We start from the raw sequence: 136,790 nt of genomic DNA on the forward strand, positions 1-136,790 counted from the left end.
AATTGTGCATCTTTTTACGCCATGACATCATCTTTAAAAGTCTTAAAAGTAAGGAACTCATTTTTAAAATGTAGTTGAAAGTATAAATATTTGTTTAAAAAAGCAAGAAGTAAAAGTAAAAAGTTGTCAAAAACAAACACTCAAGTAAAGCACAAGATTAAGGCAAGGCAAGGCAAATTTATTTGTATAGCGCATTTCATACACAAGGCAACTCAATGTGCTTTACATGATAAAACATGCAATTGTTTAAAATTAATAAGAACATTTAAAATCATCAGTAAAATCAATTCAACTCATCACCAAACACGACATCAACAACATGTCCAAAAATCTCTCTCTCAATCATACACAGTAGAGAAAAAAAGTGCCTTTAACTTTGATTTAAAAATGTTCACATTTGATGCTGACTTCAGCTCTGATTAAGTGTTATTATACTTAATACCACTTGTGTGTGATATTTAATAATTATGATAATGGTACTGTGCTATTAGAGGGTGAGGGGAGGCGATAACAAGTTAATAATACCCAAATATGTGGGGGAAAGAAATTATATATACTGTATATGTATATACAAAATAGATATAATAAAATTGAAATGAGAAAGAAAGAAAAAGAGAATTAAATAAATAAATGTAATCCATAATTACAAAGCAATAAAAGCTATTAACTCGCTCAATTTTAATTATTTATGGAAAAGAAAAGCCCAATGCCTCAAGAAATCCAGTGGAGTCCAATAAAATAATAAATAAAAATGGCGGATTGCAGGCCATAGACTTTGAGTGTTTAAATGGAACTATAAAAATAAAGTGGCTCAGGTTATTTCTAGAGAACACAAATAGTCTGTGGCACTGCATCTACAGAAGAATATTTAACAAAATGTGTTGTGTTTTGGTGTCAAAAAATTGCTCATCAAGCTGTCCTCATTTCATGCTCTTCAAACATAACTTTTCACCCCAGTGGCACACCGATTTAGAACTAACGATTTGTCTTGTTCAGGTACAAATCTATTTGCATTTCAGAATGACATGAAAGGGGTATATGGTCTGTAATGCATTTATTTGATTAATCCAGTAATGTACTCACTCATCAAGATTTTCAAAGTAAGTACAACATACATTGGTAGTAAATGCTTCATTACATCCTCCACAAATTTCAGCAGAACATGAGTCACTATGATATTAAAAGGCAACATTACAATAAGTTATATTGTGCATACTTGAAACTCCACGTAAACCCCAAAATGAAATAAATACACTTCAACACAATTAAAAAATATCTATCCTTCATCTGTACTACTGCACAAAATATTCTGTTTTGAATTAAACTGTGTGTTCAGTGATGAGGTCTCTGAATCCACCAGCCATATGTTCTTCTTATACCAACACATTGTGGGCTGAAGTAAGGGACGGGCTCCAAACAAAACTTTAACATTCAAACAACTTCACAGAACAATACATTATTTGTGGGCTACTGTACAAAGAAAGAAAAAAAAAAAAGAAACGTTATTAATTAAACGTTTTCAGGTTAGGATTGAATAGCTAAATATCTGAAATTTAAGAGCCGATGACAAGTGAAGCACGTTCAAGGATTTATTTCCATCCAAGCCATGGTTTCTAAGATATACAAATACGTTACCATGGAGCTTTCAACAATCAATCTCCAATTCATAATGTTAACATAAAATGGTGTCACACAAAGATAAACAGTCTTACACGCGTGGCCAGGATGAAGAAGATGGAAGAGAGAGGGAGAAGCTCTGCTTGACTGTGTGAGCTCCCAATGCTGCTGCAGGTACCCCTGTGATCTCCACACACCTGTCATCATTTTTTTTTTTTAGTTGATTGTTATTATTTAATGTTTACATTGTTAGAAAGAGCACATTTCACCGAGTCAAATTCCTTTTGTGAATAACATACATTACATGGCCAAAAAAGTTGATTCTGATTCTGATCCCTCCTTGGGAGATGTACCAATTTTGACCATCTGATGCCGCCATTTGGACAACATGGTAGAATTCTCAATAATAATCCTTACTGGATTTTTTAAAATTCATGGATGAAGACAAATACTTCTCTTTCTGCCTTTACAAATTAACTGAAAGAGCATTGTGACTCTCTAAAACTGGTCAAATTAAAAACTGTGATTCAACTGCTAGGTGTGCTCTCCTCTCTCTATATATATTATTTGACGGAGCCCCAACAGACAACAAAGTATGGTTTAGTTACACAGTAATACTGCAAACTCTGAGTATCCAGTTCTATTACAGCTGGTATGAAGTGGATCAATCAACTCTTGAGTATGTAAACCTTGAGTTACTCACTTGCACAAGCGCAATAAAACGGCATCATCAATGGAGCAAAGATATCACGAGCTACCATTGCATCGAGCCGGAGGAGAGCGACTTATTTCACCCCTATGGAGCTAGAAGTTCTCCTGCAGGTGTGTGGGGAATATGAGCCTATTCTAAAGGTGAATTCACAACGAATGCAACTTCACTGGCTACAGTCACTTAAATCGCCCATGATGAGTCGTTTAAACATTGTCGCGCTTTTTGGTCGCTTCATCGCTCCAGTGACGTGACGACTGGGGAATAGTATGTGCTTGCTGAGCTGGAGGCAGCACTGAGAGGGCTGGTGCACCAAGAGGGCTGTACACTTCTTCTCCGGTCATACTTTTACAGCACTTATCATAAACAGCTCCACTTGTACTTACGGTTTAAATAATCAACTTACGGAGTGACGAAAGGATGAGTTCAAACAAACTATAAGTAGAATTTAAAAGGCGTAATCAAGGAGTATGTTGCTTTCATTTGGCCCCAGTAAGTTGAGGGAAGTGTACAGCCCTCCCGAGGGTTGCAGCCTCTGGCAATAAAGACAGTGATGGTCGTTTGACGTTGTGTCATTTACATTGATTTTGAATGTCTAGTCGCCAGAGTCGCGTTTGGTGTGAACGCACATTAAGAGGAAAAGGTAACACCATGCAGCTGCCAAGGAGTTGGTTAAAAATGTTTTGTTAATTTAGGGTCAATCCGACAAGAAAAATTAAATATAAAAACATCATTCAGATTGGAAATGCATATTTAGGTCATCATCTCACCACATTTAGATTTTTTAAATTGTCATATCATATTGAACGGTATAAATGTGTATTCCTTTGAATTGACATATTCCCCTTTACATTTGAAACAGGTTTGTATCCAGGGAACTTTACAAAAGACGTTAGTAGGTGTTTTAATGCAAAACAACCTTTCTGATTGCTCTGCATGTGCATGTGAGCGCATCCGTGTTGTGCGATGTTACAAATGTAAAAAAAAAACAAAAAAAAAAAAAACAAATGTGTGGTCCGAGAAGTCTGTCAACGTTAATTTAAGTGTTTCTTGAGAAGCGGTAGTGTTCCCAAAGATATTTAGAATACTTTTGGAAAGAACGGACAATCCATGACTGATGGGTGTTCAGGTGGGCGAAGCGAGGTAGAAACCCAGAGTCTCCTTATACAAAACCTGCCAGCGAGCAGGTTCAGTTCAGAGAATGTTACCGTGGTGACATACTCAGAGTATAACTTAATTCGCTTTCTAGGATCGGAAACTCAGAGTTTCCCTTATTTGAGCTCGAACATGTTCAGAGTTTTAATATAACCCGTTTTCTGGAATCCCATCTTGGGGCCTCATTTATAAAAATGTGCCTAGATAAGCACACTTCAGCTGGCGTATGCTAAAAAACCCGTACGATTTTTTTTTTTTTTTTTTTTACAATTTATAAACGAGGGCGCACGTACGTCCCACGCCCGTTTCTGTTTATAAATCAGAATCAACTCGGAGGTTGGTGCACGTGAAGAAACACCTAGCTCCGCCCATTTGGTGCCCATAAAAGGTCCGGTCAACGCACTGAATTAATATTCACTAATCCAAATTTCACAGTGGACCGAGGGGGAAAACGAGCAAATATAACAAATTCCACCTAATTTGAGGTGGACACACGCAGAGCGTAATGTGGTGAGACAGTGCGCATTATGAAAGATAGAAAGGCAGATCGCGTTGAGTTGCCTCGTCAGACTGTGACAGGTGAAAAAAAAACGATCACACATAAAATATATCCGCCAAAAACATGGGATCAGACTCCGCAGAAGAAGCTCGTCTCCCTCCCGCAGCACCTTGTATTCATGGGGCTGGTCTTTGAAGATCCTCTCCCTCCGGTGTATCCCGTGCACCTCGTCCTCCATACGCAGCAGTGTGTTCCTTTTTATAACAACTACAGGTGTTGCAGCCAATTGATCGGCAGTTTTGCGCAATGATCATGTGATTTTGATTATTATTAATAATCTAAAATTGTATTGATAGGTGTGCACACGTCACTTACTCCCTGCGGGCGTCAGTATAATTTTTTCCTCCTTTGCAAATGCATCCTTCAAATAATATGTGTTGTGAAATGTTCAATTATATCACACAAACTATTAATTTCATCATTCTCCTGTTGGCGTCTGAGTTTCCCGTTTCTCATATGATTTTGGTGCGTATATGACAGGGTCAGAGCTGCCGTGGAGGTGCGCACATTATCTCGCCAGGTTTTTTTTTCTTTTTATAAATCCCAAATTTTGCTTATACAGTATGTGACGTATGCTTTCTTTTGTAAGTACGCAGCGTTTATAAATGAGGCCCCTGGTCTCCAAAACCAAATTAATTGTTGTACTATCAATGACAGACAGCTTGAGCAGCTGATAAAAACAGAATAATATTTAAACATAGACACATTAATTAAGATGAAATAAATTGTTTGGCAAAAGATCTCATACTGCTACCCTGTGGCATCTTACACAGTGGCAGTTGACATTGATTTTCTCACATCTTGAATTGAGTTCAAAACATTCTCTCTGGCAGTGCAGATGTGAAAACGATGTGAGTCGGTCTGTGCAGGTTGGAACTATAACCACTCATCTAAACTACCTGCTTGGTAAGAAAGGATAAAGCTCCCACTCATTCCAGGCTGCAGGAGTATTTCTCTGTGTCTCTGTGCAAAAAGAAAATCACATCACACACAGGTCAAAAATTGTCAATTTTATCTTGCAGTAGTTTGGAGTGCTTATTTTAATGTAATGTTGGTTCTTTGCTAGAATGGTTAAATCAAGTCAGTTCTTCTCAAGCAAATACAGCATTTCTTAAGATATTTTGATTTTCTCGCGCTGTTCAAAACATATTCAAGGATACCTTTAAAAGAAGTCTACCAGTAAATAATCTCAGAATAAAAAACAGAAGTTCAGCTGATAAAATGTGACAAAAATTGGTGTGAGGTAGCAAAAAGAAACAAAACTGACCTCCTCTATGACAAACACAGCTTGTTTTCCTGTAAAAAAAATAGTGTGGTACCAGTTTTTACACTTTTATCACATTCTTTCTGCAATTCCCCATATTCTGAACGACAAGCCTGGTTTTCTCTTACCTCTTCAGTATGAAAACTCCAATCATTATCACAGCAGATACAATATCCACAGCAATCCATATTGCTTTGTATTGAGAAGGTGCCTGAAATGCACAACAAAAATAAAAAAACCTCCAAATGTCACATAAAGCTTTAAAAATTACTCTTAACTTCTGCCGTGATTAGGCTTATGTCATTTAGAGACTATGGTAAGTTGAAATACAGTTGTGAATAATCAATCACTATTGGGAAGGCTGGGAGTTTTGCTCACCATGACCCAGTCAGGCCTGCCCACATGCTGTAGGTCACAGGAGTTGGTGGTGACTGAGCTGGCTCCTGCACACCACAGCAGTGAGAAAAGCCAGCGCTCGTTGACCACCCACAAGTTCACTGTGACATTGTTCTCTCGGAGGTCTCTGCCAAATATAAACACTAAATTGAATGTTATTTGAAGTTTTACATTTTTTTATATAGATGTGCTTAAATCACTTGTGCGCATCATATTCCTACTAGCTCCCATGTTGATTTGAGTGTGATACCAACTCTCTGAACTGTTAACAGTTTTAACACATTTTAAGGTCTATGACTCTTGGCTTATCTTCTGATTGACAGCTTTGGGATTCGACCCCAAAGTGTAAAATTACAGAAATCTCTCTCCTGGTCAGACTGCCCTAAGCAGGCCAGATATAGAAGCACACTGATAGCACACACCAAGGTCTCTTCTCATGTTTTGACTAACACAATCAGCAACTCATCTAAACTGAGAGATCACCAAATAGCAGCAGATTTGCAGGGACACACTTTTTCGGCTGGTTAACCTCTGAATCCCAGACCGGTTTGTCAATCCCTCTCGGCCTGGGGTCTTTAGGGCATCCGGGGGGGCTGCTCGGTCGTGGCCTGGGGTACCTTGGCTCCCGTTGTTGCTGCCGGCCTGGCTGCACCTTTGAACCCGGGGTTCGCGAAAGTGGTTCTTGCACAAACATTGGTTGTGGATGCACTGGCATGCCTTTGGCTGTGTGATAAGCTCGCTCTGGGCTTAGCCATAGATACTTTGATCCCAAATACCAGTTTTAGGTATAACCACTCAAGCAACCCTAAAGCTTGACTTTGCCTTACAGTTGGGGGCTCATCTTAAGATTTAAATATAACAGCTTCAATAATAAATAACCACCTTTCATGGCAGCTGTGTCACCACCGTGTGTGAATGAGTGAATAAGGTTGTTGTAAAGCACATTATAACTACTTTAGTGCTATATAATTCAAGTTAATTTACTATTGTATAAGTGTCAGTCATTTGTCCTTTTCCAATTATCCTATCAACAATAATGATGGGTTTTAGAAAAATTATCATGAATTTTCAATAAAAATCACTGCATAGTGCTGATATCTGTCCTGCTGGGTTAAGGACTAATGAGGATTTCTCAGATTTATGATTTGTGTCAGGGAATGCTGTAGTAGCACTTTGATCACTTACCTGCAAATAAAAATGATAATGTGGTTAAAAATGTTGGATTTGATGAATGAAAACATGATTTGTTACATTTTGTGGACCAGAAATTGGTGAAATAAACTGTTAGGGACTAGGCTGATGATTACCTTTAATTAGTGGGCTAGTCACTAGTTCTGGGCGGTCCTGTCAGCACCACACCTGTAGCCAGTCTGCTATGATCATGTCACCTATATATATATACTCCCTGTCCCTTGTTGGTCTGTTAGTCTTTCATGTCTGGTCCATTCTTATAATCATGCCTTGCTCTTGGAGAGGTGATCACTATAGCGATTGTCTTTTGCTGTCCACACACTATTATTGTTTTCAGCCAATGACAAACTCTGCTCCACGGTGTGTGTGTATATCACAGCAGCAGCGGAGTCAATCAACTGTTTCTTGTCATCCTCTCCTATTCTAACTACAGGAATAGTCCATTTAAGACGATTGTCCACTGTTTTGTCCTACCGCTGCATCGCATTGGGTCACAAACAGATCATGTCAAAAGCGATACGAGGCAATGTAACGGCTACTAAAAGTGGAACTTATTGTGAGCACTCTGCACCTCCAGGAAGCTCTCTGTCGTGATTGACATGTAAACAGACACGCCCACAAAGGTGAGCATTTCAGCGTCCTTCGCGTGGTGCTATGTATGTATTTTCTACAGTCTATGTATGTACCGGCTAACGCCCCTCCCCACACTCTGTTTCGTGTTTATAAAGCAGCATGAGCTTGGCTACAGAGCGGGTGGGAGGAGGAAGTCATTGTCCCGAATATAGAGACGCCCACTCATGAATATGAATAAGTGGGACGCAAATCAGCCTGTTTGTGTAGAGTTGCCCAGAAAGGGACTTTTCAGAGGCTAAAATTCTGGAAAACCTCAAATACTATGTTTTTGGGGTTCTTAGAACAAATGGAGATGGGTGAAAAATAGCATGACATGGGACCTTTAAGACCATTCCCTCATCTTCTAAGTAAATAAGAGAATATTTTCAGATTGCATTAAAAATGATGGGTTAGAGGAGTTACCGTTAAACACTAATGACAATTTGTTGAAACAGGAAAGCAGAACTTGTTACCACAAATCAAGCAAAGGATTTCGTAGTTGGGATCGCATAACCAGCCTTTCTCAAAGAGTGGTCTTCGAGCGACCTCTAGTGGTCTGCACTTTTATTGGGGAAATACTGTATGTTTAATAAGTTTCATATTCTTAAATTAAAAGCATTTCTTAAACTCTTTGCAATTGACTCCGAAAATAATGTAAATTCAAATAGTAACAGTAATGAGAGTGATCATTTTTACTTCACCGCTTTTTTGCAACACCACCTCGTAGCTAGGAAGGTGTGCATTTTACAATCTTTTGCCAAAATGAACGTACTCAACTGAAGATGAACCGCATTTTAAAACAATGACTTTTGAGTTTATACTATTTTGTAATTATAAATTATACAAATAATAATATATTATATTAACTTGTATTATACTGTTGGAGTAGTAAACAAATCTATTGGTTTTGGATATCTGACGCTTTAGGTGGTCCAGGTTTTTATTTTTATTTGTTAAGTGGTCCTTGGCAGAGGTGGGAACAAGTCACTGCTTCTAGAGTCTCAAGTAAGTCTCAAGTCAGGTCACTAAAGTCCTGAGTCAAGTCCCAAGTCAAGACAGTCAAGTCCAAGTCAAGTCTTGAGTCAAGGCCAATCAAGTCCAAGTCAAAAGTCCTTAACTTTTATTTACAAGTTTATCTAACTGATATAAAAAAATGAATTATTTGAACAAAGTACATATTTGTTAATTAATAGTGATATAATCTGACATAATGCTTTTATAAATGACTCAATCCAGCATTTTTTTGAATTTTATAATTGTCAAAGTTCTTCTGTTAACCAAACAAACAATAATCATACTGGGAAGTAGAAGAAGGTATAATTTTTCCAAATCAATTAATTATGATGATATAATCTTTAAATCCAAAGGATATCACTCTTGGAATCATTTTCTCTGCTAGAGTGAACATCTCTGCCTTGCTTAATATTTTCAGCTACTTCCTGATTGGCTGCCAGGTTGTTTAAAGGTGGACCTGTCAATCAAAGTCGGATGGCAGAGTGCCGTCCAGCAGAGGTTAGAGCAGAGTTAAGTCTTCTTGAGTCAATAGGCTCAAGTCCCAGTTAAGTTATGATAATTTGTTTTTAGGTCTAAGTCGAGTTGCAAGTCCTTCATTATTTTGTCCGGTCGAGTCTAAAGTCATCAAATTTGTGACATGAGTCTAAGTCGAGTCCAAGTCATGTAACTCGAGTCCACACCTCTGGTCCTTGGTCTGAAAATGTTTAAGAAGCCCTGGCATACACTGTACGAAGCATCATGTAAGAACATGTGCCCATAAGGTGTAAAACATGAACAGGATTGTGTAATCATATATACGTGTGACTCTTTTCTGAGCTGTCTTTACCATTACATTAGTTGATCCTTAAGTCTCCACTCATGGGCCATGATTAAAACTGTGTTCCCCTAGAGATTGAATATTAAACCACAATATGCATTGTTATATTGCAGCATTTATAATTACCCTCTACTGTGCATACCTTCTGGCTCTAGGACTAAGTAATGTTGGTACATTTTATTTTTACCTAATTGTTTTCATTCTCAATTTGTTGTATTTCACATTCAGGTGTTTTCCTCCTTTGTTGAACATGTCATGGATATTGTTATAGATGTGAATAAAACCTGGAGCTGTATAGTTTACATATTCTCTTCCTTCAGAAGGAAGCCATAGGACCTGTGGGGACAAGATAGGTTTTTAGTGAAATGTGAAATTAATGGCAAAGCTGCAAAGCTAAAATAAGGCATGACAGTAAGACTGACCAGGCTTGGGTCAATGCCTGAACTTAGGATGGTTTGGACGACATCTACTGTGTCATTTTCCTGGTTGTTACTGTAGAGGTCAAATATTACGGACTTGTTGTGCTTTTTAGCAAGATCCAGGAGCTGAAGTAAGGATGGGATCGACTGCTGTCTCGCTCGTTCCTTTTCCTCCTCAGACAGCTGGGACACTGAGTGGAAAGGATCTGTCTAGAGAGTTTTTTCGTATTGTGGACAATATCTCATGACCAAAAAACATATTCACAGACAATATGTATATGGCATATTTATATAAAGTACAACCCTCACCTTCAGGAACCATTCACCTGCATTGAGACCCTGGAGTTCCTCAAAAGTCAAATCAGAACTGCGGTTGAAGCTTTTGTTGGGAAAACGCTCTTTAACGTTTGTTGTTCTCAGCAAGAAGCCAGTGTCATTATCGTGCATCAGGAAGGGAATTCGGTCTTTACTGGAATCATAGAAAGGGAATTTTAAAATTAAGCTTCAATGAAGATATTGGAGATGAAACTACAAGAGTAAACTGCTGAACAATTTTGTGAGTAATACATGTTTCCCACAATATGTAGGAACTTTAAACAAAACAAGTCATTCTGTAACGGATGTAATCAGTTTGTCTTTCATAGCCTCAGTGGGATTTACAGTAAATATTTTACCCTTTATGGGGCTTCAATCTAATATAAACCCCCAGGTAGGAAATTAATAGATCATAGTTTCTGTAGGTTAGAAAATGATGCCATAATACTTTTGGTAATAAAGTACAATAGTTAATTTGACAACTAAATGAACTAGACTGACTCTTTTATCAAAATTTTAAATCTAAATGATTGGTCGAACTGCACTTAGTTGTATTTAACCATTGCAAAATGTGAAAAATGTGCTGTTGTGAGCTATTGGTGTAAGCCAATGGTCATGTGGCTGAGCACAAAAAACATTAATGTTAAAAAAAAAAAAAAATGTAGCTTTACATTCATGAAGTAAAGATAGTATGTGTGTCTTCTTAATCTGTTTCCCTACTAGTAAAACATTGCGTTGTACCTGAGCTGCACATCTGTCTCCAAACCTGCCATATTACATGCAATGCTTCTGTTAAAAGACATCATGGTGTTCTCTGGGGCCAGCTGAATACAGAAAGAACAGATTGATGAGAAAAGCTGTGCAGACACATTCAACCCTGTTAAATAGAGACTTGGGAACCAAACTGTTCATATTTTTTGTTCACAGATTAAGGTGCAACACCTGCATCACTTTCGTGTAACATACTCTGTATTTATGCACTATAACGTAAAAAATTAAGAGCTCACTTAAGTTTATATGTTGTATGTGAGCAGGTAAAACTTATTTAACAAATATATATTTATAATTATGTCCTTTTAGGGACTCTGAACATAAGTACAAAATATTTCAAAATTACATAACCTATCTTCACTGGCAGCATGTTGTGAATATTTGTCAGGAATTTTGTTGAGGAGCCTTTGGCCTAGTTTAGCAAAGGAAGATTCTGTATAGACTTTCCAATAGCAATAGACAACTGAAAAAAAAAGACACTGAAGCCTTGCATTCTATATGTGAAACCTGAACATTTTGTGAACACTATGATGGGCTTGTAATTTGTGCAGGGTGTTTTAATCTCTGCCCTGGGGCAGTAAGATTGGAACAAATATGTCACAGCAGCACTTCACAGCACTGGCTGTATCTAAAGCTGTGTGAATAGGATTGTTTAAAAAAAAAACAAATAACTTGGTTTTTACCATTGGTGCTCCTCTGTGACCGATGAGTTTAGGTTTTTCAGGCAGATTCAGTGGGTCTATTAGACAAGGAGACTGGATGAAGACAGGACACAGAAAGATGGCTGCTGACACAGCTAGAAATATTGTTGCAATGAAGAACTTAGACCCTGCAGAAAACAAGGATAAAAGAATAGTTTCAGTGATTTAAAACTCAGTTCAGATGTTTCTTTAGCGTCAATATTAGGAAATTAGGCACATTTCATTATTGTGTGGTAAACCATCTTTTAGTCCCTTTTTTAAATCTGGGATTGGGTTTTTCCTTTGAATATGCTTTACCTATTATGAGAGCATGTTGTGGTACAATTGGCACTTATTTCAACTGCCATTAGTATTCGCCTATCTGCCTTTACAGTTCACACATTTGAGTAACATCACATTCTTAATCCATAGTGATCATGATGTTGGCCCTTTGCAGCTTTAACCAATCCAGTCTCACTCCAAAGCGTAGAACGACTACTCTTGTTTACTGTGCAATGCATAGACTCCCTACACATACCTGTCAAGTATCCTGTTTTGGCAGGGGAACATCCCGTATTTTACCCATCTTTCCCGCATTCTTCCCGTATTAGTATTTTCACGTAAATATCCCGTATTTTAATGTAATAATAAATAAAAGATGCTTTACTAAACTGAACGCCATCACTAGCCTCGTGAGAACTACCATCTGAAATGGCCTGAGGGGCAGTTCTCGCAAGATTAGTGCCGACAGCGGCAAAAAACCCGGAAACAACTCAGAAAAGAGATGAATGAAGACGTTCCAGTGAAAAAAAACAAAGAAGTTGTGTAAAAACCTTGTAAAATGTGACAGTTTACCTTCCTAAAGAGCAACAGGATGGGACACAGTTACACGTTCTGTTAGATTAATAACTGAGATTTTAACGTCTCCCACAGCGGAAGGAACCACGTCAAGTCACTATGAAAAATCAGCCAATCACAAGTGACACAAATATACACTGCTGTCAAAAAGTGTTAAAGAATGTAAAGTCAGCAATAAATGTGTCTTATAAGTCATTAGTGAATACCAGAGAACCACATGAGTGAGCATGAGAAATTATAAGAAAATATATAATGAAAATAAAATGTTAATGTCTAACTTAAAAACAAGCAATGTGAAATTAACAGTAAATATGCAATGTGTTGACTTGTATATGAACTGTAAGTATATTAAATAAACACATGTGCTTCATATACACATTTATGTTTTTGTTTAGGCTGTTTTATATATTAGGTATTAGGGCTGGGCAATATATCAAGATTCAAGATGTATCGAGTTTTCTATTTTGGCGATATAGAAAACTATATTATTTCATATATCAATATATATATATATATATTATCGCTAATTATGTATCAAAATACTAGTTTTAGGAGTCGCTGCTTTTACTTCTCAGAACAACATGTAAAGCTCAGTTAGATGATTAATGAGTGTACATCTTGATCATCTGTTTGTTAATAAATGTCCCTGTGTAGCATTTTGCATCAGCAAATTTAACCCAGAATTGTCTTTCTGGTCAGACTTTATTTAATAAAATTATCTAGATTCATATCATATATCACCATTTTGAAAAAATATATTGAGATATGAGTTTTGGTCCATATGGCCCAGCCCTAGTAGGAACGTCCACAGCATTTCAATGTTAATAAAGGTCGACCTACCAGATTCTAATCACATAATTGTATTTAATAAGAAGTTGACAAGTGGGTATTGCGATTTCAGCCAACAAGAGCCTCATTTCCTGATATATGATCATTTTACAGACATAAATCTGATATTTAGTGTTGAAGTTATAGTCACTCAATAAACGAAATCCCAATAACGTAGGACATTTTTACAGCAGGTTTAGATCAGACAAATTTTGCATTATTTTTAGATATTTTCAACTGATTTAGTGAATGGAAAAAATGTGGCTTTGTCTTCATATATCTGCACTTGTGAATTAAAAGCTTTGCCAAAATTAATATTGAGTTTTACACATAACATTTATTTTCATTCAATTTAACCCTAAACTACGGTGGCTGGGAAGTGTCAGGTGAATGCATTTACAGAAACGAACACAAATGCAAACAGGTCACAACACGAATGCTAACCGGCCACAACGGAAGTGTTTCCGACGGACCAGTATTACAGACGGACGGGTATTATGATATGATAGCCTGATGTGAAAAATATAAGAGTATCCTAATCAACTTTCACTTACTTTCATACGCGTTTCAATGTCTTCTTCTTGTTCTTAACTGTTCTGGTGGGTTAAAAACATCCGCCAGAAACGTGTCCGTCTGTAATACCGGTCCGTCGGAAACACTTCCGTTGCGGAAACCCGGTGGCCGGGAAGTGTCAGGTGAATGCATTTAAAGAAATGCACACAAATAGAAAAAGGTCACAACACGAATGCAAAATGGCCACAACTTGATTAGGATGCTCTTATATTTTTCATATCAGGCTATCAGATCATAATACCCGTACGTCTGTAATACCGGTCCGTCGGAAACACTTCCGTTGTGGCCGGTTTGCATTTGTGTTGTGACCTGTTTGCATTTGTGTTCGTTTCTGTAAATGCATTTACCTGTGTTATGGCAATTTTTATATTCATCATAATATCGTCAAATGTGTGTTCATGTGTACAACTTGTCATGTTTTAATACATGATGACTGCATTACTCTTCGCACTTTTGAACAGCTGAGTCATGTTAGATTAAACAGTACAGATCGTATTGTACTCTGCAACACAGAGTCTCTGCTGAAGGCCATACACACGAACACACACACTATCAAGGATAGATAAGAGTGGCGCCCAATCTTCCTCATAATATACATGACTTCATCATCCTCAAATGTTTTCACTGTTGGGCATCTGACTCCCTCCTTCTCCTCACCTCAGGGTGGAACTTTTTCTGTTATCTGTATAAAAGCTTAAGCTGTGAAACTGTTAGTTAGAGTGAGTCTTGCCTTTTTGCTCTGCCACGAGCCTTTTGCCTTTCATTCTTTCAGGATGGAAGCTTCTTTTTTACTCCTTTTTTATTTAATTTTATAATAAATCTTTTTTATAAAATCATCAATGCCTCGCCTGGACTCCATCATTCAACCAGAGCAATAAATCATGTCTCCAAATGAGGTCAACCACAAATTTGCCGTAACAAATTGGCGATCACGAACAGGATCCATCTTCTACTCTGGGGGGCTTCTGCCGTGGACCAGCACCAGAGAGTGGACGCACTTAAAACTCCAAAGCTAGTTTTTTATGGCATGGGACTTCCGAGTCTGCCCCACGGTGGTCTGCCCCTCGGACAGAGACTGGACCACGAACCATCGGTTGATCCTCGAACACCAATTCGGACTATTAAGGTAAAGCTGCCTTTATATATATATATATATATATATATATATATATATATATATATATATATATATATATATATATAAATTTTCGTTTACATATATATATTCGCTCTGTGTTGATAGAAAGGCAACCAGTCGAGCACTGTATTGATTTTCATCATTCTGGATGTTCTCTCCTCCTTCAGCTGTTCTGTGTTTTGATGCAGTGAAAGGACTGCCATGAGAGAGGGTCAAATGGTTGAAGTTCTTTGCTTTTTAATATTACAAGTTCCCTATATTTTTCTTCGGGCTCGGATATTTTTGTTCAGGCATCTAGTACGGCTGGTCATTATTTACTTTGGTTTTGTTCAGGCACCTCCACGGACAGCCTGTGAGGTCCTGACCATAGGATAGACAGGCAACCAAAGTTTCCAAAACACCCCGGTACATGTACTGAGTTCACCTCTGTACCGATATCAAAAAAGATTAAAACCCCAACCCTAACCTAAACTGTAGTGAAGACTACAGGAAGTAAAACACTAATAATGGAATCAAACAGATGAAGAATCCAATAAACAAATAATATATGCATCCGCATATACAATCTTGGTATGATGTGAACTCAGATCATGCTTTCGGTGAGTTTTGCTTCTTTTTTTATCTTTGTTTTTATTTTGTTTAAACGTGTGAATGGAATCAGATTTCTCCCTTTGGTTGTTTGGCTTTAATGCTTTCATTTTGGACGAGAGTCGGCTGCTGTGTTTTCTGTGCGCACACACACACACACACACACACACACACACACACACACACACACACACACACACACACACAGAGAGAGAGGGAGGCACACCCACACACACACACACAGAGAGAGAGAGGGAGGCACACCCCCACACACACACACAGAGAGAGAGAGGGAGGGACACACACACACAGAGAGAGAGAGACACAACGTTGTGGTTTCTCAGCTTTCCCTCTGCCTACAGAATAGTGCTAAGCCATTGCAACACAGACACTATTTTTATTTTTTATTTTAAATTACATTTGATTTCATGTTTGATATATCTGGGGTCCACTCTAAAATGACTATGAGCAACACACACTCAAACACACACAGATGAATACAGTATTTCATTTCATTTTATTTTAATATTACTGTTATCATCATTATCATTTTTTTATTATTTTATTGTTAGTTTCTGTTGGCTTTGCGGTTGTCCCTGAAGAAACGACATCTTCAATGAAAGCTCATAATGAATGAAATCACCTTCAACTCTTATGCTAATGAAATGTCAACATCATTCAAAGGACCAAGCTTCAGAAGGAAATCGACTATCAAAGGACTCAACTCTCCCATTCAGCAAAGCAATGCTGCAACGAAATAACTCGCTCAGTCCCAAGTCAACTCTTCATCGTCTATGGAATGGGCCGCATGCCAATGCTGGGATTAACACATCCTGCCCCATCATCAAAGACTGAGAACCTGTGGGCGTCGGAGTTGGTTGGACACTCCCCCACCAATGAGTTGCGGGTTAAACGCCACGATTACTGCCTGAATGATGGGCAGCAACTGCAGACTGATCACACGTCTGCTGGAACATCTTCACCAAAAAAGACACTGTTTTAAGAGAGAGGTCATTTAGGTTAGAGAGGGACCGGAGAGGGTCCCATTCCTCTCTCAAACACTCCCTCTATGTCTGCTTCTTCCCTTGTGTGTTTGCTCCTGTACTCCTTCTGGCTTTTGTCTTGCAGGTCCGTGGGATCCTCAGTGTGGAGTTACAGAGTCTCAACAACTCTGTCTCCACCCTTTCCTCTGCACACACCCAACACAGCATAACGTGGATGGCTGTTCATCATAGGAATGGGATCCACACAAGGTTCCTGCTGCTTAACAGAAGGTTTTCCTTGCCGCCATGATGAATTCATGTTGGGTGTGGGATACATTTGTATGTGTATATACGTATATATGCATATGTGTGTATCCATAAAATGAAGAGTCCGTCCTTAAGACTGCTCTACTGTAAAGTGTCTTGAGATACCATTGGTTATGATTTGGCGCTATACAAATAAAGATTGATTGATTGACTGATTGATTGATTGATTGATTGATTGATTGATTGATTGATTGATTGATTGATTGATTGATTGATTGATTGATTGATTGATTGATTGTTTCAAAAGCCACGAGGACACCAAGCCATAAGAAGTCCACCACAGCCTTTGGTGGTAGTGCTACAGTATATCACTTTAGCCTTGAACTTTGGCATGGGGGGGGACAACTAGCAAATAGCCAACAAGCTTCTCCTTCGATAGGACAATACTAACCCCTCTATTTTCTGACTGTACGCTAGATTATTTTGTTTTCATTTATTCTCTCACACGCTTTGAGATACACTTAAAAGAAGGTGTGCTCTAAGCAGACAGACCAGACATATAGTCACACACACACGTTCATAACTATGAGCTGAAACACAGGACCACCATAACTTCACACAGAACCCTTCTGTTTGCCACATGAGACCATGTGTGCCCATCATTTATCTTTGCTTTTATTCATTATGTTGCTCATTTATTTACACTGCTTTTGCCTTTATGAAAAAAAAAAAGGGAAGAAAATAGTGTTACTAATAGGTTTGTTTTTGTTTGCTTTTATTTCCTTTTATTTTCTTGTTGAGGGGAGGGCCCCACAATGCAAGATAAGGTTACATCCATTGAAGAAAGAGCCCTCTGTTGCCTCAGCTTTTGGAGCTGAAGTTTTTATTTTTTTATTCTTTTATTGGCCATGATTTTTTTGAGCTCACGTTTTTTTTTTTTTCTCCTTTGTTATTTCTGAACGATTCTTCTTTTACTCTTTTGTTTTTACTCAATTTCAGGAAAATTGAGACAGAGATTTATGACTGCAGCCTCAACCAAGTTTACATTTTGACATTTTTGACCGATACCCTCGTAAACAATCTGTACCTTACCCTTTTGAAGCTGTTTGCGACAGACAGCCTAGTTCAACATTCATCGTTTTCATTTTGCGCGCCTCCTCCTTACCGCGTCGGACTGTCTTGCCGGCCCGAAGCCACTTGACAGCAGGGGGGGTACCAAATTTTTGTTCAGGCATCTAGTACGGCTGGTCATTATTTACTTTGGTTTTGTTCAGGCACCTCCACGGACAGCCTGTGAGGTCCTGACCATAGGATAGACAGGCAACCAAAGTTTCCAAAACACCCCGGTACCATGTACTGAGTTCATCTCTGTACCGATATCAAAAAAGATTAAAACCCCAACCCTAACCTAAACTGTAGTGAAGACTACAGGGAGTAAAACACTAATAATGGGAATCAAACAGATGAAGAATCCAATAAACAAATAATATATCCAATAAACGAATAATATATGCATCCGCATACGCAATCTTGGTATGATGTGAACTCAGATCATGCTTACCAAATTTTTCCTGAGAAAACTGTCCCATTAGTTGCTATGAGTACATAGGCAATTACTCTTCAAACAAGAAGTCCTGGTTTAATGTGCAGAAAAAGGATAAACCTTGCTAGGGGAAGCGCTCTTTGGGGGATCTTTCTTTTCTGATAGGCGGAACAATTCCTGGGGAATGCTTCTCTCTCCTCGACACCATCCTTGACTTGCTGAACATGCGTCATACTGTCTTGCCAGGGGATGGCGGCCCACCTGATTTGATACATGCTTGGTAACCGAATACCGTTCTGAACAAATTTCTACGTTCTCTTAGAGTGAGGGTTATTAGAGGTTGCGTGCTCCGTTCAATGTTGAATAATATTAGAAGTGCCCAAAAGTCCTGGCAGTTGTGCAAAGTTTTCCCCCGGTTGCAGACCGAGGTTGAGTTAAATTCCCAAGCTCTTAATTTTCAAGAGTGGTGGTTGAGGTTCCTGCTGATTCAGAGGTTTTTCTTAAATTTCTGGAATTAATGGTGGTTGAGTTAAATTCCCAAGCTCTTAATTTTCAAGAGTGGTGGTTGAGGTTCCTGCTGATTCAGAGGTTTTTCTTAAATTTCTGGTATTAATGGTGGTTGAGTTAAATTCCCAAGCTCTTAATTTTCAAGAGTGGTGGTTGAGGTTCCTGCTGATTCAGAGGTTTTTCTTAAATTTCTGGAAACTAACAGCGGTCGAGTTTTCCCCCGGTTGCATACCGGGGTTGAGTTTGGTTATTAGTGCACGGCCGTGCCATTCCTGCCTGATCAGCAGATAGCAAACTGTCAGTACTACCATGGGCAATAATCTAAGTGTAGACTCCGCCAAGGCAGAAGTAAAAAGGAGCGTACCTCTTATTAATCAGATGATACCAGTGAAAAGCAATTAATTAATGCTAAAAGGTTGCCAAGCATGGGGGGCAATAAGAGCTCATTGACCCCGAGAGAGGAGGTGGACTGGCTATCGCCACTGGTGGGTTAGATGAGGCCTGTATTCTACTTAGACACTATGCAGCGAAACCTTGTGAATGCATGGACGTGAAAATTGAGGCATGAACGTGTGCGGTGCATGAATGACTGAATGATGACACGTTACGTATGCCTGAGAGAACAGCGTTGTGAGTGCGAATGTGCCGTGGACGTGTCATTGAGTGATTGACCGATGAATGGCTGTTTGACGACACATGTTCCTCTGTTTTACCTTCCTTTCCTCCTGGGTTTTGATGCACTAGATCTTCTCCCTGTTTTTACCAATTATGTAGTGGGGTGTTCAGATTTCACTGCTGCTTGTTAATAGAATTATGGTTTTAGGCCTTGGGCCTTCTAAAAAGTTTACCAGGTTTTAAAGGTTATTTTTCTGGGTGTTTAAAAACACCAAACAACGTTTTTAATAGATAATACCACTTTCAGTGGAATGACTGGCTTTGACCTTGACTGACCTTACTGTTCATGTTCAGTGTCCATGTTTTTGTTGTTGTATGTGTATACTCGTTGTGTGCACTTGTCTATGTCTTCGTCTTAGTTGTTGTTATTGTGTTGTTTTTTCCAATATACAGGACAAATGAGCCAATCGTCCAGGTAAGGCAGTATCTTCAACCCCCGTGCCTGCAATGGGGCCAGCGCCTCTGCCACAACCCGCGTGAATACGCGGGGCGACAGTGAGAGACCGAACGGGAGAACCCTGAACTGAAAACGTGGAAATACGCATCCTCCAGATCGATGCTGGTGAACCACTCGTCCCTCGATACAGTGCGAAGCACCTCCGTGGTGCGTAACATGCGGAACGATAACACCTTTAAAAACATGTTGAGACCTCTCAGGTCCAGCACGGGACGCAGGTCCCCTGTCTTTTTCGGGACCAGAAAACATCTGGAATAAAAACCCCCTGGATCCTGCAGGGGATCCACAGGCATGATCGCACCCTTGTCCAGCAAGGTTCGAATCTCGAGTCGTAACACCTGGGCCTTGGCCGGGTGGACATGTGTGACCCGGACTAGGCCAGAAACGAGAGGTCGGCGGCGGAACTGTAGTCTGTAACCCCCTGACAATATGTTCATCACCCCCACGTCCCGGGTGTGGGCAGCCCAATAACAGAGTTGCTCCAGGGTGAAACGACCGACCCCCGGACCCCGGATCTCACCTGCGTCCCCCCCGGCCCCTAGTGGATCGGGAGGGTTGCCGACTCTGTCTCTCCATGCGGGGCAGACGAGCGGCCTGCGTCCGAGGTCGATCGCCACGAAAATGGTCAGACCTCGTAAGCGGTCGCCGAGGAACAGCAAAGGGATCCGCCGAGGGAGGGGAAACCCTTGGGGGTGGACCCGGCGCAAGCGCCCGCGGAGGTCCACGCCGGTGAAGGCCCGCCAACTGCTGACGCGTCTGGGTGGCCTGTGCCATACGATGCAGAGCCTCCATTGCCGCCGAACCAAAGAGTTCCCCCGGGTGGACCGGGAGACCCCGCAGAGTCCTCCTACAGGACTCGGTCAGAGGAAACTGGGACAGCCAGACTTGCCTCCGAGCCAACGTGAGAGTGGAGAGCAGGTGGCCCAGCTCCCTCGACATAAACGCAAAAGCCTGCAGAGAAGTGTCAACAAGACCCTGCGTAGGCAAATCTAGACCAACGTCCTCCAGTGACGCAGCCAGTCCCAGCAGCAAATGGGACAGGGAATTCCCGATACGCCCCATACGAGCCCCGGCCTCATAAGCTCTACACAAAAGCTCATCAGTGGCCCGACACTGAGGGCGCGGGCACCGCGCATCGGATCTGAGGGCCTCCTCTGGAGACACAATAAGGGAGGCCACTGCCAGTTCGACCGCCGGCATGCGATCCAAGCCCAATTTCGGCGCCTCCTGCATGAAAGCAAGCGCCCTACCATCGGCAGTAGGCTTGGAATACGCCTTTGTGTCGGTCCAGCAGGCATGGAGCTGACCGACGTACTCCGCGGAGAGGGGAACCAAAAAAGAGGTGGACGAAACCTGCCACCTAAAAAAGGCACTCGAGGCAGTAGACTGCGTGGGGGGGGGGCGTCCAGGTGCAAGCGCGCCAGCGCAGTACGAATGGCGGAGATGGCAGAGCCCTCACCATCCCCCGCAGAGACATCAGACACACAAGTGCCCAGTTCAGACGCCTCTGTATCCACGTCCGCCGATTCAGGCGAATGCAGGTCGGCATCCCGAAATTGCGAGTCCGACGCTGCCACAGACAGGACGTCCTGGTCGTGAACAGACGCCTCATCCTCATGCCTCTGCACAACCACCCTGTGAGCAGGACCAGCTCCGTGAAGGGACTGGAGGAGAGCCTTCATCTGGGCCAGCTCCGAAGACAAGTGGTCGACCTTCACCACTAGCCCCGATGGACGACCCACCTTGGATCGTTTCCTGGCAGAGACCACGGCTCCTGTAGCGGAGCGCTTCCGTGCAGCGGAGGGGGCGCGGAGCACCCCACCACCGTGGACTGCCCATCCGGAAGCAGAGAGGAAGACAACCTCTGCGGCCAGCACGTAGAACCCTTGCACGTGGCCAACCGGGCATTACGTAAGAACAACGGCATTACCCGACAGTCCACACACGCCGCGTCGGTGAGGCCGTCCCGAAGGTGGTCCACACCGAGGCACGAGGCGCACTGATCATGCCCGTCGTCCAAATCCAGCGGCGCCGAACAATCCTTACAACAAGGAGAGGCCAGCATGACGTCGGGTCAGGTCGAGTCGCAGACCAATAGCGACCCAAAACGCTACAAAAACAGACCCACCCGAACGAACATGTCACTGGTGGAGTCAAAAAAAAAGTAAAGCGAGCAGGGAACGACCACTGCCGATAGCCGGTAACAATACCAAAAAACCAAGAGGCCGAACACGGCAACGTCGGGTAGAAGAAAAAAAAATAAGCCGAAAAACGGCTGCAGTCCCATTATCTGAACCAGCAACGAGGAAGCCGAACACGGCAGCGTCGTGCGGAAGCAAGCAGCTGAACAAGCTGATTGTACTCCGTGTAACAAAAAAGTCACGCCGAACACGACACCAGACACACAAGCCCACTCCTCACCGTAAACGGCAACAGGAAAATACTCACCAGGGACCCACTCCGCAGCAGCAGCCCACACAGCCCAGGAGGGCGAGACGCGCTCGCAGCTCCCACCACAGGTCACGGGCCGATAGCAGTGAGCCGCAAAAGACTACAGCAGTATGTGGAGTCCGTTCAGAAGAGCAACACTCGACCATAGGTGAGAAGAACAAAAGGGACTGTGTTTCCGGTGTCATGTGACTTTATAGATTCACGTGGGTCACCGGAGGTCACAGGTGACTTTGTTGTTATTAATTTCTCGACCTGCGCATGCGCAAGAATGATCATTCAGTGCTTGAAGCACCGCCTCTGGCGGTCAGAAGGGATGAAATAGAATTAAAGTATTATCTACAATTCAGCTGTCTTTAAAAAAAAAAAAAAAAAAAAATCATTTTTTACCTATGAACCGAATGATCAGAGCTTAGCTTCCATGCACAGCACCACAGAGAATTAATTTGCAGTTTTCCAGATGGAGTACTGAACGGGTTGGGAAAGTTGTCTGACTCACCAGTGACTGACGGTTTCAAATGATCTATTCAGAGAGCTCCCGCGTCTCGGTCTAAACTATCTTCTTCTCTATGTGTTTACAGTCCGTGTCTGCTTGGCTGTGAGCGCAGCGATTGGCTCTGGCCGCACACGTGACTCTTGCTCGGGTGAGGAGCTGTGCAGTGAAATAGATATAGACGGTACGCTAGCTCCCCCTCACACCCTGAGGTCAAAAGTTGAATAGGTTTCATTTCGGGGCCGTCCAGAAGTGAAATAAAATTAAAATAAACATTTGGAAATTACCAAATTACTCCAAAATAACAGATACACACACTTGGGGTATTTGGAAGCCTTTGACCAAGATTCAGCTTCACTATGTAGCACCGTTTACTGATCTTACTCAACACTACAGTTGAGATACTTTTTGTATCTTTCTGTTGTGTTTTTTGTGCATTTTTTGTATAATTATTGTTTTTGCTATTCATTTTTATATTTTTTTTGTTTGATGTATTTTTCTGTAATATATGTTTTTGGAGTCATTATGTGTATTTTTTTTTATCTTTCTGTTGTCTTTTTGTGCATTTTTTGTATAATTATTGTTTTTTGTTGTCATTGCAGTTTGATTCTGGAATCTTTTTGTGTATTTTTGTATCTTTTTTAGTGTAGTTTGGTGCATTTCTGTTGTTATTTTGTGTATTTTTGTATAAATATTTAGTTTTGTGTATTTTGAGTCTTTTTTATATAATTTTTGTTTTTTGGTGTATTTTTCTGTAATGTATGTTTTTTGGAGTCATTTTGTGTTTTTAGAGCCTTTTTGTATATTTTACTGCATTTCTGTTGTCATTTTGTGTAAATAATTTAATGAAAATTCAGTAACTATAATACAATAAAAACAATAACAACATAAAATAATAAGGTAAGAATAGCAACAACAATAACACGGTAGTAGTACGATTAGATAGAGATAATATAATACTGTGTGTGTGTGTGTGTGTGTGTGTGTGTGTGTGTGTGTGTGTGTGTGTAAAAGAGAGAGAGAGAGACTTTTGTTAACCACTTTTTTGTGTCTTTAGTTAGCAAATTATGATCCATATTACTTCCTTATTCCTTAAACAATACTGGTTTGATACTTCTTTGGAACAAAATTGTAGAAGGATTTTTGTAACATTTACTGTTAGTGCTTGCCAAGGTTTTAGTGGTTCAAATGTAAATGTATTTGTATCTGGCATTGTATACTTAATATGTTAATAACGGTACGCCTATTCACAACTGTAACAAAATGTAAAATTTTGTATATTTTACTGATGTCATTCATATTAGATTTATGATATATATAGCAATAACTATATTCTTTGAGGTCTAATTTCAGTAGATCTGAGCTATAAGCTGTGCTTTTACTTAAAGACAATATACAGTGATTATCAAGCCATGTGATTCTACATATGGTTTATTATTTCTAGTGAATGTTAATGTAGATGTGCATAAATTATGAGCACATGAGACACCATCCTAGTAAAACCTTGAATTTGCAAAAAAAAAATAAAATAAATAAATAACAGAATACATAAAACATTAACACAAATTGTCTGTCTAATGTAAAACCACGTCTTGAACGTTGTGATATTGTTTCATAAAACAATTAGCTCTGGACTGTAAGAATGACTTTAATCACATTATCACAATATATATATATATATATATATATATATATATATATATATATATATATATATATATATATATAGTCCCAAAATCATTGTGGGATTTTGGGACTTTTGTTTTAAGAGCTATACACAATTTTAAAGTAGAGGAAATGACGGATAGTGATTGGTACTTGTTTTGACACATATACTGTACCTTCTTTAGCTTTGAGGAAGCTGTTTAAAACCAAAGAGGTCAACAGAGTTAGAGCTCCAACTCCACCAAACTGTAAGAAAGGAGCAGTGGCCTGCAGAGAGAGTAACACAGATATCTGACAGATGTAATCCTCACATTTTAATGAGCAAATTCATTCATGTTCATTGTCTCCTGCTGTACCTGCAGTGACAGAGGAACAGTAGGCCATTCCTGTTTCCAATTCAGACTGAATCCTGTGACTCCCAAGGCAACAAATACCACTCCCAAAAATAAAAAGATCTGTGAGCAGAAAATGGGTCATAACTTTCCAGATATGACAAAATCAAGAAGTGCTGTAAAGAGCTTTACCATAATCAAGTGTTAAATACCTTGTGCAGCCAATGCAAATCGAGTTGTTCTCCCAAGGCAACTTGTAGCAAAGCAAAAAGCTGTAATAGAGTTAAATAAATATACAAAGGTGTGACTTTTGATTCTGGTTCTTTTAGCATAATTGGTTTCAACAATTTAGACAGAGGTGGTTAAACTACACTTAAAAAGCAAAGGTGAAGGTATCATAAACACAAGCTGGTGAGTGTAGAACAACTTATTCACATTAAATCTGAAAGACAATTAAAGCATTTAATAAGATCTTTAAGGATTTTAGAATGGCACTTCAAAGAGTTGAATTTGAGTGTCCTGCATTTATACTGCATTGATTTGATTGTATAATGATATTTGTCATAGTTAGGCCTACACAAAAACTACACAAACCTAAATGGAAAAAAAAACATTTTACTGATGCTTCTTTGTCTCTCAACAAATAGAACAACACAGAAAACAAACACCCGAAGACCTGAATATATTTTTGAAGTGGGAAAACATGTAAAACAAGAAATGTGTTACACGAGAAACAACTTTCTGGAGAAAACGATATTGAGAGTGCTATATGCAAAAAAAGTTAGTAGATTTGCATACATTATAAAAGAAGCCCTGCGACCTTGAAAAAGAAGCAAGCGGGTTGGAAAATGGATGGATGGATTGAGTTAGAAGTTAGAAAAATTGCTAAAAGCAAGCAGAAGGACACGCTCACAGCAATTATTCAAACAAACTCTGAGGGTTGCCTTTGACAATGATGTCCTAAGTTCTCCTCAGCAGCAGCCCTGTTTAGAGCTTGGAAACAGAGCTTTTAAAAAACGGGCTCCAAATTGAAAAACGCTTCCCCCTCTGTCTGTGTCCTAGGCATGTTCACTGCGGCTGCACTGCCTCATAGGCTAGCTTTAATCAAACCTAAAAAGTTAGCCCCGACCCGGCCCATAGCCGTCAGAATACGGCCCAAACCCAAATGAAGCCGATCTCTCTTTAAGCCTGAACCCATTGCTGCTGACACTATTCACATCCGTGCGTGGCGCGCACATTTGGAATGATCCGAAGCGAGTTTCTTTAATAAATCAGCTTTATTTAATAGTAGTTTAAAGCAGTTTAATGTGACGCTATACGCTAGGTACCGGTTTACTGCTGCAACACACACAGCTCAGCAACGTGCTTCTACATATGTGACCCACACAGCAACACAACGAGTCATTCTGCAACTCCTCCAAATTACTTTAAAGCCACACTGTGTAACTTTTGGCCACTAGGGGCGCTAGATCTGTAACTTTCACATCAGGCACCCTTAGTGGCCACAAGCACCGCAGCACTGTCGCAAAAATCAACAAACCTCCCTTGTCTTGTGTATGCAGACAAGGGATATGATTGGCTCTAAGGGCTAGGTTGGTTGGGCTGGAGTGCAAAGCGGGGCTGGGCCACAGCAGGAGGAGCAGCCGCCGCCGCTGCCCTCCTCTCCCCTCTACTCCCTGGCCTCGTCGCCGTCGTCGGCCCCCTTCGCAGATCGGCACCACGATAAGGGCCCTGCGCGCGTTCATAGTTGTCGCCGAGACCCGGCCCCGGACACCGCCCCATGCACGCTGGGTTGCCCATCCACTCCATCCCAGCTGAAGGGGGCCGACTACGGCAGCAAGGCCAGGGAGTAGGAGGGGAGCGCCACTGACGCGGCATGTTGGGCCGAGCACCAGGTCTCCAGCGGCGAGGAGATGAGGGCGATGCGAGCCCAGCCCCGATTTGCATTCTAGCCCGACTGACCCAGCTCTTAGAGCCAATTCTTTTCCCGGAGTTACAGATCTGACTTGCCGACTTCCCTTACTAAAGAATCCACTATCACGGCAATTAGTGCACCCATTAAGCAACACAAAACTACCATATTGTGCTCTTTTGGCTGTGAACAGAGGCTGAACTGGTTTCAGCTGCCCACAGCAATGGCGCCAGGTCGGGAAATGCCCGTATACTGTGACGTCATGTGGGAACTACAGTATGTACTGTATATCCGAGTCTGTGGTCACCTGACTGCCGTAAAGTGAAACGTTCTCAAGACCTGGCCAAAGATGGTCCGTCTCTTCAAACATACATGGGAGGTATTTCAAGAGGGAAGCCCCACTCGGAGCATTGATACTATCAAGCGCTGTATACTGGCCCGAGGAATTATTTAAAACAACTCATATGGGTCAACTCTTTAGGTCAAAAAGTCCGCGGTTTGCCTTTAAGGACATCCACTCCATGGTTTCAAAGTTTATCACTGCAATGACCCAAACTGCTAGGCGGTCTGGCAGTCCCAAACTTTGAACTTTACTATTGGTCATTTCGTTAAGCAGATGGGTTGACACACAATCCACTGCATGGAATATGATTGAATCTGTTAAAACATGACCACACAGGCTATACGATATTCTGTTCTCCAGCTTGTCAAACAAAAATAACTTTGGGCCCATCATTGCAAATTCTACACAGGTGTGGAAGGAAGTAGAATGTTGGATGGCCGTTTTAAATTCTGTCACAAAACACCAATATGGCACAATTCAAGGTTAGCATGTGGCATGTTGTCTCTTTTGGACAAATAAAAGGTAAGTACACGTTATATTTTAATTTTGTGCTGTGCTGCTGATTCATTAAAGGAGTTGGTATTAAAGGTGGCTAAATTAGCTGTGATCTTGCGCTGTCCGTGGTGCTGAAACATGGGAGATTTGACAGCTGTCACTCACAGAGAGAGGGGCAGATGCGCTCTGTAAGGGCGATTGTCTGTGCTTCTTTAAGGCTGATTCATCATTCTTTTATTAAACATTTGGTTTATTAGTTGTTTGTGTTCATCTGATATTATTGGCCCATTTAGTTAACAAAAGGCGCTTTAAAAATGTTTTTATTTCGTGACATTTTTGTTTCTCTCTTACTGCCAGAACACGTGACTATGACCTCCAAAAATGTAGCGCATCAACTACACAAAACTACAAAAAACTGTCCTATATGTACCACTGCTTCATCTGAAACATTTTTACACATTCTGGTGTCATGTAAACTCAGTTTTAGCAGAACTGTTCAACATTATTTACATTCCTAATCCTGCACATCTTAACATTTGTGCGTCATCTCACGCTTATTGAAACACATCACGAGCCGAGTCAAACCAGAGTCTGTGTTAAAAAGATAGAAATTAAGCCCAATCCTGGGTTCGGGCAAATAGCTCTAAGTAAGAGTGCAGCTCTGTTACTGTCATCAGAATCTGGTGCTGGCCTGAAATACGTACTACCAGTTTGTGTGTGTGAAAGGGAGAAAGGAGCACCTAGAGAGAATGCTGCTGGATCTTTTTTCTTAATAATTGATATGCTGCTTTTCCTTTGCTTTTTTTGCTGCTATAAATTTGATTTTTATCTTTTTCTGAAATGATTCTGAATGTCCAAGAGCATATGACATCCACAAGTCTGGGAGCAGAAACAAATATTTCATTTTCACAAGAGATAGTAACATGTATTCAAGCTACTACTACAACTGGCTTCATAAATTACCAGTTGTACAGTAGATACATGGTGCACATGGTCCTGTTGCAATACTTCAGCAATACTTTTAGGATTGGACATGGTCACATTTTGTGTCCCCCAATGTTAGCCTGGTTCCTATGCCCTTGGTTGCAAGAGTTTAGAACATAATACATTCTTACCAGCAGCAGAACACAGTAGCTGGTTAACACTGCAGAGATGATGATGAGCACCATGAACCAGTTCAACCACCACTTCAGAACTTTAAACCCCTGCCTAAAAATGGAACAAAATCAGCAAGCACAGGATAAAGGTCAAATAACACAGAATTCTAGGTCATCTTGCTTTGTGTTGGTATGTGTATCAGTATTTACCAGTTTATATCCTCTCTGTCATTAAAAGTAACCAGACAGATGTACATCCAACACAGGGAGAGCAGTGACACACCAGTGAGCACTGTGAACCAGCAGCAGCCCCACTGAGAAGAGATGATGGAGATGAATTAATGATCCAGTAATGTGTGTGTGTGTTGAAAACATTGGTGCAAACAAAGTGCCGGCCTAAGCGATATGGCGCCATAGGTAAGATTTAAAGGTGGCACTCATTTACATGCACTTCCAGTTGAAATATCCTGAGCTTAGACAAGAACCAGAATATCTATGTCCTTGGGTTCTTTTCTAAAAAAATGAAATAAATCAAATCAATACAAATATTTACAAAAAATATTACATAAAACTTAATTTGAAATAAATAAACTCCAAATACACTGTTCAAAAAAATACTAGGGGACAAAAGTAGACAAATCAGGTCACAGGCTGATCCAGCTTCTGTGAAGATTTCTAAAGACAAGTCAGAATGACGCTCAGTGGTGTGTGTGGCCTCCATGTGCCTGTATGCACTCTCTAGTCTACAACGTCTATTTTGGCAGAAACGGAAATTCAAGCCTCAACTGAAGTGAAATTCACATTTGAATGCCCGCTTTTTTCATCTTCCTACACTATACAAAGGAAAGGTCGTTCTCTATCTCTATGTGTCGAAGTGTATTTTATCAAGATGAAAAGAACGTATAAAAAGACAATAATTGAGCAATGAAAGTGAGAAGGCAGACGATTTATTAGGAATAATTTTCTTAATAATAAAACACCAACACTGAAAAGTTTGAAAAGATACAAAATTGTTGGATCTGAAGGGTTCCACATTATTTTAACTTTACAATATCTCTATTAATTTAATTTATTTTTCCGTCAGGCCTATGGACTATGTAGTAATACTACCAAATAGTGCTTGTGTAACTGCTGACAGAGGTTTGATTTAAAGGGCTTATTGGAGGTTTTTTGTTTTGTTTTGTTGGATAAGTTCTCGCCTCCCATGCTGGGGATGAGTTTAAACCCCAGCCAATATAGTTTCTCCTTTTCTTTCTTTTGTGAATTTCCCCTCAAGGGTATCAATACAGATACAGTATATTCTATTCTATTCTATGAGAAACTTAAAAAAATGATAACTAAAAATCAGTAATTTAGAAAAGTGATCAGTTCCACCTCCTATTACTGTAACTATAGCAGTTCACTTTATTAATTCTACATGTTTGGGCTGCTTACGCATTATAGCTGCGGTTTGTAGAATCCTCCCTCAGCTCCATTTTGAAACCGAAACCAAAACTTATCCTCCCTTACCGGTGTCTTTTGTGAGCGCTCTTAACTACTTTTTTCTCAATATAGACCAGTGACAAATGTATGGACTTTATCTTGTGTTATTGGAGAGTTTTATGGTGTTTTAGAGACTCTGACATGAATGCACGTATTACTCTGTAGTTACTGTCCTGATTGGCGGCTGCTGCTTATACCCACCAGAGAGCACAGCCGCTCTGTGCGGACTGAAAACCATCACTCTGCATCCAGGCAGGAAAATAAATTAACCTTGAATAAGCTTCTCTTAGGTTTACACACAATATATCCCGTCTGTTATCACTCTCTCTCTGACACCAGTGTGTGTGGCGGACCCTGCAATTTTATTATTATCATTATTATTATACATCAATTTTAGATAGCGCTTTTCTGGGTACTCAAAGTCACTTTACAATGAAGGGAGCAGTGTTCGGGGTCGGTGCCTTGCTCAAGGGCACCTCGGCAGTGCTTGAGAAGTGCCCTGGCACCTCTCCAGCTACCAGAACAACAATTTTGACCAAATTATGCCAAAAATAAACTTACATACTGCAGCTTTAAGACAATCGGCTATTGTCTGCCATCCTTTCTCTCTTTCATTTTTAGCAGCGCTGCTGTTGCCTTTTTTCCATATCATATCTTTAATTTCTTTGTATGTTGTTTGGCAGGTGTAAACGAAGCCAAGCGTCGGTGATTCATACTTGAATTGGTGATTCTGTGATCAAATTCATGGTCTTCTTAAGAAAGCTGTTCTACTTGTTTTTTAAATACCTTTTTAATGCGGTATTTTAAAAGGAAATTTAATGGAATATCATGGTAAACGTTTAATTATGATTTTAAATTGATACAAATGATGATAGAATTATAGTCTTATTACATGTTTAATGAGGACCGTACTTTTGGATGAGATCATTACAGTCTTCCTGTGTTTAAACCATCAGTAATATGCCTATATTTCTCATTATTAATCTCTGGATACTCTCTGAGTATCCAGAGATTAATAATGAGAAAGCTCTGAATATACAGAGTGAGAGGCTGTTCAGGGAGGGTTACAGAGCAAATGCTTACCAATGACAAAATCCATGAACACAATCGGATTTCGGGAGGTGAGCAGTGTTGGGACAGTGTGTTATATAATTTAATTGTGAGTTACTGTGTAACCAAGGAGCAGACGACTTCAGGGTTTTGACAGCAGTTTATTATCAGTCCATCCATCTATCCATTTTCAGACCCGCTTGTTCCTGTTTTTCAGGGTTGCGGGAGTCTGCCGGTGCCTATCTCTGACTCACAATGGGCACAAGGCGGGGGTAGAGGGTGCCAGTCCATTGCAGGGCTACACAGACACCTATTCACTCCTATGGGCATTTTAGAGACTTCAATCAACCTTACAACCAAGTTTTTGGATTGTGGGAGGAAGCCGTAGTACTCAGAGGAAACCCACGCAGCACGAGGAGAACATGCAAACTCCACACAGAAAGGACCCAAGTGTCCACATAAGCTTATGCTTATGGGATTTTAATCAATTATTTTTTTTCAAAATTGTCCTTATATAGAGTCTCTTTCTCAGTCCATGAAATGACAAAATTTAGATGAACGATCTTGAAAATATAGTCCCTTCAATTAAAAAATAAATAAACACATGTCCTTCTATTGTCTTTTAGAAATAAAAACAAAAGTGCTTGCCAGCAAAACAAAATTATCTTTAATTGTGTAAAATGTGAAATAGGAAAATAAAGCTGGTGATACTAAGTTTCAGGAAATGGTGTTTCAATATCAGCTCTCCTCAACAGACATCAGGGAAAGACGACTGGTCCATCTTCATACAACAGTCAGACAACACACGTGTCTCTACCACAGATAGAGCCATCTGAGCCTACGCTGCGTCTTAAAAGGCAATGCATAAATAAACTGCAATGCTTAAAGGACATTAAATAAAATCAAATGAAATAAAACAGACAAAAACGAAATTTAAAATTAAATTATACTAACAGTATTACTGTAAATGCAGCTGGGTTACAACTGTATTGTTTTTTTTAAATGCTGACAGGTGCTACAAAACGCATCAAACTCACATGATCAGTGTGTGATCACATGCTTCAGTTGTTTTCTATAATAAATTGACGAAATAACACCAACTTGAACCCATTACCACTTGCTACTTGCTACTAGCTACCACGCACTAGCTCCGAGCAAAGGTGTAGGTTTGATTTTGACATTGATGGGAACACAGCCCCGCCGCCACACACCACCACCACCCCGCGCAGCCGCCAGTAGAGAAAAATTGTATACGTTGTTGTAGGAGGTCATGTCTATGACAGATACCACGGCACACTTTTTGACCACTTTGGTCAGAAACAGTTTCATCCTTTTTCCCTTTCAAACAGAGACAAAGAAGCTGGGAACAGGAATTTATGACTGTTTGTTCTTCCCCCACTGCTCTTTGTAGCACATGGCAGAACCTTTTCCCTTTGTGCTCTACTGTTCTCCAAGAATTAACAATGAAACAGACACAAATTTCTGATAAAAGTTTGAAATGTATTTTCCTACGCTGTCGCTAACTCTTATTCACAGGAAATCAAGGACATCCTTAGAATAAGATCATATAATTGTTTTTACAGTTAAAGTGTTCCTAAACAATATCTCTCATTAACTTTGCATAAAGTATATCATGTTTGGTGCCAGAATAACCGGGAAAATATGATCTCTGCTTTCGTCTCATTTTGAAAGTTATAATCTAACTGGTTTCTGAGTTATATTCATATTTCTTGTTCCAAAAGGTTTCTCATTATCACACATACATGATAGCCACAACCCACAAAACATCCAAAACTATCTAATTAGCTCCCAAAAATACAAAATTAAAATCATGGGATTTCGGTGGTGCTGGCACTCCGACCTCACTGTAGTGAACGTTATTCTCGTTTGTCAACTTTTATTTTCGTTGTAACCTCAAAGTGTTTTCTTTCATTAGACCTTTTAAACAAGCTTGCATGCCCCAGAGAAGAAAAACCTCCTTTCCAACTGCAAGAGCTGAAACCTTGAACCAACACAAGAACAAGGTCCACGCAAGGTCAGTTCTCGACCCGTGGTGAAGAACACATGTCAGAACCAGTGGAAACCTGCTGACTAAACAAGCTGTGAAACACACTGAACAAGGAACAGGGCCATCAGTCCTATCACAAGCCAAAACCAAGCTTTGCTCCTCAGACTTTTCTTCAACAACCCCTCTGCCACAAGAGACGGACCACCGACCACGGACCCATCAGAACCGAGATACTCTGGATCTCAAATTCTAATCTGGCCTAAGGTAATCGCAGGCACCTAGTTCCACACTGATCTTATCATAGCTCTCTCACACACACGCACACACACACATGCTGAAATCATGCTACTTTTCTTTCTTTCCTTCTTTCTCTACTAAGCTTTTACCTTTGAAGTGTATATACATTTATCCTTAGTTTAGTGAGCGTAGCGCTCTTTTAGCTTTATTGTGTTAGGTTTTAACTTGTTTTGATTATTAAATGTTTATACTTTGAGAAGTTGTCTGTGGTTTATGAAAATATTACAATCATAAGGTTTGTTATATGGAGAGTAGATAGTCTTGACAAGAGTTCACAACCCTGGGTGACAAGGTATTAATAACTAATTAACTGATCTGAAACACTTTAACTCGATTTCAGATGGCACCTCTTGGCAAATTACTGTAATATTATTAATATTTAATATCATAATTCTTATCACTCCTTGTCCAAGCTCCTCCCCCTACATATATATTATTTTTGGCACCCTGCGATGGGGCAAGCTTGAATCACCATAATAATAGACTTTTATTGTAAAATAATTCAGACAAAATAAGTTAAACATGGCTAAATCATCATTGTAACACGTGGCTGCACGTGCACAAGCAGAGACCACGTGTCTTCAGGCGCCATTTTGCTTGTAGTTCTAAAACTCTAGCCGCCATCTTGTTTGTAGTTCTAAAGCCACCGTCACAGTGAGATGTTGTCTTTATCTCAAGTTAGCCGCCGTGCTAACACACTAGCTCTCAACTTAATGGTCCAGTCCGTAGTTGTCTGTTCAAAAGCGCTCATTGTTTGACCTCCAACCGCCGTGCTGTAAATGTGTTTATCTCCTGCGCCATCAGGATGATGTTGTAAAGGCCTTATTTCAGAGTTGTGACGTGACGCAATCGATCCGCGACCCGTCCGTAGCTTACCGGAAACTCAAGTCTAGCTAACTTGTAGTTTGGAAGCCTATGTTGCGTTTGCAACAGACAAATTTTTAAATTACTGTAATATTATTAATAATTAATATCATAATTCTTATCACTCCTTGTCCAAGCTCCTCCCCCTACATTGTTAAGCAGTGTATTGACACTAATGCATTGACAGCAGACAAGGAGGCTAGGTAACAACAATGTCTGAGTTTTACTTTAGTTATAGTGCAAACCACTTCATTAAACTTTTCATTATATACATAGCATTAACACTGACAACGAAACACAATAATGTAGACTGCTATTATACAGAATCACGTTGTCTGCCTGCTCCTATATTTACATACATTTTCACAGATCTACCACAGAGTGCCTTAGTCGTTTATTTTTTATTTCCATTTTTTTGTACATAAATCCAAATATACACTCCTAAACACTGCTATCACACCTTTAATCAAAATAGCCCAACATCTGCTACCTTGATCTTATGCAGGCAGGCAACATGACATTCATAAAGGTAATAATTACACTTTTTTTTTTGTGTAAAAACACATTTACATTTAAATTACCTACATTACAGTGTTATAGCCTATGTTGAGGCCTCACCTGTAACTCCACCTGACCTCTCCCTGAACTAGGTCTACAAGGCAAGATTGCTACAGCAACGTAATGATATAACACATGATGCCAGCCTGACATTCCTGCGTGTAGTTTGCAGGGGGCAGGAACCACATACATTACACACACAGTATAGCCTCGGAATTCCGCCATTTCATGGATTTTTGTTTTTGTTTTTACTGTTTAAAAATTCATATTACTTTTTTTATCTCCAGAAGATGGATGAATATTGAATTGATTTTTTCTTCTTATTTAAACTGATATATGTCCTGTCATGTTTGAGTCCTGACTGAAAGGCTAAATTTGAATAAATGACTCGTGATTTCAATAAAACGCCATTGTTACACTTTTATGGATTATTTTTTTCATACATATATTGTGTGTGTGCGCGTGCGTGCATGTGTCGGAATTCCGAGGCTACTATGTGTGTATGTGTCGGAATTCCGAGTTCTGACAAAATTCCGGCTTTTACCCGGACCCTACTCCTCCCTCCCCGACAAAATTGGCATCATTGGCCCCCACAGGAGTGTACATGCATTCAGCGTTCAGCAAAGGCAGAGTAACGTTGTTAGAGAATTTCAATGCCATGATCTACATTGTTGGACTTTTAAATGCTTTTCATCATTATGTATTCCTTTATTCTATCCTAACTGTTGTCTAACTTAGTGATTTACAACTGACAGGAAGTCTATCCCTTTATGTTAAAGTGTATCTCCCATATTAAAGCACATATATCCAGTGTTGTATCATATATCATTTAGAACATCATAAATAATAACACTGCTTAATTTGAGCAAATTTTCTCTCTCATTTTTTAAGTTACAAGAGTGTGCTGACATTTCAAGCTGCACTATGGATTGTAGCATTTCATGTTTTGTACTGCAGCAAACGTAAAGCAGAAAGTGCTCACCGGCCTGATTTTATCATGAATTTACAACATTAAACGATGAGTCAATGCAATTTTTTGTAGTCAACATTTTTAATGATGTTACTTATTGTTTTTGCATTATTGTTTATGTTACACACATTACGGTTAGCGGGAATCTTGAGACGTTCTATAATTTTAATTCTTTTTTTTTGCCCCCCCAGGCAATAATCTCAAACTCAGCAAAACATTTAGTATAGCACTATATCAAGTTTACGCTTACATCTCTAGCAAAAAGACGATATGTCGTGTTGACTTCAAAAAAGTGTTGGATGAATCTTATAAGATGGGAGCAGGTCGCTGATGAAGAAAAAAATACAGGCTGTGATCAGTGGCAGGGGCCATCACATTGTAAATGCTGTATCTTTGCTATTTTTCAATGGATTAGCATCAAATTCACTGAAAGTGATTTTTAACTGGTTTACCCTTTCATACTGGGTTTCTTCCACCGGCGCCATTTTGCACGCCGTAATAGAAAAACCGCTATAACTTTCATATATAACGTTCAAACAGTCTCATATTTGATACACATACTGTAAGTTACCAACCCCGGCCACTCCTTCGGACCCTACGACGCCGCTCGCGGCTTTAATTTAATTTGTATTTTCTATTATTTGTAGATTGACTAAAGTACATATCAAAATTTCTCTGATAGTCTAAACTAAAGGTGTCAGCAGCCCTTGGGACTAGTCTCATATACAGTGGAATGGAAATGGTTCAAGAATAAATTACTTTATAAAGCCACTTTGTTGTACATAAATGTTTCAATCTGTCACAATAATGTAATTTAAATGAAAATACACTATATTTTTAATCTATTGAAGCACTACTTATAAGCACCATCACCTACTTCCTCTTATAATCCTTTCCCAGAAAAGTATCCAGCAAACGTAATAAGCCTTTAAAGTGTCTTTGACACAAATAATTGGTGCTTACACCAAACAGGACGACCGTGGATCAGTGGTAAAGTGGGGTGTCCAGCAACCGAAAGATTGGGGGTTCGAATCCTGCTCTATCCAAGTCATTGTCCTTATGTCCTTGGGGAAGGCATTTTACCCATGTATGTATGGGTATGAATTGTGCATGAATGTTGGTCAGAGGGGCCGTAGGCGCAAAATGGCAGCCACGCATCTGTGGCTACATTGTAGCTTACTACAACTGGTGTGAATGAATAATGGTTTCTCTATGCGCTTTGAGTTTCCTTGAAAAAAGTGCTGTATAAAGCTAAACCATTATTATTATTATTATGAACACTAGTACAGTGCCAATCGGAAGTATGAATTCATATGGGAGCTTAAGTAAAGTTGTCAATTATGGCCAAATGAGTATGTGTTTGAAGGTTGGATGTACAAAAAGGTGTACATACTCTGTGCTCTGTGTTATAAAGGGATATATGTGCGGGTGCAAAGTCAAATAGTGTGTGCGATTTCCCTGGTTCAATTCTATGAGTCATGCACATGATACATTGATAAAGTTTACACCAATGCTGCGGTTTAGGTAGAATCTAATAACAGACACATACATTTGTACAAATAAAACTATTTATTTAGCATTTAACATTTCTTAGTGTAGGGGTGCTATTCATCCAAGGCTAGTAATTAATATACAAGCAAATAGGGATGTAACGATTCACTCAACTCCCGATACGATTCTATTCACGATACTGGGTTCACAATACGATTTTCTCACGATTTATTTTACAAAATGGGAATGTTGACAAATGACTGAAAAATATTCCTTTAATTTTTTGGGGAAAATGCTGTACTATTTTCCTTTTATTTTTCATTGTCAAAAGAATCCCTTGATAAACTATTCAAAATGATGCAATTTAACTAAAAATAAATCTTGAATGAAATAAATAAAGGAATAATACAAATGAAATAGCCTATTAATTTAAATTCTGTTTCTATAATAAACAATTCAAAACTGCGCAATAGTTCTTTTTCTTTTTAAAAGTGCAACTGAAAATGTATTTTGTGCCTTAACAATTGGACTTTAAAAAAAAAAAACAGTCATTTTACTGTATTTACGGCAGATATTTGTTTAGACCAGCAGAGGGCGCTGGTAACCCAGTGGTCGGTTGGCATGCAGTTATTCCACCAGTGAAGAAGAGAAGCTATGCTAGCAGAGTTAATAGAAAAACGTGACTTTTACAGATATTCACGTAATATTTCAGATATTCTTTCGGTGCTAAAGGAGTAAAGAATCATTTATGAGCATGTTTAACAGTAAATGGCGGCCAGAAAGAAAATAGTAGCAGATTCCGCCCGTCACGTCCGCTTCTGGAAGGATTAATATATAGCGCCCTCTGCTGGTTAAAAAAAGTACTGCGATTCAATTTTCAGAGCATCGATGTGAACCGTGGTACCTATGAATCGATTTTTAACTGCCTTACGATTAATCGTTACATCCCTACAAGCAAATGTAACTTTCCGAGCAGTATATCAGTGTGAGTGCATCTGCTCAGACAGCCCTCCTCCCCCTCCGATCTACCCCTCCATCCGGCGTAACCGGCCTTGATTCCGTGGTGAAAATAAATGTTTTGAAATGTAATCACCATATAAGGAACAGTCAAAAAGTATGTTTCCTCAAAAGAGAAGTCCACAAGAGCTCAAAACTTTTGACAAATCCTTAAACTATCTTCCTCTCTCTCACTTGTGTGTCTGTGCTCCGTATCTGCTTGGCTGTATGCGTGCACGTCTGGTGCTACTCCAGGTCTTCAGCAATTGGCTCTGGCCGCACACGTGTCTCAAGCTTGCCACTGTGATTGGCTCTGACACGCACCGGAGCGGAGCTGTGCAGTGAAATAGATATAGATGATGCGCTTGCGCACCCTCACACTGAGGTCAAAAGCTGAAGAGGTTTCATTTCTGGGTCTGCAGAATGGGCTAAATAAAATAAAAATAAACATTTCGGAATACCAAATAAGTCCAAAATAATGGATGCACACACAGCGCGAGCAAGCTTGTAAAAAAAAGTTTTAAGCTTGTAAAAAAGTTTTAGGTCGAACAGACACTGCATCAGGGAGATATTTGGTCCACACAGAGACAGACAGACAGACAGACAGACGATCCTTGATTTATTAGATAGATGACATTGTCCAGATGTGGTTGTCATGAATGTAGAGTGCAAATATGACATTTTGACATGTTTAAAAGAAAGGCAAGAAAGGTACAGTTCGCAGTTATTTTCAATTAAATTCTGAGATGAAGCGGAGAAACAATCGCAAAAATGATGTAAAAAAGGAACCCGTCTTTAGTTTTTTTTTCCGGTATTCTCTGTGATATCGGATCACTCCGCAAGACATTAAAAGTCAGCCGGGTTCCGAACTTTTTCGTGAAAACCCCAAAATAAACATTTGCCATATTTTTGCAACAGCTTTCAGTCTGTGAAAACACCAGAAATGTATTGTGAAGTCACTTTAGCAGTGTTTTTGAGAGCATCATCATGCTCAAGAAATCACAGTAAGAATCCGTAATAATTGTAGATTTCCTGATGCCTTTAAAGTCATGCTACACCCACCGGCAATGCTTCTTTTCCCATTTTTGTCGGGGTCTTGTTTCCGGAAATGCAACGTACAAATTAGAAGAAGAAGAAGGTACACTGAAGCGTTGCCATTAAAAAGGGTTGAAGAAGAAAAACACGGAAGTGGAGAGACGCACAAATCTCAGCAAAAAGAGCTTTAAAAAAGAAAAGACAGCGATGTGATGGACCCAGGAGCTGGCTGGACAGACGTGGGCAGTACAGTCTGTAAATTTTACAGCGGTCCTATGGTGTTCGCGCATGCGCAGTGTGAGCATTTATAGTAAGCCGGTCTGTGGCACTGCTTCAACTGTGAGATACCCTCACGAGGAGCTTACGAGGAGCGACTGGATTTTAAACATGTTCGATTTCCTTACGACCTACAATTGCTGATCGGGAGCTGGTTGTGAGGTGTTCATCACTTCTTGTGACTCCATGTGTACTCCACGATACACGACACACAAATTAGTTGAGACTCGCACGATCCCACAAAATACACGCACGAGTCAAAAATTGGCTCAAAATAAGCCAAAAATCGCACAGTGTATGCCTGCCTTAAGGGGAAAGCAAATGGTTCTGATTTCAGTTGAGAGGAATGTTAATCCCTAAATACAGGGATTTGCAACGGTTATGCTTAGCAGAGTTAAAAAAGAAGACAGTGTATAATAGTGAGGTAAATGGATTCACGTTTTCCGATCAACATCACACAAAATAATCAGATGAACATGTGACTGATTGGAAATACTCACTTTCCTTTTCTTTCTATCCAAGTCCCTCCAGTGGCAGCTATTAAAACCTCTGCTGCAAGCTCTGCAACAGTTTGGAATCATAATGTCTTCACGGCTTTCACTCACAATTAGCACACTGGATACATGATGACTGAAGTTGTGGTATGAAGAACCATGTTGATGTTTCTTCTATGCTATGGAGCAATTGTTGGAGAAAGAAAGCAAATAAGGGATTGGTGGGTGGGACTTTCTCTCAGTATTAAGGCAATTTCTGCTCAATAAGCCTCTTAATAGAACCAGGGGTTGGGGTGGGGGGTTGGGGTTGTGCCCATTGGGAGCATATACAATGGCTAATAACAATGGGCATTCAAGAATACAGAATGGCCCCTTGGAATAAACAAGTCTTTGCAACACATCTCAGTGACAGGCAGAGCTGTGCACAAGTAATGGGTGGATAAAAAAGCAGAAAGCATACAGTAGCTTGAGACAATGATAAGGATGGGAATTCTGGTAAACTTACAGTCAGAATTTTACCTCAAGTTCAAAGACCTGAATTGAAGAACTGAGAACCGTCACAGACATAATTGCAAATATCTCCACAACACGGCTCCACTATGATTATTGTTTGTGGAATTACTATTCTGGTAAGTAAACATGCATGTTTATCTGTGAACACAGCATTATAAATGCTCATATTTTCACCACATAAGCAAAACAAAAGCACGTGAGGCTTTTACTCCGGAGCAGAGCATCACACACTGGAGAAGTCAAGTCATTTATAGAAGAAAAACCCGCAAAGTCTGTGTTAACATGCACATAGTTCTAATGTCGGCAGTTAGGAAAGCTAAGCTAAAGCTTATCACATGGTACTCGAGGTAATACACCTAGACGCTGGATTCAAAGAAGGAGAAATGAATGATGTGACTACATATTAGTCTTTCTTATTATTGTTTTTATCTTATAGTTACTGGTATTCTAATTGTATTATTGCTATTACCTCATTATTTTATATTGTTTATTTTTATTATTGTATTATAGTTACTGGATTCTAATTATAGTATTTTGTTAGTGCTATTATTATTTTATAATTGTACTACTACTCTATTTGTCACGGTCCAGTGACACAGAATAACTAAACTAACCAACAGAACATGACACTATTATTGTTATTGCTATTTTATATTCTTAATTAATATTTTATCTTATAGTTACTGGTATTATCATGTAATATTATCATTGCTATTACCTTTTTCAATATTTATTATTGTCTTATAGTTACTGGTATTCTTATTGTATTATTATTAATATTGCTATTACCTTATTATTTTATGTTTATTGCTTTTATTATTGTATTACAGTTACTGGATTCTCTTTGTTATTATTAACATTATTATTATTATATAATTGTACTACTACTGTATTAATGTTATTGGCATTATTATAATGACCATTATATTTTTAAACTCCTTTTTAATTATAAACATTTTATATTATAGTTACTGGTATTCTCATTGTATTATTAGCATTGCTATATTATCATAATTAACCAAGGAGCCTGTTTCTTTATCACGAACTGTTTACAACATAACAGCAACTTTGAGGTGCATAGCTAACCCCACTATGCGGCCTTTTGAACCCAATAAATACCTTTGGGATGCTGTAAGATCACAGAACTGTTCCACTGACCCCTGACCCCCTGTGGTGAGATCTCACACAAGGACACTGCCCAGGCCTTCTCTGAGATGTGTCCCCAGTGAAGAAGGGAGAACAAAGAAATTGTATTATGTTTGAAAAGTCACAAATGAAAACATTATTGGAATGGTTTCTGCAGAAATTGAAATTGCAAATATTGTCTGTCCTATTCCACTCTTTTCAGATAATTTTATACCCACAAAATTCTATTTCAAATGTTTCCTGATTTAAAAAGTGCTAAAAATACCAGAAAACATCACAAAAGTTAGTTTAAGGTATCTACTGCAACCATATAGTAAAGAAGAGGCATAACATGATTTTTGACATTTGTTTATGAGTAATTACAAGTAAAATTCATTAACCGGTTCCTAAAGTGATCCTAGGCTATTTTCCAGTCGTTGGTATCAAACTCTTTCGTAATACATGATATTTCAAGATATGATGTTGAAAAGTTTATTTGAATATGCTGAACTCATTATTATGGTTTATGTGTAAATCTTGGAATCATCCCTCCTGTTTGTCTTTGTCTCACATAAACACACACCCCAGACACACCCAAAGGCAGCCAGCTGAGATGCTGGCAACTTTAAACCAATCAACGAAGCTTCCCTCTTGGGAGGCGAGTCTCAAAGATAACCTTTTAAAAGGAAGAAAACCACCCAAAATTTCAGTTTTTGGGACGTTGGCGTTTCATGCTCAACGCGTTTCCCTTCCCCACCTTTTCATTTATTTCATTTTATTTTTAGTTGAAACAGTTCGATTTTTGGAATCAACAGCTGCTTGGTTCGGACGAATCCAGCATCTAGTGACGTGCATAACAGCCGAAAAAGAAGCCCGGCCTGCGACCCATTCGGGTAAGCCACGAGCCATTCTCTAACCCAGCTGCAAAGGCCAGAACCGCCTGGATCGGCTGAAGGGGCTATACTCTGTTGAAACACAACAGAACTCAACGAGGGCACGTCCTACTGCATTTCTTCAAACAGCACCTCCAGGTCCAACCCTGACATCATCTTCAAGGTACCAGAACGAACTTTCATCAGCAAACTTCATCCACAATAGATCACATACATACTTCCATAACTACAAACTTATACACACTCACAACATGTTCGACACACAGTTCATCTCATTCATGTCTGTTCGTCTCCCCTGTCTGTCTTCCCCTTTGTTTTATGAGCTCTGTTTCTTATTATTCAAATATGTATCCTGCATTTTTATTCAATATTTAGTAGACTAGCATTCTCCTAGAATAGTGATTTAACTTTATTACATATAATCCTCACTTTTATTAGCCTAGAAATGCATTTTATCATGATTTAATTATACCATTTCAATTGATATTTTGACTGTGTTAATTATTAAATTTTGAATAAAAGGTTAAAGATAATCTTTGATTCCTCTGATTCATTACAGCTGTGATTATGGTGTAGATGTTGCTGTCGAAATCACTTTTCCCTGGTTTCACATTGATGAGTTTAGTCTAAAAACTGAGACATATTTCTCCTGTTAAAAGGAGTGGCACCCCGCAATATTTGAAGTAATATTAATAATCATAATTAATATTCTTAGTTATATAACCCATTAATAATAACTCATCCTCCTACAGAGTTGGTGTTGCAAAACGTTTATTTTTCGTGGTACTTCTGTGTTTCTCTTAACAACCTGCGACGGATTATGTGCAAGACAGAGATAACGCACAGAGGAGATGGATGGAGAGACACACACACACAATATTTATAATAAAAATATACTAAATTAGTAAAATAAAGCAAAAAATAAATAATATTTATATAAAAAATACACCAAATGACTCCAGAATCACACTACAATGGCAACAAAAAACAATAATTATACAAAAAATGCACACAAAAACAACTGAAAAATTAAAAAAACACAATGATGACATTAAACCAGGGAAATTGCACCTACATTTTGCACCCGCAAATATACCCCTTATGCTCCCAAATGAATGCATACTTCCGAAGGGCACTGTACTAGTCTACCTATAAAAGCAAGGATGGTCTGTGTGTGTGTGTGTGTGTGTGTGCGTGCGGAGCAAATATCTCCCCGACGCGGTGCGAGTTCGACCTGAAACTTAGTCAACGGGTTCCAAATACCCCAAGTGTGTGTATCTGTTATTTTGGAGTAATTAAATAATTTCAAAATGTTCTTTTTAATTTTATTTCATTTCTGGACAGCTCTGAAATGAAACCTATTCATCTTTTGACCTCAGGGTGTGAGGGGGCGCTAGCGCACCATCTGTTGAGAGACGACTTCTGGCATCCATCTTGATCACAGTTGAGACGACTTCCGGTATCCATTTTGAAGGCAAAACAGATGAATCAACTGCTATTCATCTTATCAGCATCCACGTTAATCAATCGGCTGCAATTGTATTGTGTGTTACAGTTTTGTGGGACGTACTATTCTGGTAAGTAAACGTGCATGTTAATCTGTAGTTGGAGTAGCCCTTTATAGCGCACAGGGCGAATCCCCGTAAAAACCCGCAAAGTCCGTTTAAACATGCACATAGTTCTAATGTCGGCAGTTAAGAAAGCTAAGCTAAAACTTATCACATGGTGCTCGAGGTTATACATGGAGTAGTCAAGCCCTTTATCGCGCTCAGGGAGAATCCCCGGAAAAACCCGCAAAGTCCGTTTAAACATGCACATAGTTCTATTGTCGGCAGTTACACGCGCGTAGACGCCGCATCAACTGCTGGAGCCAAAGACGGAGCGATGAATGATGTGACTACATAGTATTTCTTATTATTGTTTTATCTTATAGTTACTGGTATTCATTACATTATTTTTTTATAAGTACATTATCATTATATTACCATATAAATATTTAATTTGGTTTATTATTAATAGTTTTTAGCATATTATATTATTTTGTTATTGCAATTATTACTATTAATACCATTATAACATTACTTTTATTAATATTGTTATTGCTATTCTTATATATATACTGTATATATATTTATTATTCTTTTATCGTATAGTTACTGGTGTTCTCATTGTATTATTAGCATTGCTATATTATCATTATATTACCTTATAATTATTTAATTTTGTTTATTATTAGTTTTTAGCATATTATATTATTTTGTTATTGCAATTATTGCCATTAAGATCATTATAACATTACTTTTATTACTATTACTACTTTCACTGTTAATAGATCTGTATCATTATCTTTATTTTTATTGCTATTATATATTGTTCTTTTTTTATTATTATTTTATCTTATGGTTACTGGTATTCTCATTGTATTATTAGCATTGCTATATTATCATCATATTTATTATCATTGTATTATTAGCATTGCTATATTATCATCAGATTTATTATCATTGTATTATTAGCATTGGTACATTATCATCATATTTATTATCATTGTATTATTAGCATTGCTATATTATCATATAGCAATGCGACCGTGGCTCAGGTGGTAGTGGGTCGTCTTCTGATCGAGAGGTTGGGGGTTCGATCCCAGTACCTGACTATGTGTCGAAGTGTCCTTGGGCAAGACACTGAACCCTAAGTTGCTCCCAGTGGTCGACTAGCGCCTTGCATGGCAGTCCTGTCCCACTGGTGTGTGAATGTGAGAGTGATTGGGTGAATGAGCTGATATGTAAAGCGCTTTGCGACTGCTTCAGTGTGGTGATAAAGCGCTATATAAAATCAAGTCCATTTACCATTTACCATCCTTGATGATAAGGCCTACGTGATTTAATTGAAGTCTAAAGTTTTCATTAGTCATTTCATTTTGCCATTTTTGTCTCCGAAAAGACTGTATTAAAATGCATTTCGTGACGTTAGCTTGGCGCTAGCGTTAGCTCAGCGCTTGTGTCAGCTCACTTGTTAGGGTTCTGCAGGTTCATCATCTTCATTTTCATCTCGCTCCGTCGGGTCCGACGCTGGCTCGAACATGTAAGGCTGGATGGACAAGTCTTCCGTTGTTGAGATTTTGTAAATAACGTGTGAATAAACATTTTCTGCACCGCTAAATAATCGTATCTCTTCTATCGAACTACAAAAATGGGCGAAAAGGGTGGAGTTGAACAGAGTGTCACCTCTGCTACCTGGAGAGGGGGCAGGGTATGAAATGTCTCATTTGCATTTAAAGAGGCCGCACCAAAACGAGTTGTTCTCAGAAGCACATCAGAAAAGGGGTAGAAAAGGGGCCTGTGGAGCTATAATATTGAGGAATTCAGACCCAAGCATTGCAGTTCCGCTTTATATAGACCACAACTGTATGATTTATATGTAAAAAATTAAGGACTTAAATGCACGATATGTCTCTTTTAAAGACGATCAGAGGGGGCATAAATGTGTCCGTCAATAATGAGTGGGTTGTGCCATATGTGGTGGCAAAATTGATTAATTATGTATACGCATATATTTGCTTTTTGATCTCATTCAACTTAATACCCCAATTTGTAACTTTCCACGCCTGTCTGATGTCTTTTCCTCTTCCTGCAAAGTCAGTGGGCCCATACTCCCATAATACAGCTTCTCTAAAGGAATGTCAGTTGGCCTCAGTTTAATCTCGAAGGCCAGAGCACGTCCAAACCCACCCCAGACATCACATACACACACATCATATACACATACACACACACTCACTCACACACCCACACACACACACATCTAACTTTCACCCCGACATCGGAGGTGTCACCTCCGGCAGACTGACCTTCCCCCCCTGGTCTCTTCTTTGCTGTCTGTGGAAGGGGGGGAGGTGGGACAGTGGGGTATAAATGTGTGTGAAAGGAACATTTGGGCCCTTCTTCGCGCCTCTCCTCTGGCCAGAGGAGACCACTTCTTTGTCTATCCCGCTTTGTACCTTTTTATTTAGTTTAGATTAAATCATTTTTTATTACTTCATCATCTCTCCTGTCTGGTCTTCATCATTTATCACCACAGAGTGTGTTTTCAAGTCAAAGACGAGGTAACCGTAAATTTCACCGTAACACAATCCATACCTCCTGCTCCGATACAATGCACACATTAACCTTGAAATTGTATGTGCTGTCTCCAGTGTCAAGTATTTGTACAAATACTTGGAGAAGGGTCCAGATCAATGTCTTGTGAGGTTGGATGTAGCTGACCGTGAACAACTGAGATACAATGAGGTGACGCGCAAAGAGTTAGGTCGGTACATCACTGCATCTGAGGCCTACTGGCGAATCTATGAATTCTCCATCCAACAAAAAAAACTGTGAAATTGTGGAGCACTTCTTCTTCTGTAAATACTATCAATGAAGAGGAAAGAAAGAAGTCCATATTGCTCAGTGTGATCGGAGCACAAATTTATAGATTGATGAGAAACTTTCTAAGTCCCGAAAAACCTGGAGAAATGACTTTTGCACAGTTGGTAACTTTATTAAAGAATCACTTTACCCCCAAACCAAGTGAAATAATCCAAAGATTTTATTTCAATTTTCATATGAGAAGACTTAGTGAATCAGTGGCTGAATATGTGGCTGAGTTGAGGAAACTAGCACAAGATTGCAATTATGAAGAGAAACTTGCACATATGTTGCGAGACAGGCTTGTATGTGGGATAAGTGATGACCGCATACAAAGAAGATTATTGTCAGAGACTAATCTCACATTTGAAAGTGCCCTGTTTATAGCACAAGCAATGGAGACTGCCAATAAAAATGTGCAGGATTTACAAGTTAAGACAGCAGCCATGTCTTGTAATGCAGTGAGGACTGGTAGAGCTGAGAGCATGGGGCAGAAGAGACAGAGCAAGGGAAGAGCAGAAATGGATAAAGGTTGTTATCAATGTAAAGGGAAAACATGCACCTGAAGACTGTCGGTTCAAAAAGGAAAAATGTCATGCACATGGGATGACTGGACATATAGCTTGAGCCTGTCGAAATAAGAAACAGTCAACGGGTGAAAAGAGAACTGAGTAAAAAGTTAATTATTGTTCTCCCAGAGTTGCAGCGGGGAGCAATGAAGAAGAAAAAACATTGTCCCTATACAGCATTCTGGGCGAGGATGAAGAGGAAGGGGTGCCACCCTATAAGGTACGAATGATTCTAAATGGTGAACCAATTACCTTTGAAGTGGATACCAGATGTGAACTCACCCTATTGAATATGAAAACCGTCAAAAAAAAAGGTAAAAAATGCTCCTCCTTTAAAGAAAACCAGACTGAAAATGAGAACATATACAAAACAAAAGATAAAGGTTCTCGGAAAAACATATGTGAAAGTTAATTACAACCAGCAAGAAAGGATATTGCCCATCATAGTAGTGAAAGGAACTGGTCCAAACTTACTGGGAAGATGGTGGCTAAAGCACTTTAAGTGGACTGGGCTGAAATAAGGCATGGGGAACACCAGGCACTGACTTCAACACTGGACCAGGTGCACACTGCACACCAATCACAGCCCTTCACACTGGAAGAGGTGCTACAGAAGCATGAGGAAGTAATTAAAAATGAATTGGGAACTTTAAAAAGGTTTTAAAGCTACTATTCATGTACCTGATGGTGCTATACCACGTTATTATAGACCCAGATCTGTCCCTTATCCCATGAAGCCTAAAATTGATGCTGAAATTGAAAGGCTGTTAAAAGAAAATGTCATTATGCCAGTAAAGTATTCACAATAGACAGCACCTGTGGTTCCTTTGTTAAAGCGGCATGGTACATGTAGACTGTGTGGCGATTACAAAATGACTGTAAACAGAGTCTCCACTCTAGAACAATACCCTATACCAAAAATATAGGATGTATTGGCTGTATTAGCTGAGGGAAAACAGTTCACAAAACTGGATATGAGTCACACATACCAGCAAATACAAAGGGATGATCAGTCTAAGAAGTATTTAACAATCAATACTCACCGAGGAATGTTTACATACAACAGGTTACCATTCGGTGTATCCTCAGCTCCTGCAGTATTCCAGAGAACAATGGAGGGGGTGATCCAAGGAGTACCCCGTGTGGCGGTGTATCTAGATGACATTCTGGTCACCAGGAAAACGAAAAAAATGCGTTGATGTTCCAAATCCTTCATCAGTGACAGAGCTTAAAGCATACCTGGGTTTGTTGAATTATTATAACCATTTCCTTCCAAATCTCTCCACATTTCTAGCCCCGTTACATCAGCTGCTGAGGAAAGGAGTGAGTTGGAGTTGGGGTGCCCATCAAGAGGAATCGTTCCAGAGGTCAAAAGACTTATTGAAGTCGGCTGATGTGTTGGTACATTATTCTGGGGAGAGAGCTTTAAAGTTTGCCTGTGATGCCTCACCACATGGGGTAGGGGCAGTATTGTTTCACATCATGGAAGCTGGAACAGAAAAACCAATTGGTTTTGTATCTCGCACCTTGGCACCAGCAGAGAAGAAATACTCACAGTTAGATAAAGAAGGGTTGGCTGTGATTTTTGGAATAAAGAGGTTCCATAAATACCTCTATGGCCAAAAGTTTACAATTGAAACTGATCACAAGCCTCTTATTTCACTGTTCAATGAAACCAAACCTGTTCCTCAGATGGTGTGTCCACATGTTCAATGTTGGGCTGTGTGGCTCAGAGCGTATGAGTATCACATTGTTTACAAGCCTGGGAGACAGCATATAAATGCAGACGCCCTCAGTAGACTTCCACTGCTCAAAATGGGGCCTGCGGAGGAAGAGGAGGAGATGGTGCTGATGATGGATACAATGGATGCAGCACCTGTGACCACAGAACAAGTAAGACATTGGACTGCTAAAGATGTGGCACTGACATGAGCATGTGCTAAAAGGTTGGCCTTCTACAGTGCAGCCTGTATTTATGCCTTATTTTTCTCGTCGCTCAGAGTTGAGTGTACGAGATGGATATGTTCTGTGGGGGGCTCAAGTCATTGTTCCTAAAAAAGGACGTAAAATGCTACTAAAGTTGCTGCATCAGTCCCACCCAGGGATGTCTAGGATGAAGAGATTGGCTCGTTCGTACATCTGGTGGCCACAGATGGATGAAGATGTTGAGAGGGATGTATACCAGTGTGCTGCATGTCAACAGAATAGCATGTCTCGCTCAACAGCTCCCTTACATCCCTGGGAATGGCCATAAAAACCCTGGACTCGACTCCATGTGGACTATGCAGGTCCATTGTTCAGCAAGATGTTTCTGGTGCTGGTGGATTCGCATTCTAAGTGTCTATCCGGTGAAAACAGCAACCTCTCATGGCACCATTGAAAGGCTGAGACAAAGCTTCAGTGTCCATGGTCTACCACAGATGTTGGTGAGTGACAATGCTACATGCTTCACAAGTGCAGTGTTTGCTAATTTTATGTCTAAAAATGGAATAAAGCATGTAACTTCAGCCCCTTTCCATCCATCATTTAATGGATTGGCAAAAAGAGCAGTCTGGACTTTTAAGGAGGGGATGAAAAGGATGCAAGGAGGAAGTGAGAGTTTGGAAACAAAAGTATGCAGATTCCTGTTCAGCTACAGAATCTCTCCACACTCTACCATGGGTCTGTCTCCTGCAGAAATGCTGATGTCACGGAGACCAAGGTCTGCCTTTGATTTTTTAGTCCCAAACTTACAGGCTAAAGTAGAAAAAAAACAGTGGGAACAGAAAGTTAATCATTACAAGCGCTCCAAATCCAAATGTTTTGCACGAGGAGATCCAGTTTTTACAAGAAACTATGAACACATTCCCAAATGGATTCCTGGAACAATTGAATGCTGCACCAATCTGCTATCGTGTACTGCTCTCATTGTAAATGGACATGTCATTAGGTGACATGTCGATCAAATCAGGAAGGGTGACGGTCCTGATATTCATTCAAGTATACCTCAGGATGTGAGTATCCCACCATTGGAGATGCAAGAACCAGTGCCGTTCCCTGAGGTCCAGGCCTCAGACTCTCCAAGCCTTGTGGAAGAACCTGTGACCCACCTTTGCTGGGAAGTGAGACACCACCGATCTCGCAGGAATCGACACCAACACCCTTGTGGCGCGTTCATACCAAACGCATCGAAATGAGCAGGTTTACATTCACAATACATAGTGGAAGCGTTTCTAGGGAACTTTTCTCCATTCACCCACACTTCTCTATAGTCCTCTAATATCACAGTGCACACACTGAGTCACACCAAAATACATCCGACCGGAAACATCGCCTTCTCAACACAATAATGTTCCCCACCACTTCACAGTCACTGGGTGAATTATGAACGCAACTGATTGCCACAATATCATCCATTGTATGAACACCACTGGCAACGGAGAAGCCCCTCCATCCGACGCATGTGTCGAGCACCTTCGACACTGATGACAAGCGTCTGAATTCAATGAGCACAAGCATCCAACTATGAGCGTAAGGCACGATTTTGACGTCCGAAACGCGTTTGATGTGAAAGTACCATAAAGGCGATCTACTAGAGAGAGGCACCCTCCTGATTATTGTAGGAGTTAATTAATGAATAAAGTGATTAATTAAAATAAAGTGCTATAAACTATTATCTGCTCTGCAGATACTGCTACTGATGATAACATTTGGTTAAAGGCAAAATTGAAACCAAAATCTAACTGATAAAGAGTTGAAGTGAAGTTGATTTAATTTTGGAAACACTGCTTAACTTGTTTTATGTTCTCTTGCAGTGAGTGTTGTCTGCAGACCTGAGAAGGGAGGGATGTAGTAGCCTGGGACTTGATGGGTATCTAGAGGGAGCCCTAGGCTCCATCTTGAGTTAGCCTGACAGGAAGTAATAAAGAGCAAAAACTGCTCATGTCACTCTCTCTGTCTGAGGCAGTGTTACCATGTGCAAGTAAAAGCCATTGCAAGTTATCTGTGTTCTCCTGCGTCTTCCATGGGTTTTTTGGGCTACAATGTTACAATAACGCTGAATGGAAAATATGTCTCTTGGTAGTCTATTATTAATTTTTCATTGGTTTACTTTTGTTCACTGTATGACTACCGCAATTAATCGCGCTATGAAGGAGGAAGGGGGAGTTTCCAGTGGGAAGCCCTCCGATAGTGTTTTGTAAGCTGAATGCTGATTCGCTGGTCCACAAACGCAATTAAACCAGGGTCACATTTCATCTGTGTATTTGGTTTTGTACTTGTAAGAGAAAAGTTCTCACACGCACACAAAGTCAATTTTGCAGACACAAAATGGTTTTTACAGTTGTAAATATTTTTCACACACACACAAAAGGTATTTTGCAGACAAAAAAACGTCTTTAACAAATACAAATAAGTTTTTCACACACTGATTTTTATTGTGCGCATACAAAATCTTTATGACCCTAATTTGATCCCATAGATTAGGTTGGCTCTAGATTATGGGAGTATTGTGTATGGCGATGCGTCAAAAATAGTATAAAGCAGACTCGCAAGCCAATCCCTGCATTATCTATGGAAATGGGAGAAATGGCTCTTTGGATAAGGCGTAAAAAGTTAGGGATACAGTAGTGGACAAGGATTTTTGGGAGTGCTCAAACATTTGCAGCTAGATATTTACAATTTGAGTGCGCCGCGGTGCACTCCGGTTGAACGAATGTGACGTCACGAGACAGAGCAGTTCTCAAGATATTTATATAATCACGCGAGAACGCAGTTAAATGTATGTGTTATAAACGCAACAATAAACAGATAAACAGGCCAGTGTTCCTAACGAAGGAGAACAAGAAGGTTGGACTCTCTGGATTTGTCATAGCCACATTTTTTATCAACAGCCAACAGAAAAGAGATAAAACTGCACCAGTAAAACATGAACTAAATCAAAGTTGCTGCAGTTTACAGTGCATTTACAGTATGAGAGGAATCAAGATAGTGGATGTGAATTTGTTTTTACACATTATGACGTTTTGGTGATGTATTTACTTGAAATATAATCTGAAGTGTTTTATTTTGAAAACAAACGTAATATTTTATTGCGGAGTACGTGCTTAAATTCCTGTTTAGCTTCATTTGCTCTGTGCTGATTGATGCGTCGTGCTCCGGTGTCTGCCAGAAATAGAAGCCCTGCGTATATGTGGCGGAGGGCACCGGACCGCATCTGGGAAGGAGCTGACACGCACCGCAGCGGACCCGGTGGAAATTAACACATAGAATAAATTGGAAACCTATCAGCTCGGGTGACGCGGCGGTGACGTAACGCAGCGGAGCCGCATCCAGTGGAAATTGGGGGTCAGTCGAAGGGCAGGGTTTGGGTTCTACTTCGAACAGCCTGATCTTAAGTTTAGTTTCCGAACGTTGAATTAAACTTCTGTTTTTACTACAGTATTGCTGGCAACCCTTTGTTCCTTGAAGTGGGTGGAGGGGAAAAAGCCTGATAAGGCTGTCTTATGCTCAGACTCTGCAGCAGCACTGGAGGCCCTAAGAGCCGCTAGAAATAAAGCTCGTCCTGATATAGTGATGGAAATCTTAAGTTTTGTGTCCAAAATAGGGTTAGAGTCAGAGGTTACATTCTGCTGAGTTCCAGAGCATTCTGGGATTGAAGGTAACAAGAAGGCGGTCTTGAAAAGGAAACTTTAAAGAATGCAGTAGACATTCACAAGCCCCTGGTGAGGGTGGAGCTTAAGGCCTTTATTAATGAAGGTTTAGTAAAGGAGTGAAAAAGAGAGGAAATGAAGAGACTATTTTACAATCCAGTCCAAAGGAGGAATTGTTTTTCTTTTTTTCTGCACATGCTGTCAAAGGTCAACACTACAAGAAGTGCAATTACTATGAGACAGCAATGCATGTTTTGTTATTGTATTAAAATAAATTGATTTGTTCTATTGCTTAATTGTGACCATCACCAGCCCTCCCTAAGGAAGGGTAAGAAATATTTTATTATAGGGAGGATATAAAAAGGGAGCGCAGTGTTACACCTAAGTGGAGGGGGAGGGGGAAGGGAGCAGGGAGGAGAGACTCAAGATAGAAAATAAAAAGGGTGGGGAAGAATAGATTGTTATACAGTGAGGGTGAGATGTGAAGTTGTAGAATATATTGTGCTTATTATGTTGTGTAATCAAGGCAGTATAGTGACAAGTGTGAAGCTTAGCTATAATGGTGGTGGCTGTGGACAGGGGGAATGAGTGAGTGGTAGTACTTAAAGGTATTTGGGATTAACGTGTCTAAAGTTAAGCCCAGTATGAGTTTTATCCCACATCCCAAGGCGTGCCAGTGCATCGTATACCAGTATATGTGCAAAAACCGTTACCGCAAACCCAGGAACTGCCCCGGGCCCGCAGATGCAGCCAGGCCAGCAGAAAGAGTGGGGGCCAGGGATCCCCAGGCCACCCCCCCACGGCCGAGCAACCCCCCAGATCCCAGGCCGAGAGGCAGCCACCGCCCCCCACACACACATCCGAGGAAGCCCCAAGCAGCCGAGCACCCAGCGCATCCCCCCACTCACCCACACCCAAGCACCCAAACCCCGAGGGGAGGGCCCAGGGAGCCCCCCGCCCGAGACCCCAGCAGAGGAGCCAAGGCTCACGCCCAGCAACCGTGGCTCAGGTGGTAGAGGGTCGTCTTCTGATCGAGAGGTTGGGGGTTCGATCCCAGTACCTGACTATGTGTTGAAGTGTCCTTGGGCAAGACACTGAACCCTAAGTTGCTCCCAGTGGTTGACTAGCGCCTTGCATGGCAGTTCTGTCCCACTGGTGTGTGAATGAGTTGATATGTAAAGCGCTTTGAGACTGCTTCAGTGTGGTGATAAAGCGCTATATAAAATCAAGTCCATTTACCATTTACCAGCAGACAGCCAGAGCCGCGCCGAACGGGCAGCCAGCGGGCGAGAGCAATGCCCCCAGGGACGGCAACCACGCCCACAGTCGTCGAGGGCACCAAGGGGATGCTGCAAGTTGCCCCACCGGCCCCCAGGCACACCGACCAAGCACGCCAGATCGCCTTTCCTTGATGCCGCCCACGCAATGAGCCCTAGACAGCTCTCCCCACCCCCCCACCAAAGGGCCCAGCCACACCGCAGAGCCCGGCTCACAGGGCGCCGCCCAAGCCGGGGCCACCCGGCGCCGCACTCACAGGCATGGCAGGCCACGGCCCACACCACCCGCCCCGGAAGACCCGGGCCAGGAGAGGCCCAGCCAGCTGGCCAGGCCCGCCGGACCTCAGGGGCACCACTGGAGAACAGGGAACCCCCCACTCCATCCCACAAACAGGCCACAACCCAGCAAGACCGCACAGCCCCAGATGGTGCAAGAACAGCAGCCTAGGCCCCGCCCCCCACCAGACAGCGCAAGCCACGGGGCAATGCCCTCTTGGCGCAAGAGCGACTGGCGGCCGCCACCGCGGGAGAGAGGCACCCCAACGGCACACAACTGATGTGAGGCAGCAGCCCCCAGCAAAAGGCGCAGAACCCACCCACCGGCCAGCCCGCAGATAGCAGGACAGCAGGACAGCAAAGCGCACCACCCCGGAGTGCCAAGCACCCCCCGGCGCAGACGGCAGCACCCCCAGCGCGCCCACCCACACGCCGCGAGACGCGCCCCCAAGTCAACCAGGAGACGAGACAAGCACCAAGCCCCACCCGTGGAGGAGGGGCACCCCCACGCCCCACCAGGCCGGCACCGCCTGGAGAGACCCCGCAAAGAGAGCCCCCAGCAACACCCCTCCACGCCCCCAGAGACCCACCGCCCGACCGCACCCTCCTGATCCCCACACGGCGGCCCAGCCATCAACAGAGGGGATGGGCCCCCACCCGACAGGCCCAAATGTGTGAAGTTACACACCACCCTGTTATGGTGCCTCTCCATTCCCCAATCCCTATCCCCTGAGTGAATGTATGTGTTTAGTGAATGTATGAAGTGCTATTAAACAAGGGTGGATGGAGGGGAGCGGTGCTCCCCCTCCAGCCTATGTGTATACATGTGTATGTGGTGCAATAGCTCCGGAGGGTGGAAGTGGTGGTCCCACCCTCCGGGGGGTGGTGTGTTGAGGTGTAATTAAAATTGGAGGGATTAGTAGGGCAGCCAGAGGTGGGAGTGCCGCCCCCGTGCCACTACTTAGTAGCACAGGCGGTGGCCCCCTCCACCCCCAGCCAGACCAGCTGGGATTGTGTGATGTGAAGTGTCCATGTCAGAGGCCTCTCCGGTAGGAGCCCGGCCCGTCCGCATGGCGGGCCACCGGAGAGGGTAGATGGTGCAGACGGGCACTGCGGGCCACCAACCACTCAAGCAGGGCCACCCCGCCAGCCACGGATCGATAGGCAGGCAAACCCATGCACCCCCAGTCAGGCACCGCAACTGCTCACCAACGTTGCCAGCAGAGCCCCCCCCCCCTGGAGGCCACCCCCAGTCACCCATGCGCCGACATGAGACACCCCCGACGCCAGCAGAGCCTGGAGGACAGTGGGCCACAGCCACCAGCCCCACCCTGCCCAAGGTGGCGCGGCACCTTGCTGAACCGCGGCCAGTTCTTGGACAGACGGCAGGGGCGTGCACCCCAAGACGCCGAACCCAAAGACCCACCCCCTGGACACCCCCGCCCAGATACGGCACCCACGCCCCCAGCCAGCAGACCAACCACTCCCGACACGGATCTGCCAGGACAGGAGCCACCGGCCGCGCCCCCACACACACCTACCCAGCACGACCCAGGGGGGCCCCAGCACGGGCGAGGCCCCACAAGTCATCCTTCCCTCCCCCTGAACCTACACCGGCCGGCCCCTGTGGCCCCCAAGTGAGCCCCCCCAAGAGCAGCCACCCCCACCCCAGACCCCCCGTCCCGAAGCCATGAACCCCACCACCCCAGGCCCCACAGAGATGCACTGTTTGATGAATAGTTTGTTGAACTCAGCACTAAATGAACTGCGGGAGCAGCAGCGGCGCTGTTGGATGTCACATCCAACACTGTAGACCCTGCAGGTGCAGGTGAGCTGTGCACGGTAGGTGCGTGTACTGCACGCACATCCCGTATATCCACAGCTTTCTCATTATTAATCTCTGATCAATGAATGGACATAACGTATTAAAGTGGTATTAAAAAAAAAAAAAGTATAACAGAAGTCTGACTCCTTTTTCCTTTTGTAGATCTTTATTGAGTGTTTTAACGCATCACTAAATGACTTATTTCAAAATGATTATGTGGTTTCATGAGAGTGAGTCAGCAGATGAAGCCTGGTCGGACCAGGTTTGACCCACGGACTGTGTTACTATGGTAACCAAGATATTTTCTCGTTGATGAAATGGCCGTTCCAGTTAGAACCCGGCTTAACTAAGCCGGACTCTCAGGTTAAACCTGGACTTCACCCTGAGCTGGGTTTGATGATTTCCAAGGCTGTGCTGCAGTGCCTGCATGACACTGGAACATATGGGAAGATCAGGGGTCCCCAACTAAATTGGCAAGAGGTCCACTAACCCGATCAGCCCAGTCGACGAGGGTCCGGACATCCAAAAACACCCAACAATAATTCAGTTTTCTGTCCTTTTATTAAATTGTTACTTTGTCAACAAGTTGACAATAAAACTATCTTTATCTTTAAATTTATTCAACTGATTTTGTTGAAATTCATTCAAGTATGTTATTTCCTTTTAGTACAAATAAAACCTTTCAACATTAATAACAGCAACAGGAAGCATAAAAATAAATACTGAATGTCTTAATACATTAGGTGCAAATGAATTACCATCATAACCCCTCAGAAAAAAAATACATTCAGTGTTGTGAACAGCTGCTAATGCACATAAACTTGCAAACATTGTATTTCAAAAGTGCAAATAGGAAACAAATGTTGCACCTCATAATGCATTATATATAAAAATGTAAAACAATACTTCTGTTAGTGCAACAAAAAAAAGTTAACATTTTGTAAACAAGCAAGTTTGTGAACTCTCTTAAATCAAAAGGAATGGAGTCAAAGCAATTCTCAGACATGTATGCACATGTAATGGTCAGTTGTGAGCGGTACTTATTCTTAATGATGTTTAGTGTAGAAAAGGCTATAGGTAGAGCCAAACAATGTTAATGTGTACACTGCCACTTTATTAAGTACAGGAAACTTTGCCTTTGGCACAGTCTGCAGCCAAAATGGATTCACATTGCTCTCTTAACACTACATCAGTCAGAAAATCTAATAGCTCCAATTGAAGGGCCTGTGCATTAGACCATTTGTACACATGCATTGCCTCCTTTCAGAAATAGATAACATTCTTAACAAAAAATGGACTCCTTACAAAAAGCATCAGCTGATCTCCCAATGTAAAGCCATCAAAATGAGCCCTAAAGTTTTCAATCAACTTTTGGATGAAGTCAGAATGAGCAGTGACATTGCTCTCCTGTATCTTCTTCAGTGAAGGAAAATGTGTACAGTCCTGATCAAGATCCATTTTCAGAATGTCCAGTTTCCTCTGAAAAGACTGGACAGCAGCCACCAAGTCACACACAGAATTGTCTTTCCCTTGAAGTTTCAGGTTGAGGTCATTTAAGTGCCCTGTGATGTCAACCAGAAAGGCCAGTGTGTTCATGTTACTTTCCTCTTCTAAAAAGTGCAAAAACATCTGAGACTTGTGACTCTTTTGTTGCACAAGGAAATCTTTAATTTCATTTCTTATCTTCCAAAAGCGTGCCAGCACTTTTCCTTTACTCAACCATCTGATACTGGAGTGCAAGAGCAGGTCATTGGCAGGAGCATCTACTTCTGCTAAGAACTCCCTGAGCAGACGAGATGAGCTGATGAAGCCCTAAGAAAGTTAACTAGTTTGGTGATGGTGTTCATAGCTTCTGCATGGTGCTCTGTAAAATGTTGAGCAGAGAACAGACGTGTGGATAATGCAGTGATATGACAAGAGCTCTGGGTTGTCCTCTTTTAGTAGACTGACTGCACCCTTTTCTCTTCCCATCATAGACGGTGCCCCATCAGTGGTGATGGAGACAAATTTTTTTACATCAATTCTCCTCTGTCAGCATTTACTTTATGGCCAAATATACAGTATGTCCTCTCCCCTGGTATGCGTTTTCAAAGCTGTGACTCCTAAAATGTCCTCTGCAAATATTTTAGTTTCTTGATGATAGAATCGGACATACACCAGAGCGTTGTCACTCACGTCAGTTGATTCATCAGCAGCTAACACAATGCACGGGGCACTTTGAATGGCGCTGTCAAGCTGGGACTGCACATCCTCCGACAGTAGCTCAGCTCTTCTAGTTGTTGTTGTGGATGATAAGGGAGTCTGACGAACCTTTTGTTTTAGCTGCTGTCCTTCTTTACACTTAAACAGCGTGTCTGCCATCGCCTCCATACACTCTTTCACCATTCCGGAGTCAGTAAAAGGCTTTTTATGTTTGCCCAAAATCCATTGTACATGAAGTGAGCACTCGTAGGCTTGTTGCTGTGCTGTAAGGGACTGCACTATTACCCGTGTTGCATGCTAATACTGTCTTTTCAGCTCACCAATTTTCCTCGTCCTCGCGGGTGATCCTAGCTTGTAATTTTCGTTGAAAGTTTTGTCTTGTCTCGAAATGCTGCTTGATGTTTCCACTTTTAACAAGAGCAAAAGACTCAACAAATAAATACTCGGTGAAGGCAAAATGAAAGCATACGCCTCAGTCCACTCATCTCGAAAGATGCGGTTTTCTGAGTCCACTTTTCTAATTTTTGACAATGCCATAATCCATTCACGTATCTCATAGTAATGTGTATACAAGCCAAAAAGTGATCTCTCCAGACCCCGGCTCTTGCAAAGGACCCAACACTGACATAGCTGCCCTCGCGCACGCCTGTTCAAAAATAACTTTCGATAAAATTTAATTTATATATTTTATTTCAGTACTTTTAAACAAAAATGTTTGGAGGTCCGGATAAAAAGGTCTTGGGGTCCAGACCTGGACCCCGGTCCTCCAGTTGGGGACCGCTGAGTCGCTAAAATAAAGACCAGTGGGGGGCAGTAATACGCCTTGTGGCGTCTACTCTGCCGTAAATACGAAAGAGGACGAAGAAGAGGAAGCGGAAGAAGGACGCCCTGAAAGTTGCACGTTAGCTGTCTTTTCTTCATGCTGCGTGTCTTGTAAGTAACAAAATCCATCTTTTCTATAGCTAAATAACAGGGTAGGTGAATAATTATAGGGCTCTCGATTAAATATCTAGTTGTTTTAAAGCTGGATAATGCCCCGTTTGCTAACACTATTAGCAGGAACTGCTTGTGTTTACTCGCGTGAAGTTGGAAGTTTGTTTTTGTGGATTTTGTGTCAAACACTGCTTACGTGTAAGAGGAGGTTGCTTGTGTTGCTGTTTTACTCAGCTCCGTTTATTGCAAGGGAACGTAACAAACCCATATGCTGTGTAATAGGCCGTGGATATTGATACAGAAATGTATCAATAGCAAACATATCAATAGAGTTAGAGTCTATGCATACGCAGCGCCCCTCATTGGCTAGTTTAGATCACGTGATAGGTGCACCACGTGACTTAAATTTCCGTCAGTTTTATTTTAAATAATTTATTTTGAGCTACCTTTTTATTTCAGCCCTAACCCAGGAAATACCCTAAAATGTTATTTTTTTCGTATATGTATTTTTAAAGGTTGAATTTGCCGTGTTAAATATGTTATAATGAAAAAAATGTATATGACAAAAGTGAGATTCAAACCCACGGCAGCAGAAGGAAGAATCCTTGAGTCAGGCGCCTTAGACCACTTCGCCATCCTGCCACGGTGAAAACACAGGCATATTACGCGTATGTAGAAAAGGTCTGGAAAACGTACTCAGCCTCGTTTCCGTATCAGTAGACACTTACGTATTTATAACCTACGGGCCTGCACAGTATACACAAGTACTATTTACCTGGGGTACCAAACCACTGGATTATATACGCATGTTGTGTTTGTAGGGACTTTTTAAAATGTGATGTGATGACACAGGACTAAGTTCATGTGCACAGGACTAAGACAGTGTCTAAGACTGCCACTTTAGACATCATTAGAGCAAACTACAGTACAGTAATAAGATGATCACATACTTAGACAAAAAATAAAATGTACCAAACCCCCCCAAAAATTTATATTATTATTAATCATTTGAATTGAGAGCTTCTTTTAACTGTGATTGCCTTCCTGTTTGTGTTTTTCAGTCAGGATGGATCAGAAAATCCCATACGAGGACTACCAGCTCCCTGTGGTGTTCCTGCCCTCCTATGAGAACCCTCCTGCTTGGATACCCCCTCGAGAGGTGTGCCACATCTCAGCACTACTGCAACCTGATAAAAAGCATAATATGAAATTCAAAGTTCATCATCATTTTTTTGTTACATTTAAGTATTGTTGTAAATGTGTTACAGTGGTAAAGATTTTCTATATTGAGGGTTTTTCACCTGCGTCAGGTTCTGGGCAGTAAGCTGAACGTGCGGCCATATTGGAGGCACTCAGAGGAAAACACTGCGATGGATAAATGTTCAAAACTACAGAAAAGCTCCTCAAAATGCATTCTGGATGCAGGAAAAGTTAGGGATTTTTGGTGGTGTAGATCCATATGAGTTGGCTCCCTCATCTTGGATCAATGATGACCTGGAGAGTCTTCCATCTATTATGTATCCTGATATGGTAAACTACCTGCTTTTAACTCTAACCCAATCTGGGTCATCCTTTTTTATAAAGGTCAGACCTTTTACCTGGAATACAATGAGAAATACAGCACATTTAGCCCAACATTTTAAGAACTGTGTTGCTACTGTAGCAGGCTATTAAATGTGATTATATTAGTCAATAATGCCACATGCAGTAGCTTGATATGAATTATATTATCATCACACTAGAAAATTAGTTAAGAGCCGCTGCTATCAACAATTCACTTACCTGACAAGAAATGGGCTAAACAAATTTCATTGTTCAAAGTTTTGCCTCGTAGATCCTGGTTTAGCTTCGCTAACCTCAAGCACCTTCTTTTCCACTGATAAATTTTGACATTGTTCTCCCTGATTTGTTATAACTTTTGGCAGTCTATAAAACTCCAAATGTTTTTCACGGTCTGACCGATCGGTACAGCCAAAAACACGGCAATAATTCACCATTTCCTTTCGTTAAACGTTTGGGATCTGCTTTGTTTACCTGCTGAGTACTTCCAATATGGTGACTTCCAGTTTGATGACACACCGTCAAAACCCTCTATTCCATTTTCTTATTAGACAGATGAAAGTTGTTTTTAAACAAGTAAATAAATAATGCAAATGTCTTTAAGTTTTTGTTTTTAGCAGCCTCCTTGCTGCTTTCTTCTCATTACCCAGCTATGCATGAGGCCTGGAAACAAACCACTTAATACAATCAGGGCTGTTATAGCAAAATGATAACTTAACCATGCAGGGCAGCAGCCCTTAAGGACAAAAAGATTTGCAACCAAAGTCTGTGATCACTAGGGCTGGGCAATATATCGAGATTCAAGATATATTGAGTTTTCTATTTTAGCAAGAAAACCACTATCGCCTATATCGGAATATATCTTTTTTCTTTACTTGTTTTTATTCTTGCAATCACACAGAACAAATAACATCATACGATTTAATATTATTCTTAGAGTACAGTCAAATAGTGTCCTCCTTTACAATTGTTCCATATTTCTGAGATATATATATTTATAGCTTATTTTATATTCAAATACTTGTTTTAGGAGTTGCTGTTTTCGTTACTTCTCAGAACCGCATAGAAAGCACATGGATTTCTACGTGCGTCGTGATCCAGATCTTCTCCTAAACAAGCCACACTGGCATTTTTCATCAGCAAATTTAACCCAGAATTGCCATTCTGGTAAGACTTTGAGTTAAAAATATTTAGTGTGTATGGCCATTTTGAGAAAGAATATGAGTTTTGGTCCATATCGCCCAACCCTTGTGATCACAGTATTCCTCAGAGGTTCTTGCTTTTCCTGACATTTTGACCCCTGCATTTTGGGGCCCAGAGCTGATTCTCATTCTTTTTTTGTTGGTTTTTCAGCGAGTTCATCACCCCAACTACAACAATGAGCTCACTCAGTTCTTACCTCGCACAGTTGTACTGAAGAAACCTCCTGGAGCTCAGCTGGGTTTCAACATCCGTGGGGGCAAGGCATCACAGTTAGGCATCTTTATATCCAAGGTGTGTGAGCGCAACCTATGCTTTGTTGACAGCATATGTTGTTGATTAACTATGAGTTTAATTGTTCTTGTTTTTTATCATTGGAAGGTGGTCCCTGACTCAGATGCTCACAGAGCGGGGCTGCAGGAGGGAGACCAAGTTCTGTCTGTGAACGAGGTTGATTTCCAGGATATAGAACACTCACGAGTAAGTCTGTGGCTGTTATCAGATTTACTCTACATTTCTATGAGTTCAAATATATTCTACTATGATCAATTGGAAGGATCTATCAAACCTAGCTTTTAGCTTTATGCTACAAATCTAGATTACCTATTATCGCGCTAACTTCTGGGATTTAATCAGTGTGTGCTGTCTTAATCACTATGTCAATTAATGCTGAACAGCTAACCTGCTCGCGACCAGGTTTTTCTCTGGCTTGGGTGTTAGCGAGTGCTAAAGCCCAGCCTCCTGACCAATCAGATCTCTTAGAAAACGACCATGCCCATTGATAGATGATCCTGGTTGGTGCAGTTCTGACAGCTGTGTCAGCAGCTTCCTGCCTGAGTTTTCTCATTCCTGCCTTTTCTGTAACAACAGGGTTGTCTTTGGTCTGAATTATGGATTTTAATTGTTCATCATTTTAAACTTCAGCAACCTGGTCGGTACCAAGTTATGAAATGGATCAGATCTGAGCAAGTATAAAATCGCCGCCCCCTGCTGTGCGCTGCACTACTTCACTGTTGCTCTTCACTGTCATAATGGTTTTATATTCATTATATTTGTTTAAGATGATAAGCTGTTCCTCCATTCATTGTAAAGACGCTCAGTCTGCCATTTCGCTCCATTGATTGGTCAAACGCTGCAATCTCCACCCCTTTCATGTGCAAGCGCACGTAGTGAGGCTGGAAATGCTTTGCTTAAATTAGCGTGTTGTGTTCATAGGTGATTGACGTTCGTAAGACTGCTCCTGTCTGACAGGGAATGTTTGGTTAGTTGAAGCTAGCTAACGGAGATTAATCTAATCTAGATTCGTAACATAGGTCCAAAGGGTTTTAGACTTGAGGAGGAAACCTACCCATTACAAGGGAGAACATGTAAACTCTGTTGGGATAACTGAGGTGGAATCGAACCCATAATATAATGCTAAGCAGCGACTTCTTTACTGAAGGCTTGACAATGGCCACATTTACATGGGAGCTTTATTCCTCTTTAAAGCAGAATAAAAGTTAATTCCTCTTTAAACTGACCTTGTAAACACTTAATAACTAATGCTAATTTAATTCCGAATTAAATTTAAATCTGAATTAAGTGGCTGGTTTATTCCGAATTAGATAATTTGCCTTTCTTGTAAACACTTAACTTGCTTAATTCAGCTTTAAGTTAATTTGGGTCATTCTGCGCTTGCGTGACTTGCTGCGATGACACGCTGGTGACAACATAATCCAAGATGGCGGTGGCCCGGACTCCAGTCGAGACTAATAAGAGCCTTAAAAGACATGGATATAATGAAAAAAGTTCCTGGACGGAAGCATAAACATCCAGACTTTCACACGGACTTATTAAACACACACGGACCTCAGTAAACAGAACAGGCTTCACTGGACGGCTGGCACTAGGACCCGAAGGCGCAGTAAATGCGGCCCCATACGACATGTACAGTCTGTAATATCATTGTACCAGTTGTTAGAGCTACTATCTTTACCAGGGAGCAACTATTTATTTTTGGTGATTGTTTTCTGGAGTTTGTTACGGCTGAATTTACGGTTGACCTCATTTGGAGACATGATTTATTGCTCTGGTTGAATGATGGAGTCCAGGCAGAGCATTGATGGTTTTATAAAAAAGATTTATTATAAGATAAAATAAAAAGGAGTAAAGAAGAAGCTTCCATCCTGACAGAATGAAAAACAAAGGCTGGTGGCAAAGCAAAAATGCAAAACCCGTTCAAGACCCGTTCCAACAGTTTCAAATCTTAAGCTTTTTATACAGATAAGAGCAAAGTTCCACTCTGGGGTAAGGAGGAGGGGAGAGTCAGATGCCCAAAGATTTGAGGATGATGAAGACGTATATGTTATGAAGAAGATGTGGCGCCACTCTTATCTCCTTGATAGTGTGTGATGCATGCGAGCAGAGACTCTGGCCTTGGCTCTGTGCACTGAGTACGCTCTGTACTGTTTAATCATGATTCAGTTGTTCAAAAGAGTAATGGAGTCATCATGTATTAAAACATGACAAATTGTACACATGAACATACATTTGACGATATGATGATGAATATAAAAATGACCATAACAAGTTTTACTGGGTTTTTTTTTTTTTTTTTTTCACCAGTGATTAGTGCCAATCTCTTCCGCTCTGTGGTCCAAACTGAAATTGCCTGTTATTGTGGAGCTGCTGCTTCAAAACTGCAATCAAAATAATCAAATGTTGAAAACAGTTCTCATGTGTGGTCTTCTGTTATAGCCAACAATGAAAGGTTTGTTGTGTGTTTTCCCTGATAGACGTGATACGTCACGTTCGCCCCCTGTCCAATCAGAACCCTTTCGAACCCCCAAACCTAAAGCGGAATTGAATAAAGCCGAATAAATCGGTTTTCCATGTAAACCTCAACTCGGGAATGACTATTTCCATGTAAACATGAAGCAGAACACTTTAATTCTGAATGATTTAATTCTGACTAACTAATTCCGAATTAAAAAAACATAATTCAACCATGGCCAGTGTGTCGAGCTAATGTAGATTGAGCGGAAAAACTTACTTAAGGTCAGTTTTGGATGAAAGGGATGATATTTGGCTATTTTACTCTTTAGAAGCCCAAACCAAATGGCTGATATTTTTGCCTTTGTGTATGAGATTTTAGATGACACACTTTCAGGAACAAAGCCTTTTAATTTTTTCCAATAATGGGCTGAGTTTTTGGTGAATGACATTTATCTTCCTCTTCAGGCAGTGGAGATTCTGAAGACTGCTCGAGAAATCATGATGAGAGTTCGATTTTTCCCCTACAGTAAGTCTTTTTTTACTAGGTTATGTTGTTAAGTTCACAAGTTTATCAAGCTATGTACAGCAGGGGTTTCATGTACAAAGACTTGCTTGAGAGAGGCGTATGCTTGTAAAAATTCAGATGTTTAAATCTGTCTGTAGGACTGGATTCACGCACCTATCCTTTGAACATCTGAATCAGCGCAGATGTGAGCGCACACATGTCCACTCCTATTTACATATGTAAATCATATTTAAATGAGATTGGTGCTGGGATTCCCCTCAGCATGATCAGAAAAGGCTGCGCTATTACCACCAGTAACACAGGAAAGAAGAGATTTTTCTAATTATTAGACCGACACCAACATGTAAGACGGAGATGATTAATATAGACACAGTTTGCTGAATGTTTGACTGTGGGTGTGTTAAAGCAGAACTAAGTAACTTTTTCACCTTAATAAATCCTTGTTGTAGTTCCTGTGAGGGTAAAACAAGTATTTATGGGGTGATTGGGGGGTCTTTCATCCCCCCCTGCTGTCTCTGGCCAGAAAACAGCACTTGCAACTCTCCCTGCTTCTGACCCGGTGGCAAGACATACTGCTTTACAACAGCCCAATACAAACTAATGCTAGATTGTGACCAGCCCCGTGGCTGCACACGGTTGTCTACCAATTCACTTTTCTCAAACTTGTATCATGGTGGAGCCAGCAACAAAAAGCAGAGAAGACCTTTGTCCAAGGAATGGAGCAACTCCATGCAATAACAGCTCAGCAGCAACACACAGCAATCACGTACCGTTGTCGCGGCAACAGGCATGCACACACACTTGCAACCCAATGCTCCATCAAGCAGCACACGCACAAATATCCATCCATCCTACATATACTCCCGCATCATTTATTTATTTTACTTGTCTCTCTTCCTCATACTGTTCACATGGTCACTTATGACTGTGTGTGAAAGCACCTTTAGTGTCACTGTTGTATTAAGATTTTTCAGTGATTGGTGGCTACCTTCTTTGGAGAGCAAAGGTTTGCATGTAGCTGTGGGGTGGGGCAGGCAGCGGGGGGTGTGGAGTGTTTTACGGCAGTGACATAACCAAAAGGGATCCTTAGGGGGAGCGCTAAATTGCAAGTAACTTAGTTCTGCTTTAAGAAGTGGAAAGAGGATTAAGAAAGAGACGGAAAATGCTATACTAATGTTTGTCTCTGTCCTTCATGAGCATCAAACAGGCTGTGAATGTGGCACAGTGTAAAATGCTTTAGGAAGCTTTAAAGCGCTCTATGAAAGTGAAGTTCATTTATTCATATAATGATAATAAATATACATGTATATCCGAGTCCTAATCGGGAAATAACGTCCGATTCCAATCGAGTCTGTAACCATGTGATTGGGCCCGATTTCCGATCACGTGATCGGAAATCGGGACATCCTTACTTTAAAGTCAAATATCTTGGCGCCCAAAAAAAACATGTATTCATAGACACAAAATTGGGCAGCACATTACGATAATGATATACATTTTGATTTCTTATTTCTGTCCTCTATGAACTAAACACAAAGGATATCAGTTCTACTATTGCGTGTTTTCCGTTTTGCTCGTTAAAAGTCAGCAAGCATTCCACCGCAGGACAGGGATCAAACTCCAGGACTCTCATTGCTGATCACTAGTTTTTTTTATTTATTTATTTTTTTTACTATCGTAAATGAAACGGCTTGCTTGTATACAGGGCTTTACGTTATCTTTCAATGGTCACTTGTCATATGGGGAAAGTAGGGCATCCAATAGACTTGGCAAGTTAAGATTTTGTTTTAAAAAAACCCTAACTACATTTTACTGATGTAGATGGTTAATCATTCAGTTATCATTAAGTATAAAAGTTGTACTTTTTGCAATTTGTTCAGTTGCCTTGGAAGCTCGCCAAGATGTTTGATTTAAAATCAAAACTAGCGTCGAGTTGGAAGCGGGGAGGCGCTGTAAAGCTCGCTTTAAAGATAACATATCTGCTGCTCTGGCAGCTTTCCGCAGCATGTCATTCATTGTGTGTTGTTAATGAAACACACACACTGTAGGTACAGAGACGAGAAAGTTGTTGTGATATTAACAGTAAGCACACACCTTTTGGCTCCACGTGCTGCAGCCATGAAAGGAAATAATAAATAAATAAAACTCTTGCACTTTCTGTATGTCTTGGTTCTGTCTTTGACTCAGAGTAGCATTAACACAGATTGTAATTGTTTATTTTAATATATTACAAACTTTGCAAGGAAAGTGTTGTGTGCATCTTTCAGGCCCCATTTTATGTGTGCCCAGCAGTTATAAATGGGCTGCCTGATCTTTATTTACAGTTAGAATTTTCAACAGTATGTTTGTACATTTTTTGAAATTGAACAGGGCATTTTATATTTTTTTCAATGGGATAATGTGTAAAAAAAATAGTTTTAGGAAAACAAAGAACATACTCATGTCAGATTTTCGACAATAATATAATCAAATCACACATGGTGAGGGTTTGTTGCTTTGTGCTTTTTCTTCAGACTACCAAAGACAGAAGGAACGGACGGTGCACTAGGTGGCAGTAGACATCACCAGTTTCCTAAATGCTGATTGTCCCAGGCTGTGGATGACTAACAACTTCATTACAGCTCAGTTTCACAAACACTCACATAATGTTTGTGTTTCAGGGATATTTCTGTTCAGTCATAAAACCTTCACGGTAGGTTCTTTGATACTTTACATCAGGCACGATGTAAGAGACTTTAACATACAATAACATTACAACTGAGTGGTTAATTGAATGTCAGTGATGCAGAGGATATGCCAGATGCCTCGACAAGCGCTCTAAAAGTTTATGAATCAGCTCTTATGACAGTACATGTATCTAAGAGGCATAAACAAAATACTGTCTGCAGAAATTGTACAGCCACAATTAAAAATGACATTTACTCTTAATATTAAAAAAATATATTTATATACAGAAACAATAATGTATTGAGATTAAAAAAACAAAACTGTCTTAGTTTAGAATGTACCATTCCATACAGAGTGTAGAGTTTGTGTTTACTCTTTACAGTTGTGTGTGAAAGTCAGGGCACCCCTTTAAAAACAGCATATTTTATATATTTAAAAAGTTATATTCATATTTACTGTCTCTCTGGTATATGTGAAAAAAAGACAATATTGTCAGGAAACATTAATGCATAGTTACATTTTATTTTATAAATTGAACAAAATTACAAAAATGAAAAACATAATTTTGGCATGTGCAAAAGTCAGGGCACCCTACAGCATCAGTACCTTCAGTACTTAGTAACACCCCCTCTGGCAGATATCACAGCTTGTAAAGGCTTCTTATAGCCAACAACAAGTCTCTGGATTCTATTATTTGGGATTTTTCCCCATTCTTCCTCGCAAAAGGCTTCCAGTTCTGCAATATTCCTAGGACGTCTTGCATGCACAGCTCTTTTAAGATCTACCCACAGATTTTCGATAATGTTTAAGTCGGGAGACTGTGAAGGCCATTCCAAAACCTTCAGCTTGCGTTTCTTGAAGTAGTCCATGGTGGATTTGGAGGTATGTTTAGGATCATTATCCTGTTGTAGAAGCCATCCTCTTTTCAGCTTGAGCTTTTTTACAGATGCTGTGATATTTGCCTCCAGAATTTGCTGGTATTTAATTGAATCCATTCTTCCCTCCACCCGAACAATGTTTCCTGTCCCACTGGCTGCAACACAACCCCAAAGCATGATGGATCCACCCCCATATTTAACAGTTGGCAAGGTGTTCTTTTCATGAAATGCTGCTCCTTTTTTTCTCCAAACATACCTTTGCTTATTGTGGCCAAAGAGTTCTATTTTAACTTCATCAGTCCACAGCACTTGTTTCCAAAAGTCATCAGGCTTCTGTAGATGTTCTGTTGCATATTTTTGACGTATTTTATGATGAGGTCGTAGATAAGGTTTTTTTCTACAGACTCTTCCATGAAGGTCTTGTTTGTGCAAGTATCGGCGCACAGTGGAAGGGTGCACCACCACTCCTGAGTCTGCTAAATCTTCCTGGAGGTCTTTTGAAGTCAAATGTGGGTTTTGGTTTACCTTTCTGACCAGACTACGAGCTGTTCTCTCCGAGAGTTTCCTTGGTCTTCCAGATCTCTTCTTGACCTCCACAGTTCCCCTCACCTGCCATCTCTTAATTATGCCTCGCACTGTGGAAACTGCAAGCTGAAGGTTTTGGAATGGCCTTCACAGTCTCCCGACTTAAACATTATCAAAAATCTGTGGGTAGATCTTAAAAGAGCTGTGCATGCAAGACGTCCTAGGAATATTGCAGAACTGGAAGCCTTTTGCAAGGAAGAATGGGGAAAAATCCCAAATAATAGAATCCAGAGACTTGTTGTTGGCTATAAGAAGCGTTTACAAGCTGTGATATCTGCCAGAGGGGGTGTTACTAAGTACTGAAGGTACTGATGCTGTAGGGTGCCCCAACTTTTGCACATGCCAAAATTATGTTTTTCATTTTTGTAATTTTGTTCAATTTATAAAATAAAATGTAACTATGCATTAATGTTTCCTGACAATATTGTCTTTTCTTCCCATATACCAGAGAGACAGTAAATATGAATATAACTTTTTAAATATATAAAATATGCTGTTTTTAAAGGGGTGCCCTGACTTTCGCACACAACTGTAGATCTATTGCTGTCTGCAAGACACTGAACTTTCTTTTTAACCTCTGACTTAATAAAGCAGCATGTTTTTACACTGAGGATTTAGGGTTACTCTGGTGTTTTTGTTATCAAATTGGTAAAAATAGAATTGTTTTGACCTTTGGACTTTTAGACCTACGGTGTATAAATTATGATTAAGCACAAACCCGGAAGAATCTAAACATCTATACAGCAAACAGTAGATCAAAATGTTGTCATTGGTTTTCCTGCAAAGCATTATTTTTGTTTGCTGAACTGGACCACTTGTTGCTCCACAGACTCCAAGTCTTGGTCAGTTGGCTCACCTCCGCTTGATGCCACTGTTCTAACATAGGTACGCGGCTTCACATCCAGGCATGATATGATGAGATCATTCAGTCGGGTGTTCTGCTCTAAAGCCTTCAATCGATTTTCCAAAAGAATTTTTTTTTTTTTTTTCAACCCGTTTAGTTTTTTTTTAATTCTTTTACTTCAAGCATCAGGTTCATTATGGTCGTTTGTGGCGTTGAGATTTTCTACATCTCTATTGTCAATGTTTAATATTAGAGGTGTCCTGATCCGATATTGATATTGGATATCGGTCCAATATCAGCCAGAAAACGAATATCGTATTTTATCGGACTGCATCTAAAATCACCGATATGAGCTCTTCGTTAAAATTTTCCGCCCCAGCACTGCTTTTCATGGGTGACTGTTTTTCACACTCCAACAAAGTAACCTATGGTTGTTGACTATTGTTTTCTGTTCGAGTAACATCACTTGATTAAGCCTTTTCTAACATTCTACACTACAAAACGAGTAATAAAAGTATGTATGATTCGTGCTGATATTGTATCAGATCAATATCGGTATAGGCCGATATGCAAGGCTGCAATATTGGTATCATATCGGAAGTGAAAAAGTTGTATCGGGACATCCCTATTTACTGGACTGGAGTGCCCCCCCCCCCCCAATTGTTGGCCGTGTGTTTGCTGTAGACTACGCCTGCATTCATTGTTAAATGAAACAGGGAATTGAGCTTACATACAACCTTTTATGGAGAGAAAGAATGAAGAGGGTTTTTTTTCTTCAAATGTTATATACTAGGTCTTCTACTAAATCATTATCCCCAGTCTGTTTAATGACCACCATATACCGGTAGATGCACTCACTGTAGTGAAGAGTAACCATGCAAATCACAACCTCCAGGAATGAATACCTCTCTGTAACTGTCTACTATGTAAATGCCTGTCCAATTCATCTTAAGAGCACTCTTCAAGCATTTGTTTTCTGCATTCAATGAGTTATGAAATGGTGCCTGATTTGTTTTATATATATATATATATATATATATATATATATATATATATATGCATGCATGCACTGGAATGAAGTAAACCCATTTGAACTCTAAAGTTGCCTCTCCCCATTTTTAAGTATCTGAAGAACCTGAAATGGACCAGTTTGCTCTGGTTCAAGTAGCACAACTTGTTCCACTCAGCCGGCTTTTTTCCCCTGAGGCCGACTAGTCGAGATTCTTTTAACTCGCGGTGACTTTAAGCCAGATTCATCTCATTAAAATGTCATCATTGCATATCAAACTTTCAGATCTGTGTAGTCATAAATTCCCAAGAAAAAGTGTAGATGCATTCTTTTAGTGAGCCACTAGGTCAACTAATGCAAATGTGTTCAAATTAGGGCTCAGTTGGAAAATGAATGAATGAATGAATGTACATGATCTTTGAAAATGTGCATACAATCAGTATACACACTGACAAATTTGGTGCACAGTGGCTCGGTTCAACCCTTACCAAAAAGAAGTATACCTAAAGTGCATTAAATATACTTATTAAATATATTCTGCTCAGTACACTTTTATGTACTAAGTACACTTACCAAATATGCTAGCAGTATACTTAAAATTGTAGTATTTCAATATTTCTTGGGACCAAATTGGCCCAATTTTAGTTTACCAAAAGCTTTATTTCATACTGCAAGTAAACTTATAGGTATACTATACTAGAATAAGTATACTAAAATCTAATCTGCTTTCATTTAAATGAGCAATTTTTGTTATAATATACAATGTGATATACTTTGAACTTTATTTCACATAGACTTGTTAACTATCCTACCAATCTGCACATTTACAAGCTGAATATACTTAAGTACTTGTACCAAGTATATCAAAAGTTTGAATGTATAGGTACTTGTACTGCAAGCATACTAAAGTGATGCACATCAAATATAAACTAAAAGTATACTTTTTTGTTTTCAATAAGTATACTCTAAGCACACTTAAATAGACTTTTTTGAAAGAGAACACATGATTCCCGATGCAGTGAGAACAGATTGCAGACGTGCTGCGCATCATGGCTGGCTTTTTGGTAAGTACAGAAACACCTCTGAAACTCTAACAGTCCTTTAAAGCCTGATTCCAATTGCTATGCTGTATTCCCTATCAAGTAAAAATGGCCATCACTGCCTCTGCTCACCCCATAACCAACCTAAAGAGTGCAGACGAGGTGCACTTTATTGTGTCCCTAAAGCCACCTTCCTGATTTTAACAGTTTCACCAGGGAACAATTGGCTTGGTGAAAGTGTCAAGCAGCGTTTGAAATAGGACGAGCATGCTTCATGTTTTCTAGGATCTTTAATGCAGCTGCCAATTTTCAGATATGACACATTGTTACTCATAACTTTACATATTTGTTGGTCTCTGACTTCATTGATTGCACTAATGATGTCCCTCTGCTTTTACGGGACAGTGTTGGTCAGGCTGAGTCACTTCCAGGAGCCCTCTGTGCCCCACTACCTTTCAGCGGTCTACTTTGTGGTCTCTGCAAATATATATATCCTTCCCTCTCCAACATGTGGTACGGGTGAGGTGTCCAGCAGCGTGGCGTAGGGTGTGCCTTGGGCCCCACCTGCTCTCCTTTTGTCTTCGTCCTTCGGATCAGTTTGCTTTTTCTTTACCTCTGCCATATTTTACTCTGTTGCACTCATACTATTTACAGCAGTGACATAAATGCTGTCACTTAAGTTCTGCCACTAACTATGTTGACCACCAAATGTATACTTTTTCTGACCTCCGTCACCCATGAGCACCTCTAATTTCTCCTCAAAGTTCTCAAACGATAAAGTGTAAAATGCCATTGGCCAGTCAGCTTGTTTAAATGAAAAAAAACTTTAATGGTAGAATGTGGGTGTGTCGAGGGCGGTATAGGAAGTGAATTAATCTGTGCAAATGTCTTAAGTGTATAACTTTGATTTATATAGGGAAATTTGTGCACATGTACACGTTTAATATGGCTTCTAGGCCTGATCCCTAACTCAAAACATACCAACTTCACAGCAAAATCTCATAAACACACTTTCTTTTTTTGGTTACAAAATGAAAAATACAAAACTTGAGGTCAGCAATAACAAATTGTAACATGCACATCTCAGGTTCAAAAACCTGAGTGTTAACAATAAAAATGTGGCACAAATAGGTATACAGTTTCTCTTCATAAGAAAACAAATTAGATTCAAGTTTGTTTTGTTTGAATGTCATTTGTAAATATTCAAAGTGAACACTACCTTTAATTCTCAGAATTATCATCATTCAAAGTCTCGTGTAATAAGCCTTAAGTCGACTTAAATGCGTTATTTCTGTCACTTCAAATTTTATTCGTTTGTTTTTATTTTAGTGCCACAACTATTCCACGTTTAACCCACTATACAACAAATCCTGTAAAGAAACAACACCGTAATGGTGCCCAATGGTTAGACTTCTCAACAATGCACCCTGATTCTAGCAGTTTCTCATCCGATAGACGGGTGTCAACACTTCATACTCAATGCCAATGAAAATTAGGTTCATGCCATACACAGCTTGATGCCTGAAGTTGTTTTTTTTTTTTTTTTTTTTTAATACAATCCATCCCTCAGTATTCACTTTTCTCTTGGACAATACTGCCTCCATTGGCTTTAGCTGCTGTCCTCACATTCCTGAGCATCCACTTTAAAGGTTTCATCCACTTGTTCCAGCTCGTCGGCTTTTTGTATGGACAGCTCGGCCGGGTTCATCATAGGCAGCTTGCTCTGCTCAGGGTACAGCCATGGCTTGTATTCCGGATTGTTCTGTTGTTTCCACTCTGAGTAGGACCGACCAGCTGAATGAACACGGCTCATCACCTGGAGGAGAGACCAGAAGATTATCATACGACACCTTCAGTCTAAATTCCTAAAATGCTATTTTGTCCTTCTCAAAATATTTTCACATTCAGTTTTAAAATGTTTGTTGTTTTCTATTTTGTGTTGAAACACCCAATCATATATTGATTGGGAGTTCTGATTATATAAAATCTTTTAGAGCATTTTCGTCTATTTTTAACATTTGTACCCAGAGGTTGCCTTGTAAATGTTTGATCTTCCACAGGGTCTGTAACTACAACTGTATTTTTCACCAAGTGTCTTTCTCACGTGCAAACTGATGCAGTTGCTGTGAATAGCTTCCCAACATACAAGATGTGAAACACGTAGAACAAGTTCTCCCAGTTGAGCCAGCAACATGCCAAGCTGCGATACTTCTTTGTCAGGCTCTCAAATGGAGTAACCAGAGTTACCATTGTCCCTCAAGACGCATGAAACTCACTCCCTCATGCACACACACACACACACACACACCTCTTATACACTTCTTAAGTCAATTTGTGGACACACCCACACACTGTTAGGTACCTGCATAATGTATTCAATCCTCACTTTCACCTGCTTTAAGTAAACCAATATTTGACTGCCTGTAGTTTGCGAGTGTGGTTGAATGTTTGACGTACCCGAGGAGCAAGAACTTGGGAGGCCTTGTTGATTACCCACTTTGGAAGAGAACCTAAAGAAAACATACTGCTTTAACAAAAAATAACAGATGACATGAAATGCAGCAACATGGTTGGGGGAGATGTCATACCCATAGGGTCTGCTTGTGAAAGGTATATAAAAACACAGCTGTTTGCTCCTGTGGGCTTGATGTAATACCCAGTAAGTAGGGAAATGGCTCTCACATTGAGTTTGTTGGGTGGATGTTTCTGTAATAGAAGCAAAACGGGTAATAGAAAAATGAAAATAAGTAGTTGGAAGCACGTTATACAAAATGTGACACTGCAAGAAATGAAATGTTTACAAAGTAATATATTTCTTAAAGAAAGCTGGAAAACAATGGAGGAGGCATACCGGGTGTTTGACAGAGAAGTTGATGATAATGTATTCGTCATCCTTCACCTGCCATGAACGCAGAGTCACAACATCTCTGTTCTTAATTGGAGGCGGACAACGCCCTATGGGAAAATGATACAAATAATAAAGCAAAACTCAATTTACTGTGACCCACTTCATCAGTCAGTTAATTTCTACCCCTGTCACAGAGTGCAGCCTTGTTATGTCAATAAAGACACTGGTAACATAACTTCCAATGTTTAAATTCACAAAATCTGCTTATTGGTTGTTTTATCACAACTAAAGTAATAGTTTGTTCTGAAGATGTTACACAATACTCTGAGATAAATGTATGACAAGTGGATGACTGCAGTGATTGTCATGTTGCATGAAGGGATCTTGCTTGGCAGCTTTGCCCCCGCTGGTGTGAGTGTGAGAGAGCCTGAATGAGACAGATTATGCAAACAGTGAAAATGGGCGACACGGGTGAGGCTGACATACTTTCTTAACCCCTCTATCGGCCACATAAATTAAGTGATTGGTTATAAAACACTTGACAACCTATTTCAATAATTTTCCAACTGGTATCAAAGATCAGTTTTTTTTTTTTCAAGTTAACATGCTACTTTTAAATTAAATCAATACCAGGCATGTGTAACATTCACGTTCACAGCTGCTAATAAGCTTAACAGGATTGCCTGTAGCATTGCGCCAAGTGTAAACAGCTCAGTGGATACCACTTGGTTAATGTTAAATGCTGCGTTGCACCTGTAGGGACAGCTTTGCCATTGTAGAAACTGGGAGTGCAAAAAGAAATCCTTCATTTATTTGGGGAAGACCACCTATAAAAGTACTGAACATTGAGCTGCAGCAATAGACCCCTATATAAGATGAATGACACCATGTTTACCGGAGTGTCCTTAAGTTTTTCGATAAGTAGTACTGGCCATGATTTTTAAGTAATTTATTAGCATTACATTTAACTCATCTTGATCTGGCCACCTTTCAATAGCAGCTAATTTGCTGATACCATATTGAGGACATTCAACAGTTTTGATTTCTTACAAAAAGCACAAATTGAACCTTCACAACACATGGTTGTCTTGGGAGTGGCCTGGGTGTGGTGCTGTTCTTTCTTTGAGGAGTTTGCATGTTCTCCAAAGTGGGTGGGGCTTTCCTGATTACTCTAGTTTCCTCCAACAGAACAAAGACATGTAATGTCAGAATGAGTTTAACTTATAATGACTTTATGAGTAAATGAGTGTTGAATTGTGAAGGTAACCAGTACCTGCTACTAATGTTGTAACAAGTATAATCTGTCGTAATTCATACATCACTGTAGGATCATGGTTCTGCCTGGTACAAGGTATTTTAGTATTACAATAGTTTTTAGTGTAGTAACTGTCACCACACATGGGAGGATGTCTCATGTTTCATTTTCTAAGGTGCCTCGAAATTACATAGAGATGGAGATTAAATTTCCCACTGTGTCAGAAATAATACATTAAGGGGTTACACTCCTCATTTTAACAATAAATTGCCTTTAAGCATCATGGACTGGGAACTAGTGGAGTGTGTACACAGGGTTCAACACTGGGATAGTCTCTAATGACCATTATCAGGAAAAGCCAGTAATATAGAAGTTAGTACTCAGTCATTAGAAGAAACAAGATGAGCAATATGTTTTCTAGAAATGACACTACGTGTGCATTATAATTAACCACGTTTTGCCAGTTGACAAGTAACTAAGTACAAATACTTTGTTACTGTATTTAAGTAGTTTTTTCTGGTATCTCTATTTTACTTGAGTATTTTTTTTGGTGACTTTTTACTTTTACTCCTTACTTTTTTAAACAAATATCTGTACTTTCTTTCCCTAAGATGATGCCACGACGTAAAAATATGCACAATGTTGGTAGTTTCAGCTTTTTCTGTTCGACGGGTCCCTTAGTTTTATGGTTAACATTTTCAAGTTTAAAAAAAAATTAACTCAAAGCTGCTCCCGGTTTAATTCAGCATTTTTTTGTTCTTAATTTTATTTACAAATTTTTATCTATAATGTGTGCTAATTTCTCCGGGTGTTTATGACGGGTAACATATTTAATTTATTTCCATGTACCAGTTAAACTGCTCTGGGTTTTATTATACATTTGCACTTTTTTTTTTGTTGTTGACACATTTGCAAACTGCATTTAAATTCTCCAGGTGTTCAATAAGGTAACATTTAAATTGTTTCCATCTACCAGTATTCTACAAGTTCTTAAATAAATAAATATGGAATTTGCGGGGGTCCGCTATGTAATCACACAAAAACGCATTTGTGAGCAGATTCAATCTCGGTGTCCTTACATGAGTAGTAGCCAACATCAGCGTTATTTGATAGCTTGGCAATGTCGAAGCTCTCATTCATGGCGGAGTCCCACGTCTTACGGAAGATGCTGTCATGCAGGACGTCATACATGGTAGCAGCTGGTACGTCATCGATCACCATCTTACACTAAGTAGCACATACTAATAAATAATGTTTGCTCTCCATATATTAAATAGCCATGGAAAGTTATTATGACAAACACATTAGATTGAAAATTTCCATATTATAATTTATCTATTACATAAATAAATACCAAAAACAGATATAACAACCTACTTTTATCTTGTGGACCTTAGGAACCTGGTTCTTCTTCTTGCCGGGGTGCACCTCCACCCACACCTGCCTTCCATGTTTGTCATATTTATTCGCCCAGTTGTCGGAGGATAAACACTGTTTTCTGAAGTCGGCAAAGTCCGCCTCGGTAGGTAAAATACTCTCACGAGAGGACATGTTTGGGTATTTTTGGAGAAAAACGGATGCTTTCCTTTAAAAGTAATAGAGGCACTTGTTGTCCCAATGTAAGCTTCACCGTAGAGCAGCTTTAACGCACTTCCTCTGCTCACACACCTTTTTATTGGCATTTGCGCGCACCTCATTGTGGGCGGGCTATAATAGCCAGATGAGTTTGGTCCAATAGTATGGAGTGATAGTAAAACCCGGAAACATTTCGGAGACAGCGGGCTGCGTCCGAATAGTCCTTCCTATCTCCTTTCCTATCCACTATTCCTTAACTCCGTGACAGAGTTAAGGAATAGTGGATAGGAAAGGAGGGAGAAGCAAAGGTGGCAAAAGTACTAATCTTCAGTATTCAAGCAAAAGTATAGATACCAAATAAAAATGACTTTGGTAAAAGTATCGAAGTTGCTCCTTTACTTGAGTAAATGTAAAAAAGTTAAACAAAAATCCCTTCAATAAGAACTTGTAGAATACTGGTACATGGAAACAAGGTAAAATGTTACCTTTGAACACCTGGGCAATTTAGCACTTATGATAACTACATTGTGTAAATAACAATGATGTAGCCTTTATTAATCACTGTAGACTTAGTGAAAGTGTAGTAAAATTAAGTCACTGACAGACTGGCATACTTCATGTGCTGTGTGTGGAGCCAGCCAGCTGGCAACGCGAGTTTCATGTTCCTTGATTAAAAAAAAAAAAAAAACTGCAATTGATGTTGCTTTGGACCATAATCATATAGTAATTATTAACGTGAACCCTTAAGTAGCCTGCAGTAATATAATTACAGCAGTGAAGTGATTTTACAGCAGGTGATATTAATGCTAACAGTGATATTAATGCTAACAGGTCATTGATACAATAAATTGTGGCTGACCCACTACCCCAACCTAGCTTCATAATCCCTCATATTTTAAGACAGGTGTACAGGAAATCTATAATAGCCACTTGTCAACCACTTATAAACACAATCATGTGATAAGAATCTGGTAGTCCTACCTTTATTAACATTGAAATGCTGTGAACATTCCTACAAGAGCTGGGCAATATGTACCAAAACTCATATCTCAATATATTTTCTCAAAATGGTGATATACAATACAAATCTTGATAATTTTATTTCAAACGCAGTCTGAGCAGAAAGACAATTCTGGGTTAAATTTGCTGATGCAAAATACCACAGGCTCATTTATTAACAAACAGCTGCACATTATGTGCCACTTTAAGGGACAGCATGTCTGTAATGTGGCTTGTTATGCGGAAGGTCTGGGTTAGGACGCACTCAGAAATCCATCTAACTCAGCTTTACATGCTGTTCTGAGAAGTATAAGCAGCGACTCCTAAAACAAGTATTTTCATACAGAATACGATATTTATCGATATATGCGATATTGTAGTTTTCTGTATCGCCAAAATAGAAAACTCAATATATCTTGAATCTCGATATATCGCCCAGCCCTAATTCCTAAATAATAATACAGCCTAAATGGAAACATAAATGGGTATATGAAGCACATGTGTTTATTTAATATACTTACAGTTCATATACAAGTCAACACATGGAATATTTACTGTTGATTTCACATTGCTTGTCTTGAAGTTAGACTTTTTTTCATTACATATTTTCTTTTAGTTTTTCATGCTCACTCATGTGGTTCTCTGGTATTCACTGATGACTTATTAGGCACATTTGTTGCAGACTTTACATCATTTAACACTTTTTGAAAGGAGTGTATATTTGTGGAGCTTGTGATTGGCTGTTTTTTCATGGTGACTTGTCGTTCCTTCCCCTGTGGTAGACATTAAAATCTCAGTTACTAATCTTATAGAACGTCTAAATGTGTCCTGCTGTTCTTTAGGTAGGTAAACTCTGTCCCATTTTTCAACGTATTTACACGAGTTCTTTGTTTTTTTTGCCGGAACATCTTCATTCATTTATTTCTCTTCTGAATTGTTTCTGGGTTTGGTGCCGCTGTCGGCACTAATCTTGCGAGAACTGTCACTCAGGCCATTTCATGTGACAGTTCTCGCAAGATTAGTGACAACATTCAGTTTAGAGAGGCAGAGGAATATTTTTATTTATTTATCTTTTAATTATTATTACATTAAAATACGGGATATTTACGGGAAAATACTAATACGATGGATAGACGATAGACGATGGTGGGAAAGAGGGGTAAAATACTAGAGTTTCCCGGCCGAAATGGGATACTTGACAGGTATGTTTATTCCCCCTTTCTTTTTCTCTTTCTCATGCCCTGGCCCACCGGGGAAATCTCTGGTGTCCCTGTACGTCAGTCTGCCCTTGTCCTACAGTGATGGCCCAAGTGAGATTTGAACCTGTGACCCTCCGATTACAAGCCCGCTTCCTTAAGTGCAAATGTTAAAAAAAAAAAGCCCATGCAGAAGCAGCTTTGAGTTTAACATTTTTAAAAACTTGAAAATGTTAACCATATAAAGAATCATGTTTTCCATTTTTCTGGAATGGAGGAAATGCATGCACAGGCTGTATATCACCAAGTTTATCATTGTTCCCAGTTGTTAGAGCTATTATCTTTATCAGGGAGCAAATATTTATTCCTGGTTAAAGTTTTCCAGGCTTTATTTACTGGCGAGTAGTTCCTACTGCATATTTACAAGTTTATTAAAATTATTGTAAGATTGTGCATACTTCTGTTATGAACATATACGCACATCTGAATGAGGTAACATTTAAAAAATAATGCTCTCTGTGTGCGTGTGTTACTCTGTGTGTTTGCGGGACCTCCTGCTGCTGCTGCAGCAGGGCCAGGGGGGGATACGGTCTCGGACAACCCCATAACACAGATCCAGCTGTATGGGGACAGCCTGTCATCGTTGAGAAGAAGGTACACACCTATTGGGGAAAAATTGGACCAGTGACGTGCCAAAATAGGGACCCTGACGTGTCTGCTTTCAAACTTAATTTTTAAACACCAGAGGCGCTTTTTCTCCAAAACCCACTTCAGATGCATACCTGTTAATGGGGAAAGTGTGCATACAGAGTGGCTGTGCTACTCCCCACAAAGTGGCCATATATTTTGCTTTGCATGCGAATTGTTTGGGGGTTAAAAAAAAAAGCAATAAAACACTATTTTCTGGTCCAGGGTTTTCTGATTGGAAATCCACCTCTGTGAGTATTCGTGAGCATGAAAGTAAAATTCATAGAATGGCTATGATTACTTACATTAATGGGTCAGCTGAACGCGGCGTGATGGAGTCTGAGCTGAAAAGACAATTCCATTAGGAAAACCAGTAATGGACTGATGCGCTTAAAAGAATTGTGGCTGTTGTGAATTTTTCGTCAGAACGGGGGATGTCTTTTAGAGGAAGCAGCCACCAAATTGGTGATGCCCATAATGGTAACTATTTGGGATATATGGAAATTCTAAGAAATTGACCCTTTTTTGAAATCCCTCATTGAAAAATATGGAAATGCTGGGCGAGTAACACCCTCATATTTGTCTTTAAACGCATGTGAAGAATTTATTGATATGATGGGTAAAAAAGTGCTTAGTGAAATTCTTGGTAAATTGTAAATGATTTTCCTGCAATAATTTATTATACTATACTATTGTTTTGTTTATTATCCCCTTATATTGGGAAAACAAATTAAATTAACTCGTTATCATAGGGAAACAAAGTCTTATAAATAAAATGTATGAAAGCATGGCCCTTTAGGTCTTCCGTAGATATTGGCTCTCTAAATATGAGTAATAACAATTAAGAAAAATAAATATATCAATGTATAGTGACCACATGTCCGGTTTTATACCTGCATGTGTCCACTGTTCACGTCCTGTTCGGCACGTAATGTTAATTACAATAGGTTAGTTTCCCATGGACCCTGAATGTATCACAGAGATTACTTTACTTTAAGTCATCCAATATTTGATCTATCGGGACAATTCTGACACTTTCTGAAAGCTCAGAAGTTGCTCTTTGCAGCCAATTTGGTGTCATTACTGTAATAGTAATGACACCAAATAAATAATTACTTGAATTGTATTTATATACCATGAACTAATTATATTGTATAATATTTGATTAATGAAATACTAGTAAATATAATGCAGCTTGTGTTATGGAGCACCAGTATTTTTGGATGTTTCTTAATGTGTGTACCACACTGGATATTTAATTGGACCTGTTTGTCATATAGGCCAGTTGATGGTGAGCTAGAGCCTAGTCTGGGCACTAAGCTGAAGATTCTGCCTGGACCGAACAAACTGACCCTCCACTGCTCTGGTCGGGCTGGTCGGAGGCTCCTTTGTGCAGCCGCTCTTTTTCTCGTTTTTTCCCCCTTCGCAACACACTAAAGGGCCCACAAACCTCATACATTCCCCTCCGATACTTGGACTTTATCCTTCTATGGACTTGGAACTCTGGTTGAGCATTGATGGACTATGTGTACGACACAATTATTGAATGCCCACTGACACCAAGAAACTGTATATATCGTATTTTTCTATGTATGGCCATGTGTATTATGTCTATTGTTGTAAATGTCTTAATGTTGGTTTATTCAATTTAAGTATCACAATATAAGGTATCACCAAAAATCAGAACTGTGTTCAGTGTATTTACTCTCCACTCCTTGAGTTAAATCTAGGCTTCTGACTCTAGCCCAAATAATAATAATAATTGCATCGCTATCTGTTTGTACAAACCTTGTACCTAAATGTAAGATAGCGTACATGTTACAAATGGTTCCTGCAGAAATTTAAATTGCAAATATTGTCTGTCCTATGGCACTATTTTCAGGTGATTCTATCACCAACAGAATGCTATTTTAGTTATTTCATCATATAACAAGTGCTTAAAATACCAGAAAACATCACAAAAGTTAGTTTAAGGTATCTACTGTAACATATAGTAAAGAAGAGGCATAACATGATTTTTGACATTTATGTTTACAAGTAATTACAAGTAAAATTCATTACCAGTTCCTGAAGTAATACTTGGCTATTTTCTAGTCATGTTTGGTATCAAACTGTCTTATAATACATGATATTTCAAGATATGATGTCAAAAAGATTATTTGAATATGGTGAACTCATTAATATGGTTTATGTGTAGATCTAGGAATCATCCCTCATGTTTGTCCATGTCATCACCTATGCACACACCCCAGACACACCCACAGGTAGCCAGCTGAGATACTGTCTGTCTTCCCATCTTTTTTTTATGAGCTCTCTTTATGATTTTATTCTTTGATTTTATGATCTTATTATTCAAATATATATCCTGCATTTTTATTGAATATTTAGTAGACTAGCATTCTCCTAGAATAGTGATTTCACTTTTACATGCAATGTTCACTTTTATTAGGCTAGAAATGCATTTTATCATGATTTAATTATCCCATTTCAATTGATATTTTGACTGTGTTTTATTGAATTTTGATATATATATATATATATATATATATATATATATATATATATAAACTGTAATGAAGACCACAGGAGGGCTGTGAGGACGTACAGAGTAAAACTAATAATGGGGATCAGACAGATGAAGATATCAGTGGGATATTACTTTGGATAAGTTAGTACTATTTATAGAAAACAAGTTCTTAAATACGAAGAATCCAATAAACAAATAAAATATGCATGCGCATATACGCCTAGTGGTTAAGGATGCTGACCTTGTAATCAGAGGGTTCCCGGTTCAAGCCTCACCTGGGCCATCACTGTGGGATGTTGAGCAAGTCCCTTAACCCCGAACAGCTCCCCAGGTGCCGCAAAATGGCTGCTGACTGCTCCCCAGGGACGGGTTAAATTGCAGAGGACAAATTTCAATATATATGTGTAACAACATATATAAATGACGAATAAAGGCTTAAAGCTCTGTTTAATTTAAAATTTCCCTCTCTGTTTAATGCCTTCTGTGCGTTTCGGCTTTCTCTCAGCAGCACTTTGAGCCCTGTTTTCAATGTGTGTGTCACACACACACACACACACACACAGAGATGATTTACACATACACACACTGTCAGACTCTATCCATGCATAGCGCCCCTCATTGGCTAGTTTAGTGAAAGGTCACGTGATTAAGACGCTACATACTTGTAATTCGGTCTGCTATTAATACATAGATTTCCAAAACTAACACCATTAGTGCAATTAGGTTTCTCACCTTGCCCTCTGCCTGCAGAATAGTGCAAAGACATATCTGGGGTCAACTCTCAAATGTGTATGAGCAACACACACTCAAACACACACACAGATGATTACAGTATTTCAGTATTATCACAGTTATCATTATAATTTTTTTTTATTTTATTGTTAGTTTCTGTTGGATTTGCGGTTGTCCCCTGAAGATACAACATCTTCAATGAAAGCCCTTAATGAACGGAATCACCTTCAACCCTTATGCTAATGAAATGTCAGCAGCATTCAAAGGACCAAGCTTCAGAAGGAAATTGACTATCAAGTGACTCAACTCTCCCATTCAGCAAAGCAATGCTGTAACGAAATACTGTAACTCGCTCAGTCCCATTGGGACTCCATCCAGCATTGGCATTCCATCGTCTATGGAATGCCAATGCTGGGATTAACACATCCTGCACCATCATCAAAGACTGAGAACCTGTGGGTGTCGGAGCTGGTTGGACACTCCCCCCACCAATGAGTTGCCGGTTGAACGCCACGATTACTGCCTGAACGATACGGCAGCAACTGCAGACTCTGATCAACCTCAGCTGGAACACCTTCACCAAAAAAGACCCTGTTTCACAAGCCATAAGTCTGTTCACATGAAGTCCACCACAGCTTTTGGTGGTAGTGCTATATCACTTTCGCCTTGAACTCTGGTGGTGGGGGAACAACTAGCGAATAGCCAACAAGCTTGTCCTTCGATTGGACAATACTAACCCCTCTGTTTTCTGACTATACGCTAAATTGTTTTGTTTTCATTCATTCTCTAACACGCTTTGAGAAACATGTCAAAAAACACATCAAAAATGTTTTCAATATGGTCGCTGGCTGTATATTCGAAGGAGACCAATCAAATCCTACAAAAGAAAAGGGATATTTAGTGTTTCAGAACCAAAAATGCCACCCGCCTTTTTGACTCCGATCCTGCCTCCTACAGCCGTCATGCCTGGTCACTGCTTCTATTGATGAAGGATGAGAATTAAAGGGAAGTATTGTCCATAACTATAACAGAGAAGCAAAGGGGAAATAGATTGAAATAGACACGTGACAATATGACATATTGTAGATGTTCTAACATAATATCTATTCCAGAGACTACAGAGACTTCCAATCCAACTGCGAAAGTGGGGACAAATCTTCAAATTTTCAAAAGGAGTGTACAGTTGACCCTGGCTTTGACCTTTATGGCTGAGGAGGAGGCGGTCGAGGAGGCTGGAGGGCACAAAAGCAGGCGGGCACAAGAGAGAGGAAAATGGAGACACATCCAAATTGATCAGATAAGTGATTTTCCAATGATATTTATCATATAGTTTTAAGAATCCAAATGTGTTCTTATGTGAAAAAAAAAAAAAAATAGGGAAGGGGGCCAACGTCCCTCTGATTTTTGATTTGTATTTCATCATAGGAAATAGATTTACCTCAAAACCCTCCAACCCTTTTCTTCCTCCACCAGCACTTAGCGCGCAAGGCCACAAAACACTTTCACTGGGTTTAGACATTTTAAAGGGTACAATTAAATGTTCTCAATATTGATTTGGTGGCCCAATCTGGGTCGCCTGAGATTTAAAGAGGGTCCTCCTGAAATTCTTAAAAATGGATCGATATGAATGAGATAGTTTAAAGTTAAGTAACTTCTGAGCATTTAAGGAATCTCTCCAAACCGTGCTATGGCTCATCACTCCTACGAATGGGATAAATGCAGAGAGCAAAAGACAATATGATTGTTCGACTCAATTTAACTTTAATTCTGTCTAACCCTAAAAGGGCCAATAATCTTGCTTAACTCTTGCCACCAATTTAGCTTCAAAATTAAGTAAATTACATCTCAAATCACAATTATGGGGGAAAATAATGAAATAAATGAACTGACAAATTCAGCGCTATAAAATAATTAGGTTATGTTATTAGGTGTGGAGTATTAACATTATTCAGAATAAATAAAGGATAGAATAAGATTTTTCCTTCATAAACAAGATACCAAAAAAAAAAAAAATAACATTCATTTATTTGGTTAAACTTGTTTGTCTTTTTCACATCTCCATGTCTCCCAATTGTATGCATTCATCTTGGGAAGACATGTAGTCACGCTCTACACTTTTCCGTCTGACTTGCATGTCCTTGTAAACAGTGGTTCTCAAATTGTTGCTTCTCACCAGGTATCAGCGTACCTCTAGTAGTAGATGTACCACAGTTTGAGAATCACTGCAACTCCAGCTACACTTCTCCTTGCTTCAGGAAAGGAGAATCAAGTTAATACTTCCTGCTTTTCTTTCAGCCTCATATTTTCCCACTCACGCGTGTGAATGGGCTACAGATAACATTGAGCTAGCATGGCTAAAAGCTCACTAACCCACTCCTAACCATTGTGTGATTGTGCAGCAGCACCTTTTAGGATCTAAAAAGCTCTCCAATCTCGACCTCTGACCTGTCTGTGCCTTCCTGGAAGCTATAACCGAGCTGACAAAGCCATACTAACAATTCATATAGTTAGTTAACTAACCCTACCACCACTTCTCTTTAAACTGGTTTTGCTTTGTTTTATTTTATTTTATTTTGTTTGTTTTGTTCGTTTGTGTTTTGTTTTTGTTTTCCCCTCTTTTCTTCTGTTCAGGTATCAACCGATCCCAAGAGAGGTTGCCAGGTGTGTGGAGACTGCCCTTCCTCTGACGACAACCGATCATCTACACCAGGGGTGCTCACACTTTTTCAGCATGCGAGCTACTTATAAAATTACCAAGTCACAATGATCTACCCCAGATCTACCCACCACAAAAATGCAAAACATATATTTCACATATATTTATTTTCACATATATTGAGGATTCTTTACATGTAAAATGTATGTTGATGTACCTTGCATAACCGCATGAACTAATTTTGCGCAACACAACATAATTAACTATGAACATTTTTTGTAATTACCCGAGTTTACTTTGATGACTTGCACTGAACTGAATCAGCGAGGGATGCATAGTCCGGACAGTAGCTGCTGACAGCCAGCCTCAAGCACACTTCCAAATGTTCATCAGTCATTGACTTGGACTTAATGATCTTCATGTGGGAAAAGGCTGACATAAATAAGTGGAGCCGAATAATGCAGTCAAGGAGGTAGCACATTTCCTCATGTTGTGGTACTTTACCTCTGTGAGTAAGTTCCAGAACTGTCCATGAGCTCTTGACTTCAGCTCAATGTCGGCTTGTAGAGTCAAAATCTCATCTTCCTCTCCAGAAGAGTTCAGGTCAAACAGAGTTGCAATTTTTGATGCGAGTGAATCAACATCAGCATCTTCCCGAAAAGGATAGCACATGAATGTAGCGACTGGCTCGATCAAAGAAAAGTCTTGAAAGCATTTGTCAAACTCTGACAGACAATTGTCAATCTGCTTCGTGTAGTGTTGCACGCAGGCCTTCCCTTGCATCTCCAGCTCTGACGCCAGGTTCTGGAAATTTGCCAAATCATGGCGTTGCAGCTTTGAGGAGAAGATGTTGCATCTTTTGTTTGAAGCATTAACTGAGCTGATCATATTGATCACTTTTTTGTCTTTTCCTTGCAGCTGTAGATTAAGGTCATTCAACATGTTTGTCAGATCAGTTAAAAATGCCAAGTCTAACAGCCACTGATCGTCATTTAGGTGCTTGTATTCTGCATGACCAGCTACACAGAAAAACTCCTTAATCTCAGGACAGAGCTCTCAAAATCTTTGCAGGAATTTCCCTTGACTAAGCCATCTCACGTCAGTATGTAGCAACAACTCAGAGTGGTCGCAGTCAGCCTTCTCCAGATGTTCACGTAATAACTGTCTTTGAAGAAATCTGGCTCGAATAGAACAGGTGATCTTCTTTGCCACATCCATGATCTCTTTCATGTTGAGCATTTTAGCGCATAACGCTTGTTGGTGGATTATGCAATGGTAATTCAGGAAGTCTGGGAAAGCATCGTCCTGCCTGCACTTGGCAATAAATCCATTCACGCGGCCAACCATTGCGGGTGCTCCATCCGTGGTGATAGACACCAATTTGTACACTGGGAGCTGAGTTTTCTCAATAAAGTTTTTAAACGACAGAAATATGTCCTCTCCTCGTGTGTGCTCTTTCATGGGAAGTACTGTTAATAGCTCCTCTTTTGCAGTGATATCACTAAACACCATACGAATGAAAATGCCCATCTCGCTGTGTCACTCACATCAGTAGATTTGTCCAACTGCGGTGAGAAACATTCACAATCTCCAATGTCCTTCCACATTTGCTGGGTTACATCCTTAGGCATGGCTTCACAGCGCTGTGTAACTGTACTTCTTGATAGCTGCAGAGCTTTGATTGAATATTATATTTCTGCCTCATTTTTAAAGTCTCGAAACAATGAGTCAGCTGCTTCAATGAAGGCCTCTTTTACCATCTCTCCATCTTGGAAGGACTTCATGTTATTAATGATGACGTCACTCACCCGGAACGATGCTTCGGTGACAAATGACTGCTGTCCGGACAACTGGGATTTTAGTTCATTCACCTTTCTCTTTCTCAGCTCGCTTTTTGGCGGGAAGTCTGTGTCGTATTGTTATGGTCATTTTTATATTCATCATCATATCCTCAAATGTATGTTCATGTGTACAATTTGTCATGTTTTAATACATGACGACTCCATTACTCTTTACACTTTTGAACAGCTGAATCATGATTAAACAGTACAGAATGTATTATTCTCAGTGCAGCACAGTCTCTGCCAAGCCAGAATCTCTGCTCACATGCAGACATACACTGACGCACACACTTATCAAGACAGATAAAGACTGGAGCAGAACCTTCTCATAACATCTTCATCATCCTCCAACAATTCCACTGTGGGCATCTGACTCCCTCCCTTTTGTCTCTCACTGTTGGGACCTTTTCTTATCTGTATAAAAAGCTTAAGCTGAAACTGTTAGAGGGCGCGGCACTTCCTTCGGACATCCGCCTGGACGGACGCTAATTTTGTTCCATCTTGTACCTTTTTTCTTAGTTTAGAATAAACTATTTTTTATATAAAATCATCAATGCTTCTCCTGGACTCCATCATTCAACCAGAGCAATGAATCATGTCTCCAAATGAGGTCAACCGTAAATTCAGCCGTAACAGTATTTTCCATGAACAGTCCGGAAATGCCGCTCCACATTTCCTTTCTTTGGTATTGCGATGGCAGATTGGCAGATGAGGCAAACGCACTTAGAAAATGACATCGTGAAAAAAAGTCCACCTCTTATTCCGTATGAAAGTGATACGTTTTTGTCTTCTTACGTGGTCCAGCAACCCCGCTGCTTTTTGATGAATATAGGCTTTCTTTAGCTTAAAATCGGAGGTAACTCGCTGACTGGCTTGTTAGCTTGGCTGCCCTGTATGTCAATCAAGTGGTGGGATGGCTGATAGGCTGACCTTTAGGTCACCGCTCATGCGCAAACAACGGCGCTAAGTGCAGCTAACAAGCTAGTCAGCAAGTTACCTCCGATTTTAAGCCCTCACTTTTTTGACGGGATGGATGATAGTCTGACATCAGCCGCTGATGTCTATTTTTTTATGTCATGCGATCTACCAATACTACCTTTGCGATCGACTGGTAGATCGCGATCGACGTACTGAGCACCCCTGATCTAAACGATATTCGGCCTGATGACTTCGTGATCATCTACAACGCCGACCAGAGGTGGATCGGCCCTTTCCAAGTTTAGCTGATGACCCACACGGCAGTGAAGTTCGTGGAGCGGACGTCATGGATCCAAGAAGATGATTGCCGACACCAGATGATGCTAACACGGAGGCTGAACGAACAACAAAGGGGGAACCAACAAGGCCATTGAGTGAGGCGGCGTAATAACAACTACACCGTCTAAGCTGGCTTCTCAGGTGCGATGCACAAAGAACCATTCCTTTGCCTAGCCTAGATCAAGCTGAGGACCCAGCCGAAGTGGGATTTTTGTTCTTCCTTTGCTTTGTTTATAAGCCACATGATTCATGCCATTGATGATAATGATGACGGTTTTTGCTTGTTTCCACATTTTTCATGCTCTCTCAGATATGTCTGTGTCTCACAAAAGAAGAATATCCAATGTGTGACAATAACGATGGATCCAAGGTTATTCTACTGGAATATAATAATTTTCTTTCTTGATTTGGTCATTGATGGCGACCAAAAGTGGGGAATTGTTATGGCAATTATATTCATCGTCATATCATTAAATGTGTGTTCATGTGTACAATTTGTGTGTTTGTACACAATGACTGCATTATATTGTTGTACTTTTGAACAGAGACGTTGCTCCTTTGCTGAATCATTTTAGATTAGATTACCCGCAGTACAGACAGATTGTGCTGTATTCACAGTGCCAGGAACAAACAGTCTCTGCTTAAGGCCTCATACCAAAAACTCGCCTACGCACACAGAAAGGAAACCAGACCATCAAGGCCAAAGACAGCAGACTCACATGCACTGTACTTGAAATAAAATGACAAGATCAAACCAAACAATTTTTGTGTTAGGGGTGGGGGGATTGTTAACCACTATTTCAAGGACAATTAGGAAGATAACAAATAAAAAGCAACTCAGATATTAATTGTTTTTTTTACATGTGGGAATATTTTATTTTTGAATTTTTTTTCTTCTCCATAACTTAATGACAGCCCAGTTCTGCACATACTTGTATAACCGGACACGCGTGTGTGGATATATGAAAAACGCTGTACATAACCTTTTTCCACTTTTATAACACTTATATGTTAATTGTAATAATAAGAATATTAATACATTTGTTTTATATAGCGCTTTTTGGGGAACTCAAAGTCACTTTACAAAATTGAGGGATTATTCTTTCACTCGACACTTAGTAGTGGTTAGCTACTATTGTAGCCACGGAAGCAAGGCTGCTATAGTGCGCCATTGGCCCCTCCAACCACCACCACAACAATCACTCACACAATACATTCATACTGGGCAATGTGGGTGAAGGACACAATGACAGATACCACTGTAATTGTAATTTTGTTCTACACAATAAAGCTATTTTATCATTATTAATTATCGTGCACCCAGTATAATCTATTGTATTTTATTGTGAACTGTGTATATGGTCCCACCCCTAGTTAATGCGCATTTGCAGGTTAAAATCACAATTTTACACAACCTGCTACTTGTCTTTTGTGCTTTAAACTGTAGCCTTAACCTATGTGTCACCACTGCATCCAGAGCCAGATAAAGACTATTTTGAGTATCTATGTGGGTGGACTGTGAACCATGTTAGGGTCATTAAGAGAGTCCATTTTGAAATCATTTGGCCGCAGCTTCATGACGCTGGTCTTTAGTGAGTACCACCATCCTCTCCACGGGTACCAAACTATACCATCATCTGTTGAAGCACTATAGTGTCCGCTGGGGTAGTACAGTCCATTAAGGTGAGCAGATTGACACCTGAGGAAAGTCCAGTTATAAAACCTGAGTGAAAACATAGGCAGAAAATCTGATTTTAATCATGGCGTGCCTACTTGTTGAACCACCAGCCTCCTTTATCTTCCTCGGCACAGTTTCCTCTGTAGTTGTCATTGTCCTGGTCGTGTGTGCTGAATTTGATTCCTTGCAGACTTGCCCACTCCAAAATGCCAACCTTGGAAATTCCTGACAAGGCATCTCCAGCTGTACCTACGTAGGCACCGAAGGACAGTCGATATTGATCCTACACAGAGAGATGAAATGAAAACAACGTGAAGATACATGGTTTAAGAATGTACAAGATTGGACACCAATTCATAACACATACATTTTAACTGTTTTTTAAAAATGTCATGTTATATGGAAAGTGAAATGTGATGATTACTGAGTATTCGGTTTAAGCACTTCAACATCAGTGAGATCTTTACTTTCCTTTGTTGCGTTATGCTTTTCGTTATGCTTATTGTGTCAATTAGGTCAATATTTTCCACCCAATCAGATAAAAAAATAAATAAATAATTTACTTATTTGGAAAACCTTATTTAATCACTTGAGTTAATCAGAATAGTGCATGGTCATCATGGCTAAGCCCGCTTGCCGTTTTTTGTCAATAAAACAAAAACTATTTTGTGGGATTACATTAGAAAAATGTACAAACCCAATTAAAAGTTCTATACATAAAAGCCATACAATTAATAATTTAAGGCTCATAATGGATCTGTAAAACAGTCATGTCCAGATTGGTGTGATATTTTTAGCTATCTAAGATAATGAATATCCTCAGCCTAAAATGCTTTAATTGAAGAGACGAGTATGTCCAAACACCCATGGTTAGTCAAGAAGCACAATAAAATAAATGACAGTCATGACAGTCATGTTTCTGTGGGCACCTTTTCATCAGCTACTTTAAAGTCCTTGTACTCAGCATATCGCTGATTACCGTCAAAGTCCTCCAAGTTGATTCTTAGGGAATAATTACCTATGAAAAAAAAGAAATAAACTGCAAATTACTGCAAAAATTCTTTAGTTCTCCAGAAAAAAAAGAACCTCGGACATGGTTGAGCTGGACTTATCCAATAGTCGATTTGACAGTCCTACCCCTCCCATTATCAAACCTTGCAATGGCCGTTCCCTTAAAGCTTTTTTTTCTTGATTTGAGTTAGTATGTTTCCAGATGGTAATTTCAGCTTGGTCGCACAAACACCAACCTTGGAAAAAAAAAAAAAAAATTACAGGCAAAATTCAAAATGGCGGCCCTCAAAAGTTAGAAATAACTCTAAATTGGTTAATAAAGAACATAGAGACCCGATTTTAGGGGCAAATTATACATTATCAAGGATGAAAAACACACTGGTGCCCTGAGAAATATGATTTTTATGTTAGAAACTCTCCATGTGAAGTTATTTTGAAATAAAGAAGTATTTGTACTTACGATTATTGAACATGGATGATTCAAACATCAAGTAAGCATATTTTGATCAATGACATGCCAAAAGCTCCTTGAAAAGGTTCTGTGAAAAAAATGCCTAATTAAGTATGCACACAGGAAATAAACCAACATGATACCCCTGCCCTGTTAGATTCTTGATAAATGATGTGGCTTCATGTAAGTCCTTGTTAGCTTTTGTACCACATCGTGTGGCCATATGGCGAGAATTAATTGATTCAATCAAACATCGTCTTGCTCAGTACCCTGCCTAATGTGAGAAGGTAGTTGTGTATGACAAATATAAAGATAGGTAAAAAAAAAGATAATGAGAGGACATGACGAGTTGGTGAGGAGTCCATTGACTATATACCAAAAACAAAAAGTGTCCAAAGATAAAGCATTACCACTTCTCTAAATATCTTGCTTCATGGGTTGAGAGCCCATTTGCAGGTGATGCTCTGGAAGGTGGCAGATCAGCATTCTCTATCAGATTCCTCCATTTACTGTGCATATACCACAGTTTGGATGGAATACTGTCAGTGAAATTGATCCAGCTCCCAGAGATTTGATTGATGTGATCAAATGCCAATGCAAATCTCAAAAATGCAAATGCAGCAATGACGCATGTGGATGTCATGCACGTTGTTCTGTGTATGTGAAGGAGATATAGGATGTTGTAATAATTTTACCTTTCAATAATATAATAATAATAATACATTTTATTTGTATAGTGCTTTTACAGTGCTCCATTATTTATCAAGTTATGGCCATTCGTATTTTTGGATGGCCGCCATCTTGACTTTTTAAAATAAAATAATTTGCCCAAGGTTGCTGTTTGGGCAACCAAAACAGGTTTGTTCCATATGGTCATATGCATCAAATTAAAGAATATAATTCAAGGGAAAGACCATTGCAAGTTATGAGAAATTTCAAATTGACGGCAAGAAAACGCTCATTTGTCTCCAACTGTATAAAATATTATTTATTTTAACGTTTCAATAATGCAACAAAACCCTTAAAATAGAATCTTAGTAATGCTTGTTATGGCACACCACTGATATTCACAGTTGGAGCAACAAGGTTATTCATTATTGACTTTTTTCAATATATGTATATTTTGTAAAACAGACCCTGTGCAGTGATGTAGTGCAGGTTGTCATTGCCAAGCCAAAACTCGGCTCCCATATCCCCAAAACCAACCTTATACTCTGTCCATGACCTGATGGAGAGACAAAAACAATTATGTTAGAGATATTTTAAATACTTTATTGTTTAATTCACTTTAACATACCTATTGAATGTCTCACTTCCATCAATACGTCTCTGAACAACAATCCATCCTCCTTCGTCACTCATATCACAGTAGACTTTGAGTGAAGACGATCTCCCAGATGGGCTGGTTGTGTATAACCCACTGGATTTGGAACCAGAGTTGAAGATCTGAGCACAGTCTAAGACACACACGCACACACACAGACAATTTATTCTTGCTTTCCTTTTATTAACATCCTATCCACAGACTGCTGCCCTGACCTGCGAACTTTGCATCCTGGTTCTGGTTGGCATTGACTTTGTCTGTGTTGCCTGGTTGACTGAACGTCTGTAGTTTCTGAAGGAGGAGTTCTTGTTTCTGAAGCTGGGTCTTTAGAAGTTTCTCTTTTTCCTGCAGACGAGTGAACTCTTCATGGCAACCTTGTGATACCTGAACACAAATGATCATCCCTATTGACCCTTCAATGTAAAATTGACCCAGAGTGAGCAATATACAACAAAAATAAATAGGCTACAGCATAATGTTATGTTTGTGAAAGTTTTCATATTGCGTAGTTTTACATTGAAAAAAAGACAAATAGATAGTACTGTATTCATTAACGTCATATCCAGGTGCGCCGGCGCCATCTTAAGGGGTAAGCAACTGCCTGGTGCCCGACCGCTCTTGTAGACAAACAGCAAAATTGGACAGGACAATGGTTAACTTCTGTCATTCACGCCTGTCCCAACAGGCTAACAAAATGAATTAATCTATTAAATGTAGGTTCAACAGGGAGACATAGATAGCCAAAGTTGCTCAAAGTTTCTATTATCTCAGAGCAGCAGGCTGAGGGGGCATAAGAAAAGCTGTACATTTGCATTAACCCAAACCCCTGGGAATGGTTGTGAATCACTGTTTTAAGACAAGACAAGATAAGTCTTTATTGTCATTACACAATCATACAAAGTACAACATAAAACAAAATTGGACCACAGTCCCCCTCAATGCAAATCACATTCACACACAATATATAAATAATATGTAATTTAATATATATATATTTTTTTTTTCTTGTCTGCACATGCTGTCAAAAGTCAACACTACAAGAAGTGCAATCTTTTTTAGACAGCAATACATTTTTTAGTTTTTTTTTGTTATTGAAATTAAATAAATTGCATTATTTTATTGCATAACACCCAACACAGCATAACATGGATGGCTGTTCATCATAGGAATGGGATCCACACAAGGTTCCTGCTGCTTAACTAGCTTGCCGCCATGATGAATTCATGTTGGGTGTGGGATACATATGTATGTGTATATACGTATATATGCATCTGTGTGTATCCATAAAATGAAGAGTCCATCCTTAAGACTGCTCTACTGTAAAGTGTCTTGAGATACCATTGGTTATCAATCTCAATCAATCAATCTTTTATTTGTATAGCGCCAAATCATAACCAATGATGGTTTGGCATTCTGATGTGTGTTCTTCAAAATCCACATATTGCCTCCTATTTGTCATATAGCTTTTAATCCAGTTTAAGGCTTTGTGCTTAATTCCGTATTTTTGAAGTTTTTCTTCTAGAATAGCATGATTAATTGTGTCAAAGGCTTCTTTTAGGTCCAGAAAAATTCCGAATACAAATAGTTTTTGTTCTAGTGCATCTCTTATATTCTCCGTGGTGTCAATTAGAGCCATTGCTGTTGAATGTCCTTTTCTAAACCCTTATTGTCCTTCATGTAGTATATTATTGTTGTCTACAAATTTGTCTAGTCTTTTCATGAAGAGCTTTTCCAGTATTTTCGATAATTGCGGTAATATTGATATAGGTCGATAATTAGTGAAGTCTCGTTTCTCTCCACTCTTGTAGATCGGTCTGATTTTTACAATTTTCATTTTGTCTGGAAAAACACCATTCTTGAATGAGAGATTACTTATATATGTTAGTGGCGGGGTTATTTCAACTGTTATAGTTTTTATTAGACTCATAGTTAGATTATTAATGTCTCTGGATTTTTTTGAAGTACAGGTTGTAATTATTCTATCCACCTCTGCTTCTGTTACTTCTTCAAGTATGAAATACTTATCAATGTCTTTCTTCTCATTGTCAAAATGGTTCCATTTAAGTTTTGGGTGTTGATTAATCCCTTTCTCCATCTCTTTTCCAGTATTTATGAAAAAATTGTTGAGTTCTTGTGCTATTTTGTTTTTATTGTATTCTTTTACGTTGTTTATTATAAAGTGGTCTGTATATTTTTCTTCACTTTTACGCATGGTTATGGAGTTTATAATTTCCCACAATTTTTTATTTTTGTTTTTATTCTCCTTTAATTGTTTTTCATAGTATTCTCTTTTTTTTCTTTTAGTAGATAATTGACTTTGTTTCTGTATTTTTTATAACGTACTTCTGCTTTCAATGTTTTTTCTGTAATATATTTTTTATAGAAAGGGGTTTTTCTTTTTGCATAAGTTGGCTATTTTCTTATTAATCCATGGTATTTTGTTTGTCTTACTTTTGATTGTTATGTGTTTCAAAGGGCAGCATTTATCGTATATTGTTGTTATTGGACCATTGGAGATCTGGCCATGTTGTCGGGTCGTTTTTCCATGAACCTTGAGGTGCTTGGTATGAACATAATTCCAAACCAACCAGATGCAATTTCCCTTCTTGGCCTATGGCTCTAATCTGCTGAAATATTTGTACAACATTGAGTAAAACCTTTGTGTTGTTCGCGGTAAATAGCGGTTGTCAGGCAAATGTAAACCCCTCTTAAAAAGGCAAAGGGCATTGCTAAGGCAAATGTCCCTGATGATGATGTCACCGCGAAAAGGTGTATAGGATAATAGTAGGAACCTATAGGGAGCGTTCCAAGATGGCCGAGTGAGCACACTTACTGCCAAGCTCTGCAGCCATAAACTTAACAAAAATTTAAACCTTCATTTAAAGCTTTTCGTAGTGCTTGATATAACGGTCAACTTCTAAGTCAAGCAAATCGAAGCAAAAGGTAAAATGTCGCCTCCACGAGACAAGAAAAAGCCGCTTGGAAAGCTGAAGCTGGGAGATAGCAGTGCTGACAAGGTGGTCGCGGTAGGCAACTGCCTCTACCTCGCTATCCTTGCCGGTCGTTGATATGGAAGAATTTCTTCCTCTTCCCGTCAGCCCAAGTCCATCTCCTGCGCCCAAGAAGCTAATGCACATCACGTGTAGTCCAGAAAATTCGGATGTGGTTGCTAGCCTGTCGAAGCTAATAAATGATAGAGCAGATCATCTCCGCACTGCAGACTGAAGATATTAAGGAGGTACAAGAAAAAGTGTGCACTTTGGAAACTAAAGTCACTAAAGGGGAAAACCGATTGGATACATGTCAGAAAAGAATCAACGAATTGGAAAGCCATTCCAGGAGGATGAATCTTAGGATTTATGGCGTAAAAGAAGCAGAAGGAGAAGATGTGCGGAAGATTGTCATTATGATCTGCCAGGCGGTACTGCCAGAATGTCAAAACCGCCTATCTGACACCATTGACACTGTTCATCGTGTCGGCCCCAAAATCGCAAGAAGTGACAGATCCAGAGGCATCATCATAAAGTTTTCCTTGCGTGTACTTAAAGAAGAGACATGGAATGCAGCCAAGACCTCCTCACATCTCAAAGAAAACGACATCAACTTTGCACTGGATCTCACCAAAGAAGACAAAGAACGCCGAAGTCAGCTGTGGCCCATCATAAAGAAGGCACGCGAGGAAGGAAAACGTGCATACTATGTTACTTTTTCATAAAGATACCACTATTTTATTTACAATTTTTACCTTGCACTTTGACTCAGTATAGCAGAACTCCCGTGAAACTTTTTACTAAACTATCAAACTTTATTAACCTTATTTGTTTTTCATTGTTCAAGTTTTTTTCTTGCACTGTCATTTTAAATTTTTTCCCTTAATGCCAGGGGGTTAAGACAAATATATAAACGTAAAGCCTTATTTTTGTTTGCTAAGAAATTTAAAACTGACTTTTGTTTTTTTCTAGAGAGTCACTCTATGGCTGCTGATGTCAACTTCTGGAGGTCCCAATGGGGTAATCACATGTTACAGAAAGGTCAGCTGGGGTTACTACATTGAAAGATACATTTGGTGGTCACTACACTTGTCTTGTGATAGACTTTAATCACTCAATATTTATCATTGTTAATTTATATGGCTACAATACAAAACCTGAAAATGACAAACCAAACCATTAGATTCTATAGAAACTAAATTATCCTTTTGGCTCTCTAAATATCCAACTTCCACTTTTTTAATTGGGGGGGGACTTTAATATTACCTATAATACAATAGATAGATGGCCCCAGGAAAAAACTCAACTCTAAATACAAGATTGAGGGAATTAATGGATAAATTCAATGTTATTGATATTTGGAGATAAGAAATCATTCACCTGGAGTAACCGTACAGGCTCTAGACGTGATGTATTGATTTCTGGTTATTATCAAGAAATATATCTCAAGATGCTGTTGCGGTCAATATCCTTACAATGCTACTCACTGATCACAGAGCAATCTATATACAAGTAAAACTTTCTAATTATGAGAATAATCCTCATAAGTCTTCATATTGGAAACTAAATGGCTCCCTTCTGGAACATTTTATTGTAAAATCTGAAATAAAAAAACCAAATTAACCTTTTTTGGAATAAGGCAAAAAAAGAAAAATCTTACAGCTTACATTGGGAGCTCTTCAAATATGAAGTGGGCAAATTTTTGAGACAACATGGAGCCAAAATTGCTAAAGCCAAATCTGCAAAAGAAGAAATTTTAATAATGCAAATTACTTCAATGTACCATCGACATCCAGATGAAATTTCGGAGCGGGATTAATTGCAACTGAGAGAAAATTCTGTATACTTCTTTCGCTTAGAAAACATCGTTCAAAAACCAACTTAATTCATCAGCTATAAATCAATGGTGCCATAACAGATAATGCTAAAGTAATCTCATATTTCTGCTATAAATTTTACGCAAATTTATATGAATCTCGTTACAATGATGAGGTTGCCAATACATTCATTGACTGTCAAAATTGTTAAAAACATAGAAAATTCCGATAGGCATTATTGTGATAGCCTGCTTGTTAAATCCATTGCCCTCCTCAAAAATAATAAATCAACGGGCACTGATGGATTAGTTGCAGAATTTTATAAAGAATTTTCAGATTATTTGGCACCATTTTTACTACTAAGTTTTCATAGAAAGCATTGAAAAAGGTTTTCTTCCACCGAGTCTTGCTCAAGGTCTAATTACTTTGATTCACAAACCTAACAAAGATACACTATTTATTGATAATTGGCGACCATGTTTACTGAATAATGATTACAAAAGTATGGCTCTATTGCTTGCAACAAGATTTAAAGATGTTTTAGATAAAGTCATCGATGAGACACAGTCTGGCTTTATGAAAAACCGACACATACCTAATAATATCAGACTTGTGCTGGATATTCTAGACTACTCTGAATTGATTTTAGATAATTCTTTATAAAGCCTTCGACTCGATCGAACATGAATTTATCTTTCTGTTGCTTAAAAAAATTGGCTTTGGTGATGTGCTCTATAGTGTCATAAAGGCTCTACAAATGCAAACTGCTCTATAAGTATGAAAAATGAAAAAAAATGAAAAAAATCTTAAACGCGGCATCTGTCAAGGATGCCCGATAAGCCCGTATCTTTTCTTGCTTTGTACTCAAATTCTAGCTTCTTATATTTATGTTACCTATATGAGAGGAAGCTGGCAGAGAAATTTTTAATTTTTAACTTTTAAATTTTAACTTTCTAAAAAATACTAACCAGGTACCTATTGCTCTGCAAATCATTGATGACTTCTCCAATGCTTCTGGTTTGACTCTGAATTTAAACAAATGCTAATTGCTACATTGAAAGATTGTAAGGATTTAAGTGTCTGTAATATAAGCATAGTAAAAGAAGTTACTTACTTAGGTTTAATCATTTGTAAAGACTCAAAACTTTGAACGTCAAAAAATTTTACCCCAATGATCAATAAAACACAAACTACATTGAATCAGTTGTTGCAAAGAGATTTAACCCTTAGAGGAAGAGTTTTACTTTCTAAGACAGAAGGTATTTCTCGGTTGACTGTGTAAGTTCTCTCTCCCTTTATGTAGACAGTAAAACTTGTAAGGATGTTCATCAAATGCGCTTTAAATTTCTGTGGAAGAATCAAACACATTATATCCGGAAGAGTGTTGTGTTGAGTAATTATAAAAATGGAGGACTTAATGTCCTAGACTTCACCACACTTAACAATACCTTTAAAATGAATTGGGCCAAACATTTTCTAAAAAATCAATCAAACAATGTAGATAAACTTCCTGAAAAACTTCTCTCCCCATAAATATATAATTTGGAACAATGGAAACATTCTGTACAAAAATAAATCTTTATACTTTGATAGTTGGGTAGAGAAACAGATTGTCATGGTAACTCAACTTTTTAACAGCAGTGGACAACTGATGTATTACTCAGAATTTTTAACCACTTATCAATTTTCAGTTACACCCAAACAATATGCTAAACTTTTCGATGCAATCCCTGCTGGAATTATCACGCTGTATAGAACAGTGTTTTTCAACCTTTTTTGAGCCAAGGCACATTTTTTTCATTGAAAAAATCACGAGGCACACCACCAGCCAAACATGTTAAAAAATGATACTCTGTAGCCTATATTAACAATATAGCCATTCTCATCAAAGTGTCTTGAATAGGAATCAAATAAACACAAAGAATAAAGGACTTTATCATCATTTGTATTTCTTCTTTCAAATAAAAAGTGCACTTAACATGTCCACTTCAAAAATACAGCTTGAACATAACAAATGAAACAACAATGTGGTCTTAAAGGTAGTAGAAAACGTCAAAGTGTTTTGCAAACTCTAATTCTGTCCAAAATTATTAATTACCAGGAATACAGAAATATCGTGCTTATTATGACAGAAGCAATAATATTTGGGAAAGATTTCACTGTTCTACACTGAGAAATATGAAGAGTTACATGTACAAAATGTCAATCTCAGTGTATTTTACTCACTCAGTGTGAAATCTGTGCCTGTTTGGATGAACAAAGAGCTCTTCCTCAACAGCTCTCAGTCGCTCTCTGTTTTTAGTTTTGATGGCAGTCAGGCTTGAGAAGCTCACCTCACACAGATATGTCGTGGAAAATGGGAGCAATGTCACAATAGCTTTGTTTGCCAGAATGGGGAACTCCTTGGCAGCAGTCAACCAAAAACTGTCCAAAGGTAGATCAGCAAAGCTTAGCTTCAGACCACGATTTTGTCTCAGTTCAGTTAGTTCCTCCTGCTCCTGCAAACTCATGTCCTTTCCAAAAACTGCTGAGCTGTATGGGTCCCTAACCCAGTCAAGGCTATACTTGGAGGCTGAAGAGAAATAAAATGACATCTTCTCCTTGAGAGTTTTCAGATGTTTACTAATGATCTCACACAGTGCAGCAGTGTGAACATCTTGCCATTTCTTGGTGAGTGGAAACATTTCAAGGTTGCCACTTTCCACATGTTGTTGCCAGAGGTGCACCTTTGAACGGAAGCCATTTATTTTATCCGTACTTGTGAGCAGGTTTTCATTCCGGCCTTGCATTCGTGTGTTCAGTTCATTCAGATGATGAAAAATATCCGCCAGATATGCCAGCCTTGCACACCACTCATCACTTGATAGCAGTTTTGCGTAATCGGACCCCTCATTTGTCAGAAACACCTTGAGTTTCTCCCGCAGCTCATACACACGGGCCAGCACCTTGCCGCGCGACAACCATCGGACCTCCGTGTAAAACAACAAGGCTTTATGCTCCGCTCCCATTTCCTCACACAAAGACGCAAATATACGGCTTTTCACTGGTCGTGTCTTTACAAAGTTTACCATGCCCACAACATCATCCAACACAGGGGCTAGTTCTGCTGGTAAAGTCTTGGCAACGAGGGCCTCACGGTGTAAGAAACAGTGCGTAACTATCACATCTGGGTTTGTTTCCTTCACTCTGCTAACGAAGCCTTTGGTGCGCCCGACCATGGCTGCGGCTCCATCAGTGCAGACACTCGTGCAGTTTTCCCACTTAAGTCCTCCTTTTTCGAGATACTCTGATGTGACCCGAAAAATTTCCTCTCCCGTTGTTCTTTCTGGCAAAGCTTTGCAAAACAGAAAGTTTTCTCTGATTACGTCTCCATCCACAAAACGCACATTGGCCAAGAGTTGAGCATGTCCACTAATATCCGTGGACTCGTCAAGTTGCAGCGCAAATTTCTCACTGATACGAATCTTTTCCAAAACCACACTTTCGATGTCGGCAGACATGTCATCAATACGTCTGGCAATTGTGTTATCTGAGAGAGGGACTTTGGCTACTTCTTTAACCGCTTCAGGTCCCAGCATCTCATTTACAATGGCTTTGCAGGCGGGTAATATTAATGTCTCTGCCACAGTGTGGGACCGTTTTGATTTAGCTACAAGTTCAGCTACGTGGTAGCTAGCTTTAAGGGCTCTCTCATTTACCTTTGTGGTTTTTCTCATAAATGTTGCCTGTTTCTCCGTGTGTTCACGCAGGCGAACAAAATACTCCTTATTCTTGTTTTGAAGCGACGGGTGTTTCGTTTGGAGATGGCGTTTAAGCTTGCTTGGTACCATAGCACTGTTGGATAGCTTCTCGCCACACACCAAGCACAACGGGATCGGTGTCGTTGCATCCCCGGTGGAAGTAAATCCAAATGAAACATAACTCTCGCTGTATTGCCTCGAGCTCACCGTCTTTGCTTTCTTTCCTCCACTCATACTAGGGCCTTCTTCTGGGTCCGAATTTTGTCCAGGGCCCAGTTCGGAATTGGTATTTTTCCTCTTCAAAAACTTCTCCATCACTGTCACCGTAGTTTCGCTTACCCACAATGCTTTTACCGCCAGCTGTCACTTTCATGCCTCACTAATTCTCTTGTCTCAACGGACAATGCAATTCGCTACCTGCTGCCATCTAGTGTTATGGAAGAGTTTTACATGATTACGCTCTCAAGGTGGGTTCACACCGAACGCGACTGAAGTGACTGAAGCGATGCGATTACATTAAAAATCAATGTAAATGACGCAACGTCAATTTATCCCCTTGCATGATCAAAGTTGAAAAATTTTTACTTTTTAAGCGACGTGAAGCGATATTTCCCGTCCTCCACTGTCTGTAGAGCGGAGGCAGCAGCCCCTCCCTCCCGCTTCAGTGCTGACGGCTGCAGCGGAGGCTGTTCTACTTCCTCAAAGTATCAGGTTCAAAATTAAAGCGGTAAATTTCTTTAAAACCACAGTAACTACTGATCAAACACATTCTGAGTGAAGTCATCCTTTAATATCTCCGTTAAGTTGATCATTTAACCGTAGAAGCGGAGCAAGAAGGAAAAAAAAAAGACGTCATCAACACTCTCTCTCTCTCTGTCTCTACCCTGTTACCGGGGCCACACACACACACACACACACACACACACACACACACACACACACACACACACACACACACACACACACACACACACACACACACACACACACACACACACACACACACACACACACACACCCCTAGTGATCGCGTCGCTGGAGCGATGAAATGATGGACTGACAAAAAAGCACCACTATGTGCAAACTACCGATCAGGGACGATTTAAGGCAACGGCATCGCTTCCGTCGCGTTCGGTGTGCACGCACCTTTAGTCACTACTGCAGCACGGACACTCGACAATGGTATATTATTTGCAGATAATAATTAATATGTTTTCAAAATTTTTTTTAGACCAATTAGGTGAAATTGGATAATTTCCCACGGCACACCTGACGATCTCTCGCGGCACAGTGGTTGAAAAACACTGCTCTATGGTATGGACAGTATAAAAACAAGGAACGTGACGTCGCTGGGTATGGCGCAGCCGGGGCCCCAACCTGGAGCCAGGCCTGGGGCTGGGGCTCGAATGCGAGTGCCTGGTGGTCAGGCCTTTGCCTACAGGGCCCGGCCGGGCCTAGCCCGAAAGGACAACGTGGGCCCGCCCTCCTGTGGACCCACCACCCGCAGAATGATACGTAGGGTTCGGGTGCAGAGAGGACTGGGTGGCAGTCGAGGGGGGTGCCTCGGCGGCCCGGTACGCGTCCAGTCTTAGTCTTTCTTATCATTGTTTTATCTTATAGTTACGGGTATTCTCATTGTATTATTGCTATTACCTCATTAATTTATATTGTTTTTTTTTTTCTTATTGTATTATAGTTACTGGATTCTCATTATAATATTTTGTTAGTGCTATTATTATTTTATAATTGTACTACTTCTGTATTATTGTTATTGCTATTTTTATATTCTTAATTAATATTTTATCTTATAGTTACTGGTATTAGCATGTAATATTATCATTTAATTTTTATCATTGTATTATAGTTACTGGATTCTCATTATATTTTATTGCTATTATTATTATAACTATTACTACTTCTACTATTAATATTATATCCCTATCTAATTGTACTACTACTTTTTTTTATAGTTATTGCTATTTTTAGATTTTTATTTATTATTTGTATAGCCATTACTATTACTACTTTCACGATTAATATTATATCTCTATCTAATTGTACTACTACTGTATTGTTGTTATTGTTATTCTTATAACATTCTTTTTTTAAATTATTCTTTTATCTTATAGTTACTGGTATTCTCATTGTATTATTATTATTATTATTGCTATTACCTTATTATTTTATGTTTTTTTATTATTGTATTACAGTTACTGGATTCTCTTTGTTATTTTGTTATTATTATTATTATTATTATTATTATTATTATTATTATTATTATTATTATAATTGTACTACTTCTGTATTAATGTTATTGGCATTATTATAATGACCATTATATTTTTAAACTCCTTTTTAATGATTAATATTTTATATTATAGTTACTGGTATTCTCATTGTATTATTAGCATTGCTATATTATCATCATATTTATTCTCATTGTATTATTAACATTGCTTTATTATCATCATATTTATTATCATTGTATTATTAGCATTGCTATATTATCATCATATTCATTGTATTATTAGCATTGCTTTATTATCATCATATTACCATATCATTATTTAATTTTTTTTTTTTATCATATTATTGTTACTAGATTCTTATTATATTACTTTGTTTTTGCTATTATTATTATTATTATTATTATTAAAACCATTACCATTATTACTATTACTATTTTTGCTAAAACTATTATATTCGTATCATCATCTTTATTATTATCAGGGCTCTACACAAACTTATCCAGTGGTGGCACTGGACTTTCTCTGTTGGTCGAGGGGCTGTACAGTATAGCCATGCATGCTGATGAATAGTTGACTTAACTGGCGTACTGTAGTTTTGTATGAAGTAAAGATTGACAGTGACTCATGATATATTTGCAAAATGTTTTAGCGTCAATGTTAAGTTTTTCTGTAACAAGCAGTGGCTGAAGTAATAATAATAATGGGTCCACAACACGGCTCCACTATGATTGTTTGTTCTTCACAAGGGTGAGTTTTTCTTATATTATTCTATGTGCTAAGAAAGATGCTAGCAGCTACAATGTAAACACACACACGGCTGATGCACTACACCAGGATGAAAATACTGAACTCACACAGAGTCGTTTAGAGAGTTGCGACTTTGGTGTTGCAAAACGTTTATTTTTCGTGGTACTTCTGTGTCTCTCTTAACAACCTGCGACGGATTATGTGCAAGACGCGTGAGAGATAACACACGGAGGAGATGGATAGAGAGACACACATTAGCTAATAGCTAAGCTCTGACCACGGTTCGACGGTAAAAAATTATTTTTGTTTTTTAAAAAAAGACAGCCGAATTGTAGATAATACTTTAATTTACTTACTCACACAAGTAGTTTGGAGCTTTACGTTTTGTTTTGTGCAGTTTGGTTGTTTTTCTGATTGGTGCTACAATGTCTATGTAGTTTGGTTATCAGCGGGTCAAACATTTCACGGAACACACACACACGCACACACACACACACACACACACACACACACACACACACACACACACACACACACACACACACACACACACACACACACACACACACACACACACACACGGCATTTATAATAAAAATATACCAAATGAGTAAAATAAAACAAAAAAACTAAACAATATTTATACAAAAAGTACACAAAACGACAACAGAATAAAAATATGAAAATGAACACCAAAAAAGATACAAAAATACTAAAAAAAACCTCCTGAATCACACTACAATGGCAACAAAAAACTATAATTACAGAAAAAAATGCACAAAAAGACAACTGAAAGATAAAAAATACACAATGACTCCAAAAAACATACATTACAGAAAAATACACCAAACAACAAAAATATGAAAATACAGAAAACTAAAAGTTTATACCAAAAATACACAAAACTACACAAAAAAGATACACAAATACACATGATGACTCCAAAAAACATACATTACAGAAAAATACACCAAACGAAATAAAACATAAAAATGAGTAAAAAAAAACAAAAAACAACAACAAACACATTTATCATGTATATGTTTTATACAATTAAAACAGAGAAATCGCACACGCTTTTTTTATTTTGCAAATAAACCCCTTTATAACACTACAGAGTACAGAGTATGTACACCTCTTTGTATATTGATATTGATGTGAACTGTTCTTTTTGTGGAGATCATCCAGAGACAATACAACACCTCTTTTGGACATGTTCTTACTCGAAGAATTTCTGGAAGGGCTTCTGCAGCTTTGTAATTGGAAATCTATACAAGGACCTTATTTTAAAATGGGAAAATGTTGTTTTTTGTTTCTTCAGAAGGCAAAGGTATGAAGACATTTATTTTATTATTAATTTACTAATTTTTCTGTCAAAATTTTATCTTCATAAATGTAAATACTCCAGAAACCTAATTTCACTTTTTTTTTATAGTGACACTCTCTCTTATATGAAGATTTTGGAAAGCTCTAATAACAAAAAGGCTTCGAAACTATAAATATTTGTTCAAAATACAATATATTTGAAATTGCATAATCATGCGATTGCATATTGTGATCTACCCCCTGGCATATTTAGTTTTTTCTGTATACATCTGTATACTTCTTGTTAATAAAAGTGAATAAATAGTAGGACCCTATAAAATCCACGTTATAGGAATCGCGGACGGAATCGACCAATGAAAACGCTTAAGCATGGAAATGGACAAAATCGGCATGAAACGCCTTCACCGTGGGGTAAAGAATGTTTTTTTTTTAATGGGGAAATGTTTCTAATGCCTCTAAATTAATCGCACAACAATATTTGACATAAGAAGCAATGTTTTTCCAATTTAAATGGATTTTGGTATTTCATGATATAACTGAATTAAAACAATAAATGATCTCGAACAACAAAATTGTGTTCATTATTTTCATCACTGAGTGCTAAAATAATGGGATTGTCCTACGAAGCTGGATAAGTATATTCGGGATATTTCTCCGTTAGCGAGCTTCACCAAATATTCTCTGTCAGAGAGCCCCCGTTCTACGAAACAGGATATGAATAAGTTAAATTAAGTGAGGTGATTTGAGCCATGCTACATTGGTGCTCCTATGACAGGGGTGGAGATTGCAGCGTCTGATCAATCATAAACACAGAGAAATAGCAATTAATGTCATAATTGAGGAATACATTTTTAAAAAATATGAATAATTCAAATCCATAATTCAGTCTAAATCCCCACCCCCCCCACTGTCAGCCATTTTAGAGCATTTTGACTGATTTTTAAAGATCCACAGAATGTTTTGTACTTTGATAACCTGAAATCTGACACCAAATTCTGAAAGATTAAAATCTCTACTTTTATCAAATTTTTTTGTTTTGTTTTTAGTTTTTGTCCTTCTGTAATCAGCAGTTGAACAGAGGCAAGTTTCACACATATAGCCAGTTTCTGACCATAAAGCTGAGAAAAAAGCATTTTTTTTTACAACATTATTTTTTTTTGCTTTAGGAACACCTCAACATTGGTTTCCGTCTATAAATTTATAAAAACACTGAGACTGGGCTTTTGATGGCAACATTATTATTAGTTTGCTTTTTAATTTTTTGGTCAAAAATTGAGAAAAAGTTCTACTTTTCTGGGTAAATGTAGCCTGTTAAATTAATTTTTTTTGTTCTTCCTCTCTTCATCCCTTCCCTTCTGTTTGTTTCACACACACACACACACACACACACACAGACACCTATACTGTAAGAAATTGTAAATACTGTTCTCTGGGTGTATGCTGTCGGGTTATCACATTGCTGTTTGTTCCTGTCTATTGTCTTGTCTGTTGCAAAATAAAAATAAATAAATAAATTGCAAACTTCGGTCCAAATTAAATTTTTGTTAGTCACAGTCCACTGCATATACCAACTGAATGCCATCCAGCTAGTTAAAACCAGTGAAAAACTCTAGATGGCACTAATGAGTCCTGAAATTGCATAAAAAAATGACACGTTAAATATTTCACCAAACTTTACCATCCTGCCAAATTTCATGAAAATGCACCCTCGGGAACAGCTGGTTTATTTTCTTCTTGCACGCCCTGAAGAACTCTGAAGAAACTGTTCTCAAACAAAGCAGTTTGCGGTATCTTTAGAGTGATGTGCTCTGATGTCACTGTAAATGAGAACTGGTTCTCAGTAAACAAATCTGCAAAAACTAAAGGTAAAATAGATTAAATAAATACTAGTAAAGCTCACTGTGATGGGTGCATTGTTAGCAGACAGAAATAATCAGCAGATAGATATTTGGTTTAGGGAGGGGCTCTGCCTTGACTGATCACAGATGTATGGCATTATAATTAATCACAGCTGGCTTATATCTTCCAGGAAGTAGCTGGAAGAGGGAGAGAGGAGCACTACCGGCAGTCTGCTGGAGTAGACTAGTGGGGTATACCAGTCAAGAAAGAAAAAACTCTTATAGAAGTAAACCAAAACAATCAATGCAATTCATTTTTTTAACTTGTTATTCTCCACAAAAACTGCAGAACTCATTTACAATTGTATACAATAAAACAATAGCTTGTTATGTTTTTAACTTAATTTTACCTCTTTCCTCAGTGAGAATATGCCAGTATGTATTGGGCTCGAACAGGGCTTTGAAATCTGGCTCAATGTCTGAGGTGACTATGCAAAGGGCAGCTAAGATGTGGTCATCACTTTGTTTGGATTTGTTGAACTCCAAAAAGGACTAGAATTTTGTTAGCATGCCTCCTTAGGAAAGGAAATATCTTCCCTTTGAGAAAAAAATGTAAAATCCAACAGTGAGACTGACCTGAAGTGTTTTGTCAGAAATGTGTCAAACTGCAGTCAATGAGTTTCATCAGAACATCACTTACTCCATTGTCCACACTGCAGTAAGGGGAAGAAACCATGTGCATTTCACTCTCAACTGCTCCCTTTTTCTCTAGGCATATCAGTGCAACAGAGTCCAATAAACACTACTTAATGAACTCTCTGTCAGAAAACACTTTATGATGTCTGGCAAATTTTTGATAAATGACATAACTTGTCCTGATGGCTGTATCTATGGGTGTGCAACATTTTGTAAAAAATTGCATCTGCGTCCATACGGAAGTAATACAAATACGATATTAACAAGTGCATTCAGGCTGTGTAGGACATCACTGAAGGCCTGCCACTGCTTGTTTCTTCAGGTTTCAAACCATCCAATCCACCATACAAGAGTGTTGATGCTTTCCTGTTCATTCCACAAATACAAGTTACGTTTCTTATAAATGTGGAATAATTTTAAAGGGAAATGAACAGGCTAGCCAGTTATTCCCAAGAAGCACTGTTGCATCAAAAAATAATGCACCCAACTCAAATTTCCTTACTTTTGTGATAAATTAATTTATTATTCAGTTTACTTTTTAAAGCTGGTTAAAATGTAAGAAAGCATTTATAAATATTTTTGCATGTTTACATTTTGCTACATGATACATACTTCACTTTCTTAACATACTGATTTTATTATCTGCAAATCAATAAATTGATGTCCAAAAATGGTAAATGGACTTGATTTTATATAGCGCTTTATCCCCACACTGAAGCAGTCTCAAAGTGCTTTACATATCAGCTCATTCACCCATTCACACACCAGTGGGACAGGACTGCCATGCAAGGCGCTAGTCGACCACTGGGAGCAACTTAGGGTTCAGTGTCTTGCCCAAGGACACTTCGACAAATAGGTACAGGGCTCGAACCCCCAACCTCTCGATCAGAAGACAACCCACTACCACCTGAGCCACAGACATCAGAGACAATCTAGTTTAAACTAATTTGGTTGAGATTGTTTAGTGTCATTTATACACTACATACACACAGTGCACACCGCTACCCTGAAAAAAAGGATGAAGCTGGTCAGAAAATGGATAGATGGATGATACACACAGCATAGGCACTGATTCCGTGGGTGTTTCGGGCCCGATCACCCACGGAGATGGCTGAGCCCTGAGTCACCGCTGAACCACGTTTTAATCAAGGCCCACCCAGATGCTGTTCATCCAATAAAAAGCCCAAGGAAAGCTTTGAGTGAAAGGTTTTCAGTCAATCAGTGGCTTGCACCCCCACATGTGGACTCTTAACCCCGCCCACAGGCTGCTTCTTCACCAGGATCATCACTGGTTTTATCTATCGGGGGTCACTACCTAAAGTCGGAGCTCCTACATGGTAAAGTCATACTTTCTCATAACAACGATGGCCCTCGAGCAGAACCATGTTGGTGGTAAAACAGTGATTAAAAGCATTTTAATGCCGAAAACCTTAGGAAATAATATACAATATTCATTATGTTCACAAATTACTTATGCTGTTGTGGAACACAGTGATGCAGGCTTTATTTATGTTGCTGTTTTATGATTTTAAAATCCATTTAAAATTATTATTATTTTTTTACTTGAGCCCTGTCGTGTTTTTAAAGCCTTACATGAATCACATTGTATGCTTTGTTGCTGAAATATGCCACATAATGTTGCTTTGCTTTGTTGGGCCAATATTATATTTCCATTCAGAATAATCATAACTTTAATCACACAAACATTATTGCCATTATTTGTAACTTCTGACCCAGCTGTTGTGAGGAGGCGGGTGAAAAACAAGGTGAGCGATTATGATTGGCTTAGGCAGCGTCATGTTTCATGGTAGCCAATCAGAGTCAGTGTTTTTACACATGTGCCAGCAAGAGGAGGCGGGTTAAAAACAAGGTGAGCGATTTGATTGGCTCAGGCGACGTGCCAGCGCGCACACGCACGCACACACACACACACACACACACACACACCAGATTGGATGAAGCAGCAGAGATGGTGAGTGCGGAGCAGTCTGATGAAAAGTTGTCATTTTTAAGGCGATACAAACACTACTTTAAATTAATTGTGGTCAAAGGCAAGAACGTACATGTGAAGTGTACATTATATCAAGGAAAGAAGACTGTCGACATCCGTTGTAAGCAACTCAAATTTAATGAAGCACCTCACAATGTGACAGTTTCGCATGACGAAAGCCAATCAGAGTCTTTGTTGACGATGACGTCAGGCCGTCAACATGGACACCGGTCTGTTCACCCATTCAACCATGGAGTAGAAGCAGTGTGACCACCTGGAGCTGTATGACGCGGCCTTTATAACCGGGACCGGACGAGGAAGGATTTGGAGTGGAGGACAATCAGTGAGGAGGTGGTAGTAGCAGGTAAAAGTTCTCTCTGTAGTTTTCATCTTTGAAAGTCGGCAATGAGCTAGGATAGCATTAGTCGCTAATCACACCGGCTTTTTTCACTGGTGGTTTATGTTTATGAGAAGAGAAAAATGAATGCAATTAACTTTAAATCAATAAAAACAAAAAGAATGCAGAAAATAGTCATTTCAGTGCTAATATTATCAACTTCTCTGTAAACATGGACACATATCAGTACGTCTTAACAAGCACAGTGATTATATCCTCTTCATTTTTGTGAGATTCACAAAGTATCTTCACCATGTTTTCTTTGACAGACATTGATTTATAGATGCACAGAAGTGAATGGACATGAACATCCTATAGCTCAGCAGTCTGCAACCTTTACTTTTAAAGGAGCCATTTTGTCTAATCTCACCTGAATTAGTCCTTCTGGAGCCGAAAAAATACCTTCTCAAATAAAACAATAGTATGTGAAGTTCTATATCAAATATCAAATAATGTTACATGAACAACATTTTTTTTGAGTTAATGTATTTGAAGGGCTGCAAAAACAACTTGAATTAGATAACACATGATCATGTCGGTCAACACATGTTAATTGCTAATTTATTGCAACATATTAAGCATGCATATAAAGCCGACATGTTGGCAGTTACTGTAAATAAAACTTTTCACACACATAAAATCTCTACTTTCTTCTAGAATAGCCTTTTTGTTAGTTTAGTTTTATTACCATGGATTTAAAACTTACGGTTAGCCACAGGTGCAAGAAAAGTTGATGACCTGTAGATGTTGCAGGAGGTGAAGTAGGAAGGTGACACTTATTGCACAATATGATTTATTTTTAGGTTAACAAATGGTTTTATCATAATTATATTTGAAGTTAATGTCCTTAATCATCAATACCCACTGTAAGAAATAACAATTCTTTAATTTAAAATATTTTTGAAAACTATAGGGAGCCATCACAAAAAGAGTCAAAAAGCCACATGAGGCTCCAGAGCCGCAGGTTGCAGACCCCTGGACTAGCCAATAGCTGGACACTGTTAATATTTACTGGAGGGGAAACTAACATCCACACAGAAAAACAGCTTCTGTCCATGAAAATAAACAGGATAATTATCACATTCATCACATTGAAGAACCATTCTGTAACATATAACAAAAGGTAAGACTTAGAATTGTGTGAGTAATAAAAGAAGTGTCTATTAGTTTTATTTAAATTACTACGGTGCAATATGTTTTTAATTTTACAAAATATGGCTTTAAATCAGTTGTTTTCACTGTAACAAACTGTAAGCAGATGGGGAAAAAGTGTCAATGGCATGTTGTTATTACTATTATTATTTTAACATTGACATGTTAATGATGCCACACTGTTATATAACTGAGTATAAAAACTTATTTTAAGGAGCATATGATTAATTTGTGTAAAACAAAAATAAAAACACCTTTTATTTGTTATTTTGATTTGGTTTTAAAATGGAATAACCAAAGAACGAAGGGTACACAGATTATGATGCTTAATATGTATACATATGCTCCCCAAACGTGTGCACATTCAGCACCCATTGCACACACTCAGGTCAGTGCACATTGCCTCACAGACACTCAAATCTACTCAATCTGTGAACACACAAACTGCAGCGCACACAACACACTCAAACGAGCAAAACCTGCACGTGCACACACACTCACTGATGTATGAAGGCAGTGGAACGTCAGTCACGGAGGGAGGGAGGGGGGAGAGAGACCAGGGCTGTTGCTCCGTATTGGAAAGACTTTTGTTCTGATACAAATGCTCACTGCTCACGGCAAATGTCTAAGTGTTGACAGCTATGTTTTAACCTCTTTCCTCTCGTGCGCCAATGTAAACAACGCATTTCCGTGCCACTCTCGCGATACTTCCGAGTCTTTTTTTTTGGAGTTTTAGAACGTTAGCTCCGCAGTCAGAAAACGGCAGCGGGGCATTACGGGTCGGCGGACCGCGACCGTATAATTCCGTGCCCCGTGTGTACAAATTAGGGTGGCAGCAGGGGTGCAAGGCTTTGTTTTGAGGTGGCATCTGCCACCCTATGCCACCCTGGTAGATCCGCCCCTGAGGATCTATATTAGTATATTGGGTCTGTCAGGACCGGGAATGGGCTACACATCTGCTCCTCTCTCCGTTTCTGTAGCTCAGCGCTTTGTCGTACAGTCACACCACTTACATTTGAGCTGCAGCACTGACAGACACATACAGACATGTCGCTCTTTACTGCAACAGTCGATGCGCAGGAGAGAAAACAAAACAAAAGGATCAATCTTTTGGCTGGTATTTATACTACTGATGTTTTTGGATCGATCTGCACACTTGTCGTGAGCACCTACCAGCAAAAACATAAATCGGAGCCCCTGACACACAGTACAATCAAACTCTCATTGTCTCACCTCCTGGCATGCAGTGTGAGCAGGAAAAAAAAATTACAAGAAAAAGAAAGGAGGAATACAGACAGTGATATAAAAAAAAAAATAAAAAATTGGTAATTCAAATATCCATATGAAATATTTAAAGTAAAATGTGAGAAGGAAATATCTTTTTTTTTTTTCTTTTTAAATTTTTTGCAAAATAGATTGTAAAATGTAAGTACTTACACATGTACACAAAGTCCCAGCTGTAATGGCAAGGAACAGCGACAGTCCAACATTCATCTTTATCTTACACCGAAATCAGTGTTTGAAGAAAAAAGTAATATAAATTCAGAAGAAGACTTCTGCATTTAAGATTAGAGCTCTCCTCTCTGATACGTCTCACCCAACATCTGAGACAAAATAACAGAGCAGCCAGGCAGAGGGAAAACACTAATAAATACCTGATTCTCTATCGTCATAAAACAGCTAAAGTATGCAGTATGGGAGCGGCCAGAACAGATGCACTCTCACGAAAACACCCTGTTTCTCTCTTGGTGAGAGAATATAGAGGAGAGAAAAATATGACAACTTTCTATTCCTTCTTTAAGCACATTTAACAGCGACCTTCCATCCATTTTCTGACCCGCTTGCTCCTTTTTTCAGGGTCATGCATCACTTCTTAATGGACTATCATATAAATTATTACTTTCCCTCTCTTGTATTAATGCCATTGTTTGTTCAATCAACTCTGTTTTTATTTAAATCTTTCAGGTTCACTTGTAGAAGTCAAATAAGAGTACACCTAAGTGGAGGGGGAAGGGGAGGGGAAAAGGAGCAGGGAGAAGAGACTCAAGGCAGGAAATAGAAAAGGTGGGGAAGAATAGACTGTTTTGCAGTGAGGGTGAGATGTGAGGTTGTAGAATATATTGTGCTTATTATGTTGTGTAATCCAGCCAGTATGGTGACAAGTGTGAACAGGGGGAATGAGTGAATGGTAGTACCTAAAGCAGGTATTTGGGATTAACGTGTCTAAGGTTAAGCCCAGTATGAGTTTTATCCCACATCCCAAGGTGTGCCAGTGCATCGTATACCAGTATACGTGCAAAAAAAAAAAAAAAAAACGCTACTGCAAGCCCAGGAACTGCCCTGGGCCCGCAGATGCAGCCAGGCCAGCAGAAAGAGCGGAGGCCAGGGAGCCCCAGGCAACCCCCCAGATGCCCCTAAGATCCCAGGCTGAGAGGCAGCCACCGCCCCCATACACACATCCGAGGAAGCCCCAAGCAGCCGAGCACCCAGTGCATCCCCCCACCGACCCCAACCCCCAACCCCAAGGCACCCCGCCAGCATCCAGCCCCCCCCATCCACCCACACCCAAGCACCCAACCCCCCGAGGGAAGGGCCCAGAGAGCCCCCCGCCCGAGACCCCAGCAGAGGAGCCAAGGCCCCCGCCCAGCAGACGGCTAGAGCCGCGTGGAACAGGCAGCCGGCGGGCGCCCGCCGGTGGGCCCAGAGCCAGCAGGGTCCGGACCCCAGGCCAGAAGGACCCGGAACGGAAGCAGCACCGAGAGCAGCGCCCCCAGGGACGACAACCACGCCCATAGTCGCCGAGGGCACCAAGGGGATGCTGCAAGCCGCCCCGCCGGCCCCCAGGCGCACCGACCAGGCACCCCAGAGCGCGCCAGATCGCCCCCCCCCCCCGCCCAAGGGCCCAGCCAGAGAGCCGCACCCGCAGGTATGGCAGGGCGCGGCCCGTACCACCCGCCCCGGCAGACCCCCGCCAGGCCCGGCGGACCCAAAGGGCACCACCGCAGGACAGGGAACCCCCAAGGGCGAGCCCCCGGGCCAGACCTCCGTGGGGAGCACCCCCCCACCCCCCAGCCCAGGAACAGGCCACAACCCAGCAAGACCGCGCAGCCCCAGACGGCACAAAGACAGCTGCCCAGGTCCCGCCCCCCACCGGACAGCGCAGGCCACGGGGCAATGCCCCCCCCGGCGCAAGAGCGACCGGCGGCCGCCACCACAGGAGAGAGGGACCCCAATGGCACACAACCGATGCGGAGCAGCAGCCCCCAGCCAAAGGCGCAGAACCTACCCACCCACCAGCCCGCAGATAGCAGGACAGACCTACCAAGTGGCCGATACCGACCTCAATCCCCGGAACAGCAAGAGCCGCCCCCCAGCAAAAAGCACCACCCCGGAGCTCCCCATCCAGCCTATGTGTATATATGTGTATGTGGTGCAATAGCTCCGGAGGGTGGAAGTGGTGGTCCCACCCTCCGGGGGGGTGGTGTGTTGAAGTGTAATTAAAATTGGAGGGATTAGTAGGGCAGCCAGAGGTGGGAGTGCCGCCCCCGCGCCACTACTTAGTAGCGCAGGCGGCGGCCCCCTCCACCCCCAGCCCCACCATCCAGCCCAAGGGTTGGGTATATGAGTGTGGTGCAACAAGTGGGTGAGCCAGACCAGCTGGGAGTGAGTGATGTGAAGTGTCCATGTAGAAGGCCTGTCTGGTAGGAGCCCGGCCCGTCCGCACGGCGGGCCACCGGAGAGGGCAGACGGCGCAGACGGGCACACGGCACCGCGGGCCCCAGAGATGCGCCGAGCAGCACAACCGGAGACCCCCCGCGGCACCCCCCCAAACCGTGGCGGCCACACGGAGCACGGCGGGACCCCCCCCCCTCCAGGCAGAGCCAGGCACCAGCCACATCCCCCAGCAGTCCAGGAGGCGACCCTCGCCGCCAGCCGGCCCAGAGCGGCCCGCCCCGCCAAAGCAGGCGGCGACCGCGCAGGAGAGAGGCCAGCTCCCACACCAGGGCCAGCACAGGCCCGCACGACACCACGTCATAGCACCCTCCACAGGTGGGCGGCCCCGGCCCCCCCGACGAGAGAGGACGCCACCAACCACCTAAGCAGGGCCACCCCGCCAGCCACGGACCGATAGGTAGGCGAACCCATGCCCCCCCAGCCAGGCACCGCAACCCCACATCAATGTCGCCAGCAGAGCCCCCCCCACCCACGGAGACCACCCCCAATCACCCCCGACGCCAGCACAGCCCGGAGGACAGCAGGCCCCAGCCAACAGCCCCACCCCGCCCAAGGCGGCGCGGCACCTCGTCGAACCGCAACCCGTCCCCGGGCAGATGGTGGGAGGGCGCACCCCGAGATGCCGAAGCCACGAACCCCACCAACTCAGGCCCCCAGACGAGCCAAACCCCGAGCCACCCACCCAGCGCAGCAAAGCTCGCTCCCCCAAGCGAAGGCCACAGCCCCCCCACCAGCACCCCGGGCCGACAGGAGCCCCCCACGCCAAACCCAACGGGAGAGCCGGTGCCGAGCGAAGGCGGAGGAGGGGGGAGGACGAGACAGGGGGACAGAGAGCAAGAGGAAAGAGTGGCAGAGAGACACGCAGGCCCCCGGCACCAAGGGCCACCCAGATGTGCACGAAGGGGGCAGGAGAGCAACACCCAACCGCCCAGGGACCACAAGAGCACCCGAAAGGGACGCACGCCCCCACAGAGGCACCCAAAACACCCCAGCAACCCACCCAAGCCACCCAGGTCAAGGCCACCCCACAAGCCCATGGAGGTCCAGGACTACAGTTAGATCAGTGTGTTAGTAAAGAGTGGTGCTGGCAGTTGCTTGCAGGCTAGATCATCAGGCTAAAAATGAAAAATCAAGATTCAATGCAATTAGAAAAGGAGTCCAACGCTCCTCAAAGCAGGTTATTTTATTTTTTCTGAGAGCAGACATCTTTTCCATGGAAATGAATTCTATTAGATTTCGCCATTGGTTTATGTTTAAGGATTTTTTATCTTTCCAATTCACTAATATTGTTTTTTTTGCTACGGCAAGTGCCGCAAGGATGGATTGTGATTGGTTTGCTGGAATATCAAGCATAGTCAGGTCTCCTAACAGACATAGATTTGGAGATAGAGGAATCCTGTAGTCCAAAATAAAGGACAGTTTTTCAGTGATTAGAAACCAAAACTGTTGAACTGGCGAACAAAGCCATACGGCATGTAAATATGAATCAGCTGTTCCCTGGGTGCACTGAGAGCAGATGTCTGTTGGGGAGAAGCCCATTTTATACATTTTCTGTTGGGTAATGTGGGATCTGTGGAGGACCTTGTATTGAATTAGCTGAAGATTTGTGTTTTTAGTCATCTTAAAGGTATTGCAACAAATTTCTGTCCAGAAATCGGTGTTCGTGGTGATTGAGAGTTCAGCTTCCCATTTAGTGATTGGTAAGTGATTAGAGTTAGTGTTCAAGAGTGCTCTGTATATTTTTGAGAGTTTTTTTGTTTTTGTTGAGATATTTTTCACATATATGGCCAGTTCTGGAGGTTGCAAGGTGATTAAATCTATTGCCGTATATTTCTTAATTGTCTCTGTTACTTGTAGGTATTGAAGAAAATTACTTTTATTTATATTAAATGTTTGGGTTAGATTGTTATATGTCCTGAGCTTATCATTTTCGAAGAGGTCTTGGAGATGAATAATTCCGCTATCTTCCCATGTTTTTAGATAGAGCGGTGTTTTTCTGTTTCTAAAGTCAGGGTTGTTCCAGATTGGAGACAGCATGCTAGTTTTTAATTGAACATTTGTAATGTCCAGGGCTTTCCACCACGCAGTCAGGGTGGAGGCAATCATTGGGTTTTTAAAGCAGTTATGACGTTTGAGGGTCACAGTGATAAAAGGGAGATCAGAGAGTTTAATATATTTGCAGTCGAGCTGTTCTATTTCTAGCCAGGTGTTGTGGTATTATTTTGGTTTTAGCCATTCTGTTAAATATAGAATTTGGTTTGCTAAGTAATAATGCGTGAAATTAGGGGCTTCCAACCCTCCCTCACTTTTATTTTTTTGAAGAGTTGAAAGGCTTATTTTGGGTTTTTTATTCCTAGCATAGAATTTTGTAATTGCAGAATCTAATCTTTTGAACCATTGCGTTGGTCGTTTCAGTAGGATCATAGAGAACAGATAGTTTATTTTAGGTAAGATTTTCATTTTAACTGAGGCTATTCTGCCAAGGAGTGAGATGGGGAGATTGTTCCATCTCCGCAGGTCTTCTGTGACTTTATCCAACAGAGGGTCTAGGTTCAGTTTAATTAATTCATTTAGGTTTGGTGATATATTTAAGCCTAGATATTTAATTATATTTGTGGGGGAGGGGTATTGTGGTTTTTGGGTTGCTGGGTTCCATGAATTTTGCGTTAAAGGAAGGATTGATGATTTTGACCAGTTAATGGAATAGTCTGATAGTTTAGAGAAGCTGTTTATTAGTTTAAATAATTCTTCTAATGAGGATTGGGGTTCTTCCAAATAGAGTAAAATATCATCCGCATGAAGATTAATTTTGTGTTCTGAAATGGATGAGTGGATTCCTTTAATAACAGAGTTCTGACGAACAGCTGCTGCGAGGGGTTCAACAAATATTGCAAAAAGCAAAGGTGAGAGTGGGCAACCTTGTCTCGTTCCCCTCTGCAGTGTGAAGCTTTGGGATGTTATTTTGTTTGTGGTTACTGAGGTCTTAGGTTTAGAGTATAGGGTGGAGATCCATTGTATGAATGAATCTCCAAAGCCAAATTTGCCAAGGACAGCAAGGAGGAATGACCAGTTGACTCTATCGAATGCTTTTTCTGCGTCTAGTGACAAGATTATTGTTTTCTTTTTAGAGTTCTGTGCCATGTTGATAAAATTAAACAGCCTTCTAACATTGTCTGTGGAGTGTCTATTTTTAATAAATCCTGTCTGGTCTTGGTATATAATTGACTGTACGACTTTCTCTAACTTGGAAGTGAGTGCTATGGAAATAATTTTTATGTCTGTGTTAATAAGTGAGATGGGACGGTAACTTGAGGGTAACATGGGGTTTTTGTCTGGTTTAAGTAGTAATTTAATGTTTGCTGTATTCATGTGACCTCCTACATAACCTTTATTTTTAATCTCTGTTACTACTCTGAAAAAGAGCGGAGCCAGCATTGACCTGAAGTGTCCAGATTAAGTTTTGTATTTTGGAGTTTTTTCCATAAAAGTTCAGACGGGTTAGCTGCGTATTCTTCCGTAAGTTTCTTAATTTTTTCTTCAATCGTTTTTTCTGCTATCTGTTCCTGTTTTTTCTTATGAGAAGAGTATGATATAATCTTCCCTCTGATGACAGCCTTGCCGGTTTCCCAGAGTAAGGACGGTGACACTTCCAGAGAATCGTTTGTTAATAGAAAGTCCTCCCATTCTTTTCTTATCATTTTACCAAATTCACTGTCATTAAGTAATGAAGTGTTAAAGCGCCACAGAGAGGATAATTTCTGATTAGAGTCACACTTCAGGGTGAGGGATATCGGGGCATGATCGCTAATGGTTATAGGATGTATTTTAGAGGAAATCTTATGTGCAATGGATTTATTTGAGAGAAAAAAGTCAATTCGGGAGAAGGATTTATGCACAGGGGAGAAGAAGGTGTATTCTTTTTTAGTTGGATTGTTCAGTCTCCATACGTCACCTATTCCAAGATCATCCATGTAATTCATTAATACTTTAGCAGATCGAGACGGTTTTGTATTTGGGCACTTACTGGATCTGTCTAATGATGTGTTGAGTGTCAGATTGAAGTCACCTCCGATGATTACAGATGAATCTGCAGATAGGTAGGATAGCTCTGAAAAAACTCTATGGAAGAATTCAGGGTCATCGTTATTGGGGGCGTAGAGGTTTAGAATTGTGAAACATTTATTATAGATTACCACTTTGATAATAATATATTTACCCTCTGGGTCTATGGTGGAGTTGATTATGTTAAAGAGCAACCTTTTGTTGAAAAGAACCGAAACTCCTCTTTGCCTGGAATTGAAACACAAATTATATATTTTGTTAAAATTTGAGTCTGTCAGAGATTTTTCTTCTGATTTAAGTAAGTGAGTTTCTTGAAAGAAAACAATGTCTGCATTTAATCTTGATACATAATCAAATATCTTGATCTTTTTAGCCTGCGAGCGAATGCCACGCACATTCCAAGATGTTACTGTAAACTGAGACATGGAAAGGAGTGCGGTTTAGTCCTTACGAATGTGAGCATAACCAAGAGTCTGAGAGCATTTGTGCACAGCTGTGTCGTGATAGACTTCAATGCAAGAAAGAAAGAGAAGAAATGCTTATCATGCGATACCACCACAGGGTAAGGGGCTGGGTTGAGAAGGTTAGTGAGAAGCACAAACATACAACAACAACAACCAGTACCAAAAGAATAAAACACGCAACGGGTAATTATATAAAGCGTAGGAAGGGGGGGGGGGGTATTGAGTGGATGTGAAAGGAAAAAAAAAAAAAAAGTTAGGGGTTGGAGAAGAAAGAGGTGACATGGGGGTAGAGAGTGTCCTGTGAAACTGTATGAGCCTATACGTGTTTACCAACATCTGAGCAAGCATACACACACATACATACACACACACTTAGTATATATACACATATCCATGATTTTATTTTATTTATCTTTTGAATTATTTCAATTATTTTAGATATATATATATACATACATACATATTTAATTATTATTGTTTATATTTCATTTTTTATTTTTTATTTTTTGAATTTTGTTAACATACATATATACATACACATAGAATACATATATACATATACAAACACACACACACACACACACACACACACACACACACACACACACACACACACACACACACACACACACACATTTTACCTTTTAAATAGTGCTACCTTAACTACACCATGAGTGGAGAATTATCCTTTCAATATTAACTCATGTTATGGCAATTTTTATATTCATCATCATATCGTCAAATGTATGTTCATGTGTACAATTTGTCATGTTTTAATACATGATGACTCCATTACTCTTTGCACTTTTGAACAGCTGAATCATGTTAGATTAAACAGTACAGATTGTATTGTACTCAGTGCAACACAGAGTCTCTGCTGAAAGCCAAAACTCAAACTCACATGCAGATATACACGAACGCACACACTATCAAGGATAGATAAGAGTGGCGCCCAATCTTCCTCATAATATACACGTCTTCATCATCCTCAAATGTTTCCACTGCTGGGCATCTGACTCCCCCCTTCTCCTTACCTCAGGGTGGAACTTCTTATGTTATCTGTATAAAAGCTTAAGCTGTGAAACTGTTAGACAGAGCGGGTCTCTGTCTTCGGATCGCCTGGCCGGGCGGTCACCAATTTTTGTTCCACTTTGTACTCTTTTTACTTAGTTTTATAATAAACCTTTTTTATAAAATCATCAATGCCTCGCCTGGACTCCATCACTCAACCAGAGCAATAAATCATGTCTCCAAATGAGGTCAACCGCAAATTTGCCGTGACACTCATAAATCACCTGCGTTTTTTTTATTTATTTATTTATTTATTTTTTATATGTTTTATTTTATTTTTCTTAGTAGAGCCAGGGGGTGATGTTAGAATCCCTAAATAGTTGGCCATCAATGTAAAGCTTGTCTACGACCAGTTTGGAATTACGGCCTCTCTGTCGGTTTTCTTTGAAGATAGGATATAAGGTTTTTCGGCGTTCATTTATTTCTCGAGGGAATTGATCATTCATGCCGAATTGCGTACCTTTAAGTTCCCTACCTTTACTTTTAACCTGGACTTTCTGTTGAAAGTGTTCAAATTTGGCAATGATAGGGCGTGGGTGGTTACCTCTGCGTGGACCGAGACGATGGACACAGTGAAAGGTGATGTTTTTCACGGTTTCTGCTGGGATTTTAAGCGCAGACGACATGAAGTTTTTCAGCAGAGCCTCTGGGTCGTCGTTGGGGGTTTCTGGAATACCTGAGAATATTACGTTGTCTCGCATACTGCGAGATTGGATATCCAGGACTGTCTCTTTAAGAAGCTTGTTTTCATTTTTCAGCTCTTTTACCTCCGTGGTCACCGCAGATAAAGCCAAATGGATGTCTTGATTGACTTTCTGTAAGTCCTGAATTTGTTGGTATGCAAATTCCAGGCTGGTTTTCATTTCCTGAAAATCTTGGTGGAGCAAGTCGACCACACCCAGCCTCTTATTGATGGATTTTAGGACCTCGGTGTGGGATTCTGCCTCCAGATCTGACGTGTCTGTTGATGTTGATTCGTTTTTTCGGCGTTTAGCGGACTTACCTGATGTGCTCGCGGCTTTCGGTCCGGATTCCATTACGTACTCGGCGTAATATCGGTCGATGAAGTCTTCGAGGTCCTCCACTCTGGCTGGTGAGAGGGCGCGTGGTCGTTTGTGGCGTGGATTTAACGGTAAGAACTGTTAATATGTGCAAATAAACAAAGTTGGTATGCTAGTCAAGGCAGCGAGGCACAAAAACTACGTGACAGAACGGAGAAGCCGGGCGAAGAGCACTTTAGCCTGTTGCCTACGAAGGCTACTGATAACATGCTAGCCGAGGAGCTAACAGGAAGAGACTCTGAATCTAACCCGCAGCCAGAAGCTAATCTCACACTGGCCGACCTGATGTCGGCGATTACTAACTTTCGTTTATCTGCGGATACAAAGTTCACTGACCTTTCTTCCCAAATCACAACGATGCAAACGACTATGGCAACGGTCACCGGGAAGTTAGGTGAGATGGAGGCGTCACTGAATGATCACGGTGATAGGAGCGAGGCACTGGAGACGCTCTGCCGGTCGCTTCGAGAGAGGCAAGATTTTCAACACAAAAAAATGGATGATATTGAGTCTCGCTCACGTCGGCAGAACATCAGAGTGCTTGGAATCGCAGAAGGGACTGAGATGGGGAAACCACTGGACTTCATCTCGAAACTTATCCCCAACCTTCTGGGAAACGACAACTTCGAGGGAAATATACTTCTGGACAGGGCGCATCGAGCCTGGGGTCCCAAACCAGTAGACGAGAACAGGCCACGCCCATTTGTTGTGCGGCTGCACTACATTCAAACCCGCGAGCTCATTGTGAAACTTGCGGCTCAGAAGGGGCCCCTGCAATACAACGGCTCAAAAGTCCTGATCTTCCCAGATTTGTCTGCAGGTGAGCTCGCTCGCCACAGGGAGTACGACGCGGTGCGTAAACGTTGCAGGGAGGTCAACCTGCGTTACGGCTTTGTGCACCCGACGAGGTTCCGAGTGACATTGAATGGGGACACGCACACTTTTGACAAGCCAAACATGGTGATGAGGTTCCTGGACCAAAAGCTGCATGCTGGTAACTGAGCTGAAGTCTTCGTCCTGCTCACTATGGTATTGAATTCTACATATAGCTTATAGTTGTTTTGAAATGCATATTATTTTTAATTATAGGAATAGCTAAATTCCTCTGTTAGTTAATCATTTATTTATCTATTTGTGTGTATCCATGTATATATGCATTTGTCTGTGTATATACTGTATGAATATTGAACAAATAGTTAGCCTAACTCTGATTATACTGATGCGGAGCGGTAGGAGGTGCTGTATAGGAGGAAGCTAATACAATGCTCTTAGTTTTAAGTGGGTTAGAGTTGAGCTCCAATTGGGGAAGCTCCTCTGGTTGGTGGGTTTTTTTTTAATTTTAGGTTTATGTTATTTTTGTTTTTTCATGTTCCTGGTGGTAATAAATGTATGAGTAATACTGAAATGCACTATTCAAGCAGATTAACGGATATATTGAATACTGTGCACTATGCCTCAGACAGCAGGTAAATCTAATTTGAAGCTAGTTAGCTGGAACGTGAAGGGTCTTGGGAACCCTGTTAAAAGAGCCAAAGTGCTTACTCATTTAAAACACTTACAGCCTGATATCATATTCTTGCAGGAGACACATGCCAAAAGATCAACACAATCAATACTCCGCGCCAACTGGTTGGGGCAGGCATATAATGCTAACTTTGGACTTGGTAAATGGACTTGATTTTATATAGCGCTTTATCACCACACTGAAGCAGTCTCAAAGCATTTTACATATCAGCTCATTCACCCATTCACTCTCACATTCACACACCAGTGGGACAGGACTGCCATGCAAGGCGCTAGTCGACTACTGGGAGCAACTTAGGGTTCAGTGTCTTGCCCAAGGACACTTCGACACATAGTCAGGTACTGGGATCGAACCCCCAACCTCTCGATCAGAAGGCGACCCACTACCACCTGATCCAACTTTGGCGCTAAGGCAAGAGGGGTTGCCATTCTGTTTAGGAAAAATATTCCTTTTTATCAGAGCTCCTCTATTGAGGACTCTGAGGGTCACATTGCACTCTTTACCCGTTATTTTTGTAAACATGTATGGCCCAAACTTTGATTGCCCAGAGTTCTTTCAGAAGGTTTTTAAATTGATACCATATCTGGACAGCTCTAATGTTATCATTGCAGGGGACATTAACGTGGCTCTTGACAATAAGTTGGACTGCAGCTCAACAAGCCAATCTCAGAATTCAAAATCTAGTTATGTAGTTAAAAATGCACTGAAAAATATGAATATTGTGGATTCATGGAGACTGTTATCTCCTACAAGCAGAGCCTATTCTTTCTTTTCCCCAGTTCATGGTTCCTACTCTCGAATTGATTATATTTTTTTAGATTCTAAATTGATTCCAATAATGAGGGACGTCACTTATCATCCAATCTTAGTTTCTGATCATGGTCCAGTCTCGATAGAATTAGACCTTACTTCTCTCTTTAGAGCCAGGAAAAGGAACTGGCATCTTGATCCAGCATTACTGAAGGATGAATAATTTGTTAAGAAATTTGAAGACCACATACTAAACTACATTAAAGAGAACGATAATGGGGAAGTGAATGACTCAACCTTATGGGAAGGTATGAAGGCTGTAATTCGAGGTCAAGTAATCTCTTTTACCGCTTCTAAACGTAAAACCCAAGAAAAGCAGCTGTGCAATATAGCATTGAAAGTAAACCGTCTAGAGCAAGAATATCAGTCTTCTCCTACAACAGAAATATTGGGTAAAATTACTAAATTAAAATTGGATTACAATTTATTACTTAATAAAGAAGTCTGTCGTCAAATTGCTCAGTGTAAACAAAAGATCTTTGAGTTGGGCGATAAGCCCCATAGGTTGCTCGCCCGTACACTTAGGAAGATACAGGCATCTCAATCTATTTTATCAATAAATAATAAAAATGGGCAGACTGTGGTAAACCCACAGGAAATAAATACATGCTTTAAGGACTTTTACCAGGATCTATACAGTTCAAAGAGTTCATCTGATCAATCTGTAATTGACAACTTTCTTGAAGGATGCAATCTTCCACGTCTTGATGATGAGGCAGTAGCTGACTTGGAAGCTGACTTCACATTAGAGGAGATAAAGTCAGTTATTAGCCAACTTCCAAATAACAAAGCGCCTGGGCCGGATGGCTTTGGAGCGGAGTTTTATAAAGACTACAGTTCGCTTCTGGCTCCTCTCCTCCTCCGTATGTTTAATCATTGCAAATTTGCGGCCTTGCTACCACTTTCATTATATCATGGCGTTATCTCCTTAATTCTTAAAAAGGACAGAGATCCGCTGTCTGTCTCATCTTATCGACCAATCTCGCTTCTTGCTGTAGAAACAAAAATTTTAACTAAAATATTGTCAAACCGCCTCACAGAACATATCACAAAACTTGTACACCCTGACCAAACAGGGTTTATTCCTAAAAGACACATCTACTTCAACACGCGTCGACTGTGTAATTTGATTTAAAGTTCAAATAGGATCTCTGATGATTCTGTGATAATGGCTTTGGATGCTGAGAAGGCATTCGATCAAGTGGAGTGGCCATATATGTTTTCTGTCCTCTCTAGATTTGGATTTGGTGACACCTTTATTAAGTGGATTAGAATTTTATATAGGGAACCAACCTCATCTGTCATAACTAATAATGATATATCTGAAACTTTTCGACTCCACGGGGCACACGCCAGGGTGATCCCATTTCACCCTTTATTTTTGCTTTAGCTTTAGAACCTCTGGCAGCCCGTATAAGATTGAGTCACGAAATACTGCCAATAACACACGAGGGTATTCACCACAAATTTTCTGCATATGCCGACGATGTCGTCCTATTTATTTCAAAGCCAAAAAAATCTATCGGTCCCTTGCTAAAACTAATTGACGAGTTTGGATTGTTTTCAGGATATAAGATAAACTGGACAAAAAGCGAGCTTATGCCATTATCACAAGATGTGGACCTGGACTTTCTGAATAAAACCCCGTTTAGGTTAGCCTCCGAAAAATTTGAATGCCTTGGGATTATAATTACACGTAAAATTTCACAATTACTTAAAATAAATTGGGACAAAAAAGTTAATCAGCTTGAGAAAAATATAGAATTTTGGAAGACATTGCCTATCTCGATGGTAGGTTGGATAAATGCCATCAAAATGGTTGTGCTACCGAGCTTCTTATATATATTTCAGTCAATCCCAATATGTATACCTCAATTATACTTTAAGAAGTTAGATTCCATTATATCGTCTTTTATTTGGGCAGGTAAAGTTCCTAGGATTTCTAAAAAGCATCTCTTCAAAGACAAAATGAATGGTGGTCTCAGTCTACCAAATTTCAAATTATATTATTTAGCTTCCCATCTAAATATTTTTTCATTCTGGCGTGGCTGTACCCCAGGAATAGACTTGACGGAGCAGCCTTCATGGTTACTAATAGAACATTTGTTTTGTCAGCGGTCTTGCCTTCCTGCTTTGCTGAATAGCCCAACAAAAATTAAGAATACCGTGTATAAGAAGAACCCAATCATTCAAAACTCTTTGAAAGTTTGGAATCAATTCCTGCTGTTGACAAGGGCACCCAAAATGTACCTAGACACTCCAATATGTGATAATCATGCTTTTTGCCCTGGTTTGGATGATGCTTCCTTTGTTAGGTGGCGAGAGAGGGGCATTTTGGCTATTAAAGACCTCTATATTGATGGTTATTTAGCATCCTTTGAAGAACTCAGAACAAAACACGACATACCAAATTCTCACCTTTTTCGCTTTCTACAGCTGCGTCACTTCCTTAGAACTAGCAACCCCCTGTGTGAGGTTGCTCCTCAACATTCAGCTTTAGATAGTGTATTAGCTGTAAAATCTTATACCAAAGGGGCTATATCTACATACTACAAGGTTCTGCTAGGTGTGAGTAGTCCTTCATCTTACCTTTTCAGGGACCAATGGAGAGAGGAATTAGGTATTGAAATTACAGAGGAAAGGTGGCAGGACTGCATCAAGAATATTTATAACAGCTCAATTAATGCAAGGCACGTTCTTATTCAGTTTAGGGTCGGACAAGATGGCGCCAGCGTGTACCGGCTGCCGTCTGCCAGCTCTGCTGGAACTTCTGTTTGTCTGTGTCCTGATCGTTCTTTTGTGCCAAAACATTGATGCAACAGTATTGACATACGATCGTCAGGCACTAATTGACCTAAATAATGCACATGAGGTACGTCTGAGCTGCCCTGAGGATCAAACCTCCAGACTTCCTCCACACTTGGCCTCGGTGCCTGCCTACCTGCTGCGTGCACATGTCCCGCGTAGGAAGCGTGCCAAGAGGCGGGGCAGACGCGCTGGACTCCTGGTGAAGGTGAAGGCGTACAGGAGGTCTTGTCCTGGGACTGCTCCGGGATACCCGCTGTCAAATGGATTACGGTAGATTCAGCCTGTGGCTCCCGTGCGTCCGATCACCGGCCTGCGTCATCTGCCGATCGTAGCGCTGCTTCACCGGCGCCTTCCCAGACACCGTGCCGTGGATTATGGATGCCTTCGCCCGCTGCAGCGCGACTCTCCACGGGCCAACACGGAAGTGTCGCTGCGCCTTGGATTACAAAACGCCAGATCGCTGGCAAATAAAGCGCACATCCTGAAAGATGTTTTCATGTCCCGCGGGTTGGACCTGATGTTCATCACAGAGACATGGCAACGGGAGAACGAGTACGTTCACTTAAATGAGCTGCGCCCTGCAGACTGTTCTGTGTTTGGAACCCCACGGATCACGCGTCGCGGAGGAGGATTGGCGCTCGTTTACCGGGACACATTCAGCTGCAGACTGTTGGACACGAACGCGTTCAACTCCTTCGAGCTCCAGATGTGCAAGGTTGGAAACGAACACTCTTGGGGTTGGGGGTGGGATCGGTGGCGTGGTGCGCTGGGTCCTTGGCTCCTTGGGGCTTTCTCGGGTGTGTATGGGGGGGCGATGGCTGCCTCTCGGCTTGGGATCTTGGGGGCGTTCGGGGGACTGCTTGGCCGTGGGGTGGTCGCCGGGGGCCCTTAGGCTGCCTGCTCTTGCTGCTGGCCTGACTGCTTCTTCGGGCCCGGGGGCGGCTCTTGGGTTTTGCAGTGGCGGTACTTGGAAATACATTTGTCATGGATGCACTGGCCTTGGGCTGTGGGATAACACTCATACTGGGCTCAACCTTAGACACGTTGTTCCCAAATACCTGTTTTATGGAATTTCCACTCACCTCTTCCTCTGTTCACAGCCACCACCATTATTCCTAAACCACACACTGGTCACCAAACTGGCTTGACAACACAACAATAAACACAATATACACAACCACAATTTCACATCGCATCACTTAAAACTATTCCCCACCCATTCCATATCCTATCTTGTATCCCTCTTCCCTGTTAACTTCCCCACCCCCCTCCAACCCCTCACCTTGGTGTAACACTGCCCTCTCTTTTTTACATCCTCCCTTTAATAAAGTATTTCTTACCCTTCCCTAGGGAGGGCTGGTGACGGTCACAATTATGCAATGAAATAAATAAATTTATTTAATTGCAATAATAAAATATGCATTGCTGTCAAAAGATTGCACTTCTTGTAGTGTTAACCTTCGACAGCATGTGCAGACAAGGTAAAGAAAAAAAAAAGAGAAAAAAAAAAAGATAATGATCTTTATGATAAATATCAATCTGGTTTTAGGTCGATCCACTCCACTGAAACTGCCCTTGTGAAGGTTTCCAGTGACGTGATGATGGCTGCTGATTCTGGTCGCTACACAGTTTTAACTTTATTGGATTTAACATCTGCTTTCGACACCGTAGATCACAACACACTGATCCATCGTCTCAAATCAGAAATGGGGTTTTCCGGTGCTGTACTACAGTGGTTTGCCTCGTATATAAATGGTAGAACTTTTAATGTGGCTTTTAATGATGTAATGTCCAATGTGTCCACCCTGTCATGTGGAGTACCCCAGGGCTCTGTTCTGGGGCCTGTTTTGTTTTTATTGTACCTGATGCCTCTTGGTCGGTTGATCCGTGGTTTTAAAAATGTTTCTTATCATTTTTATGCTGATGATATCCAGTTATACTGCTCTTTTAATGACTCAGAGTCTCACTTTTTACCTGAGTTCTTGGACTGTATCTCATGCATTAAAAACTGGTTTTCATCAAACTACCTCCAGATAAACCCCAACAAAACTGAAACTCTGATCATCGCCCCTGATAAAAAGATCCCACTTATTAAGAACTCTCTCGGTGATTTGGGTTCATCAGTGAAATCCAGCATTAGAAATCTTGGGGTTGTGTTTAACCAATCGATGTCTTTGGAGGGCCACTGTCGTCAACTGACTAAAAACTGTTTTTACCATCTGAGAAATATCTCAAAAGTGAGGCATCTACTGTCCAAACCTGATCTGGAACTGGTCATCCATGCTTTTATTTCGTCCCGCATTGACTACTGTAACTCAGTTTTTACCTGTTTTAATAAGTCGACCCTGTGTAAACTCCAAATGGTTCAAAATGCTGCTGCCAGACTTTTGACCGGTACGTCCAGAACATCACACATTACCCCGATACTTTCCTCCCTGCACTGGCTCCCTGTCAATTTCCGGATTGAATGTAAAATACTGGTTCTAACATTCCGGGCTTTGCATGGCCAGGCTCCTCTATATATTTCAGACATGTTGTGTCCCTACACTTCAGGACGCAGCCTTCGATCCTCAGGTCAGGGTCTACTAAGGTTCCCAAAAACTAAATTTAAAACCAGAGGAGACCTGGCGTTCCAGGCTGCAGCCCCCAGACTCTGGAATGGTCTGCCCCAGTCTCTCCGGGAGATGAACTGCGTGGACACTTTTAAAAAACATTTGAAGACTTCGCTTTTCAAAAAAGCTTTTAGTTAACAAGATTTTATTTTTAATTTTTACTGCCCTTTTATGATGCTACACATGTGATGTAAATGTATGTTTATTGTTTCTGTGTACAGCACTTTGTGATTTTATCTGCGAAAAGCGCTTTATAAATAAATACTTACTTACATAGACTGCATCTCTCTCCTTCTAAGCTGAACAAAATCTATAGTAACGTATCAGACTTATGTACTAAATGTTCAAGTGATCGAGGGACAATGTCACATGTTTTTTTGCAGTGTCAAAAACTTCAGGTGTTTTGGGACTCTGTATTTGATTTTCTGAAAAACTCTTTGGGCAGAAATGTCCCGTGTAACCCCCTCACGGCGCTGTTTGGTGTTACAGAACATGACTGGGTTTGCAATAGGAATGAAAAGCATGTAATATCATTGTGCACTCTGCTAGCTAGAAAGATTCTCTTGCTTTGCTGGAAATCGGACAAACCTCCAGCTTTTGATATGTGGGTAAAAGAACTTGGGAATGTGCTCCATCTGGAAAAAATTAGATACCACTTAATTAACAAAGAAATTTTTAAAAATATGGCAACCAGTTATTTCCCTGTTGGATAGACTTAATTGAAATACTCCTCTCTATTATAATCTGTCTTAAGTTTATTTGTATGTGTTACCAGCTTTTTCTGTTGTTTGTATGTTGTTAAAATGATAAATGCAATAAAAAAAGATATTAAAAAAAAAGATAAAGACATACCCAAATTATATTGGTCACTGCACAGTTTTCAAAAGTTTATATAAAACAGTAATCTTTTAATTAGAAGATATTTTACATTTGGTTATCAAACAATCAATTTGCAGTTCGTTAAAGATGACATTTACTGGTGATTTAAAGCAATACAAATTATGTATAAGATTATGATTAATCATTATTATTAGTATTATTTTTATCATTATGGGGTCTATTGTGTCTTTTTATTTGATTTAATAGGTATATCTATATGAGTTGTTTAAAGGGGACATATTATGAAAAATACACTTTTGCAGTCTTTTTGAACACAAATGAGGTAACTTGAGTATTCATACGGCACACAAAATATTGTTTGTGGTCTGTGTAAGTCTTACAACACAGAGATAATTGCTCAGTTTTCAAATTTTACACATTTGTGATGTCACAAATGAAATCTGGAAAGAAAATACACTCCCCTCCGCTGGTAACTCCACCCATGGACTCCACCCCCAACCTGATGAAAACTTTTGCAAAACTCCACCTTTGTTTTTCTCGCTAGCGAAGGAGTGATGGTTACCGGTAAAACTGAACCCAGAACTTGCCTGCCGCCTGTGCCGTGCCTCCACAGTGGACATACACTGTAGGTGTACTCCGCTCTTGTGGTTTGGCACATTGGCAAACTTGTTATATCGCCTCGTATTGCTGATCTGATGTGTTTGTGACACAATCACAATCACATTAAATGCACTATTCCTGTAGTTAGAAGAGCAGAGGTGAAGGACAAAGTGACTTAGAAGTGACTCCGGTGAGAGTTTGAGTGACTGCTGCTGCTGTGAGACCCTAAGCACTGAGACGGACTCACATAAACAATAGCCGCTTAAATAGCCATGTGTTTATCTGGTCTCTTACTGTATTTTCCTGCAATGTTGTAATTCTATTTTTCAAAATTATTCTTGCTCATGTTTTGCGTATTTTTCTGTCATTTTGTACATTTACTTTGGGGGCCGCATAAAATTAGACAGAGGGCCGGAAGTGGCCCCCGGGCTGCCAGTTGTCTGATTATATACTTGTATCACAACCCCCTTATATATATATATACACACAGATACTGGCAGACGAGCTCCGAAAGTATCGACACCTTTAAACAAGTCCCAGGTGAACATGAACTACAGAGAAGCACTAAGAATCATGGGACATGTAGGATTGTAATGGAAACTGGTAATGGCTATAAAAAAACTATCTTAATAAATTGGATAAATGTATGTTATCATGCAATACTGTGTAAACCAGTAGGCGCGCACTGTAGCTGTTCTCACTCAACGTTCTTGAAGCCAAAATACAGCCCTGATCACATGCCCTGTCCATTTAGTGTATTGCCCTAATGATTTACGCAGTCCAGCTACACTAAGAACATAGGCCCCAGATACTTTTTTGAAACCTTACCAGACGTATTTATTTTTGCTGTTACATGACTGTACAGTCAATTTACCGAATGTATGAGCAGATTTTTTTTATGACGATTTGGTTTTAAATACAATTTCATTCACAATAACGATATAACAATATCAAGAAACATAGCATGTCAGTTACAAGGTTCGCTAATGTTAAAAAATAAAATAAAAAAAAAAATCATGCTGGGTAAGTAACCTAGCTTGACAACATTTCGGCTTACCTTTGACTTCTTACATGTTAGCTAGCTATATAACAACTGTAACCACCAAATGACACATAAATCACACTTCTTTACTTACCGAAAAAACTGCAAAAATCCCTTAGATTCCACAGGTCAGTTAGAACAGTTTAGTGCAGAGCAACTCAATTTGACAACTCAAAAAAGACAAAAAACTGAACGGAAAAGTTAAAGGAGCATAGGGCAGGATGTATAAATCAGACTCCATAGTGACACCACGGTGATTAGTGTAACCGCGGCCATCAGCCAAGCCACCACGGGAACACACATCAAATGTTTGTTTCTCACCGGAGCACAGCTGATACTGTGGATAGAGGATGGCCACCCGACCAAACCCTGACAGGACCCAACAGGTGGGGTTTTCACTGCCAGGTCGTACTCGGATGAGAAAATGCGCCCCGATCCACACTCTAACTGTGACACGGTTATTTATTTACTCGCCGTTTATGTGACTGTTTTCTGCACACGCCACTGCACACATCTGTGGAACCAAACAGTAGTTTAGTACACTGTGCTTGTCTTCTTTCAGTCTCCAAGCCATCTTCTTCTGATTCTTCTTTATTTCCAGTTTATTAGGACGTCTCTCCAAGCCGTCGAGAACGCACACCAGCGTCATTTGATGTCACCATCAGCGGAACTGTACTGCTGTTCATACCCGTAACAGCTGTACAGAATGTATCACACAATATTCTCAAGGCAATAGGTAGAAATGTGTGTGGACTCATTCTCTTTGGTTTAGAGTGCATCATCACCCATTAGCATTAAAAAAACTTAAAATGAATGTTTATTTTTTCTCAGATCCTGCCCTATGCTTCTTAAAATGGTGTCTCGGCTTTCCTTCACGACATAACTGCTATTCACAAAGAGAGCTACGCAAGACCCGAGGCTGTCAATCATCTTTGTATATGGCATAAAATCCCATTTACTTCACAGAAAAATTAGCACTTGAACACAATGTCGGCTGATAATAACTAATTATTACAGAAGAGTTTAAGTTTGGAAAAAAAAATTATGTGACGAGTATTTGAACTTTACAGTTTGACCAACATCCCATCTGTTATCATTGAAGAGGCTGGGTTTATACTGCAGCCAGTCAGCAGGGGGAGCGCTAAACAATTAAAGCTTCACTCCACCGGGGAGCTTGTCCCTTCCATTCTTTTTACAGTCTATGGTGTAAACACATCTTTACATCTTTCTGCCCTCTCCCTTCCCACCAGTGACGTGCCATCAGGGTAGGCAAGGTAGGCAGTGCCTACCCAAGGGTGAATTGATATTTTGATTATTTGTTTTAATTATAATATAATTATAAATTATTTATTTTTCCATTTCCAATAGCCTACAGTACCTATAAGTTTGAAAGTGTCCGCATTTTGTGCGTTTTTATAGCCCAAATTACTAAAAAGCGCTATTTCCTGGAACAGCTGCAGAGTCTCACTCCGCTGTAAGGCAGAGGGAGGCCACGCCCCCTCTCAAAGGCACGTTGCTGCTCTGCCTCTGTTCCCCTTGCTTGGTTTTACGTGTTTTTTTGGAAAATATAAAAACGACAGCTTTTAAAAAGATGGGAGACCAACACCTGAGCTACCAGACCTTAAGCAAAGGTAAGGTCAGAAAATGTTTCATACATTTCACAGTGAAAGGAAGGATTGACTTTGTGGATGTGCCTCACTGAGGCTGTTCTGAGTTATTGTCATTTTCTCTGTGTTTCTGTGTTTCCAACACAAACAATGGATGTGCTGCTGTGTCATGAGATATATTTTGTTGGGAGAGTATGGAGGCTGCTATTGAATAATTGTTTATGTTTCTTTAATGGTATTTTAAGATGTTGATTTTGTTAGATGGCTAAATGCTTGTTCATGTGGATTTTGTTGGGTTTTTTCTTTCTTATTATGAATTCTATATTTTGATAAGTGCATTGAGATGACTTTGTTGGAAATTGCTTTATACAAATAAAGTTGATTTGAATTGAATTAACACTTGCCAGCAGAAACATGAAATTGTCATTGGTGATCTCGATTTGCAACGTGCCTACCCAACCCTAGTCATGGCACATCACTGCTTCCCACTGTATTGAACTACATCCATCTAATAACGGGTGGCTTGGTCCCAGGTGGTGCCCTTAGTCCTTTCTGAGGGGTTGGGGGTGTTGGCAGGCAGGGCGGGCTGCAAAAGAGGCAACATAGAATTTCACTGCATT

At 40.2% G+C, this 136,790-nt stretch overlaps 4 protein-coding genes across 5 annotated transcripts; 1 reads left to right on the top strand and 3 right to left on the bottom strand.

Moving 5' to 3' along the window:
• Positions 1-4,969: 4,969 nt before the first annotated feature.
• On the bottom strand, positions 4,970-55,038 carry gdpd2 (glycerophosphodiester phosphodiesterase domain containing 2). Its single transcript, XM_028460407.1, has 14 exons — positions 54,913-55,038; positions 28,932-29,035; positions 28,740-28,833; positions 25,087-25,146; positions 24,899-24,997; positions 24,719-24,809; positions 11,523-11,668; positions 10,810-10,892; positions 10,063-10,222; positions 9,757-9,963; positions 9,522-9,670; positions 5,683-5,827; positions 5,433-5,515; positions 4,970-5,003 (listed from the first exon to the last, which is right to left on the bottom strand). The coding sequence occupies exons 1-14, from the start codon at positions 55,036-55,038 to the stop codon at positions 4,970-4,972; spliced, it is 1,581 nt and encodes a 526-aa protein (XP_028316208.1).
• A 4,761-nt stretch (positions 55,039-59,799) lies between these two features.
• pdzd11 (PDZ domain containing 11) lies at positions 59,800-69,100 on the top strand. 2 transcript variants are annotated; one of them, XM_028459969.1, is made up of 7 exons: positions 59,870-59,891; positions 60,953-61,050; positions 61,202-61,421; positions 62,805-62,945; positions 63,033-63,131; positions 65,871-65,931; positions 68,445-69,100. In XM_028459969.1, exons 3-7 carry the CDS (start codon positions 61,311-61,313, stop codon positions 68,477-68,479), a joined length of 447 nt encoding a protein of 148 aa, XP_028315770.1. In that variant the 5' UTR covers positions 59,870-59,891; positions 60,953-61,050; positions 61,202-61,310; the 3' UTR covers positions 68,480-69,100. The 2 variants fall into 2 exon arrangements, with proteins under 2 accessions (XP_028315771.1, XP_028315770.1); XM_028459970.1 differs by lacking the exon at positions 61,202-61,421 and having other exon boundaries at positions 59,800-59,891.
• Positions 69,101-73,757: 4,657 nt separating this feature from the next.
• stard14 (START domain containing 14) lies at positions 73,758-78,727 on the bottom strand. Its single transcript, XM_028460207.1, has 6 exons — positions 78,435-78,727; positions 78,137-78,284; positions 75,806-75,909; positions 75,543-75,660; positions 75,412-75,464; positions 73,758-74,770 (listed from the first exon to the last, which is right to left on the bottom strand). Exons 1-6 carry the CDS (start codon positions 78,606-78,608, stop codon positions 74,564-74,566), a joined length of 804 nt encoding a protein of 267 aa, XP_028316008.1. The 5' UTR covers positions 78,609-78,727; the 3' UTR covers positions 73,758-74,563.
• Positions 78,728-91,396: 12,669 nt separating this feature from the next.
• Positions 91,397-115,546, bottom strand: LOC114471005 (fibrinogen-like protein 1). Its single transcript, XM_028459480.1, has 7 exons — positions 115,371-115,546; positions 95,207-95,375; positions 94,965-95,124; positions 94,804-94,892; positions 93,135-93,223; positions 92,301-92,488; positions 91,397-92,226 (listed from the first exon to the last, which is right to left on the bottom strand). The coding sequence occupies exons 1-7, from the start codon at positions 115,425-115,427 to the stop codon at positions 92,031-92,033; spliced, it is 948 nt and encodes a 315-aa protein (XP_028315281.1). The 5' UTR covers positions 115,428-115,546; the 3' UTR covers positions 91,397-92,030.
• Positions 115,547-136,790: the final 21,244 nt, after the last annotated feature.

The sequence above is a fragment of the Gouania willdenowi genome, chromosome 10 (assembly GCF_900634775.1).
Source record: "Gouania willdenowi chromosome 10, fGouWil2.1, whole genome shotgun sequence".
NCBI lineage: Eukaryota > Metazoa > Chordata > Actinopteri > Blenniiformes > Gobiesocidae > Gouania > Gouania willdenowi.

What these genes read in the sequence shown, in the direction of transcription:
- pdzd11 (XM_028459969.1), top strand. Translation starts at nt 61,311, where the DNA reads ATGCAGGAAAAGTTAGGGATTTTTGGTGGTGTAGATCCATATGAGTTG. An exon ending in TAGGCATCTTTATATCCAAG is followed by an intron (nt 62,946 to 63,032) that starts GTGTGTGAGCGC and finishes TATCATTGGAAG; the next exon opens with GTGGTCCCTGACTCAGATGC. An exon ending in AGGATATAGAACACTCACGA is followed by an intron (nt 63,132 to 65,870) that starts GTAAGTCTGTGG and finishes CTTCCTCTTCAG; the next exon opens with GCAGTGGAGATTCTGAAGAC.
- stard14 (XM_028460207.1), bottom strand. Translation starts at nt 78,608, where the DNA reads ATGTCCTCTCGTGAGAGTATTTTACCTACCGAGGCGGACTTTGCCGAC. An exon ending in CTAAGGTCCACAAGATAAAA is followed by an intron (nt 78,285 to 78,434) that starts GTAGGTTGTTAT and finishes TGTGCTACTTAG; the next exon opens with TGTAAGATGGTGATCGATGA. An exon ending in ACTTCTCTGTCAAACACCCG is followed by an intron (nt 75,661 to 75,805) that starts GTATGCCTCCTC and finishes CTTCTATTACAG; the next exon opens with AAACATCCACCCAACAAACT.
- LOC114471005 (XM_028459480.1), bottom strand. Translation starts at nt 115,427, where the DNA reads ATGAATGTTGGACTGTCGCTGTTCCTTGCCATTACAGCTGGGACTTTG. An exon ending in CTGGGACTTTGTGTACATGT is followed by an intron (nt 95,376 to 115,370) that starts GTAAGTACTTAC and finishes ATTTGTGTTCAG; the next exon opens with GTATCACAAGGTTGCCATGA. An exon ending in CCAGGATGCAAAGTTCGCAG is followed by an intron (nt 95,125 to 95,206) that starts GTCAGGGCAGCA and finishes TGTGTGTCTTAG; the next exon opens with ACTGTGCTCAGATCTTCAAC.
- gdpd2 (XM_028460407.1), bottom strand. Translation starts at nt 55,038, where the DNA reads ATGGAGTGGGGGGTTCCCTGTTCTCCAGTGGTGCCCCTGAGGTCCGGC. An exon ending in ATTTGCATTGGCTGCACAAG is followed by an intron (nt 24,998 to 25,086) that starts GTATTTAACACT and finishes TTCTGCTCACAG; the next exon opens with ATCTTTTTATTTTTGGGAGT. An exon ending in GCAGGCCTGACTGGGTCATG is followed by an intron (nt 5,516 to 5,682) that starts GTGAGCAAAACT and finishes TGTGCATTTCAG; the next exon opens with GCACCTTCTCAATACAAAGC.